The sequence below is a fragment of the Emys orbicularis genome, chromosome 11, assembly GCF_028017835.1.
Source record: "Emys orbicularis isolate rEmyOrb1 chromosome 11, rEmyOrb1.hap1, whole genome shotgun sequence".
NCBI classification, from domain to species: domain Eukaryota; kingdom Metazoa; phylum Chordata; order Testudines; family Emydidae; genus Emys; species Emys orbicularis.
The window spans coordinates 52,356,845-52,501,023 of NC_088693.1; the positions used below are offsets into that span (position 1 = coordinate 52,356,845).

The window sequence follows — 144,179 nt, forward strand, 5'->3', positions numbered from 1 at the left end:
GGTAGAAAGGAACTGGAGAGTATAACCCTGTTTCACTGTGCTGAGAACACATCGGTTCGAGATTATAGCCATCCAGGGAGGGAGGAAGAAGGAAAGGTGGTTGGAGAACACAGGGAAGGACGGATCCAGGGAATAGTCTGGTAGTTTGTCCTTGTGCGCATCCTCAAAATGACTGTTTGGCCCCCTGCTTATTATGGGTCAAGCCCAATTGGGCAGATCATGGAGGCGGCTGGCTCGGGCGGCGCTTGTAGCCGTTGGCTCATTTATGGGGCTGGTCCTGCCGAGGCTGACTCCCCTGGCCCTGTGGCTGCTGCAGTTTGAACCACTTACACGCCGGGGCTGGGATGTAGAGACCCAGGGTTTTTTTGGGTGGTGGGGGTGTGACGTTGTACCCCATAATGCTTTATAGGAATATGCTTATGAATGTATATATGACATAACTGGAATATGTTTTATGCTACATATGCCATGTAACATATCTCTGTAAAGGTTATGATCTACTGAATATATTCATCCTATTTGTATGCATGTATCATTTTTGTATTCAAAGTTATGCATATTGGCTATGTACTTGTTTAATTTTAAGTAGCCTCAGTGAAGTAGTTGGTCAGCTTCCTGAGAAAAGACTATTCTCAGCAAGTGCCCAATCAAGAAATACTTAAGCTAACAATGAACTTGGAGATGCCAATCCACATCGGAGCTTTCCCAGTAATGTGGCCTGGCTGGTAAGGAACTTAAGTCATCCATGGACATGTGACTTGCCCATGTGGCTCCAAAACTCCATCTTATAGAGGGGATTCTACACAGGGGGAGGGAGGGATTTAGATCCACAAGGAGAAACTATATAAAGCCTTGGGAGACCCCTCCATTTTTGGTCTTCAGCTGGCTCAAGAGAGAGCCTCTCCACCCCCAAAGGATACCTGAAAGAAACTGGAACAAAGGATAGTAACCACAGGGGTGTGAGTGATTATTGGACCCAGACTAGAAGGAGGCTAGTCTGTAAAAGAAGCTTACTGGAACATCTCTGAGGGTGAGATTTCATCTGTAATCATTTTCTTACTGTATTAGGTTTAGACTTGCGTGTTATATTTTGCTTGGTAATTCACTTTGTTCTGTCTGTTATTACTTGGAACCACTTAAATCCTACTTCTTGTATTTAATAAAATCACTTTTTACTTATTAATTAACCCAGAGTATGTATTAATATCTGGGGGGTGGGGAACAACTGTGCATATCTCTCTATCAGTATTATAGAGGGCGAACAATTTATGAGTTTACCCTATATAAGCTTTATACAGGGTAAAACGGATTTATTTGGGGTTTGGACCCCATTGGGAGCTGGGCATCTGAGTGTTGGAGACAGGAACACTTCTTAAACTGTTTTCAGTTAAGCCTGCAGCTTTTAGGGGACGGAGTTCAGACTGGGGTCTATGTTTGTAGCAGGCTAGCATGTCTGGCTCAAACTAGGCAAGGTTCTGAAGTCCCAAACTGCCAGGGAAAACAGGCTCAGAGGTAGTCTTGGCACATCAGTTGGCAGTTCCCCAGGGGTTTTCTGTGATCCAACCCATCACAGCGGGAGTCCTGGAGGCCATGCAACTTGCTGTCTGTTTGCTCCGCAAACAGGGCCCGGCCATCAAAGGGCAGGTCCTGCATTGACTGCTGAGTCTCGGTGGACAACCCAGAGAGGAGCCGCCGAGAGGCTCACCGCATGGAGATAGCGGAAGCCATGGTGCGGGCAGCAGCGTCTGCAGCCGCCTGGAGGGCTGCCCTGGCCATTGTCGTGCCCTCATCAAGGATAGCTCAGAAAACCTCAGGGAGAGACCCTTTGAACTTGGCCATGGCTTGCCACATATTGAAGTCATATCGGCCAAGGAGGGCTTAGTGGTTGGCCACTCTCAGCTGAAGGCTGGAAGAGGAATAAACCTTTCGCCCGAAAAGATCCAGCCTCCACGTGTCTTTATTTTTTGTGGTGGCCCCGGGTTTTCCCTGTCTCTCCTTGTGGTTAACCCCCTCAACCACAAGAGAATTGGGGGCCGGGTGGGAGTATAAGTACTCATGCCCTTTGGTTGGCATGAAGTACTTGCGTTAGGCTCTTTTAGAGATGGGGCCAGGGAAGAGGGGGTCTGCCACAGGGCATTAGTGATTTTAGAAACCCCTTCATGAAGGGGTAGAGCCACCCTGGCAGGAGCTGCGGAGCAGAGGACATCAAACAGAGAATCTGATGGCTCTTCCAATTCCTGTGCCTGAAGCCCCAGGTTAGAAACAACCCTCTTCAAATGTTCCTGGTGTGTCTTGGCGTCATCCTGAGTAACTGGGTAAGGGGGCCCTGTGAAAGCCTTGTCTGGCGACGATGAGGATGATACCGGTGCCCCGGGAACCTCCACATCCATTGGTGGTCCAGCAGCTTGCTCCCCTGGGTCCCCCTGGGTCTTACCCCCCTGAAGTCTCCAGCACCAGATAGGGACGGGATACCAAGGCCGCTGGCCTCTCCGAGGCTCACAAAACCAATCAGGCAGCCTGGGAAGACTGGTTGAACCCCCAAGGATTCCATGGGTACCATGGTACCGGCCACTTGCTTGGGGCCATTGGACAGGTTTTGGTGCTGATAACGTAGTCGGTACTGGGTCTTGTCCCGCAGTCAGGGAACCCCGCTCTGAGCTGGAGCTACCAGCAGAGCGGTCGGTCCCGGGTGACCAGGATCAGGTTGAGCAGTGGCTCTTGTCCAACTGGTGCCGGTCGCTGCATCCCGAAGCCAACCTAGTGAGACCGTCTTGATCAGGCTCTCTGGGACCGACGGTGTTGGGCGGATCTGCGTCGGATACCCAGCAATCCACTCCTCACGCTACTCGACCGGTACCGGGACTTCAAATGGGACTGGGAGCTACTATGAGCTGATTGCCGGGAGGATCGTCCTGAGGAGGGTGACCTTCCTTTTGGAGATGGGCAATGACGGGCCAGTGATTGGCGGTCTTTGGTCCCCGATTGGTCCTGGGATCGGTACTGGGCCCTTGAAGATGGTCCCGGAGTTCTTGCCAGGTGGCACATGCCTCAGAGGGTCTGTGCCAATCTACTGGCGAGGTACGCCTCGAGTCCCTCGATCAGTGCCCCCAGTGTGGGGACTGAAGGGGCTCCGCTGAGCCTACCTCTCCCGTCCTGAGGCGTGACAGCTGCGGGCGGGCAAATGCTGGTGGGATGTCCCTCTCGATGGGGAACGGTGCGCTGAAGTAAGGACACACGAATAGGTCCCAACGCAGATTTTCCCCAAGACCGGGGTACTGCAGGAGCTGGTGTGGGCGGCACCGGGAGTGTCAGGATCTCCTGAGCTGCTTGAAGGGCTTTGGGCGTCGATGGCACCTGAAGCTGGCTGGCGCCTGCACCACTATCCGGAGTCTCAGGCAAGGTATGGGATGGGATGGGTTGCACTGCTCGATTTGAGCTGGGGCCCAACCTCCCGAGGGGGATGTTGAGCTGCCTGACACGGGTCTTGGCTCGCCCCCTGCCCTCTCCTTTCCCTTGCAGGAGGTAGGAGATCTTCCCCTCAAAGTCTTTTTCGGCTTCTTGACCGGAGCCATGGAGGGAGACCGGTGCCAGCTTGCGCACGGAGGCCACAGTGCTCGGTGCGGAGTCAGACCACTGCTCCAGTGCCGGAGTGAGTGCCAACTCCATTAGGAGCGCTTTCAGATGGGTATCGCACTCCTTCTTCGTCCTAGGTTTAAAGGACTTGCAGATATGGCACTTGTCACTTATGTGCCCCTCGCCTATGCACCTTAGGCAGCTGGTATATGGATCACTGACGGGCATAGGCCATTTGCAGTGATCGCAGGGCTTAAAGCCTAGGGACTGGGGCTTAAAGGCTGGGTCGTGTTCAGGACTAACAAAGAGTTTGAGACTACTACTAAGGGTAACTAAGAAAACTACCAACTATGTATACCTACTTTACAGGATTTCAAAGTTCACAAGAACAGAGAAGGAATCAATGCTAGCCAAAGCAGCAGACGTTCTAGCACCGTCACTGATGGCAAGAAGGAACTGAGGGTGGGGGGAGCCGGCAGTGCCCCTTATACCACACCATGCGGGCGCCACTCCAAAGGGTGTCAGAGCTGGTTCCCTATGGATACTGCTGAGGGAAAAACTTCCGGCACCTGTGCATGTGGTGAGCGCACACACCTAATATGGAATGGATATGAGCAAGCACTTGAAGAAGAAGAAGAAGAATCTGTGTTTCGAAAGGGTCTTATTCTTTCAAATCTGATTTTTTTTTATGATTAGCCTTTTGTTTCCAATTGGCCAGAGCAGAGCTAAGATATGGGACATCACAGAGATTAACACACATTTCTAGGCGGTTTACATGGTCAAGAACGTTCTATATGCATCATTTTTTTGTTTTGAGACGCTGTGATGCATGGCTAGAATGGGTTAAACATCCTGCAAAATAAATAAGCCTCAAATGACGTGGGGGGATAATGTTTGTATTTTTGTGTATTTACATATGTATGAGTAGGGTCAACAATGTAATCAACAGTCCCCGTCTAGGCTGTATTCTGATAATTCAGAGGTCAAAAGAACATCCTATAATTTAAATGAATTGTAAACATGGGATATCTCAGTATTCATCTCTCTTTGAAATGTACTGTGAATGGTGGAGGAACAAGCAAATGGTTTTATGTTAATTCGTATAGCTAAGTACCGGTGATGGACCTCCTTCAAAGTCATCCTAATTACCCTGAGGAACTCCAACTCATCAAAAGACATGAAATTGTATAAAAGATCCTTGGGTCCTGATTCTGTCATCTCAGATCTGCTTAGGCTTCATCAGGGGAAGTTTGAGTCGCAAGACTGAGATCCCAGTTATGCTGTGTGATAGACCCAGGCCAGTAGGGTACAGCAGAGTAGTCGAAGGCAGATATACTGGCCACTGGATAACCAGTTTTCTGTTCCCGACCAGAGCAGGGGCTGCTCCAGGCTAATGAGAACACCTGATTCCAATTAACCTGCAAAGAGTCAGGTGAGGCCGTTAAGCTAATGTGAACACCTGACTCTAATTAGGCCCCTCTGATACTATAAAAGGGCTCACTCCAGTCAGGCCAAAGAGAGCCAGGGGAGAGGAAGTGCGGCTGAAGGGCTGGGTAATGAAGACACCCTGAAACCACTGGAAAGGGAGCCCTAAGGTAAGGGTGAAGAAGGCGTTGGGAGAGAGAAGCGGGGGAGCTGTGGGGAAGTGGCGCAGGGAAATGTAGCAGCTCTGGCGGTGAAAGGTCGGCTGCCAACAGCTGCTGCCATTAGGGTCCCTGGGCCGGAACCCGGAATAGAGGGTGGGCCCGGGTTCCCCGCAACTCGCCACTACAGAAACACCTCCTGGGAGGGGAAGACAGGCCCCTGGCAGGACAGGAGGCTAAGCTGTTCTGGAATAAACCTGTAGGGACAACAGAGACTGTGGGAGCTCTCTCACCAACCTCCTTGCTGGCTTATGATGAAATGGGCTCAGTAGACTGTAACCCTAGCCCTAGAGAGAGAAGGGCTACATGGAGGGTCGCAGTAAGCCTCTGAGGCTAGCATAAACTGCCTGGAAGCGCGAGACCCACGGGGACAAGGCCGGAGCTCTGCCACAGCTGGTACGCCCTGAATATGATATTTGGACATTGGACTATGACCTATGAACTGAATTCTAAAGGAACTCCTTGCAACTACAAAGCTCACCATCTCTGATATGAATCTAAACCGCAATGGACTGAACTCATGCCTGTATGTATACTGATCTTTTAACCACACTCTCTCTTGTTTTTTAATAAATTTTAGTATAGTTAATAAGCCTTGGCTTATTTGGGTGAGATCTGAAACATTCATTAACCTGGGAGGTTGTGTGTCTGGTCCTTTGGGATTGGTGGAACCTTTTCTTTTATATGATGAAATAAGATTTACAGAAATTTTCATCATATTTGATGTGGGTACATGGATGGAGGCCTGAGGCTGGATCACTTTAAGGGAACTGTGTTGTTTGGACTTCTGAGTAAAAAGTAAGGTAATAAAGAAGCTGTTTTATGCTGTCTTGGTGAATCTAAGTATTGGAATATCCACCAGATTTATGGGGATTGTCTGCCCCATTCTTTGCAGTTCACCCTAATTGAGTGACCACAGCTGGCTCCCCACTAGGTCACAGAAGCATTATAGATTAAACAAACTGTGTGGTGGCAGATGCTGGATGAATTTGATGTTTGCCTCTTTAAATGTCTCAGTTCACACTGGTGGTTCAGACTCAGGAACAACCAAGGCGACTGAGTGCTTCCACTTTTGTCTTATCTTTAAAAGTCCCACAAGACCAAGTATCCAACAGCAAAACAAAATCTAATTTTATTTCTATTAGTCATGTATAAATTACAGAGATTATGAAACTATATACACGGTTTAATATCAGCTCTATGCCATGTTTCTGGAGAATTACTTACGGTCATTGGGTTTTCAAAGTTTGAGTACATCCCCCTGACTAGGTACAAATCATTCAGACTAGACAGCGAAAAAAAATGTATTCATTTATTTTAAACATACTCCATTTGCACAGCAAGGAGATGCCAGGTGGATCAGATCATTGGGGCTCTCCCTTTGCTTTCCTGACAGTTTACAACTGAGGACAATACTAGTGGGGAAGAGCTGGACACCCTACTGCTTATTCCACTTCTAACCATATACTCTGATCTTACATCCCTGCCCCGGCGGATTTTTCCCTATGCTGCTACTTGGAGATGCTCATAGTAGCTCTGTGCACTGACCCTTACTTCTCGTGACCAGAGGAGCAGGAATCCTAAGATTGTTCTAGAACTTTTCAATTTAATGTTATAGTACTATCAGCCAAGCCACTAGGCTAAGAGCTAAAACAGGCCTACCAAAGGTAATACATTGGTATCGTTTTGCTTTCAGGTCCCAGGTACACTATCTATTTAAATGTGAGAGCCTCCAGGGATGGCCCACAAAAGGCCTTAGTAAGATACCTTTGGAGGTGCCCAGCAAACAGAACTGTATGGTAAATGTTGAGGGTCACTCTTTTTTCTTGGGGGTGGGGAGTAGGCATGAAATCCTGGCCCCACTGAAGTCAATAACAAACCTCTCATTGTCTTCAATGGGGCGAGGATTTCATCTCAGGTGCCAAAGGGCTTGCCTACACTTAAAATGCTCTAGTGGCACAGCTGCACAGTTGTAGCGCTTCACTGTAGACACTACCTACACTGAAGAAAGGGGTTCTCCTATGGGCATAGGTAATCCACCTTCTCGAGAGGCAGTAGTTAGGTTAACAGAAGAATTCTTCTATTAACATAGTGCTGTCTACATGAGGACTTAGGTTGGTTTAACAACGCCACTCGGGTTGTGGATTTTTCATACTCCTGACCGAAATAGTTAAACTGATCTAATTTCTAGCACAGACCAGGCCTATGTTGTATCTTACCACTTGCTTGTACAAATGCATATTTTGCTTGCACAATTAAGTATGCTCAAGACTGCATACTTCACAGGCAGAACTTGGATATCTATCTTTTGTAATTGTCAGTGTTTAAGTTATTCTAAAACAGTTAATTTGTCATGGGTAATTCTGAGAAACGACAGACTGTCATGACTAACAGTAACTTGGCTGCTTTAAAAAGGCAAATAACTTTTATGTTAAGAATTGGTTATTCTGCTTATTTACATCTGTATCTGAGGTAATTTAGCTCTTTGTAACTTTGGACTATGACTAGGCGCATGTTGGACAGTACTCAGCAAATGAAGCAGCTCTTTGGTATCCTTTTTAATCATTCTGTGTCCCTAAGGCCTCGATTATGGCACACCATCTAAACCCTGCATTGAATAAGGACTGTTTTCTTTCTTCATGGGCTTTTCTGAGGTACTCATCATAGTGCCTCACAACCATGAATAAATTTACCCTCACAACTGTCCTGCAAGACAGAGAGATTTTATTAACCCTGCTTTACAGATGCGGAATGGAGGTACAGAAATTTAGTGACCTTCGAAGTGTAGTGCCTCTAGAGCAGGGGTAATCAATAGGTGGCCCGTGGGACAAATCCGGACTGCCAGATACTTTTAAATGGACCCCAAAATCTTTTTATTTACTTATTATCGTTATTTTTATTATTTTCTCTGGAGTGTGGACCTTGACTCTACCTAGACTGAGAAATTTACACCTTAGCAAAAACTAATTTACTACCCACCCCTGCTCTAGAGTTTCTAGAGAACTCTTCTATTCTCATTATTCCCTTCTCCTCCTCCTTCCCTTCCATGGATTTTACTGCAGGAAGATAAAATCTATCCCTTTGTACTGAAAGCCGTTCATGGCAGCAAAGGATGACTCCTGGCACCTACGGTCAGTGACATGAAGGGACGGATGAGAACCTTTAATTTAAAATAAAAGCCAAAGAAATAGACATTATAAAAACAGAACATGAAATGTACAGCATAAATCCTGATTTTCTGAACACATCTTAAATCTCTTTAGTTATTCTAAAGTCTTGCTTTCAAAATGTTTCATGAACAGAACATCTCCATCCTACCGTAAGTCCTATTTTACAGCAATACTGCAGTCCTTATTTCCATAAGCAGTCCCACTGGGCTAAATTCATACCTAGTGTAACGCCACTGAAGTCAATGGAGTTGCACACCAGGGAAGGATTTCGCCCATTGAGTTAAGAGGTAATATTCCCTTGAGTGAGAACTTCAGTGGCAGGACGCAAATGATGCCAGATGTTTGTAACTCCAGTGACTTCCCTGGGGAGACTTCTGATTTACATGCATTTGAAAGTACATGTAGGCCCAAGAAGAACATCGCATTGGCTTCCAGGAAACCCTTATTTACAAAGCTGCATAAACAACTTCTTTTTTTTAAACTTTCATTTTATAAAGTATTTTGGCTGCTTTGTTGTTCTTCATGGTGTCTGCATTTCAGTCAGCTGAATATGGAGAACTCAGCTAGAAGAGAGGAATGAAAACATCAGCTTTAAGGCAATTATTGCTGCATTTTTAAAAACAAAACAAACAAGCCACAGTTTGCTCAAATTACTTCCAGTGACAAACACACACTCACAGTGCAAACTAAGCCCTGACTTATGTAATGGTTCCCCACCTTAGCCACTTAAAGAGACACTGGTAGTTTAGGTTCAGTCCCTAGAACTATACAGAGGGAGATGCCCCACGCACACACCCACTCACACTCTGGGGAAATTAAGGGCTTGTTTACATGGAGACTTAGTATGTGGCAAGCTGAGAAGTGGATATACAGCACACTAGCTTGCTGTGCACTAACTCGCCCCTTGGACTCTGCTACTGTACACTAAAAGTTCCCTCTTGCCACATACTGAGTGCTTGTCTTCACGTACAGCGCCACAGCTGCAGCTGTGCTGCTGTAGTGCTTTAGTGAAGATGCTACTATGCCGATGGTGACGGGAGAGCTTCAAATCACACCAGCCCAGGTTCGGTCCCCAAATATTTAAACCAGGCTAAGAAATGTAAGAACCTCTCCTGCTTTGGGTGCAACTTGTGAGGCTGAGCTGCCTCATGTTCTGCACAGAGCTCTGAATGCAGTTCTTTGCAGGCAAGTAAAATAGAAAATGATTTTAAAATAAATAAATACATTTGCAATGTAAGTTTTAAGTCTCTCCATGGACTTTTAATGAATGTTTTGTATTTGTTTAGTTAAGACATTTCAGTTCACCTTTAACATCCCAGAGACAGACCCAGCTACACCATGCAGCGGAAGTAGTCATTTTCATTAGTGCAAAGTGTCTGTAAAATGCTACCAAATCAGAAATGGCAACTACATAAAATGCATGGCAATGGGTGAATCAAGCCCTCTGTGTTATCTGTAAAATCGGTACAATACTTACTTACAGTTATGGGTGTTGAAGCTTAATTAATGTGTGTACAGAAATTGGAGATCCTTGCATGGAATTTTGAGATCCTTGCATTGCAAAGTTCTAAGATATAAAGTTCATAGTACAATGGTTACCATGAAAAAGACAACATTCCATACCATACTGAAGAATTCTACTGCATTTAGAATAGGAAAGAACTGGGTTATCTCCCATAGCACTGTATGGGAACTGAAGGCAAGTGCTGACTTTTTAATGGTTACAACTGTACTCTCACCCGTTTGCACTGCAAAAGAAGCCTTTCTCTCCATTGGTAACTCTTTCTCTCCACAAAGTAGACCCCATTTGCTTAGTAGTAAATTATGAATGAAAAAACTTGCAACATACAGCAGTTTCAATTACTGTGGGACTCAGGTGTTCTCTCAGCACAGCATAAACACTTGGAGACATGGGAAGAAGATCTGATGGAGAATGTGGATCTGTGGAATCATACAGGCTTAAAAGAAACACAAATAAAATAAATAACCTTAAAGATGATTAGGAAATAATGGGAAGAAACCCCTTTGCAACTTAATGCATCAATAAGGGATGCAGACATGGAAATAATCATATAGATCTGTGTTTGGGTAACACTGATTTAGCAGCAAGTAGCCTGTGAAAGAGCCAACTGCATGCTAATGTCCTATTAGCCAACAACATCAATGAGAATACCTTGAAAAGATATAGCTGCTGGCACACACACAAAAACATACTGTACACACTGTGCTACTCCAGTTAATTCTTGTTTAAACCTTGTTTAATTTGTTAATTCTGCCTGCATAGGGGGATCTTCCTGTGATCTAGAACTGCAGAGGAGCTCCTTCACCACTTTCTGGCCACTTGATGCAGGAGCTGTAGTCAGGGAAAGAAAGGTAAAACCCAGCTACTATACCCAAGATTCTGGGGGACCTTAAAAGCTGGAACACATTAGAGGAGCCTAAAGGCTGCTCTAATTTATTTTGCATGCCTTCCTGATGCATAGACAGCACCAGGACTGGGGGAGAAAAGGTGGTTTTTAAAGCCCTCTTTACTTATTCCCCCAGCCTTACACTGAGCACTCCTTTGCCAGACCAGAGAATTGGGGCCCATATCTCTGTGTTGCTACCACTAGGTATTTCCATGGGAAAAAATGGAATCAAAGAAACTGCGGGGTGAAGGGAGGTACACAGACTTAATGAAAAACATCCAAAGTGTAAAACAGCTCTTAGCTTACTCACATTTTGGAGATTGGGATAAATACAGCGGGGACATAACCTTTGACCCCTCCTTCTGTAGGTCTTGAGACTAAAAAAGAATCAACATTAAGAAAATTTTAAAAAATGCCCTAAAGTTTCTATGCTTATTAGTTACTGAGATTTAATACAAATATTTTAAAAGCTGTAGAGCATAATGTATTGAAAGGGAAACATAACTATTTTTTTAATCATAAATGGGCAACAAGAACATGGGCAACAAGACAGGATTTGAACCTACACAGACGTACACACATAAGTAACTGGACTCACTTAAGAAGTTCCTTTGAAGTCATGAGGAGTACTTAAATGCATTATAGGTATGTGTTCAAAGCTTTGCAGGTCTGAGCCTTTAGAAGCCAATCCTGCAAACATTTGCATTTAACTGAAACCTTTCATGAGAGGACAAAATAGGATTGTGTTCATTCATAAGTAATTCTGACTACACTGGCAATTTTAGTCAATATATATTACATGGGATCTGGAATTATAAGTTAGTATTGGCAAACAGCCCATGAGAGTAAGTCCCCTGAACCTCAAATGAGAGGTTCTTGGAACTGAAGAAACAGCAAGTGACACTGCTACATAATTCTGGAAGCAGACTAACAAGTGGTCTTGTAAATAGAAATAAATATCTGAAACATGGGCAAAGAAATGTAATTTGAAAGTAAATATATTTTTGTAAATAATGAATTGAATAACTTCCTCTAATATGACTGCTTTCACAGAGATGTTTCTTAGCTTGTGCATATCTAAGGGCTTGTCTACATTACCCGCTGGATCAATGGGCACCGATCGATCCAGCGGGGATCTATTTATCGCGTCTGATCTAGTCGCGAGAAATCGACCACCGGGTGCTCTCCCTTCAACTCCGGTACTCCACCAGGGCAAGAGGCGCAGGCGGAGTCGACGGGAGAGCGTCAGCCGTCGACGTACCACAGTGAAGACACCGCAGTGAGTAGATCTAAGTACGTCGACTTCAGCTACGCTATTCATGTAGCTGACGTTGCATAACTTAGATCGATCCTGCCTCCCACCCCAGTAGACCAGGCCTATGTGTCATTGTTATTTATTATTTGTATTGCTGTAGTACCTACAGTTCATAGAGTAGGGTCCAACTATGCTAGGTGCTGAACAAACACACAACAAAAACACAGTCCCTGCCCCAAAGAGCTTACAACAAGAGACAACAAGTGGAAACAACAGGCAGACAGGGGGTGCATGAGAAAACAAGTAGTTTTTATAAAGGCATTCCATAAAATGAGGCAATGTTTTCACAAGTAAACATTTGTTTTCCTTAGAAAAAAGTTCATTTGCATATCATCTGAATTTAATGTTACTTTCCAAAAAGGATAAGTATAGACTATAGAGCCCAACCTTCATTTGGCTGACTGCTGTAGTATTTGCCAAAGGCTTTATCTTTGGGAATATCTGGATACAGATATTTCAGTGGATTTTCAGGAACATTGTCTGCCAAAATAACTTTGTAATCTCGCAAAATGTCAGCAAATGGCAGCGCAGTTAAACGACCTTTATTATAGGGTTCCACTGAGTGGAACCTTACTTCTCCTGTAAAGACACAAAGGCAATATAATTGTGAATAGGCAAAGAGGTCAACAGTCATAATCAGCTACACATTTCACCTATCATTTATAGTTTAGGTTGTCTTGAATTTTACACTTTTAAGCTGCACTTACCGTTTTCTGACTGGTCCACCCAGGTAAATGTAATTCCCCCCAGGTTGCTTTCACTAAACCTTAATAAAAATGTTCCAGGCATTTTGTCCCTGAGCAAAACTCGTTCTTTCTCCTTGCTCACAAATCCCATTATATACCTGCAAGTATAAGAAAATTATGGCTTTACTTACAGAGTAATTACAGCATCCATTCTGTGGCATTCATTTCCCAACTTTTATCTTGCAATGCCAGATAAGTGCCAATCAAAGTAAAAGGCTTGTTTTATAGGGCCCACTGCTATAGACTTCACAAAGGCTCCACATGAAGTTAATGGGAGTTTTATCTGCACAGGAACACAGCATGGGCCCCCATCACAGTGTGGAGCATGACAAAATTTATCATATTACTTGCCTGTAAACTAACTGAGTCCATAAGGGAGAAATATAAAATCCACTTTGAATAGTTTCAGTAGAGTTTTCTTCAGGCTACAAATAATTGCAAACAATATGGCAGACTTGGAGATTTTTAGGCCTTTGGAAATTCTTTTCTGTAATGCTGAATGTAGACTTAATAAAGAGAAGGGACAAATGAGATAAGCTTGTTACGTTAATGGACAATTGCCAGTATATTGCTCACCCGTCAATCCAAAGAGGAAGAATGTGTTTTTTAATTAGGTCCAGTATTGCTTCGAGCCATACCCAAAAGGTAAATGACTTTCCAGGTAAATGTTCCTATTGGTAAAATAAACAAACAAATAAAAAGATAATTTCAACCACATCTTTAACACCATATCAATGCTGCATGTCCCTGTCATTTTCACAGGAATAGTTCTAGTTTCTATTTATGTGAGAATGATAGAGAAATGTATTAAAAGCAGCAATTCAAATCTTACTATCTTGTGTAAAAACAAAATATCTATATGATTTGCTTTTAAAGATTTTTAGAGGAAGTGCTTCACTTTAAAATCTTTATTTAGAATAATTAATGTCTATATCAGTGTTTCCCAAACTTGGGATGCTGCTTGTGTAAGGAAAGCCCCTGGCGGGCCGGGCCGGTTTGTTTACCTGCCTCGTCCGCAGGTCCGGCCGATCGCGGCTCCCACTGGCCGCGGTTCGCCGCTCCAGGCCAATGGGGGCTGCTGGAAGCGGTGGCCAGTACGTCCCTCGGCCGCGCTGCTTCCAGCAGCCCCCATTGGCCTGGAGCGGCGAACCGCGGCCAGTGGAGGCCGCGATCGGCCGGACCTGCAGACGCGGCAGGTAAACAAACCGGCCCGGCACGCCAGGGGCTTTCTCTACACAAGCGGTGTCCCAAGTTTGGGAAACACTGGTCTATATCATTTCTCCCTCACTATGAAACTACAGCTTGAGAGCACAGAACACAGCTATTTCCTTCCAAGAATCTTCAAATATTACAAATATATTTTAAATAATGCATCTTTAATATGAATGTATTGGATTTACTTTCCATACTCAGTATTTTTGTCTGATTCTGACCAAAGTATTTAGATGTATTGATTTACAGCCAATCAGTTCTTGAAGTATCTTTGTTTTAGTTCACAAATGAGCATTTGGAGTAATTTAACTTTTTAAAACAATTTTAGGGTCTGGCTCCCATCAGTGATTATGGTTTCTTAAGTCAGTTGTAAGCTAACTAGAATGGTCAAAGAAGATTCAGACAAAACTACTGACTAATGGTCAAGCCATTAATTTTCTAGAGATGGCCTGTATGTGCCAATTTAAACTGCATCGCCATTAAAATATAGTTCAGTTTCAACAACTTTAGGACAGGTCATTTTGTGGAGTAAAGGGTGACCCATGTTGGTTTAGGGCATGAACTCCTCCCAGCCAGATTTAACCATTAGGGTCCTTGTTGCTTCTTTCCATGAAGTAGCATTTTAGAATTTAATTTAAGTGTGCTAGGCCTGGAAATCCTGACACAGGGCAGCTCAGGATAGGGCCAATCCTGATTTCAGACATGTCAAGTTATAGGTCTGTCAGTGAGGTCAATGGGGCAGAATTAAGCCTGCAAGCAGGCACTCAAAGGAAAAAGAAGAATATTTTAATTTTTTTTTTTTTACAATCATACCTTGCAGAACTTTGCCCAGGACAGTTGATAATCATTGTAACTAATTTGTTGCCCTAAAATTTAAAAAGAAATATATCAGTCCCTTTGTCTGAAGTTCCTGAAATAGGTTCATTTGTGATACTTGAATATTAAAAGCATTACATTGTACATGACATTTAACTGAACAACATGACTACAAGCAAAGTTTCTCTATAGGTGGACCTGCAATTTAAACATTACAGCAATGCTTTGAAGCAATTTGGGACTTCTGTTCTATATCAACTTAAACACAGAGTTCCACTTTTTATCTGCGTTTGCTGCTCATGGGCTTCACTTTATCTGAGACTTTTCTGTTCAAAGTTCTAATAAGAAAATATTTTATGATACATATGTTCCTACCAATTTACTCTTCTGTAAATGCTAGCAGAGAATAAATATAGTACCTTTAGAGTAACATCACTTAACATGTAGTTATTAGTCGTATTGTTTCAAATCTTTAATGTCTAAATAAGAAGTCATGATTCTCCTGTGAAATAAAACCAACCTCATCCTAATTTTTCCCCCTTCTAATTACTGAGATACAAGAGGAGGGAGATCTTGTTTAGACAGGGAATGGCACCCGGAAATTGCACCAGGTCCTAGACATTTATCCAGTAACAGGCTAGATCACTTGAAGTGTTTGGGGAAGGAGTGGGAGCTGGGAGGGGAGATCTTTCAGCCTGACTATCTTGCAGGAGGAGGATTCAGGTACAGGCACAATGTCTGGGGGAATGCAAACATTTCCTTCCCTCAGTTTTTTTTCCTACTGTACTTATGATTCCCCTTGTTGTGGCTGCAGGTCTTTTGCATTCTCACTCCTGGTCTCGTCCCTCAAATTTTATTAATGTGGTTGCAGCTCTGGATCCCAGCCCTGGAAGAGGTTGACTATGTGCACATTGGACATGCACAACTGCACCTCTCTTCAACCTGCACCACCATCACTTCACTGCAGGAAGTGGCTCTAATCTGGATGTTCCCTCCTCCTGTACAACAAGCCACTAAAAAAAGTGGTTTCATTCCCCGAGGCAAATTGCCTTCCCCTCCCAATCCTCCTGCAGCTGCCTTCCCCAAACCATTAGCAGCTGCCTTAATCCCCTTTTGCTGCACCTCAGAAGTATCCTCCTGTCATAAATATAGAGGGAAAGGTGCATAAAATCCCTCCTTGGCAGCTATACTGAATCACCTTACCTGTAAGGGGTTAAGCAGTTCAAATAATCTAGTTGGCACCTGACCAGAAGGATCAATGAGGAAAGAGGATACTTTCAAATCTGGGGGGGGGGGGGAGGAGGTAGGATTTGTTTGTTTATTCCCTCTCTGGACGGAGGGAGAAGCCAAGCAGGTACAACATCTCCTAAAAATATACCTGGAATAATCCATCTAAAACCACAGAAATTGTAAATAGAGCAAGGAAATGCATTAGGTTATCTTTTGTTTTGTGAATTTTTCTATGCTACAGAGGTAGTTTTATTCCTGTTTTTGTAACTGTGAAGCTGAGCCCAGAGGGGAATCCGCTGTGTTTTAAATCTTTTTATTGCCTTGTAAAGTTACCTTCCATCCTGATTTTGCAGGTGTGATTCTTTAACTTTTTTCTTTATAAATAAAGTTCTTCTTTTAAGAACCTGATTGATTTTTAGTGCCCTGAAGACAAAGGGTCTGGTCTGTGCTCACATTGCTAAGGCAATTGGTTGGTATATTATTCTCAAGCCTCCCCAGGAAAGGAGGTGAAGGGCTTGGGGGGATATTTTGGGGGGATAGGGATTCCAAGTGACACTTTCTTGAATTTTTGTGTAAATCACTTGGTGGTGGCAGTAATACCGTCCAAGGACAAGGAAAGGAATTTGTGCCTTGGGGAAGTTTTAACCTAAGCTGGTAGAAAATAAACTTAGGGGGTCTTTCATGTTGGCCCCCACATATGTACCCCAGAGTTCAGAGTGTGTGTGGGGGGGAACCCTGACACCTCCCCACCTCAGCCTCCACCAAAACTAAAATCTAGCTAAGGAGCCCCCTGTGTTTTGTCAACATCTTTTCTTCCCTCCCTCCATCAAAAAGGGCAATCAGTCCAATCAATATCCACCTGACAATATCTACCTGACTGACATTAGAAGGAACAGCCTCTCCACCTTTTAACCATAGATAAATCTACCAGCCTCCTCCAAAGCCTGAATCCCCCTTCAGGAGGACAGGTAGCTGAAACCTTCAAGTGTCCATCCTGCTACTAGAAGGCTTACTACGACTTAACTATTACACTTCCTGTCCATAGAGAACCCCCCCTCTCCTTCATCAGCAGAGCAGGAGTGATCTCTCTTTGCCTTCGGAAGACAAGTAACCCAGAAGATAAAAGGTATATATATATATTTTTTTAAAACAGACCAAGACTGCCCTTTCATTTCATAATAGGTTGACAGTTCTTTAACAAAGCTTACCATAGTTTGTTGCAACTATGACACCCTTTTGCTTAGCCTTACCGTCTGAAAGTTCACAAGCTGAGGCACTTTTTGTCATGAATAAGGTGAAACAAACTTTTTTTACTTTGAAAGTATTAACAAACAATTGGCAATGCTGAGCTGAGTGGCGGAGGTGGTTGTGTTACTGAAAAGTGATGTCACCTGTGGCAATAGCACATGAGAGCACAAAGGGGAGGAAGGCAAACTGTGTTTACAAACTGGTTTAGAACTAGTGAACAATGTGGGGGGGAAAGGGGTGGTGGTGGAGGAGGGGATTTTGGGCATAAATTCTGACCTCTAACCTGCAACTGGGCAGAGCGTGGCCTGTCATGTGTAATATTTAGAAGTAAATGGAAATTGAACAGCTATCATAGTTTTATGGTTCTTACCCATAAGTTTCTCTGCCAGCATATTGAGCTGCTCAGAATTGAGTCCACGACCAACATAAGATGAAAACTGCCAGCTCAGTACTTCTAAGAGTTGACTCAGAGTGGCAGTAGGAGGATTGTTAAAGAAACCCAGGTTCTGCAATAGAATTCATGCTTTGTTTATACATTGGTAGCCACTCTGAAATATTAGACATTTCAAACTGCAAAGAGGAAGTCAGATGCACCTTAGTTTTGATAGCAGCACTTTCTTCTGAGACTAACAATGCTAACTATTGAAAAGCTGACCAATAAGAGCAGGTGTTCTCAGAAGACAATTTCCATCTGGAGCAAACACAACTTCAGTGTGCCAAGTCTACTAACTAACCCTTTAGACACCCGGTATAGCAATATGTTAAATTCTTTTTATAGCCTGGCTGATATTTTTTTTCCATTTGAATCCTTTAATCTAAACCAGACTAATGACTGTGCTCAAAAGACTTCGGGTAAGAGTTTTGTTTGGGTTAAAATTGATATCTAGGGGGATTGTCATTTGGCCTGCCAATTCTTGTCGGCATTCTGACACATCCTTTCTTGCATTCTCTCTCCTCACAACATCTACAGACAGCCACCAAACCCTGACTGAAAAACTAGAGGAGCTTCTCATTCAGAGCTACTATTAGAGCTATTCCACAACGTGGCAGAAGTAATGCTGGTAAAGGTAACTGATGTGACTAACTTAGCAGTTTGTGCTGAACCTCCCACAGACTGAGAACCTCCCTGAAGTTGGGGCTACTAGCAGGTGGTACCAGTCCACTTGCTAATGTTCTAATTTAATAAAAGCACTAACTCCTGTGAAATAAGTGAGGGGAACTGTATTTAATACAGTACAGAAACTCTTATGTATCCAATTTGACAGACTGATATTCAAGCTGTGAGTTACGTATTGCAATGAATTAATCTGAATAACGAAAGCTCTTTTATATATAACGTGAGTATATATTAATCACAGGCATGAATAATTTTTTTAAGTGAAGTTAGTGTTTGTGAATGGTGTAGGTTGACAGTATTTAGTACAAGGCAATCTTCTAAGGTGTTCTATATACTCACAAATTACGAACAGTGCAAGAAGCAGGAGTACAAGACTTCCAAGTACACCCCTTCAATTTGCCTCAGTCCTGTTGCAGAGAAACCACATCAAGAGAGTGAAAGGGTAATTAAATCTACAAGCTCATTCCATTACTGGTCTTTTTACCAGGACTACCAACATGCCAGTTGAGAATGTTCGCTCTGTGATGATGAGATTTGTCCACTAAGAACTATGTAGGATGCCTAGCAGAGTGGGGTCCTGGTACACGCCTGGGGCTCCTAGGCACACTAATAATACAAATCAATAATAAATAGATTGGAAACTTCCAATACGTCATTTCATACAGACCAAACACCGGAAGTCAAATGGTAACAAGTCAGTATTGACTGAAAACTATCTTACATTTGAACTGACGATCTGGAGGTAAAAAGGGCACCATATCTCGATCCAAAGACCCATTCAATCCTCTACATAATGTTAATCGTATTATTATAAATGTGATTACAGCTAATTTGTAGTATAGCGTGTGTGTGCAGGGAAAAAAGGCCAGATTTCCTAGAAGTATCAGATCTGGGGAAAAATCTTTTTCTGCTGATACATTTGTTTGACAAGTGGATAACTAGAAATATACAGAAAATTAATATTTGGGATTTGAAGACCTACCTGAGAATCCTTTGACAACAAGTTGTACCAAATAATAGAAGCCCAAGCATTAGGTAACTGACTGACATTGGAAATCATCACTGCAGGCAAAGAGCTTGTCTGGTGAAGAAGACAGAGTATGTGAATGTTACAGAGTGTTGCATACAAGGCATTCATTGGGGAATGTATTAGTCTGCTAGCATGTTTTTTGTTTTTTTTAATTAGCATAATAGTTTTGTAGTATTGGAAACTGTAATAGTCTCAATATCACCAATTCGTCTTTTGGCATATTCCTAGGGGCAGAGATCTGCTGGGGTGCTGTTGCTGGCTAATGGTTGGTCTGTGAACCCAAGGGATGGGCCCCCAAATGTCCAGTGAATGTTAGTCTCAGAGCTCAGCTATATGTGCTGGACTCCACAGCGACCCAGGTGGCTGGCTGTAGCTGTGGCTAGGGGCTGCCTTATCAGCTGTATGAAAGCTGCACAAAGTATAGCTGCCAACAGCCAGTCATCTGTCTGGGAGGAAGGGGACCTATGGTATCCCTAGAACTGTTGGAGACCTTTAGGGCTCATGTCAGCCACACTATGATGCCCACAAATGGTGAATCAGGAAGACCTGCAGGCATGTGTATCATGGGCCCCTAAAACTTTCTCTTGCCATATATCATATCATATCTTCTCAAAGCAGCATGCTGTGCTGCTCCATGGGGCATCCCAATCCTGTTTCTATTGAACTCAATGGGAATTTTGCCACTGATTTCACTGGGGGCAGGACTGTGCACTAAATTCTCTGCAGAACATCATATTTATGCTGTACCAAAGTGAAGTGTGCATAGCCAATTAGATGACTTAAAAGTTGCTGTATGTATCTATGTACTGTACATCTTCTATCTCAAACTCTTGTAAGTAATAGGTATTAATTTGGCTTGAGGACAAATAATTACTTATTCTTCCCCACATAAAAACAGTGAAAACACTCACCTCCAAATCTATAGTCAGACCATACAGGGAGACCTGTGTTTCAAAGCTGATGGAGTGTAGCTCTTCAGTTACCATCTGAGGGCCCTGAGGAAGCAAACACATTATAAAACTGTGAATAAAGTTGGCACTTAAAACTGGTTTTGGCAGCCTGACTACAACCAAACCATGCAGAGAACACAACACTGAAAGAAAACATGCCAGTTGAATATACTGTTTAAGCAGAGCCCGTGGAAAATCGTGGGTGTTTAAAAAAAAAAAAAAAAGGCAGTGCCCTGACCTTAAACTCTGTCTAAAACTTCAGCAGTTTTCTGAAGAAGCTAAGAAAACATTGTTAAAGGGATTGTTGCACTTTTAAAGACTGAAGTGAAAAATGAACAAAAGGAACTGTGCTTTTTGCAAGTTCTAGAGATGGCCTCAAACTTTTTTTTTTTTTAAAAAGCTTCTTTCGTGATCAACAATTTCAATGTAAAACAGATTCCGATTTCCCAGAGGACTCTGTCTATCTTTGGAGGACTAGGAATGCAACATTCCAGGAAGGATAAACTTGAGCAGCCGCTCAATTAGCTTTCCTGTTGCCCAATAGCTCCTCCATATATTGGGCTAGATTGTGCAGTTTGCACAAAGAGCTGCATGGAGGCCCTCCTGCACCAGTAGCAGTACAGGGAGTGACTGTGCCTCAGGCATAAACTCTCCCAGGGTTGCTCAGCACTCATGGGGGTGGGGGGTGCATGCACTGCTCTGTACCATCCAAAGGGATGGTGTATCTTGCTCTCTAGTGTGCTACAGCCCCGCTTCCTTTTCAATCCTTTTCAGTTGATTTGCTCCATGGAGGGGTTAAGGTGAAATCCCTGCTTACAGAGAGTATTTATAATTCTCTGTCTTTGCATAGGTCACATGAGGAAGGTCTCCTTCCATGACTCCCCTTCCCCTTGCACATGTCTGCAAGGGCAAATCACAGTTGGGCACTGCAGATCAGGTTTCCACCTCCTATCAGGTCAAAGTTCCCCTCCTGATACTACCAAATCCTGCCATTCCTAGTATAAAGTTCAATGGGGAAAAGCCACTTTTTTTACAACCAAAAGTGAGACAAAAACCCAAATGCATGATGTCAACTTCATGCATCAGCCAAAGCCATGAAAGGCACAGTTTCACTGGCTTTGCAGTTCACCTTTTAAGTTAAACTTTGAATAAAAAAGTTCCCCCCCACCCCAGTGTGGCATAAACCACAGCTGCAGAACCTTCTGATCAGTAGGCTTTCATGGACACTTACCTGGAATGGAAGAACTAACCAAGCACAGAATTAAAAACTGTCTCTGCCCTGGGCCAGATTTTTAAGGTATTTAGGCACCTAAAGATGCAGATAGCTGCCTAGTGGGATTTTCAAAAGCACCTGACCTCTCTCAGGAGAGAGTTTATTTGCCTATTCTAGCTACTACACTCCTTTGCCTTCTCATTTCTTTCAGAACCTGGGACCAGCAGCAGTGTGGCACAAATAACACAGCTATAACAACCAAGCAGGATACTTGTGCTACCTCATTTCTGAATTCATTTCTAGAGCCTCAGTATATTTTTTTCCCAGTTGCAGCATGGAACATTGACAATTGTCTCCATCTGTTAACTAAAATGATTAACTCTAATTCCCCGTACAGGACTAGAACACTGACCATATGTGTTTTGAAATGCAGATCTGAAAACTGTAACCACAGACATACTTGGAGAGCAAGTTCTGTGCTTATAAAAAGGCAGAAGTTGGTAGAAGTTTGGCATCTGTCACTACGTGCAGGGATCCACCAGCAGTTTTACTTAAACACTCCAAACTAGCTATATAGCTCCAATAATCCTTCTGAAAATCATAGTCTCCTCTTGCCTGCAGCAAATGGAAGTACCCAGCAGAAAAGATTTGAGGACAAGAAGTAGCCACCAATATGCTTGTACTATAACCTCAGAAAGTGGGGGCCAGCAGCAATAGAGCGAAATCTGGCAAATTTGTGGCATGGCCAGATAAGCCACACACAGGAGTGAGAACAAAAGTAACAGAGTGGCCAAATCACAAGGATATTCACATAGAATCACTCTGTCTCTGTGCTGTTCCTTGTCCTCCCCCAGCACAAAAAGCTCTTGCTGCCACTGGCTTCCCCACATGCTGGCAGCATGGCTGTGACTCCCTCTGATGGTGGAGAAGGATGATCAGAGGATATGTAGCTGCTCAGAGTCGCTGTAACTGCATTCTGGATATTATCCCATTTAACAAAAAGAATGGTACACAAAGTACAGCCTTTTCCCGGCCCCTCTCTTCCATCCAGCCCATATCCCTCACACTGGTGCCAACGCTCATAATTTTATTGTGAATCTTGTCTTATTTTTTTAACTTAAAGTCCCATTTCCTGGAGACTTGTGGTTATGTGAGAATCTCCCTTTACTTTTTGTGGGTTTTCTTTAAATGAATATTGTTAACCTTCCTGGATATAGAGAGAATTTGGAAAATGTAAAACCTAAAAGGCTAACGAACTAGAAGGCAAATAAAAAAACCCCAAACACTAATTGTTTAAAGTCTCATGATTTTTAAACAATCTCATAACATTCTTTGGGGGCCTGATGCATACATTTTGAACACTTGGGGTTCCTGATACTAGTTTTGAGTGGACACTGGGCACCAAGAAATTCTCGGGGAGGATGTGATCTGTTGGAGGAATATACTCTCTCACTACCTGTCCCATCTGCATAGGCCTCAACTTTTCTTCATGCCATCAGTGCTCTTTTGCTTCCCACTGTGCTGCATAAAGGGGAGCATTTAGCCTTGGATGATTTTGGATTTAATAGGAAAGACTCATCGACAACTAAGATAAGCACACAGCATCTGTTACTAAATCCAAACTTAACAAGAGGTGCACAAACTGAGGGCAGGGCAGTAGCATTTTACACCCACTTTGCATTCATTTACCCTAGTGCAAATTCACTTCACAAGGTGCAGAGCAACAGAGAATCAGACCCTAAGTTTCAGTTTTACTATTCAACTGGTGAATTGTTCCAGTCAAGAATACAGATGTGTGTGCAAAAATGTGTCCTGCTTGGTTTTGGGTTGTGGTTTCTTTTTGTTTGTTTAAACCATCCATGCTGATCTTTTCTTATTTTGCACATAAACTCTATTACGAAGGCCTGGTCTATACGCAGTTTTTGTACTCTTATAACTGTCTTTTAGGAATGTGTTGTGGGTTTTTTTTTTTTTTTTTTAAAGATATACTAGTATAACACCTAATGCGGATGCAGTTAAACTGGTAGAAAGGTACTGTAGACAGGGCCGGCGCAACCCATTAGGCGATCTAAGCGGTCGCCTAGGGCACTAACATTTGGGGGGCGGCGACCGCGGCTGCCTAGGATGGCAAAAAAGCTGGCGGCGCCAGTAGACCAGTATAGCTTTTCCTCTTTCCAGACAGGAATACTCCATACCATTTTTAAACTGGTATAGCTGCATCCACACTAGAGGGTTATACCACTTTAATTATACTGGTACTGGTACAGTTAAAGCCGTACGAACATTCATGTGTAGGTTTCTAATTTTTGTTTCAATCTGATCTTAAACAAAAACCTGAGGATAAATAGCAAACTTACTCGAAATACTAATTCATACTGATGTCCCTACACCAATATTAATGGTATCTATTTAAAAGTGTGTTTTTTAGAGAGCAAGACAATGCCTATTTTAAGGTTATGTAAATTTTTCTTTTGGGTATATAGGAGAAGCATACTTTTAGACTCTTCTAGGATGCAGTCACTCACAACATCTGTTCACTTTACAAAGCTGAAGTGTACACAAGTCTTCCAAATGTCAGAGGGCACAGTGTGTGTTAGTTATTCTGTAAATCTGAAGTTTCATATCATAATCTAACCACAAGGGGGCGCACTAAGACCAGCTTCTGATAAATATTACCAAAGCAGGACCAAATTCAAAGCTGATTGAAGAAGGCACAACTCCATTGACTTAAATACAATTACACCCTTATTCCAGTTGTGAATTTGGCTCTTAGTTTACTTATTTAATGAACTGTTCTTACTGGACTTAATAAAAAAAAAAGTCTGTGGAAACATTTCTCTTGTTCTGGATTTCATAAAACTTTGTTTTTACAAAATGTAAATGTTGGGGCCCAATTTAAAAGAATACTCCTTAAGAAGAAACACACACATTTGGATACATATATCCTGCTGTCTAATCCAACCGTTTTTGTTGTATAAAATTGAGGCTTTTTAATTCAAACTTCTAAGAAACTTATTTCTGAAAAGTTCTCATGTATTTTTATTATATTACGACTGTCTACTGTTCAGTTTATCATGACTGTGTTTATTTCAAAAGCTAACATGCCTACAAATGAGATCAGTGGAAATGCATTCTAAAATACTTTTTATTTGAAAGTCCTAAAAAAACATATTCCAAAACTAAAAAACTTTATACCTCATTTCCTTTGCTTCCAGCACTCGATTTCATTTCTTTGGGTTGCTGTAAAATGGAAATTAAGATCTATATTCAGGAAGTTTATAGATGGAAATATTTAGCAGCAGTATTCGCTACAGCGGTTTTACTACTATGGTTGTATAGTGATGGTCTATTTGTGCTGTGCATCCTTCAGAAACTAACATATGATTTCTTCAGGGATCTCAAAATAGTATGTCTACACTACCCGCCGGATCGGTGGGTAGTGATCGATCGATCGGGGATCAATTTATCGCGTCTAGTGTAGACGTGACAAATCGATCCCCGATCGCTCTGCCGTTGACTCCGGAACTCCACCACGAGGAGAGGCGGAAGTGGAGTCGACGGGGGAATGGCAGCCGTCGATCCCGCGCCGCGAGGACGCGAAGTAAGTGATTCTAAGTCGATCTAAGATATATCGACTTCAGCTACGCTATTCTCGTAGCTGAAGTTGCGTATCTTAGATCGATTCTCCCCCCCCCCCCCCCAGTGTAGACCAGGCCTTAATGGCTGGTGGAATCAAAATCTGCCTTGCCATAAATTAATGGCACTAGGTAATCTTGTGATAAGTACACCATTTACATTGAATACCTATAATTAAGGCTCTGATGGTGTTTCTTGATAAATCTATTCAGTGAGTGATTATTTATGTCAATAAAGCTAAGTTCATAATAAAAAAAAAAAAACTAAACAAGAATGCAAAAAGTGAAGCCTTGCGTTCTAATTGCAGACTCCTTTCCTGCAGAACTTCTACGATGCCCCACAGTGATTAAGCCACAGAAAGAGACCACAACATATCATTGGAGATGTAGTCCAGTCAGGCAGCAGGACCAATCAGGAGAATAGGGACATGAGCGACCCAGAATTAATGTTGATTTTTGACAAAACTCCATTTTTGATGGGAAAATTTTTCATTCAATATATTTCAAACACCCCTTTTCCTTTATTTAATGTTTGTCTACTTGGTCAGCTCATTTGTTCATTCGAGAAAATATCCAAAATAATTATCAGTAGCAAATATGGAAATGCGAAAGCTACAAATCATATGAAGTCAGATGAAAAATCTAGAGCCACTGGACACAGAGGGGATGGGAAGGAGATTGGTTTGTAGAGCAGAAAGTACATGGTACCTAATCTTGTGTAGAGTATTAACAGTGAGCATTGTATAGCACATATTTGATAAAGAGAGTAAAAGCAAGTACTATGAGGCTATGTGTGCTGTTTCTTTAAAACTGCAGCAAAAAGTGGGGCATGTTGGGGCTGTGAAAGGTTCTAGGCAGAAGCTCTATAGTGAAGCAGAGAGAGAGAGACAGCTGTAGGAATGATACAGTTTTCCTTGTTCAGGTTAAAAAAAAAAAATCTGTGATTGCTTTACCAATGTCACATGACAAGAACAGTACCTGGCAAACTTACCAAATGTCTAAATTCTACAGACAGACTTCCATTTGCAGATTCATCCATATTCATAGCTTTGACATGAGTGCCACATAGAACAAATCTGCGATTACTAGAAAACACATTATAACAATGTACACAATGGCAGATAAAATAATGTGGGATAAATTAAGAAGTCTCAAACTTTTATAGCCTTACCTTACAGTTGATACATTCCTTAAAAAAAAAGAAAAAAGAAAGAGAAAATATATCCTGTAACCCAGTGTGTGTGTGTGTGTATATATATATATATAAATATATATACAGTATGCATTCAAACTAAATAGCACCTTTTTAAAAAGAGCAGATTAAATTATGCCTTGGCCTCTAAAGGTTCATCCATATTACAAATCCAGCTGTGACTTGTTCTGTAATCAGTCAGACATGGCTAGTTATAAGTAATATGATTCACTTTGTGCCCCCACAGCCTTTTTTCTGCCATCGGAACCATATGTGCATATCCAAAGCTACCACTCTGCCTAACTGTTTGCATCAATGCATTCTGGGAAAATATAGGCATCTGTACAGCAGGGCACAGAATGACTGGAGAACATGCACACAGCATCAGCATGTAGAGCAATGCACTCTGAGATGTCCTGCTGCACAGACACCTGGGAAGAAGGAGGACTAACCAAATCAGTTTGGGTGTCCTGTTCACACTGTAAAAAAGAAAAATGGAAAAAAAGATGGGAGGAACCACTTACAGGAAGACAGCCATGTGCAAAGCTCAGTCTCTGGCGGGGGTGGAACACTCTGAGCTTCCATAGTTACTAACTATAGCACCAGTCCTCCAAGAACATGCGTAACTTTACTACCCTGAGTAGTCCAATTGAAATCAATGGAACTACTCACAGAAGTGAAGTTAAGCAGGTATGTAAATATTAGCAGGATCTGGGCCTGTGTGGTGTTTTGAGATAAATTAGCTTTTAGAGCTAGCTATGCTATTAACTAATTACAAGTTAGAATCATTCAATTAGAAGTTGAAATGTGGCTAGGGCCTAAGGTTCTGCTGAGAACAGCCAGTGAGAAACCTGAAACTCCCATTCTCTTCAAGGAGCCGGACCTTAGTAGTTATTTGTTTTGTGATTACAAATTAACGCAGCCTGATTTCATCAAGAGTATAGGGGCACTGAAAAGACAGATGCACTTTGGCTTTCATTACACAACCTACGTTCACTTGGGTATGAGAACCTTTTAGTGAACCTGGGCTAACTTATGGTTTCCACCCAAAACTCGGCAAAACTGGTTGACGTTTTGTAGTGGGGCGGTTGCCCCACTCCTGAGGAACAGGGGTTAAAAGCAGCCCTGGAGAGGGCTAGGGCTGAAGGAAAAGCCTAGGCTGATTGGGGAAGCAGCCATAGCTAGGGCCAGGCCCAATCAGGCCACAGTTGGCCCTATAAAAGGGCTGTGAGGCAGGAGCTCAAAGAACTCTCTCTCTAGCTCCTGAGAGAGAAGGACCTGGCTGCCTCATAGCTGAGCAGGATACCTAGGGTGGAGCAGTGCTGCGGAAGAGCAGAGGGAGCTGGGGAGCTCCAGCCTAGTAAAACCCCAGGCTGCAGGTCTTGTTAAGGGCCTACAAAAGGGTACTGGGGCTGCAGAGGGGCAGCCCAGAGATAGGCAAAGGCAGCAGGTCCTAACCCCCTTGCTGATGATGAGTGGTTTACAGACTGCAGTCGGCCCCAGGGAGCGGGGAGCTAGATGATGACTGGCAGTAGCCACTGAAGCAAGGTGGGTTTAGAGGGTTGGGGGTTCCCCTGGGAGGGGAGACCCAGCGCGAGGGGGTACTGTGGTGGGCAGAACCCCTGGGCAAAGGGCACCGGGGTCTGGGAGGGACACGGGGAGCCAGCAGCAGGTGAGACATCCTCCGGCAGAGGGCGCTCCGGAGCTGGAAACGAGCTAATTCCCTGGACAGCCAGTAGGAGGCGCCACGCCAGTGAGTCATCGCACCGTTACACGTTCCCTTTATTTTTTTTTTGATTGGTATAAATGTAGAACTCAAGGGGCACAATCCCACAGGACTCAAAGCTGAAAAATGGTTTTCATGAATATGCTGCTGCTGCCAGCCAAAACCACTGTGTTTCACACAGCTCCTGTTACAAATCTTCATTGGAATTGCTGTTTCAAATTTTAAAAAATCAAGTAAAAATTAAGCTTTTTTTTAAACATAAGAGAATCTTTCAGCAGTTATTGACTCTAATAAACCTCCTTAACATTCAAATAGGTCTTATATTTTAAAAACACAACAACTTTAAAATCACCTAAAGCAGCAACACAGACGGTGAGCCCTAGCTGTATAATGTGGTCACTTACTTGTCAATAGTTGCTTTCACTCTGATCTGGTAGTTCAGCTCTGGCAATTTAATTAGCAGCCTGGGAAATAAAAAAGTGTAAAACTGAACAATCAGAACTAGGACTTGTCCCTTTTATATAGTAAAGTTATATGTCATTATAGAATAAAGGCTGGTAGTTCCCTAGTCAAAGGTCTCTAAAATCCCATTTTAAAGAAAACCAGACCAAGTATCCAGAGCTGTATCATGATTTGCAGGGTCCCAAGCTTAAGTTGAGGGAGATAAGGTGGCAAGTGCCTCCCTCTTCATTATAAGTGCTGGCATGTGACAAAAGTTAGGATGGCACAGGCAAAGTGTTACTGCATAAGACCTGCAGCTGTGCTGTGAGAGACATCAAGTGGATAGTAAGTATGGGGGTTCTTGTACCCTCGTCCCTCCTGTTCCCTCTGTTCTTACTGCTCGTGGATGGGATTCAGTTGCGAGTTCCACCATCCAGTCCTATTTTCAGAGTAGGCAAGGAGCCAGTGGGGAGCAAATTCAGGCTCTGAGCTGTTGAAGACACGAGCCTCCAAAAATGCAGTAATTTACCTTGCTTGTGGGCAAGCGTAGCCTTGAAAGTACTGCAGAGATGGCTTGTGTGATGTGATATATTATTATTCACTTTGTTTTTGTGCCTTATTTTGTTAGTAATGTCATTAAAGCAAGAATCCAATAAAGGATTTTTTTTAAAATGTGACCTGGCAAACATCTGAAGTCTTTACTCACAGTGAGAAGCTGCTACTTTCACTCACGTTGAGCAGTATCTTACTCCATGTACAGTTGTAGGTGGCAGAATTTGGACCACAGTGTATGTATGTCCTTACTCAAGAAAATTCTCATTGAAGGCAATAGGATCTCTGCTTGAGTGTAGTCATCGGGATGTGGCCCAATGTGTTAAACGTTGGCTCTCCCAGGATATAATGTAATATGGAAATAAAGGAATTAACGCTAGTCTTCCTTTACTTACCTTAGTTTAACAGTGAACTGTATTAAGGTTTTAAGTACCATTGGCCTCTGGGGATGGGTGGGCATGCAGGGCTGCCTTTCAATCACAAATGAACTAGTTGGAAAAGAAATAGCTTGATTAAAAGCATGCATAAATGTACAGAACTAGTCAAAAGGCTTTCATATCATGGAGGGTGACTTTTCTATGCATATTGGAGTGGGAGGTGTACATCCCAGTCCAACACTCATTTTCTATGAATTTCTTGTGAGTTATTCCCATAAAAAATGAACTAGTTGAATATAATAGAATACATCATAGCACAGATATCATATTCCGCTAAAAGATGCAGGAAAGAGTCACCACCACAAATGAGGCAGGAAAACATGCTACAAAATTGGTTCCAATAAAATGTCTAAAACATGAAATACAACAATTATTTCACATTTCTGTCATATTTTAAAGACAAATGGCCAAATTTTGCTCTCAGACAGGGCCAATCCTAGGTATGTGCTAACAGTGCAGTCACATGTGGTACATCCACAGCATAGGCAAAACATCAGGGATGGAACAGTAACAAAATATGGTTTACTTAAAAGGAAGAAACTAAAAGGGATGCGTGAGTGTGGCACTCATGGCGGGGGAGGAGAGGCATGGAAGAATTTAGCATCCCCTAGTCCCACACCAGGCCTTGTTCACAGAGGCACATGGACGATTCCTGTTGAAATCAATGGGAGTTATGCATGTTTATCCAAAGGCAGAACTTGACCACAAAACTTTAAGGGCCTGATTTGTGAAATTCCTATCCCCAGGCTCCTATCAATGTCTGTTAGTGTTGTAGGTGCTCATCACCTTTAAATACCAAGCTCTAAAATCATTGCAGATATGTTCAGGTTTTTTTCTTTTCAATGATAAATTGTGTTTGTTTTAGATTTTAGATCTTAAATGACACACAAAATGTATAATAGCCGATGTACCTTCGGAAAAGATTGTAGAGCAAGAAGTTGACTCTTTCCAACAGGTGAGGCCTTTGCAGTAGAATAGGATCTCCGTCATAAGTCAGTTTAGTCAACAGCTCATCCAATTTTTCCAGTTGCCTTCTTACTTGAAAAAGGCTCTCTGCCAGCAGTGTAAAACTATTGCAGAACAAATGATTGTTACATTCTCTCATATAAATTGCTTATTAGAACATAAAAGTTACTGAAGTTCTTGTCAGAACAATCATAGAATTAGAATTGATTGTCATTTACTAACCTTATACAAGCTAACTTCAGCCAGTTAAATGAATACATGTGAACCATTGGCCAAATTGTTCCTATATCATTTCAGAAATTAGCCCTTTCCCAAAAGACCTCATTGACACTGACTTGAAGCTGCCTGTGACTTGCTAAAGAGAAATATATATGCAACCACTACTACAGGACAACAATGCCACAGCTCAGTAGTATTTTTGCAAAACATGTTCTTTAAGAGAAGAACATTTATATCCCAGAGAAGTGAGGAGATGACTGTGAAAATCCAACCCAAGCACACTTGGCTATCAGTTTAACTTAATGAGATTCATGTGGCTAAAATCCCATATGGGACTCTGAAAAAAGTCTCCCTTCTCATAACTGTGTGAGGAGTGGATTAAAAAACTGAGCAGGGATTTCAAGATTTGTCCTGTTATATCTTTGTCACAAATTCACATAGGTCCTTACAAAAAGATCAGGTAGAGCTGGTTAAAAAAATTTTATTGAAAAAATATTTTGGTAACAAAAAAAAAAAGCTTTTCAACCAAAATACAAATTTTAATTTTGCTATCAGTTTTCTGATGAAAAACTAAAACTTTTCCAACAGTGAAAAATGGTTTTGTTTTTGGTTGTTCCCCCTCTACCATTCTTTCCTTTTTTCCTTGCTGACCTTCACTATACCTCTTCCAGTGAGGGGAAAAAGCTTCATGGGACATAAAAAATTGTTGGGAAGGCTCTGAATGGAACAAGAATTTTCTCTGGCTCCATTATAATTGTCAAATTTAATTATGTTTATGTTCCAATTTGAACTTTGAATCTAGATATGACAACCTCCTTTTGAGCCTTGTGGTATTTTCAAATACAGGCTATGATCTCTCCTTAAACTCCTACTTGTTACAATGACCTATTGTTTCAAATCTGGTGAAGTGTTGCACTGAATGAGTCAAAGCATGAAGTCTTTACCTATTTCTTCCCCCGATAAAACTCCCACTGTCCTCAAGTGACGAGTTTAGTGAGCTCAGTGTGCCACTCTAATACGCACAGAGAAGTCATACTCCATGAGATGAGAGCGTTGTTTCTCTGTGGGTTTTTGACTAGATCTGTACATTTATGTGTGGTTTTAATCAAGCTATTTATTTCTTTTTAGCAAAACTCCTTTGAGGAAGTGTATGTGATATATGGGAGGCTTGTCGCTGTTGTTTTGTTTGACAATCTGCAAGTGATGAATCTCCGTGTATAGCTTGTTGTTTTGTATTCATTCTAACCGGAGATTATACCTATCAAAGCCCATTGCATTTCAGTTACTTATTTCCTTAACTGCTACCATATCAGCAGCAAACTCAATTAATTCATACATAAAGTTCCATCAGAGCTGCTGTTGTATCTTTTTACATGTGTTGGGCTACTGTGAAGCAGCAGACTTCCTGTGGTTTTCACTGGAAACTTAAAGTAAATGTAAGTTTACCAGTTCTGGAGCTGATCAAGCCCACTATGTAGAGGACCTCCAATGCAGGCAATTTGCTGGCGCCTCTTCCAGTCTAGAAGTTCTTCAAGCAGCATGTTGTTCATCAAGACATCACTTTCATTTATTACTTGTGTCATTTTACTAAGGACTTCCTGAAAGGAATAGGAAAAGTGTCACCAACTGATCACAGGGAACACCAATAAAGCTTACAAATGAAGCCAATTATAATGTTGGTCATAAATTTTAATTTCTGAGAGTTAGGAAAAATGTGCAATACATTAATGTGCAATAAAGTGTTTTGGATTCACCTTGTTTTTAAGCGTTTCTCTTTGAAACCCCATATTCAAATTACTTAAGGCTTTAAATATATAACGTTCTAATGCTTATGGATTAATTTTTATTTCTGAGAAAGTGACCATACTTATACCTCTACTGCTTGGGTTCAGGTGACTGAATTCTCCATCCATTATACTAAAAATAGTCCTGAATATTAATGAATTCTTTTTACAGATAATTTTTTTTTTTTTTAGTGAATTTATTATGGCATAACACCTCCAGGACCTTGCCATGTAGAAGCACCGTTAAGGTCACAAGCTCCTTTCTGTGATCTTCGATTGTATCCCCACATAGACTTTTCTTTAATGATGAAAAGTCTATGTGGAAATTATATGGAAGTTTTTAAGCTATTCCAAGGTGAACAGCAAAAAAAATAGACATAGAAGGAGTGCTTTCCCCACCATCAGTTGGCATTCAACTGCACTCAATGGTGTGATGTCTGGTTTTGTGGTTATGGGATTACATTGATCTGGAGTGGGTTTTTTCCCTGCCTTTAAATGCAGTAACTTGCAAACAAAGGGGATGAATCCAGAACAGTTCCTGTGAGGTGATGGTTAATCCTCACCTGCCAGCTAATAGGCTCATGCCCTTAGTTGTACTCTTTAGAATTGCCAGTTATTTAATTGCTAGTAAACTCCCCAACCCATCATCCCCCTGGTATTTGTAACACAAAATGATATTTACCTGCTCTTTTTGATGGGAGAGTTTGTGCAAATGCCTCCTTACATGTGATTATTCAGTGTGGGAGCAGGGGGAAAAAGCAAATGAACCACAAATGACAAAACATGTTACCAACCTTTCTTTTGTAGTCTAAGGTATTCAGCATTTCCTGCAACATCACCATTTCCTGTTTCATCAGGACGCTGTTTTTGTCACCCTGTTCTACAAGGGGAAGAGAGAAAAAAATCATCTGGTAACCTCAGTATAAGCGTATGTGTTTACAATCGGGATAGAGGGTGGGAAGCCCTAAACTGATTATATCCTGGTAGCTAGTAAAGAAATCTACTAATGTTTGTAATTAAAGTTTATTATATAATTTCAGTTGAAATTATGACTCTAATATGAATTTAAGAATTATTATAGGAGCTGGGTATTTTGATTTTTTTTTCTTGTGTGGAACAGGAGGAGTATAGGGAAGAAATGAGTAACATTATTAGATTCTTATGTCTGTGTATACTCTTATTTCATTATATAATTCTGGTTTGGCTGGGATTCAAATATTGAATTGTGATGAGCCATTATAAAATAAAATAATATTGTGCATGATGCTGTCAGTAATTCTAGTAAAGTTCTTTGGAATCTTAGCGTGAACCATGTGTCCGGTTGAGGAAATATTTGCAGGTGGGGGACAGGTGCAAGAAGGTTTGGCATTTTGGATGGGGAATTTTATGGTGCGCCTAACCATGAGAATTTTGGAAGTTGTGAGTACAGGTTACTAGGTGTTTTTGCCTTGACGTGATCTTTCCTGCTACTGGTTGTCTACTGGCTTCACGTCTTCCTAGCGTGACCCACTCCCTCTTCCTCTGCAGCTCTATACCCCTCACTTTCTCTACATCTCCAACTACTTTCAAAGAAGAACGTAATGCCATCTATGTTTATGCTGGGCCCTGGCATGTGCCTTCCATTGAAATTTGTGCTCTGAAATGTTAAATCTCAGTCTCATATGTTTGGCATGCTGAAGAACTTGGGGCACCTAGAGGCCCAGATTTCTCTACATGTTAAAAGGGAGGTGCCATTAAGGTCTCAGTGCAGTCATAGCTGTGTGCCAGTTTCAGTTCTGAAGGAGGGTCATGAAGAAGTTGTTGCAGTGTGACAGGCTGCAGATCCCAGAACCACTGCAGGCTGCTCAAGCTTGCATTTGGAATGCTTACCAGATGATTAACACAGCTCTGGTCAAAAAGACTGGAAGGCCAAGTTAGTGACTAATAAATTGGTTTTAGAAAACTCCACTATGGGGGAAAGCATGGGGTCCTATACATTCTACGCTGTAAGAGGAAGGGCCATGTTAAACATGAAAAAAATGTCCTCTAAACTATGAAGACCATAATTTCCAAGACTTGACCACACTGCTTCATAGCTCATTTACAGAAAATAACTGCATCTGGACACTGAGGATATTATTACTTTTTTAACCCCAGAAGTGTGCATTATGGCACAGATAACACTTGTGCATACACATCATGCATATATCTCAAAATATCAGCTTCTGTGCTTATGTATGCTTGGAAGATAATACACAAAACACATCTGAGACTGGAATCTAGCCCTATAATCAACATTTTCTCACAGAATCTTAAAATAATTATGAAAAAGCTTACCTAGGCTCTGTATTGTTTTATACCTGAAGTCAAACTCCTCTTGCAAATCTTCTAAGTATTTGACATCTTGTTCTGTCATCTTTTTATAAATTAAAAAAAAAAGATTCAGTATAGCACTTGAGGGTTCACCATATCTGACAGTTTCTAATTTACATTATTTTATTTTTATCTAGATTGTAGTTGACTTCTTTCAATATTTCCCTTCCCTGTCAAAGACTTGACAGGACTGTTTATCTCCTACTCACTAATCTCACCAAAAAAATGATAATTTTGTGTGCAGCTGCAGACCATAATATTATATAAGGAGAGAAGGGTTCCGTTCATTGCATCCCAGTAAAGTCACATATTATCCTCTTTCACACACTATTTTTATTGATACAATCAGCCCAATCATGAACTCTGCTGTGGCAAAACTACATTGATTCAGGTTTTGCCTGCAGAATGAGACACTGTATGTATCTGGCAACATCATTTATTTTTATCTAAACCAGTCTCCCCAAATAATAATTCAAATCCTTATTTGTTTGAAAGTAGAAATGACTAAAATTAGTTGAGACTGCTTATCAATAATATAAACCTAACTAAAATACATTTATGTAAACTATTAGAGTAATTGCCATTTGGCACTTAAACATACCACGGATGCCCCTCCCCCACCCACTTTTTAAAATATAGTAGTTTGGTACTGTAAATTGTCATTCTTTGAAGAATATTAAATTATGCTTGTGGATTTGAACACACAGCTACTCAAAGTATGGCATGGGGATTTTTAATGTGGATATCCAAGAAAAGAATTTATCTTTAAAAGTATAAGCCCAAGAACAAATTAAAAACAAAAAACTAAACAAAACACTTCTACCATCTTGATGTGCACACAAAAACACCTGCTTGCAGAGTATTGCCACAGCAGGATAATTTCCCTTTTTTAACTGAGAGCTCTAATTTTTCATTTGTTTTTATAATTCTTTGGCCTATTTGGAGATTTAAAGTTATTCTCCATTGTTCTCTGGTGAAACAAGCAGAGTCATACTTTGTGCAAAAGACCCTCTCCTGTGACACGTGAATATCTCAGAACAGGGCCATACTCCTCTAAAGGCCTGATCCCACACCATTTAAGTCAATTGAAGACTTTGCATTGAGTGCCCTGGGAGCTGGATCAGAGCCTACAAGAATACTTAGGAGCGGAGATTTCCAGAAAAAGTTCTGGACAGATAGAATGACATAGGTTCTGCAGGTCTGTAGCCACAAACTTCATTTTTAGATAAAGACACCTTCATGAACTTTGTGCAAAGCAGTGAAACTGAATTACAGGACTGTCACATCTTACACTGGGGTTAGGTTCTAAAGCCAGGGCATAAGGCGAAAATCGCGTATAGTCAAAACCCCAGACTAGCAGCAGGCTGAGCAGGGCCGGCGGACAGAACCCCAGACTGGCTCAGCCCACCGCCGGTTTGGGGTTCCGTCCGCCGGCTCCTGCCAGCCCGGGGTTCCGTTCACCCAGGCAGGCAGTGGGCTGAGTAAGGCCGGCGGCCAGGACCCCAGCTAGCAGCAGCGTGCCAGTAAAAATCGGCTCATTGCGTGCATAGTTGAATTCGCATAAGTTTAATGTGCGTATGATGCGACTCCACTGTACTGCTTTGGCCTTTTTCAGAGTTTCACTTTCATGCTTTTGGGTTTGGAATAGGGTGACCAGACGTCCCGATATTTCGGTGTCTGTCCCGCTATCCGCCGGCAGCACTGTGTGGTTTTTTTTTTTTTTTTGCTCCCCGCCCCCCAATGTGTCCCGATATTTTCTTCCTAGTTTGGAAAGACTTCTCCAAGTAATCCTATCATAAAAGATGATTCATGAACAGGCTCTGCCCCTAAGGTTCCCCCTGCAGCTGGACTCCCTCTGCTCCGGGGCTGGGATGGAAGCTGCAGCCAAATGCAGAGCCTGCTGCCTGCCTGCCCATGAGATGCAAGTAGGAGGCGGCCCCGGCTGAGCAGGCATCTTCCCCCACAACCCTCCCATTCCTGCCTGCCTACAGTAATCAGACTTTTGGTGTCTAGACTTTCTGGTTGAAAACTGGACACCTGGCAACCCCGGTAAATGTTTAGAGGACTATCAAAATCCAGTCTCCAAATCTAGATGTGTGCACAGACAGTCACATCTGTTATTGGTTTTTTTTTCTATTTTGGGGACTAAACTTTGGAAATGCAAATGCAAGGTGTGCAGTTGCATGCACAGTTGGCTGTTTTTCATGTACAACTCAAGCATACATTATTTAAAAAAAAATGTAGCTCCTAACCATTATTCTTATTTACCCTTTCCTTTTCAATGAAATTCACCCTCCCTACAAAAAGCCCCAGCAACAGATTCTATGCAGCAGTTTGCAGAAGAGGATCAATGCTCACCAACATTATGGGCAGGCTGCTGGGCCTCCGCCTCCAGCTGCTTCTCCTCTGTGACGCTATCTGGACCCTAAATATATAAGTGCTGATCCAGTGCCCCATTCCCTGGGTTTGATACCCAAACTCTCCCCTTTTCTGTTTTTTTCCTTTGTTGTTATATAAAGAACAACAAAACGAAACCTCAAGCCAAACTTCTTGAGGTAAGTTGTTTCTAGTATTATCCCTGCAGGACCTCTCTTTCTCTGTCCTTAGTTGCCTCTACTATAGAGAGAGACTTCTGGGATGAAGTACTAGGCTCCAGTTGAACAGGCTGTGTGACTGAATCTAATGTAATAAATCTGTATCTCTGTGCGGAGTCCTAGAACCTGACACAATGTCTCAGACTGTAACAGACACAACATACCTGGGCACTGTTCTTAATGGCTGACACTTTGTGCTCCACATTTCTTTGTCTTTCTGAAACTACGGAATTCTGCAGTTGTTTTTCCAGTGGTCCCTAGAACAAATTAAATATGTAGTGTGTAGACCATCTATGATATCTTAAACAGCAATGATATTTCGCCTTATATAGAACATTCCATACAAATAACTCCACTACAACATCTAGCACAGAAGATGGAAGTTAGGGCTAGATCTTCAGCTGGTATAAATCACTGTAGTTCCACAGACTGATAAACACCCCCCACTGGATCTTGAGATCCGAATGGATACAGGTAGTGTTGCAAACATTTTAAAATTTAATATATGTTTAACAAACAAGAAAATCCAAAATGAAAATATATTGTAGGAAGATTGTTATATTGCTGAAAAAATATTTTAACACCCCAGTAAGCACATACATTCTATGCACAAGTTAATTAACTTATTAACAGAACTTAAATTAATCTGTCAGAATTTTTCCATCAATATAACAGTTTTCACAATGTATATTGTACAGTTTGGGATTTTCTTGTGTGGTTTTAAAAAATATATTAACTTCTTTTAGTAAGTTTATGGAGGGGATGGTATAATGGAACTGCCTATGATGGCATGTGGCCCATCAGCAACTGCCAGTAGCAAAAATCCCAAACGGCTGGAGACAGGACATTAGATGGGGAAGGCTCCGAGTTACTACAGAGAATTCTTTCCCAGATGTTTGCCTGGTGGGACTTGCCCACACGCTCAGGGTCTAACTGATCGCCATATTTGGGGTTGGAAAGGAATTTCCCCTGGGTCAGATTGGCCGAGATCTGGGGGGTTTTCACCTTCCTCTGCAGCACTGGGCACGGGTCACTTGCAGGTTTAAACTAGTATAAATGGTAAATTCTCTGTAGCTTGAAGTCTTTAAACCATGATCTGAGGACTTCAATAACTCAGCCAGAGGTTAGGGGTCTATTTCAGGTGTGAGTAAAGTTCTGTGGCCTGCAATGTGCAGGAGGCCAGACTAGATGATCACAATGGTCCCTTCTGTCCTTAAAGTCTATAATCATTAGCATAACAAGTATTACATAATAAATACAAGCTAAAACTTAACAATGAAACTTGTCTTATACAACACGAGTTTAAAAACTGCTCCATGCTTCAGAAACATAGGCGCCGACTCCATGGGTGCTCTGGGGCTGGGGCACCCATGGGGGAAAAAATGGTGGGTGCTGAGCACCCACTGGCAGCCCCCCATTAGCTCCCCGCTACCCCCCCCCACCCAAGCGCCTCCCGCCCACTGGCAGGCCCCACGGATCAGCACCTCCTGCCCGCCGCGAACAGCTGTTTTGCGGTGTGCAGGAGGCTGGGATGGAGGGGGGAGGAGTGAGGATGCTGTGCATTCAGGGGTGGAGCGTGGGCGGGAAGAGGTGGGGTGGGAAAAGGTAGGGCAGTGGTGGGGCCTCGGGGAAAGGGGTGGAGAGGGGGCAGAGCCGGGGGGGGTCAAGCACCCCCCGGCACTTTGGAAAGTCGGCGCCTGTGTTCAGAAGTAACGCCGTCTCTCACAAGGCATTCCTATAGTTTCTTAAGATTAATAGTAACATACTGAAGTTACTTAAATTAATGTGTAAGGTCCTGATTCTGCAAACACAAATGTGCACATGCTGTTTACATGATTTGGAGACAGACGGCCAGATCTTGCCCTCACTGTTCCTGTTGGTTTCATCATAAGAGGACAGAATTTGGTCCTCAGTACAAGTGATCAACATGGCCAAAGCAGATTAATAAAATGTAATACGTTACCTGTACTGGCATGCTGGCTGCAGCCAATATCCTTCTCTCTTCTCTTAAGCAGTTTGAAATAATAACTGCTATGTGCATAGGATTACCATGATATTTTCCCTGCAAACATAAATCAATTGTAAATGTTAAAATTAAAAGAAATCTAGGGTCTTCCCTATGTAAATAATAAAAATCTTGATTTCATTGTCTACTGACTGGCCTTGTAAAGGTTTAGGAGATTTTGCTAATATTTCCCACCATTGCTAACACTGATTCAGCTATAAACCAGTGTTAACCACAACGGGAGCCCTTATGTAGATAGCCTGCCTGCTAGTGACACCATTTTCAGCACCGTGTCATTTAGACTTGTTCTGAGCTGGATTAGATGACACAATGCTGGTACACAGTGAGCCATGCGCGTTGGTGCTCCCAATGATGCTAATGCTGATTCAGCTGACAAGGTGTTAACGATGGTTGGAGTTTTTTTGAGAATATCTGTAGTGTCGACTAAGCCGACTTGATGCAACTGCATGACTTCTTTAAAGACAAGTACTGCATACATTCATATGGTATTTATTATTATTTATTCACATCCCAGCAGCACCTAAAGGCCCCTATCAGAGTCCCGCTGTGCTAAGTGCTATACAAACACACAGAGCATGACACAGTCCCTGCTCCCAAGAGCTTACAGTTTTACAACAGACCAGTCACACAAGTAAGTTTAATGAGGAGGTAGGAGCAAATGGGGTGGGAGGACAAAGATTACAGTATAAATCAAAAGGCATCTTAAGTAACTTATTTGTATGTCTAGATAATATGGAGGCTTCTACAGTAGTAGTGGATTTAAAAACAATGTGGATTTAAAGCCTCTTTAAAAACAAATCATGATTAAATTGATTACAATAATCTGATAAAATGTATTACTGCATGTAGATTTATGCAGCAATGCAGAATCAATTCGTGCCATTATTGTAAATATATTACTATAAAGATTATTAAATTATAGCCATGAGTTATATGTGGCAATGGAACAATTTGACCTTCAAATGAAAACGTAACTGGTTTGAGATGGTTTTCTTGTCAGCATATTTTTGATGCATTTTTTTAAATCAGGTTTTCCATTTTCAATCCAGCATGTAGCATGCATTTGAGCAAGAAAACTATATACCACATATCAGCATAGTAACTATGTACGCAGAAAAGTCTTCCCCAGTATATACCAATAGACTTAAATCTGTTCTCATTTTAGCCAACCTCTTTGAACAATTTTCATTCCAATAACACATGGAAGAAGCAGCTCTCATCCCAAGACAAGGAGCCCAATTTTCCTCTCATTTACACTAATGTAAACCAGGGGCAGAATCACTATCTTTAATGGAGTTATACTAGTTTAGAACTATTGTGAGATGAGAATCAGGCCAAAGGGGACCAAATATTAATAAAGTTTGTGCTGTCTTTGGCAAACTAGAAAGCCTGTACCCCTTCCCTGAAGCAGTGCCTTTCACGGTAATATTCTTTTGTGCTTTTGTCTCTTTTTCTGTAATATCTGTTTACCTTAGTGTTTTTTCATATTTTTATTATCATTCGTACAGTACAATTTCTCACACTATTCCAGAATCAAATACTTAGTCTCTCTTGCAGTGTTTCCCCTTCTCCATCTTTCTAATTTAGTTTTCACTCTCATCTGGCTTTGTTTCTATTAAGTATTTTTCTTATTCTTGCTTTTTCTTTGCCTGGCACAATCAGCTTCACAATTCTTAAAACATCTCTTTATTTCTTAAACCAGATGTTCCATTGTCTGTCAATGTGTAATGGAAAAGTGCATAGACTCATCATATGTTTTCACATCAGTGTGATTGCACAGTTGAATTCTTAGCAGTAGCACTAAATGCAAAAAACAAAAAATGTAGAAAAAATCCCTTGGTGTGTTTGGTTGAGGCATGGATAGCTGGAGGGTGTTTTTCATTGCATACGCTGGCTGCAGTTGCAAGGCAGCAGAGTCTGAGAGAAAGATGGACCTTCAAGAGAAATACAAATCATTTAAATCACTGGGACTGGCTGCTTGTTATTAAACATTGTGCTGCCCGTAGTGTTGTGCTGCCAGACAGAAATGGCACTGATGTAAAAGGCACAGGACTTTTGCAGTCAATTGAATGGGGAGTGAAGGATTACCTATCCTTCCCAGAGAAGCTTTGGCTTTCATCACACCGGGCAAGTCTACACTCAAGTGCTACATCAGCACAGCTGCACCGCTGTAGCACATCTGGTGAAGATGCGCTTTGCCGACTGGAGAGCGCTCTCCCATCAGCTTAATAACTCTACCTCTGTGAGAGGCAGAAGCTGTGTCGGCGGGAGAGCATCTCCCACTGACATAGCGCCAGTGTGGACAGGACTTAGGTCGATGTAACTTATGTCGCTCAGGGGGGTGTCTTTTTCACACCCGTGAGTGCCATAAGTTACATCGACTAAGCGGTAGGGTAGACCAGCCCTTAGTGTTGAAACAAGGCTTCAGAGTTAACCAGCTGAATGCTAAGTAATGTACCTGCTATATGGGGTAAAATAAACTTCCCACAGCTGCCACATGTGCTGTATCTCCTAATGTCCCTTTGAAGTGCGCTGAAAAGATTGTGACAAGTTCAAGGAGTTGTGCTTACATTCAGCAGTGAAGACTTTAACATCACCGTGGACTCAAATTCACTATGTACATAACCTAAAAAGAAAGGGTGTTCTACTATAGCAGTCACTTGCTTTGGGGAATAAAGGGCAAGGGCTAGATTGTGATTTTAGGCACAACCCTGAGCAAGGTGGTGGCGGATAACCAGCACTATTCTAGGAATCACTGCACCTCAGACACCCCTCTCAAGCACAATTCCCTCCCGGCCTCCTCCTTGCTGTGGGGTGAAGATAAGGGGAAGGTGGGTGGGGAAAGGTAGTTGTTGGTTATTTACTGATCTATACAAACTCTTTCTTGCACCTGGCCAGTGTGTTATAGGAGCAGAGCCAAACTTCTGCACATTCCTCAATTCTCTCTGCCCACTTCCCACCCATTGGCTCTATAGGAATGAAGGAGAGTGAACAGGTGCACAGTGCTTGCTTATCACTGGTCATGTGGGCACAAGGGTGTAGCCCATGCAGTGGTAAAAGGAGGCTTCTTACTCCCCTGTACGGGCATCTTGTCAATCCAGCCCTCAGCAAATTCCGAATGAAACTTTGCTCCCACCTTCAACATACATGAAAGGAGGTGAGGGGAACATGGGACATCACATGTGATCAGGACTGGGATTTGAGGATATTCCTGCAGAAGATTGAAGCCTCATCCTGTTTGACTAGAGCGGTGCTTCATGAGGAAAGGGACAAGATTAAGGGGTGGCCAAATCCTCAACTGATGTAAAATAGCATAACTTCCATTGAAATCAATGGCTAATTTATACCAGCTGAGGAATGAGCCCTGATGTTTAGCTAGTTCTTTCTAATTCTTATAGTTTTTGTTTGCTGATATTCTTTACGGTCCTATCTCCTACATTTGAGTGTTCTGTCCTGGAGATGGCTAGCTGGAAGGAGTCTTTGCTGTGTCATGGTGTCTCCACAGGCAATCTGCAGGTGGACAGCCTGAGGAGTGGGTAGTCTGGCTTAGGCACTGCCCAGCAACAGAATCCCACCAGCCTGTAACAAAATCTTAGGGTTTAAGAAGCGTGTTTAATACACCACAGCCCTGATCTTGCAGTCAGATTGTCATGGGCAGACCCATGTCCCTATAAAGAGCCCCAGGACATAAGGGTCTGCCCACATGGATTGCAGAAGGGGATCATAACATGCAGTGACAGACCCATCTCAGAGACCTCTCTTTCAGTTTAGGCTGAGCCTTTGAGCCCATTTTAAGCCTTAGACTGGGGGCATGGGGATAAGCTGAGGTCAGAGGGTCACAGATGTCTGAGGAGTGGCCATCCCAAAGCACCAAAAGAGGGCAAAAATTAAATCCCTCAGACTCTGTAGTTTTTTGTCATTGTCAAGTGAAAGAGACAGGATTCAAACAAAAGCTGTTAAACAAAGTCAACAAAAAAATGAAATTCTGTGTTGGAGTCAGGAAATGTATTTACATAGAAAAGGCGTTTCAAAAGAAACTCTTGTCAGTGGGATGATTTAAAATCCCCCGCCATACGATCACCAGGTAACAGGGACTTTCCCAGCATTTCTACAGATACCAGTTGTACACAAAACTTTTTTCTTGTCTCTTTTTTTTTTCACAATGAAAAAAATTAATGACTGAGCTGTTTAAGAGACCAAAGTGATTAAGGGGGAATTAACTCCCTTCCCTCTCAGCCCCACAAAGCTCAAGTAAATAAGTTTTGTGTGTAATAAACTACACACTGACTGGTGGTCTCTCACCCCTCGCTCACCACAGGAGTGCAGGTCACCTCTGCAGCCTGTGTGAGGCAGGGGCTGTGATTGCTTGGACCTGCTACATAGATGTTCCCGCTGCACTGGGAGCTGCTTTGGTATCAACACCAGTGGGTGAATTTCATCCTAACAGAACGCAGATAGTGTCTTAAAAATAACAAGATTGAAGCTCGTTTATAAGCAATATTACATCACCCACCTTGTCTCTGCTAGACAGAATAACATATTGAAAGACTTAACACTTAATGTCCCAACTCGTTTTATACAACTCTCAATTATTATTGTATTTGCTGTTGAAAAAAGTATGCAGATCATCACCCCGTTTTCTTCAATATCAGTTTAAATTCTCCGCAAAAAATCCCATCCTGGTTCAATTTTGCCCTTAGTTAACCAATGTAGTTGAAGACAAAATTTGGCTAAGCATGAATTTGGCCATTCAGTGAGAAGCAGAAAATGATCTCACAAAACTGGAGGGTCAAAAAAAGATGGTGGGGGCAGAAGAAGATGGAAAAAATTCAGAAAAGAGCCTGAAGTCAGGGAATCCAATCCAATCCTAGATTGTGATATAATGTACCATGCCATCCTGCCAGCCAGCAAAGGAGAGTACAGATTCCACGATTAGGCAGTATTGTATTTGTTTATGTATATAAAAAACCATCAAGTATCTTGATAAACACTTTACTCTTATAGCAGTTTTCTACTGTGAATAAGTTTTAAACCGAGACAGTGGGAAATCTTTGCTTCCTTTAGTTATTTCCCATAACTTGATTTCAAGCCTCTGGGTTTTTCTTGTAAGCGTTGATGGGCTTGTTAATACCTAAAATAGTCTAAAGGAAGGCCAACAGAGAAGAGAGCTGGGGTGAACTTTTCATCTGAAAGTCTTGTTTTTGTCTTTTCAATTTACTAAAATTTCCTCTATCAAAAATATTTTCCTGCTCCTTTCATTTCCTAAATATAAAAATATTTGCTTTCCTAATATAAAAACATGTACATAGTGATCTACAATATATAACTAATTAATATTTGGACAGGTTTTTTTTTTCTCAGTATCTACCAGGACACTGTTAAATGAAGCAAACAGTTAGTGGAAAATGCTTTCATTCTGAACAGGTGAAAATATTCTCTGAATGCTGATGACATTTACTAAGAAAAAAACCCCATACATTTCCCACAGAGCATATAGATTCTGCACTCCATATAAGACAACTGATGAGATACAAATATCTTAATAGATCATGAAGAAAAAGAGAAACCGATTACTGCTAAAACAGTTAATTCACAATAACCTTTTGGGATAGATATTTTTGGCCAAGTTTTCAAGCAGCTTGTAGAAGTATGTCCAATATTAATAAATACAAAATCTTGCATGTGCGGATGCAGAAAGGCATTTGTGCAGGCTAAATGGGGGGAATGCATATTTAATTAGTTTTAGGCTGCAATTATTATTTGGTGCCTAGAAACTCCTTTCTATGTGCAAATGTGTAGTTTTGCCCAGGTAAATCCAGAATTCTCCTGCACCCCCTTAGTCTCTTGTACCTCTTCAGTTCCTCTCTTGCTTCCTACAGTCTCTTACCTTCTTATAGTTTCCTGCCCAGACCCCTAATCATAGAGCTCACTCAGCCACTGTCCCAGGCAAGCTTCAGTTGGATTGAAAATGGTGAGAGTAGGCAGCCTCACTTCAGGATACAAAGACTGCAGGGAAACTTTGGCCATCTTAACTGAGAACAGCTTGCTTCATCTCCATTGAAAGTAATGAGATGGAGTCCATTTTGAATATGGGAAAATTCATGAGTTTGATGCCAGCAGTTGTAAGATCATGGAAAACTTTAAAAAACATCGAGACTTGCTATAACAATACTACAGTATCTAGCTCTTATGTAGTGCTTTTCATCAGCAAATCTCAAAGTGCTTCAAAACGGGAGTCAGTATCGTTTGTGATTTTTATGCTAAAGTTGGCAACTCTGTTTTATTGCTTAATGTGAAACAAGTCATCTAGACCAGAGAGTTCTCAACTTTTTTTTTTTTATAGTGTGGACCACAACTTAATTGACAGACCCTCTTGTGGACACCTCCTCTCTCATCTGTGATCATGTGGGCCACTTCTCTTTCACACAGTTCATCTACAAATCATGATCTCATAACAGTCCTATAGCAACTACAGTAATTGCTTATATGGTAAATTAATATAAGTATTTAATTCTTAGCTTTGCTTCAGGTGATATAGCAGCTGAAAACAAAGAGGAACAGCCAGCACTTCAAACTGTACTAAGATCTGATCAGATTTTTATAAGGTACCCCCAGCTTTACACAGACCACAAGTACATGCTCTGCAGATCACTAATAGTGGATATACTTCAATGGAAGTGACTCTGGTATGCACCAGCTGAGAATCTGAATGACTGTGTGGATAGTGACTAAAGTAGGGGACTGGAAGTTAGGACTGTTGGGTTCTACTTTGACATACACTGACCTGCTGTGTGATCTTGAGAAAGTCACTCACCTGCAAAGGACTCTTTTTATTTTTCAATTGGGCTTGTGTCCTTTTTGATTCTTTACAAAAATGTTTTTAGGTTTGGTGGATTTTTCCCTGCTATTTTTTAAAAAGTGGAAGTATCAGGGATGTCAACTCTGGTCTTCCCAGGTTTTGTTAGAGGGCCTACTGGATGGCTCAGAAGATGTTGGTTGGAGAGGCGTTGTTGCTGAATCTTTTATAAAAGTTTTCATTCCCCAAGCTGTTAAATATTTATTGAAGTTAAACAGGGGTTTAAAAGAAAGGGTGTTTAAACAGTTTGACAAAAATCCTTTCCTTTCCCAATTGCTCATTTTTCACTCTCCTGACTCTTGTAATGTCCTCGCTTCACTAGATCTCCAGTCACCGCCATACAGTCTTCCAGGCTATACAGATCTTCAATTTCCAAATGTTTGTTTGTTTTTTTTAAAGGCAGGAAAAAAACTCTGTTTGTTTGTTTTTAAATTTTATTTTTAGAAAAAAAAACTCCAGACCTTCTTTATGCCCCATAAAGAAGAACACAAAGCACAACTCACCCTTGTTTTCCTTTGCATTCTTTTTCATTCCACCTTTAAAAGGATAGCGAACTCTTCAAAGGGCGCAGGATTCTTTCCCAGTTCGGTCTGCCTCTGTTTACCCATCCATTAAGTAGGTATGATAATACTTACTGTACTGTGTTATGATTCTTTGTTTATAAAGTGCTTGGGAATTCTCTAAAGGCAACTTTTCAAGTTTGGTGTATTATTATTAAAAGGACATTCAGATGGCCATTGTGTTTCTGTTTTATCTAGGTCAAAGAGGAAGTACCTGTGTCAGTAACTATTTACTGTACTTATTTTAGACTTATATTTTTAGATTCCCCTCCCCCATCCTCAGGATGCATGAAAGAAGAGAACTCAAAGGCAACCTCCTTCTTTTAGGCAATTCTCATGATATGGGGAAGTCCTAGAATTTACATACACAATTCTGTATTTCCCCTCTTCATCAGTGCCTGTCTACTGTAAACTGTGTAATTTCCAGGATCTGGTTAAATTCCTTAGGACACACAGAACTAAACTTTAATAATTTGTGGGCAGATAAACAGCAGAGTTTAATTAGTGCAGGCCAGGTCACCGTCTCACATAGAGAAACACAGAGCTGTGGGAGGAGGGAAACCCAGAAAATTTAATGCAATGAAATGTACAGAATTTGCTACTAAGCATCCCCACACAGGGAAAGAGATATGGGGCCCACTGGAGTTTGCAGTAGATGAACTTTCCTTTCCACTCCATTTGTGATACCAAAGTGTTTCCCCTAATTTACCAGTAATATTTGTTGATCAATGCTATTTGGTGAGAGAGAACACATTCTGGTAAATTGCATGTCAGACTGACTTCAAGTTATTTTGTAATTTCACACAGTTACTGAAGTTAACCAGGATGTGTATTCTATTCTGATTATATAAATAATTTAACTTTGAAAGAATCTTCTGTGATTATTTAAAATCTGTGTGAGAGAGTGTGACCAATTTCTGCCTCATATCCCAATTGGAGTCTTTGGTTATTATGGGTCATTCAATGCGAGGATGCTGAAGAGCAAGACTATTTAAGGTATAAAATGAAGCATACACCTAGGCTTTCACAATGTATTATACAGCAAAGATTAGTAAAACCTGTAGTCTCCTTGCGATGGGGGTGAGATGGTGGCAAAGGAAGAGGATTGACTGATTTATTTTTCTTCTACAGCCACTCTATACTAGAGCATTAGTAACAACCTCCCAAGAAGATACTTGCTTCAGAACTTCACAGTCAGGCCCCAGTAGATCAGGACTGAGCACAGACTATAAGAGTTGCTCTCTCCCATCTATGAGCCAATTTACATTTGTAAGTCCTATAAACACCAGTGAAAATGTACACAAAATGTTAGCGTTGAGTTAAACAAGCAATAATTAGGAATTAGCCTGCCAACAGAATATGCATTTTCATGCTAGTAACACAATTTCCACTCTTACATCTTGTCTGAATTAGAACAATTCTCTTTAATTCCCCACCACCAGAAAGCTCCACAGTTTCACCCATCCAGCTGTAGCCTGTTAGTATTTCCTGGCCCCAAAGACCCTCCCTAATTTAGATTGCCTGCACTGGGACTGGAACAAAGATTTGTACTGTCTGAAGCACTGGGACAAGCCGGCCTAGCCCTGCCCATAACTGAAGATCCGCCCCCTTAATTAAGGGGGAAGAACTTCTAAGCCCAGGCTACAGCTGATTACTGGGGACAACAAATAAAAGAAACAGGAAGGGAAATGAGGTCAGATTGAAAAATCAGGGATCCAGAGGGGGGCACTGAGCAGAGATCCCCTGATAGCGCCCACTGCTCCTCAAAGGTATCTAGGGAGTCAGTGGATACTGCCCAGATGAACTCCGCCTGGAGGTGTGTTTGGATAACGGACTGGAAATAGGCCCCCAAGTCACAGAGCACTTGCCCTGTCCAGCTTCCTCCTTCTGGTGGAACAAAGATTTGTGTGTATCCTTGAACCCTAGCTAAGGGGGAAGCACCTTTCAAAACATTAAAAACTCTACTATTGATCTACGATTAAGGTTGACCCAACAGAAAATTGTTTCATTCACACTGGTCCCTGCATAGGTTACAGTGCATGGGCCTTGCCAAAACAGATTGCTTTTGATGATGTGGGTGTCCCAGAGCCTCACTGGCTCACGTAGGTTGGGACTGTCCCAGGATACAAGCCTTTTGGCTAGAAGCATGCAGGAGGATTAATATGATGATGGTTACCTTCTTTAAAATTAATTCTCAGAAGCGTTTTGAGATATATCCCATCATCTTGGAAATTCTCATGGAAAGCTTGGTTGTCTAGAGCAGTGCTTCTAGCTAAATGACTCAGATTGCTTAGATGGAAAAGCGGACTGCCTCGAGGGACAGAAGTTTAGCACAGCAACTGGGCTGACCTGGCAGCTAATGAGCAGGTAACATTTCAGAGAACAGGGACCTTAGATAAACTTGAAAAGCTTTTGTGTGACTTTTAAGAAACCTTTGATTAATTCCTAGGGAACAGAAACAAATGTCTATCTCCTTTCCCCCTCTCTGCCTCCCTTCTTTCTTTCCCCTCCTTTTTCCAATTTATTACCTTTTTGTTCTTCTGCCTTTTTTTCCTGTTGTTCCTTATTTTGGGGGGGTGGGTAGGGGGAATCAATTAAATAAATAAATAAAATCCCCCACCATAGCTAATGTACTGGTGGCAGGCTGGCTAGCTCAGTTGGCTAGGATAGTCTATAATGCAAAAGTCATGGGATTATGCCTTCTCCAGGCCAAGATTTTTAGTGGGGCGTGCTGGTGGTTAAAGTAGGTTACCTATTGGAACAGGATGTTAGTAATGAAAACCAACAGTTAATCGGCCTCATACAGCAGAACACATTAAATATATCTTTCCTATTATTTGTTGTTTACCCACTCGGATTTAATGCATCATTGTAGGCCAAGACACAGGGGATTGAAGGAGACAGAGAAAGGATGATGCTAGACCCAAGGGGGACTAGGTAATGAGATCTAGAGCTTGTCCTTCCTAGGTCACAGGTTCAAATCTAGCCCAGGTCACTAGTAACCAAAAGTTGCTAGAGCTAATGGCTTATTTGACCTCCATTCACTTTACAGAGATAAGAGCCCCCTTGGTATTAATTCACACTTCTGATGTCAATGTCAGGATTGAGTTACATTGGTGGGGCAGTAAGGGGAAGTTTTCACCTGAGTCTTGACCAGCATCTGGCTTGTGGATAAATAGTGGAATTCAGTCTGCTGGGTTGTTAATCTGGTATTGTTCATGAGCACTAAATCTACATGAAAAGATTTAAAAAAAAACAATTCTGCTCTTGTGCATCAAAGGTAACATTTTAACACTGAGCATTAAAATAAATATATTGTATAAAAGGAGTGATATTTCAAGTGAGGCAATGTGGCACTGAAGCAGGCATTAAAAGACAACACTCTATCCTGTTCTGAGTGTTTCTTTATATGTTCCATTCTCACCCTGTTATAATCTTTAACAGGAAACTGCAGCTCACACTTCAATGGCTATTGTTTCCATCCTCTGCAGCTGCTTCTCAGTACGGTGTTTGTTAGAAATATTTGTTAAATGCCAATTGGAATCTCCTATTTCACAGCATATGCTGTTTTTGTCACTTTCCTTTGTTGCAGTGAAACAAAACAATTTTAGGAAATATCTGTCACACATTTTTTCTTACTGGGGAAGTGACTTGTGTAACCATGTTGAAATAAGAAATGTAGTCTCTCTCTCTCTCTGTAACTGTTGGTGGGAGGGACTGGTATTGTCACATATCCGTGACAAATTGTCAAATGACTGTTGCTGTGCATGTAAAGCAGAGTTGTTATTATTTATTATTTGAAGTATAGTAGCACCTAGAAGGTTCAATCTGATCACCAGTATTATTGCATTCATCACCCTCCCAGATACTATCTGATCAAAAACAATTCACAAGCAAAAAAGCAAAGTCTAAAAAGAAATAGTTTAGCCATACAAAGATGGGACATCCTTAAAAATAAACATATTAGCAAATGGCTAGACATGTAACCAGCACTCTTGCCCCACTTGAGGCGAAAGGTGGGATGTTGGCTGCTCATTACCAGAGTCATCCTGCTAGGATTGGGCCCAAGATGGGCAGCTGCAAAGGAAAAATGTGAGACCTAGCATATACTGCAGATGAACAATCTGCACTAAGCAGTTTGGCAGGGAAGAAGGGTTTTGACCATGTTCCCTTGAGAGACCATGCTCCCTTGGGACTAAGATTACACAGTTGGTGCATTAGCCATTCTCCTTTCCTAGAGCATCGAATTAGATTCCTTCCCAGCTGCTGAAGGGGACTGGAGGGTGGAGAAGAGGCTTCCTAAGCCCTTTTCTCCTTCTAGTGCAACTGTGCAACGAAAGGCAGGATTTGGCCCAAACTTAGGTTTAATTTAGCCCACATCATAAACCCGTGAGAGCGCAGCGTTGTGGTTGAGGAGGAAAGTTACAGTGCAGCAACTCTATATCAAGTCTTTCCACCATAAGAATGATACTTGCAACACTGACACCTGTTTCTTTCCCTAACCCTTACCAACCAAAAATAAATATATAAAACAAAATTAAAAAATCTTGACCAACACACACAAAAGCCTACCCCTAGGAGAGATTTGAGCCCTCCAAAAGAGAAAAGTGCTAGAGACTTTATGAAGTCCACTAGTGTCTTCTCTATTCTTGATTTTGCATGGGAGGCACTCAGATACTAAAGTGATGGGTAGCAAAATAAAACCCTAAGATAGAGAGATGCATATAAGTAAAACTCAGTTCATTGTGTGCTTCATCCACAACAACAAAAGGAAAGAAAACAGAGTTGGTTGGAAATTTTCTGTCAAAAGTTTTTTCAATGGAAAATTACTATTTAATCAAAACAGAATTTTCCACAAAAAATGTCTGTTTTTGATAAAAAATTTCCTAGACACCAATTTTTTTTTTCAGTTTCAGCAGCAAAAACTTTTGTTTTATTTATTTATTTATTTATTTATTTATTGCTACTGAAAAGTAAGTTAAGTAAGACTGGCAGGCAAAATTTTCAAAATTTACTGAACATTTTTTATCTGACTGCCTACATTTTTCAGGTGAGGTGAAAACCTGAAAAAAATTCACAAAAAGTTCAGATGAAAACCAAAAAAATTATTTGTTTTTGTCAAAAATTTTCATAGGGTATAAGATGCTTTCCAACCAGTTCTAAAGAACAACAGACATTTCCGTGTAGTTTAGCTGTACTGTGTAAGTCTTTCTAAGTAGAGTACCCATTAAAATGATTTTGAATGTGATGGTGAGAACTAGGTCTGTGCCAAAACACAATAGATGCATCCTGTTCTCCTCACTCAGTTTTTATTCAGTCCTTTTCAGGACAAACTCCTAGCAAAGACTGAATAAAAACGGAGACCCAATCCTGCACTGAGATCTGTTAGCATGGACTACTGCACCCTACAAGCTTTTCAAAACCTATATGGAATCCCACTGACTTCAGCAGGGTTCCATCTGCGTGCAAGGGTTCCTTCTATCTAGTGCTTATCTTTGCAAGATCAGAAAAACAAGGAGTTTGGTATTTGGTCCCAAAAGAATAAAAATTCCCACACTTGTCAAGTGTTCTCAGGATAGTCCCTTGATGCCGTATCCAGTGTTTGGTCCTAAATGGATGGTAAGAGGAGAACACTTCCCTGACTTTGCTTAAGTCAGTCTCCTAACTCTGAATCTACAACATGACAAGCAGTGCCTCCGAAAGTCCATTTTGATATATGTGATTGCTGTATATTAATAGGATAAATCCTGAAATTACTCAATTTTACTCAGGCAGAGCTTCCAGTGAAGTAAATAGGCCAAATACTAACAGGGACAGATTTAGGCAATCACCTGGGGTGCCTTGTCGGGTGGGGTGGGGGGATGCACGCCAGGCTCGGGGCGCTGTTTTTGTTGTTAGCGACAAAAGGGAAAATAGAATGTTTGAAGTAAAATGTTTCAGGTATTCTGTATGTGAATTCATTTTTCATTAACCCCCTAGAACGTTCTGGACCTTTGTAGAATCTCGTGGAACGTTCTCAGAAAGTCTGGAAGTACATTTTCCTTGAAACTCCTAGAATCTGGTCAGCCATACCTTCACGGGTATATAAGGGGTGGGGAGTCACCAGTCAGTCAGATATAAGAACAAAGTGAGAGCCCAGTTGTGATATTGGGAATCTTGTTTTATTATGTAATAATAAAAGTGTACTTGTGTTTTAAGACTTGAAGAGTGTAAGTAGTGACTCATAAAGGACATATTTAATGAGACGCCAGAGATATCTATCAAACCCCTATCTACGCAACAATATAAAAGAAATACTGTTACTTCTTTTGCCATGCTTCACTTGTAATGTTTGATGACTTTCTAAGACTGTGGAACATAGACTTTTGCTCTCCCTAATACTGTCTGTTTTCCCCCATAGAAAATAAAAGAAGCCTTCAAGAGCTCAATGTAGGAAGCAGAAAGCTCAATTGCAATCTAGTTTGCAGCAAGGGGCAAATTTGATGGGAAAATATCTGAATCAGAACAACATAGATTGGGCTTTAGGCAGTAACAATCGTCCTAGTGCAGAAGAAATTGAGGAGCAAAGCGTAAATGATAGAAGTCCTATTACTAAGGAATTAGCAGATTTACCTGATGATAAGGAATGGAAATGTGAGGGAAAGTGATGGAGAATTGTCCAGTTTTCCTGGCAGCGTAATGGAGAGCGGTGATAAAAAAGAATGTGGCTCACATGAAAAGAAGAGTAATGACAAAGAAAAATCTGGTTTACATGAAATGGAGAGAAACGATAACGAAGAATCAGTCTTGCACGATGGCAGAAACAGCAGCGAGAAAAATTGACACCACAAATCGATACATCAGATCCTGCTTTATGGCTGGTAATCCTAAACTCTGCTGATATTGATTGTACAATTTTGAATGGGCCGAGCAAAATCAAGGATGTGACGTTTCCAGTAAGTGAGCAGAAGCAACACTTCTCAAAGTCACACTGTGAAAAAGGGCTTGAGAATGGTGAGAAACTGAATCGGCATTGGCTAGTTTTCTCAAAATCAACTGACAAAGTGCCCTGGTTTTGTTGCAAAATATTTGACAAGAATGACAAATCCTTGCTTGTGCTTTCCGGGTACAATTATTGGCATAACTTAGTTGATGCTCTGAAGTAACATGAAAAGTCACCCAGCCATTTTATGGCCTACTCCAAATGGATGGCGGTCGAGTGCCAGCTCAAGATGAATAAATGCAGACGCAGAAAACCAGCGCATTATTAATGTAGAAACCCAGCATTGGAGGAACGTGCTCGAGCATCTGATACCTCAATTACCTTCTTCCTTGCAAAGAATAATTTGGCTTTCCAGGGATTGTCAGATAAGTTGTTCATTTAACATAACGGTAATTTCCTCAATTTGGTAGAGCTTCTTGGGAAATACGACCATGTTATGCGTGAGTCAAGTAGTTCATAAAGAAGCTGTGGATCATTACTGCAGCAAATTAGTTAAAAACAAATTGATTTTATGGCAAGGAAGGTGCTTGATAACATATTGATTACTACACTGTAATAATGGACTGCAGTCCTAATATTAGTCACAGTGAAAAGTTGTCATTTACAGTAAGATACGCTGATGACAAAGATGGTTGTATCCAAGTAATGGAACACTTTATCTGTTTCTGGTCTGTGGATGACTCTACTGGAAAGGGCCTAACAGAACTGCTTATAGATGTTTTGAATGAGAATAAAATAAAGCTTCAGGACTGCCGTGGCCAAGGCTACAACAATGGTGCAAATATGAAGGGAAGAAACAGTGGCGTCCAGGCAAGGATCCTTGCGCTGAATCCAAGAGCTTTCTTTTTGCCTTATGGCAGCCATTCCCTCAAACTGGTTGTGTCAGATGCAGCAGCATCTTCTTTAGATTCAATATCTGTCTTCGGAGTACTACAAAGGCTATACACCCTGTTCTCAGCATCAACTATCAGGTGTAAGATCCTCATGGACAATGTTACAAATCTGACCATGAAGCCTCTAAGTGACACTCACTGGGAGAGCCGCATTGACAGCATAAGGCCAGTGAGGTACCAAGTGACTGAAGTTTATGATGCCCTGATGGAACTGGCGCAGTTGAGTAAAGCTGAGGCTGGAATCTGATACGAGGACAAAGCCTGGCAAACCAGATCACTGACTTCAAATTTCTGGTCTCATTTGTGGTTTGGCACGATATCCTGTTCAGAGTAAACATTGTAAGCAAGGCATTACAACAAACTCAGTCGATGGACATCGCGACTGCTACTACTTTGATGAAAAGCTGCCTTGATTTCGTTGTGGCCTACAGAGAGAACGGATCTGAATATGCCTCACTGCTGCTAAATAAATAGCAAAAAGCTCAGGAGTTGAGCCTGTCTTCAAGGAAACTCATATTCATTGCAAGAAGAAACAGAGGGCATTGGTTACGAGGGCAGAGATGAGGTGACGGGAAGCTTGGGAGAAAAATTCAAGAGGGAGTTTTTTTGCTCATTTGTTGACACTGCTCGAATGTCCATCAAAGAAAGGTTTGGACAAATGAAGCACCACAAAAAGACCTGGGGTTTTCTGCATGACCTTAGTAAGCTGCCAGCGGACAGGAAAACACTCTTGAATAACTGTACGGACCTTCACCGGATGCGGACACCTGGAGAATGTTTGGACATCAATGATAAAGACCTCTATGTTGAATTGGACAACATCCATCACATTTTGCAAGATGGGAAGCACATTTTCCACTCCAAGTTTTCCAATTCATTCATGATGCACAGCAGACGGACATTTTTCTTAATGTGCGGATAGCTTTTTTCAAAGCTCAGGATCATTAAAAAGATATCTTTGATCAACGATGGCACTTGAAAATGCCATTGACCAGACTTTTGATCTCTCTGATGCTGTGCTTCAGTTCACAAGGGCAAAGGCGAGAAAAACGACCTGTTGAACTAAAGGACTAGGGTTAACATTCTAAGGCTATCACCTACTGTAACACTATTTAATACTGGTCCACCCAATGTTGGTGCACAGTTCAATTTCTTGATGTTAGTACATTTCAATTGTTCTTAAAATTAAAAAGCTTCTATAAGCGTAGAGGAAAGGATATTTTTATTTGCTTATATATGGCATGAATAAATACAGCTTCACAGATCATAGCATGCAAATTTATTGTCTTATATGACAGGGATAAATCATGCATGCAAATTGTGGCTCAAAGTCATGAAATGGGCTACAAATGCAATAAAAAATAAAATATTTAAAAGTTTAACAAATGGGTGGGTGTTAAAGATGCACCTCACCTGGGTCGCCATTTGGGTTAGGGCCAGCCCTGCATACTTAGATCCTTATTCAGGAAAAACTCCCATTGCCTGTCCCCCCCCACCCTGCCCTAGCTGGCTGGTGCATATACATCCTCTAAATTCAATCAGAGTTTTGCGCTAGGAGGGAAATCCAGATTTTGTCCAATAGTATGAACTGCTACGCAATAACCCAAAGCTTGAATGCTAAATAGGTGGAGGAGCTCTCTTTCCCATTTGTCTTCAACTTCTTGAGATGTAACGTTATAACTGCACGTCCTTCATTTCCCCACTAAATATCTCCTTTTTGTGGGTTACACCGTGCCACTGACTTAAGCAGAGTTCTTACAGTGATTTCAATGGTAAGATTTGCTTAAAAATCAATGACATAATATGACCCTGTGTTTTTAAATACCAAGAGCAAACTGTTCTAATTAAGGACCAGGTATCTCGATATCAGAGGGTAAAATTTGGCTTAGGTTACAAGTAGGAATGACTCTGGGCCTTTCTGCCTATTCTTCATTTGTTTATATCGTAAACCCACCATATAATGTGTCAGTCACTGTTCATTCTCTTGTGTACCAAATTCACCCACACATTAGGGGGAAGGGAAATAATATATTTGAAAATATGTTGCCAGTTTAAAGTTGAAGGATAAAAGGAATATGACTCATTTTGCCTTTGATTCTCATTTATAAAAATCCTAGCTAAGCCATTTCAAAATATGTTTAAAAACAAAATATAACTGGTCACGGTCTAAGGTTACGTCTGCTGTGTTTCATCTTGGAACTAATTCTTAGAAATGATACCAGACTCTTCTCATACCTGCAGTCTTCTCATTTTATCTGGTTACTTACTTCTAGGTTCAACACCTCACCATCACACTGTTGTCATAGCAACAACAAAAACTGTATTCGTGACTAATCTGGTTTGCTTCCCTCCACCTGATTTCTTTAAGCATGAACAAGTACTGTAGCTGCATAGTTTTATTTTTTTCCCTTTCTTCCCTTCATCTGTTCACAGAACTCCTATTCATGTGAATGGGACGGATGTACAGAAAATAAGACCTTTCATAAGTAAACCTGCTGTAATAGCATCCACCCAAGATCATAGCAATGGCAGGCCAACATCATCTCTATAGCTTTCACTTTCTTGAATCTAATTTACTGAATACAGAAATAAAAAACAAAAACAAAATAAATAACGACGTCCAGTGTTTTAGCCTAAAACTTTGACGTACATAGTGCCAGTCATGCAGAGAAATCCTCAAGCAATTTATAGACTAATTTATATCAGATTAATACCTAGAAATGGTATTTCAGCTAAGTAGTGGATAGAGGAGTAAATGATAGACATATGTATTACAGAAGGAGCTGGTAGCAACTATGAAGTTGACCAGTACTTTCCATTATCACACCCCGTTTTCAGTGGCTTATAATTCAGACAGATTTTAATTATTCCGACATAAGTTTTCCATGCTTGCTCTCTGCTTCAAGCTGCTTTTTAAAAATTTTTTTAATACTTTCTGCTATATTGGCTATTTCTGAGAATTAAGTTAATAAAAATTGGTAGTTTTTGCTAATGTTACAAGATTAGGGTGTCTAGATCCTTGTATAGGAATTGTTTTTAGTATTATCTAACTTGAAATAAATAATAAATGAAATGCTTTTTCAGCTATTTCTTTGAAGTCTAATATCTTCGTGGTTTAGAGCAGGAACTTGAAATTTGATTGAAGGTGGGGGGGGGAGGAGGGGACGACGAACTGTCCTAAAGGTACACAGATGTTTTTTGCTGTTTCCATGAAAATCCATCAGATCTGAAAATAATCATTTACACTTTCTCAGCAGAGCTTGTTAAAGGTTTGCTGCTAAAATCTCTGAATGTTCCATCTGCACTGCGCCTGCTCAAGCCCCACTGGCCATCCAGCTAAATTGAGCATGTTCCCCCACTCCACTTTCCTGCCATCTGCACTGAGCATACTCAAAACCTGAGGCCCAGATGGGATCTAGCAGCAGCAGCAGCAGCATTGCTCTGGCCAGGGAAGGAGTGCTGGACTGGAAGGAGACCATGAGTTATAGTGTCAGCTCTTCTACTAACTGGTTTTAATAATTCAGTGCACTTCACAACTTTTATTACTGAGTAAGGTCTCATACCTCTAGCTTAGGAGGCAGGCATCTCCCACATATTACTGATTGGACAACTGAGAGGTTGCACAAAGACACTTCAGGAACAGCTGTGAATAGAAATCTGTTTCGAGTACGGGAGACGCATACTCATTGATAGCCACACTGCCTTTCAGACTGAATGTGCCAAATCTATGTGTTTGGCTGAGATATCTGTAACCATTAGACCCAACTTCCCTCCACAGCCAGGAACATAACTGTAGAGATATGTTTGTAGAAGATGATACAGTAACTCCTCACTTAACATTGTAGCTATGTCCTGAAAAATGCAACTTTAAGTGAAACAATGTTAAACGAATCCAATTGTCCCATAAGATTTAATTTAAATGCGGGGGGTTAGGTTCCAAGGAAATTTTTTGGGGGCAGACAAAAGGCATTATACTGTATACCAGTGGTCCCCAACCTTTTTTGTCTGGCGGGCGCCAGACGACGAGCCACGGAGGACCGTGGCGGCGGACGAGCATCCACCGAAATGCCGCCAACAAGTGGCAATGTCAATAGGCGTCGCTGCCGAAATGCCGCCGACAAGCAGTGTCATCCAGAGGCATCGGCGGCATTTCGGCGGCGACGCCTCTGGATGATGCTGCTTGTCGGCGGCATTTCGGCGGATGCTCATCCGCCGGCCAGTACGCGGGTGCACTTAGATGCCCCGGCGGGTGCCATGGCACCCGCAGGCACTGCGTTGGGGACCCCTGCTGTATACTGTACAGTACTGTACTGTACTGTGGTTGGGAAGTGCCCCGGCTTACCCCACACAGGCACAGCCTGCTGCAGGCAAGGATGCTAGGAAGCACCTTTGCAGCAGCAGCTTCCCCGGAGAACAGGCTCGGATTTTGCCGGGAATGTTCCAGGCCCGCCTCTTCCTGTCCTCGCTCCACTCCAGGCCCCACTCTTCCCACCCCCACTCCACCTCCTCTCCAGAGCACGCCACATCCCTCCCCCCCCCAAAGTCCTAGGCGGTGCTTAGGACTTTCTTAGGACTTTCTGGTGCTTCCACGCTCCTGCCCCTCCCTCCCAGAAAGTCCTAAGCGCCGCCAAACAGCTGTTTAGCGGCGCTTAGGATTTTCTGGGAGGGAGGGTGAGGAGTGGAGACGTGGGGCTGCCCTGCTCCTCCCCCTCCCTCCCAGCACTTTGCGCTTAGGACTTTCTGGGAGGGAGGGGCAGCAGCGGGGAAGCCCTGCGTCTCCACTACTCCCCCTCCCTCACAGAAAGTCCTAAGCCCCGCCAAACAGCGGGAGGGAAGTGCTGGGAGGGAGGGGGAGGAGGCGGAGAAGCGGAACTTGTGCGATGTTCCCTTGTAAAGTCGCTGCTCTTCCACAGAATCGTACAAGCAGGCAGCCAAAGGACATTATAAGGGAGCATTGTACAACTTTAAACGAGCATGTTCCCTAATTGAACAGGGACGTAACATTGAAACAACATTAAGTGGGACAACGTTAAATGAGGAGTTACTGTAATTTAGAGATGCTCCTTCATTAGGGACAGTATGTCATAGGAATTTAGAGATGTGCCCTGACAGTGGGGCCTGGGAACTCCCTATAGCTGCGTGCAGCCGTTCACCAGAGACGCTCTCCAGTTTGTTTTATGAAAGTTTTATTCCTGTCTCATTCACTGGTTTGTTATTTAATGAACCCCAAGATCATTACAATAACCAAACAACCCCGACTCCCAATATTCCATTGCCATCTAGAAAATAGTTGTGCAAGGCACTGGTAACGTGTGTGTTGTATCCCTTTGTAAAGGCTGGTCCACCCTAACGACTGTGGCAAGGCACCTTCTCGGTCTCACCAGCCTCAGCTGCTTTTAGCCTTGGCGAGACAGGCTTGGGTAAAATAGTCCCTCTTGGTGGCACAGGGGAAGTCCATTCCTTCTCTCCACCAGTCTTTTTAGCTTGTTTTTCTCCCCTATGGGAGGGAATGCAGCCTCCCCTCCTAGTGAGGCTCACTGCTCCTAACCTACTGGCAGCAGGACTCCTTCTCTCACTCCTTTTCCCCCTTCTCCCAACAGGGGAGGGTTTAAAAAGGTCTCAGGCAGCCCTTAGTTGGAATCAGTTGATCCTAATTGACCTCAGGTAACTTCCTCTCAGCTGATCCTAATTGAGTCTCTGGTAACCCCTTCTCAGATGAACCTGATTGACCTGTAGTTACCCCTCCTCAGTTGATAGGGAGGAGGGCCTTTTACCCTTCTGGGACTGCCCCCCCTCCCAGCTGTCTGTCCTGAGTTTATCACACGACATTATAACTTATGATTAATTAAAGATACCAAAATGTGTTTTAAGTGTCATTGGAAAATAGCTTCTCTAGTAAATAGGGCTCTTCAATACCAGATTGGTAAATTCAGTGGATTGCTCTGCTTTCTTCCCTCTGAGTCTCTGTGAACAGGTTCTCCTGTGTGCTCCTGGGAGTTGGGGATGCCTTTCACAGCTGTGTTTTGGCTCATGAGTATGTATGTTTCATTTATTGATAGAAGGAACTAGTGCACATTGAAATGTGTGTGTAAGACTCCTATTTGCTGAATGATCAGAGCAGCAGTTTTGTAAATTTCAATATCCTATTACCCATTGCAAAAAACAGAGCAGATGAGTGTGTTGGTATACAAGTGAGATGCATGCTGGAAACCCACTACATTAACCAGTGAGCAAAGTCTGCTGTAGAGGTCACTCAGGAGTAGATCTAGTAGGAGAATAGGGAAGAAAAAAATCCATAATGTTTTTTGTTTGTTTGTTTTTCATTGCAACTTCAGTGCCACTAGTTCTTTTTCCAATTAATTCTACTCAGGAACATAGCAGGGAATGCTATGGACAGACTGCTTCAGTCTTTGTACTTGAAGACAAATTATAGCTTCCAGATCTGTCAAGCTTGACAAAGTGTTCTTTAAGGTTATAACAGAACTGTGCTTAAAATAATAAATAAACTCCACTTTCAGATCACGTGTTGAGGTTGGGTAGCTTCTTGTTTGTGTGTATGTGTTTGTGTGTGTGTGGTGTAGAGGGGAAGGAAGAGGAGTGAACTGAGAAATTTCAAAGAAAAGTTGCACTAGAGAGAGCCAAGAGTAAGTCAGGTGGGCTATAACCTTCAGAGATAAATAAACCAACACTGTTCACACAGTCACCAAAAAGTAGAAGATGAATTACAAATATATTTTTCCTCTCTCATTAAGAGTCTAACCCCTCTTCCATTTAAGTCAATAGGAAGTCTCCCTACTTCTATAACCCATCCTCCCAATTGCCTGTTTTCCCCTGGCACTGGTGGTGTGCTGGGACAGGAGGTGGCACAGCCAGCATGTGCTGCAACACCAGAAGGGATTGCCGGAATAACAGCCATAGCTGTTGCAAGTTGGTACAAGTTAGAGGGGTGCTGTGTCTGTTCTTACTTGTGCCAGGGATCAGGGAAGTGCCCCTGCCACCCTTCTTCAGGTGTGCTAAACAGAACTCTGGCGCACCGAAGGATCTAGGCCCGGCCTAGAGCACAAATAGGTATGAGAAAAGATGCCAGGTTTGCTCTCCCACATGCGATTTGTATACTTTAGTATCTTTGGAATAGGGATTATCTTGTATTGTGTGTCCTGTACAGCTTTCAGTACATTTTCAATGCTTGACAAATAATAAATGAGAACAACAAGGGTGCTGGTTGGTGACAGCTGTGGTAGTGGTTTTTCTACCTGCCCAACAGAACTAAACTGAATGGGATTAGTTTTGATAACTGAAGATCCAGGGTTTGTATCAATAACTCTCGACCATTGGAATTCTGCCCTGTAGCACATATTTAGGTTAAAGATGTAAGCAGAAATTATATTATACAAATTTCACGGCCAGACAGGTAATACTTTAAATGAAATGTGTGTTTGATACAGTTTGCTTATTTTTTAAAAAGCGCCACAAGCTATTTGCTTTATCTATAGTACGGAACATTTCACGAAATCGGCTCTGCCCTGCCAGTAGCAGTTATTGTGGAAACCAGGCTAGACTGCGGGTTTTACTATTAAAGGTCATAAAAGAAAAATCAGGAAAAAGATCTAATAATGAAAGTGCTATTAAATGTCTGGTGGTTGACATTTCTATTCTGAAACCATAGCAGTAACTTGTTATCTAAAAAAAAAATCAGTTCTTTGCTGTCGTGATACAACTGAGAAAGGCCAGCATTGTTACTAATAGAGAGAACTATTGCTCTTTTTCTCAGATGGAAATATTTTACCACAAAGGTCAGGACTGAGATCATTTTTTAATAGGCAGAACAGTGTCTTGTCAAGCAAATCTGTAAACCTTTAGACCCCAAGCTCCTGAAGTCAATGGAGCTCCATGCAAGGACCTTTCTGCTTGGAGCAGATTGCAGGACTGGGATCTGAATACCCAATCCTGCATAGGGATACAGAGAATTATTCAGTGTACACTCCCACTTGTGCTGCATTTCTTTTGAGAAAGCCAGCCATTGAGTGGGCTGAGCAGTGGTTGCCAAGCCTCTATGCAGTCTCTATCTGCTCATGGCTGTGGGGCAGGAAAAGGCAGACTCTGGGCCCATTATGCCCCCTGCTCTGGCCCTTATATGCTGTTCCAGTAGCATACAGGGGCTGCAGTGAAGCCACCAGAGGCTGGGGGAGAATACAACCCAGAAGAGGAACATAAGGCTCCTGGGGTTGTTCTAATATATTCTGGTTACCACTTCAGATCCTGGCCAGATCAGAATCCAGGTGGCACAAAAGATGGCTCACAGCCACCTGTGCCTCCCCCTACTAGTATGCATCTATGGCATTGCAGCTCCCAAGAGGCACAGCACAGTATCTGTCCCAGCAGAGGTGACAGGACTTTGAAGTACATTGAAGACCTGAGTGCTCATCCCAATCTGTTCTATATTCTACAGATTATCTAGAGTGCACATTTGTTTAGAGCTGGTTACGTTTCTAGCATTTGGTAATACTCTTTTTTTTATCAAATACATAGCAAAGGGAAGAGGGGAACATTTAAAGAGCTATACCAAAACAAAGTCTGAATAAAAATACAGACAAATCCCTATAATCAAGCATTTGGTACCGGTGACTGTGTAAAATGCGTATCTGTTCAGCCTGCAAAATATTGTCAGGACTGTTCATCTCAATGCCATTGAAGGCATTCTTCCTGTATGTATGATCCTGCAGAGAGAGTGCCTCTGGTAGAGTGATGCAGCAATTCCACCACTCTATGGCTGTGTGTCCTAGGACCAAGACAATAACAATATGCTGCGCCTCTCTGCGTGTCCTGCAGAAGCAGTTAATAAATTTGTTGTTTTAACTGTTTTGAAATTATGGATGACATTGATATACAAACCAGGAGGGAAACAAAAAAAGTGACCTTAATTTCAAGTTGCATGAAAATCACATGAGAAAAATAGTGTTTGAATAATGCAAGAGGAAACGTTGGTAGGAATGGAAATATTGTCAAGTTTTTAAGAGGCCATCACCAATAATGAATAAAGGGAACAAAGTGATTGGCAGTGTCATGTTAAGATTTTCCATTGCAGTACATATAATAAAGATAACCCTTTGCAAGAACTATAACAGTCATTGCAGTCCCAGTAGGAAACATGCCACCATCAAAGAAGGGAAAGAAACCTTTCATAAAACGGAGATATGTATCTGCTTTGTGCAGAAGGCACAATTATAACAGGAAGTAAATCATTAACTAAATGCTATCATTTCCCCAGAATTCTTACCATAAACAAACATTTATTAGACTATGTTTTACTAACTCCAACCAATAAAAGAAAATATCACTGTGCAAAAGCTTGATGGAAAAACCTTTAAGCTTATCAAAAGACAATCTTAGATACGTATCAAACTGAAGGTCTATATGCTATAGAACTGTAGCTTTCAACCTGTGGTATGCAGACCACTGTGGGTCTGTAGATTATGTCTAAGATAACCAAAGGGGTCTGCATCTTCCTTTGAAATTTTTTAGGGGTCCGCAAATGAAAAAAGGTTTAAAACCACTGCTCTAGAGCCTCATATAAAGTGCTGGCTGCAGTTTTTTACCTGTAAATAACTGTGCCTGCATTTTTATGTCTGTAATGAATTGTATATTACTCCTGGGGAAATTCTGTGCCACTGCGCAATGCAGAATTTTGCAGAAATTAATGGTTTTTGCGCATAATTTCCTTTCCCCCACAGAAATGGGCTGCAGTGCTGTTGGCCGCCACTAGGGGCCGTTGGACCCGGCAGAGCCCAGCTCGCACACAGAAGACACTGGCGGGGAGAGGGGGGAGGAGAGTACAGTACAAGGTTCCCAGCAGCTGCAGTTCTCTGCACTAGGGTGACCAGATGTCCCGATTTTATAGGGACAGTCCTGATATTTGGGACTTTTTCTTATATGGGCACCTATCACCCCCTCCCCCCGTCCCGATTTTTCACATTTGCTATCTGGTCACCCTACCCTGCGCGCCCTGAGGGAAGGAGACGGTGGCATTCAGGAAACTCCACACAAGCCTGGCTGGGACCCAGCAACAGGCTGTTTCTCCTTCTGGAACCCTGGGCAGTAGAGGGACGGGGGTCTGGGCTGGGGGGGCCGGGCTGGGGGGGCCACAGCTGGGCTCTGGGAGGGAGGGGGAGGTTATCTGGGCTGGGGGCGAGGGGGCAGAGAAACAGAAACTGGGTTTCAGAGTAGCAGCCGTGTTAGTCTGTATCCACAAAAAGAATAGGAGTACTTTGGAGTATTTGAGCATAAGCTTTCATGGGCTACAGCCCACTTCATGGGATGCACAGAATGGAACATATAGTGAGGAGATAAATATACACATACAGAGAACATGAAAAGGTGGGAGTTGTCCTACCAACTCTAAGAGGCTAATTAATTAAGAGAAAAAAATGGGTTGTCATAGGGGTTTCTTTAATTCTCTACTCCTAGGGGAATTTTTGTGTGCGTCTGTATTGCTATAGACATACTTGCTGTCAGGTATTTTGAAATAAATTACCAAAATAATATGATTATGTAGTGTTATTTAGACAAATAAAATTTGCAAAATTTTAAAATATTTGAATTTTCAATTTTTTGGCGCAGAATTCCCCCAGGAGTATGTATACACAACTATTCATAGTTAAATATCTACTTTTGTGCCCACAAATCAGGTAATTAGACATTTTACTAATATTGCACCTATAATAGCCAAGGTTGCAAAATGTCACTTGCAAAAACTGAGATTTGTCTGCATATCAAGACCCTGGGTCCCAGTTTCTGCTGTTACACTTGTGCAATCTCCACTGAAATCATACATGTTACTCCATAAGTGTAACTAAGAACAGAATTTGACCTTAAGTGTCAACTTAATTTTGCCTGGAGATAGTAGGGTCTGATCTTACCAGAGTTGCTTAGATACTACATTGATGAGCACAATTTAAGAACATAAACAGAACTGAACTGACTTCAAGGGTAGTTGGATTTTGCCTTAGAAACCAGTAAGAAGGTACACATTTATCTAAAGGCAATCTGAGGTAATAATCTTACCTGAAGAAGTTTCCTGATTCTTTTCAGGTTGTGTATCAACAGGAGGTTCTTTTCTTGAGAAACCCGGTCTAACTGTTCATCCAATTGTATTAACAAATTCTGTAAGAGGATTGTTGCCATTGGTTCATTATTGGAAGCGGCCTCCCTATGCAACACAAAATTATTAACATGAAACATGCATGTGAATGAACAAAAATGTCATGAGATATGTCAAGTTATTTGCTAAGTAAGTTATAATCTGCATTCAGAAATGAAGGAAACAAGTAAAGACTTTTTTAAAAGGTAGTTTGCTTCTTGCGTGCAGTTTGGAGAAAAGAGTACATGAATCCGTTTCACACTACAAAATACAAACAAACAAAAAACCAACCTAAAACTAACTAACTGACCTTTTTTCATGCAAAAAACTGTCATTATGTTAATATTCAAAAACAAATATATTTTGTATAGAGAAGTCCAAACAAAAATCTATTCAAACACACCTGAAATTTGAGTCTGAAAGAGAGAAAATTGAGCTCTAAAAGATATAGAACAGCTCAAATGACTATGTATTATCTGATTATATTAAGCTTTAATTTTGTTTCTCTTCATTAAAGCTAGATGAAGTCATATTTCAATAAACGTGTTATAAAGAAAATTACATTCAGCTTTTTTATTTAAAAATAATTCTTTAAAGAAGTATGTGGTATTTGATTTATTCAAAATCAAAGCAAAGAAAGAGATCCCTAAACACTAATTAGTGTTTTTATTGTTTTTATTATAAATCTGCCCCTGACAAATCAAATATATGCCATGGAAATTTGTAATTAGTAAATTAATGTAGTGAAAACATTGGCACTTTCAATGTTTCACTCACTCTGAATCTCTCAGATAAATAAAGGGCAACATGCTATGTGAATAAGATGCCCTTTAATACATAACTAAAGGCACACTTTTCTTGCTAAGCATGTTCCTGCACAGTTCACAAGCAAACATACTAGAAATCTGCCTGTATAAACCATAAAGTTTCCACAAATCAAACCTTAGTAGACAGAAGAACATTTAATCCTACCAATCTTGGCTTTCTATCCACTGTGCTAGTAGATGTCGGACTTCCATGGGAAAGTTATCGTCATAGAACTGGTCTACCTGCTCCAAAAACTTTATTTCCAACTGCTGGACTTGACTCCACTGAGACATACTATAAAAGAAATGGTGAAATTGGTTTAATATTTAATCTTTGATACTACACAAGCACTCCATAGCATGTGTATCATTTGTTTTCAGCATATGTTCATCCCTTGTCCCATAATTTCATAGTCCGCCTACCCCTCATTTTTTCCACTTTCAAAGGGACACTGTCCTCCTGAAACAGTGAATTATTCAGTTAAAAAAAAAAAAAGAGTAAACAGTAGTCTCAGGCATTATACCAATCTGGGTACCCTGCGGATTTCTGTGGTTTCACACCACCTTTTCCTTTTTTATTGTAAATGATTTTCTCTCCCTGGTTGCTGTGTGAAAGACTCATAAAAGTAGATCATAAAAATATCAGACAGAATGGTGATTTTTCTTTTAACAGTATTTCCCTTTTCAGGAAAGTAGTTTACAAAGCCAGATATCATCACTTACAAGAAGTCCAGTAAGCTGGCAGGAAGGTGCCCTTGTTGGTTTGATTAATTCCCACCAGTCTGATTTTCTATTACACTTATCATTGTATTTCATCTACTTCAGCTGGTTCTAGAACTCCATCCTCTTCTTTATAGAGGGTGCTATATCCTGCCCTAGTACGTTGAGGTATTGCTCTAGTACATCTTAAACGGCTATAAACCTGTGTGCACGCTGGGTCCAAACCCAGGAATGGGAAGGCTACATAAGAAATAAAAGAGAAGAAACCGTAGGCATGATCAGGGCATCTACTGCCCCACTCTGAAATTCATACCTAGACTAAGCATCTCTATATCTATCTCACCTAGAAGGATTGTACCTTGGGGTTGCTTCAGATTGTAGTTGTATGTTTTTGGTAAACGTAGTACTGGAAAGAAAGCCAAATACAAAGAATAGGCCACCATCTGATGAACTTGCATGGGGGTGAGGGGCAGACATTAGACCTGCATTGTCACTCCATACTCAGGCAAAACCGACATTAACTGCAGTACTTGAGTGTGGGATTGCAACAGTCTTTCAAGGTTACAAATATTGGGCCAGATTCTCATGCTGCATCCAACTTCCACTGGGCAGACTAGTGTGGAAGGGGTGGCCATCAGGAAGCTGGTTATACCTCCCTGATTCTCTGCTTTAATCCTGAGCACACATTAGAGTAGCTTGAAGGCTGCTCTAAAGTGCACCAGTTGGAATCATGTTCCAGCCAATGGTACTGCCTACTCCTCTCCATTCCTCCCCCCCTGACATACTTCCTACGCTGGGGACTGCAAAGAGGGAGTGACAAAGAAACCGGCGATATCAGCTCAGTATCCCTAGCATGGTCCCAGTGGTACAAAAGAGATAGAGTGAGCCTGAGAATTTAGACCATTATATTTATTTTTTTAATTTACATGTTTATGTTGTAAAAAGTCATTACCAATCAATGCTGCAGATATTTTGCATATTTCAGAATAAAACAGAGAAGGGGAAAACACCCAAACAACAAAAATGTTGCTGCAATGACTTTTAGTGCCTTTATTATTATTACTATCTATTATTTGATGACATTACCTAAAAGCCCCAATCTCTGCTTCGGACCTCTAACAGGGTGGATTGCCCTTTTTAGGGCCAGGAGGCCTGGGGCAGCTAACCCTGTTCAGTCAGCCCACCTGTGCTGTAATTAGCCCCATCTTAGCTAGAGGGGGTAGGGCTAATTGAGGTCAGGTGACAGTATGAGACACCTGGGCCTCACAAAAGGGCTGAGAAAACTCAGTTTGGAAGATGAATCACAGGGAGCTAGTAGGGTTTCTGTAGAAGGTTCTTAAATAGGGGGAATGAGATTGAGAGGGGATTCTAGGAAAAGAGCCAGAGAGACTGCAAGGTAACCCACAAGGGGTAGGGAGCTGAATCTGGAGGATGGGCTGAAGATGAGCCCAAGCAGTGTGAAAGACCCTTTTGTTTGTGTGAGTTGCTGTTTTGGGCTTTCCATACCCTTGGAGGGCTATGCTGTGGACAGACACCGGGCTGAAGAGGTGATCAGCAGGAGGGGGGTTCCAGAGGTGAAAATCCCTCCACTGCCCCATTCCAGATGCTGGGGATGGTACTGTGGTGAGTAGAACTGCTTATAGGGCCCCATTGTGCTAGGTACTGCACAAAAATTACAGCTTGTTGAAGTGTTTTGAGTGAAAAAGGACTATGGAACTGTCAGTCTTTGAGACAAATGTAGATTAACAGTTTTTCAATGTGAAAATTCAAAATGAAGCATTTTATTTTGAATTTTCATAATGTCAGACATGGTCTTAATAAAGACACTTAATGTATGGCTTATTACAATAATCTGTAACCCTCTAACCCCCTTTTTGTCCTATGACTACAGCAGGGGTCGGCAACCTTTCAGAAGTGGTGTGCCGAGTCTTCATTTATTCACTCGAATTTAAGGTTTCATGTGCCAGTAATATATTTTAACATTTTTAGAAGGTCTCTTTCTATAAGTCTATAATATATTAACTGTTGTTGTATGTAAAGTAAATAAGGTTTTTAAAATGTTTAAGAAGCATCATTTAAAATTAAATTAAAATGCAGAGCCCCCAGGACCAGTGGACAGGACCCGGGCAGTGTGAGTGCCACTGAAAATCAGCTCGTGCGCTGCCTTTGGCATGCGTGCCATAGGTTGCCTACCCCTGGACTACAGGGTTTTAATGGGCTACTTCACCTAGAATGGCCCCTTAGAATGTGCTAACTACTTATGCTAAACTATCTTTTTGACCTTGTATTTAGCTGTTACACTCTAGATATGTCTACACTGCAATTAAACACCTGTGGTGCACCCATGCCAGGTGACTTCTGCTCACAGGCTTGGGTTAAGGGGCTGTTTAATTGCAGTTTAGACATGTTGGCTTGAGCTAGAGGGTCCCAGAGCCTAGACTTCAGCCTGAGCCCAAACATTCAAACTAAACAGCCCCTTAGCTCAAGCACTGTGAGCCCAAGTCCACTGGCATGGCCCAGCCATGGGTGTCTAAACTGCAGCGTAGACATACCCTGAGCACCTTTCCCAGACCTGAGGAAGAGCTCTGTGTAGCTCAAAAGCTTCTCTCTCTCTCACCAACAGAACTTAATCCACTAAAAGATATCACCTCACCCACCTCATCTCTCTAACTTTAAAACAAAGCATTTTAATTGAAAATATAACAATTTTGTAGAAATTTATTTTTGGGTGACTTGTTGCTATTTCAATTTTTTTGTCCCACTTTGTTGTGTTGAGTTATAGATAAAGCTGGTCACAAAACAGAATTTCCATTCTGTGGAAAATCCTGATTTTTAAAAACAAAAACACAACCCTAGTTCTGAATCTGAACAAATCAATTTCCCATAGAATCCAAATTCCAAAATTAATTCTCAAGACTGAACAACTTGTTTTGATATCAAATCATTTTGTTTAGCTGAAGTAAAAACATCATATAGGGTATTTAATATAATTGTGATACTAAAATATTAATGTTAATGTCTAAATTCATCAAAACTACAAAGTTAAGTGTTCTTGTCTCATTGAAATGACAGTTCCATGTCATACAAACAAATTAAAAATAGCTTTTTAGAGGCTTTAAAATTTTAATTAATAAAGGGAAAATAAAAATACCTTTATAGTTTGAGATTCTTTATTCAAAAATGTTTTAGTGTTTAAACTTCCATGTTTAGTTTTCATTGAACCAAAGGAAAACACTGAAGAGGCTGAAGTACTTTATGGGCATAATTGAGTCCTGTGGCCTTAATCAGGCAAAATTAAGGGAGGCCAATGGGAGTCTTTCCTTAGTAAAAACAACAAGGAGTCCTTGTGGCACTTTAGAGACTAACAAATTTGAGCATAAGCTTTCATGGGCTAAAACCCACTTCATCCTACTGTATTTTCTACTGCATGCATCTGATGAAGTGGGTTTTAGCCCACGAAAGCTTATGCTCAAATTTGTTAAGTCTCTAAAGTGCCACAAGGACTCCTTGTTGTTTTTGCTGATACAGACTAACACGGTTACCCCTCTGAAACCTGTTTCCTTAGTAAGTACTGCATAACGTGGCCTTGTGATATGTTGTTGAGTGCTGTACATTAAGTCAATGAGTGCCTAAGTTTAAAAACTGATTAACAGCCAAATCCTGAGGTCTTTATATAATTACTGATTTATCCCCTCCAGATATAGTTATGAATATATGGCAATTCTCTCCAAAAACCTTGTGAATATTTATGCATTGATAATGATATGCAGCTCTTATGCAGCATTCATTTCTTCAGGATTACATTATCATTGCAATTTATAAAAACTCCCTGCAACATCACTTGTAAACAACATCTTTCAATCTGCCTCCTTTTTACATTTTCTTTTCCACTAAATAGAAGAAATGTTGCCAACTATTTACTTTTTTTTTTTTTTCTGGAAATTGGGTATGAAAGCATTTCATTCCCTTTCTGCAGTTGTATTGATAACTTTACACCATTTGCATCACTGATTAGCGATGCATACAAAGAGCCAAATCCATGTGTTCCTTCTATACTGATGATGCTGTCTTTTGCATATGTAAAGACTTGTGATTTTCTTTCTCTTCTCTCCTGCCCCTGCCCCCCATCCAGGAGAACTTCTGTGGCCTGAGCTTTAGAGGACATCAGACTAGATGATCACAATGCTCCCTTCTGGCCTTAGACACTGTCTATTTTTAGTAGGAGTTTTGAGTGCAAAACTTTAATAGAATTAAATGGCTTTTGGGAATCCCGGAGTTTTAGATGTGCCAAGAACACCTAATAAGGCCCTAAGTAAGGATTTTGTCTGCAGTGTAAACTTTTAGGTTTCTTTTACATTCACAGTCACTTGCCTGCATGACCCTTTGTACTATTGGGGCCTGTTTTGTAAATGGGAGATTTTTTTTTATTTTATTTATTTAGCTTATCCAGATCAAACAAACAATGCACATTGTGGCATGCTTTCCATTTCACTTTTAGTCACAGGGTATAAATTTGCCATTTCATTTTTCTCTTGTTGTCTTAGTTTGTTTCACCACTGGAAGTAAAGACTTTATTCAAATTCATACCAAAAAGTACTTTCCTTTTTTCCAGGAAAAATTAAAGTTAATTTAGATTCTTACTCCAACGTATCTAGTGCAGTATAAATAGTTGATATTGCAATGTAATGCAATAGACTATTTCTTAATGTTGCAATGTAACTTTAATATTTCAGTTATGGTGTCAAAATAGTATGTGTGGTTTAACTATATATAAATACATTCTAGAACAGTTGCATTCAACTGTACTTTAGGAAAGCACAAGGGCTTCAACATGTGTATCTTCTGAAACTATCAAAAATTCACACACAGAAGGTAAATGCAGAGGTGCTGGAACAATTTGTATAGTGGAGGTGCCAGAGGCATTGAACCAAACTGTAAGCACTATATATGATGGAAATAACTTCAAGCCTAGTTTTGGGACCTATGTCTAAATGTATCTGTTTAATTCTCAAAGCTCTATGCTGTTAAGAGGGACACTATTGTGCACAAGTGGGAATCTTATAAAACAGTGCCATAGCATCTACTTCTCTTCAGTTTCTTTCAGGAGTTAGATTAATTTGTTTTCAAAACATAAATGGCCTGTACTGTTCTGTAAAACAAGATGATCTCTTAAGGCTATCTTTGCACTCTGCTCTAGGCAGTGTTTCTGTGCAAATTTTGGGTTTCTGAATATGCTTCCGGAAAACGACTTTTCTGAACTTCCAACCACAGAGCTTACCTAGGGAAGGCTACCCCTCCCCACAAAAGAGGGCCAGGGCCCATATTCAAGGGGGGACAAGTGTAAGGAACCGCCTTCAAAGCTGCTCTGCAGAGCCCTGAGGAACCAGGGTTATGCGTACAGGTGGAACAAAGGTGAAGACGGCCAATGTAATCCCCAAATGAGCTAGTCTCTCTCCCCTATTTCCTCGTCTGGCCTCGCTCCTCTGTTCCATCAGCTCGTCTCTGCAGGTGCCCACGTAAGAAACTTGCCCCCCTCCCGCGGTTGGGGCGCTCACTGCCCCCTCCACCGCCTCTTCGGCCCTGGAGCGGCCGGGGCCGTGCAGCAGCGCAAGGGACACATGGTTCAAGCCGTGCCCAAGCTGGGTGGCCTCACTCACCCCCACTCCAGAGAGCGCTGCGAGCGGGCCGTGGGGCCCCTGCCCGAAGCAGCCGCTGGCCTTGCCTGGGGGCTCCCTGAAGGCCCAGCTCCCCCTGGGGCCAGGCTTCCCCCGCTTTTTCTGGGAGACCCAACTCGGCGCCAGCTGCTGCGATCCCCCGCACCATGCAGCGGCAGCTCGACGGGTGCGAAGAGCCGCTGCTCCGGCGCCCGCCTCGCTCTGCCGGCGGAGCCCCCCTGGGCCAGGTCGGCAGCGAAGCGGGGGGGTGCGCGCGGGGCCAGGGCTGAGCCCCAGCAGAGCCTGAAGCCTGGGGTGCGGAGCTCGCCCCCCGGCTGCCCTCGCAGCCCCCCGGTGCCCGCGAGCAAGCGGCAGCCCGAGCCTGTCGCTCCCCCCCCCGCCCGCGGGCAGCAGCCCGAGCCTGTCGCTCCCCCCGCCCGCAGCAGCAGCCCGCTCATCCGACTTGCCTGTCCGAGGGGCGCCCCAGGCAGGCTCCGCGGGTGGCGAGGCGCGCAGGCTGAGCTCCGCCGGGCGGCTGGCTGCCTGCCCCCGCCTGCCGCGCGCTTTATTCTGCACGCTGCCTCCCGGCTTTCCTGTGCGTCAGGGGGGAGTCCCCGTCTTGCTCCGGAGACCGCTGCTCAGCCCGGGCCCGGGACTCCTCACCCCGCCACTAGGGCCTCATCCCTCCCCGGGCGTGTCCCCCGCGGAGAAGAAACCCTGCGCATTGGTAAACTGAGCATTGGCCGCTAGGGGCTTGAATTGCACTGGGCGAACCACCCCCAAGGGGCAGGTGGGGGGCTGGCCTGGCTCATGGCCAGTGCCTGACCTGAGGGTTTCAGTGCTGCTGTTCCCACTGCACCGCAAGAGGTGGATTTTGGGGTCCTGCTTTCCTACCTATCTACCTACTGCAGCTTGTTGAGCCAGCAGGGGTGACTTGACCAAGCAGCGCCCTGCCCCCAATGTTCCCATTGATGAAGCCTTGAGCATGATGTTGTCAATGGAACATTATTATCCGAGCTATATTTTTTTTATTATAGGATTATTTTCTTTTTACATTTTTTTTCAACCTTATGTTTTGCACAGTTCAAAATGAACTGGTTTTCCCTTTTTTGCCAAAGTCTCAGTGACATTTTTAAATATCTTTAACAAAATCATGTTAGATTGTTATTAACAACTTTGTTTGCCAAAAATGCTTGCTAACAATCCTGAATCCAATTTAAAAAAATTTTTTAAGTCAATACCTCTTCTAAAAATGGAAAATTAAGTTGTTGACAATTATTTGAGACAAGTTTGGTTTGGAGCGAGTGGGACAGTTTTCATCAGAGATACAAAAAATGCTGACAGGCTTTCTTATAGCCCTGTTACTGCTAAGTAGAGCCCTCCGACACCTGTAATATGCTTATCTCCTTACTAGTGTATAGAGTGACCATATGTCCCACTAAGATTCTCTTGCTTTTCAGCGAGTCAGTATAGTTGGTGGCCCAACCTCTGGGCTGGCAAAAATGTCTTCCAACTTTCATAAAGTAAATACATGGTTAATAGGAGTTTAAAAGGCCAGGGACACTTCCTTGTGAAGAATCTGTGCAGCAAATCATGCTAGAGCTGTGAAAATGTCCGTTTTTTGATGTGTGGAACTTTAGAGGGAGTGATTGTCATTGTGTTTCTGGTAGTGCCCAAGATGTTCTGCTAACGTCTTTCCAAACAAAAATAAGGCACAATTTAAGGAGTGAACAATTTTAAGGTCAGACGTATGAACAGGCAGAGCTTAGGGGGGTGGGTACAACACAAAAGTATCTCAAAGACTTTTTTTTTTCTGGATAAGTTCTGGATGGAAAATAGTGGCTCTTCAATCATAGCAGTTGTGCTGCTAGCACAGTTCTCTGATATCTAAAAGCTGTATATTGAGAAGAATTTTGGTCTGATTCTCCAACATCGCATGTGGCAAGGTTTGTTTACGCTTGTCCGACATGGATATAAAATGCTACCAAATCAGAATGATAACATTTTACATCCATTTTGTAAATGACTAGAGTTAGACAAAGATCAAGGCAGTGAGGAATCAGGATCTTAGGTCTGAGGCAGTGCAAAGCAGCTGGAATGCTGCCCTAATGTGGATTCCAATTATTCTTGTGACTTAGTATTTATTCCTTTATTTTATTATCTCTGTATTATAGTAATACTTAGGACATCTCTATACTGCAGCTAGAAGTGTGCCTCCGAGTGGACAGACACGTGATAGCTCCATTCGAGCTAGTGTGCAAAAAATAGCAGTGTGGTGGACTTGTGTCACGGGCAGCGGCTCAGGCTAACCACCTGAGTACAGCTCCAGAGGGTCAGGCAGACTTGTAAGCAAGTGGCTAGCCCATGCTGCCATCCATGCCATGGGAAGTCAACACTATTTTAGGTTTCAGAGTAGCAGCCGTGTTAGTCTGTATCCGCAAAAATAACAGGAGTACTTGTGGCACCTTAGAGACTAACAAATTTATTAGAGCATAAGCTTTCGTGGGCTTCAACCCACTTCTTCGGATGCATATAGAGTGAAACCTATATTGAGGAGATGTATATACACACATACAGAGAGCATGAACAGGTGGGAGTTGTCTTACCAAGTCTGAGAGGCCAATTAAGTAAGAGGAAAAAAAACTTTTGAAGTGATAATCAAGATAGCCCAGTACAGACAGTTTGATAAGAAGCAAGTGTGAGAATACTTACAAGGGGAGATAGATTCAATGTTTGTAATGGCTCAGCCATTCCCAATCCCTATTTAGCCCTGAGTTGATTGTGTCTAGTTTGCATATCAATTCCAGCTCAGCAGTCTCTCTTTGGAGTCTGTTTTAGTGTGCTAGGTCTGCTCATGCTATTGTCTGTCTACCTGCACTCCCAGCTGCAGCATAGACATACCCCTGAAGGCCCCAACCAAGATGGGGACACCGTTGTCCTAGGCACTTACTCCAAGCATGGAGTATGAGATAGTCCTAAGTGATAGCTACCCTATTGGCTGACGCACCAGAGATTGAAATGGGACCATCCAGAGCTAAAAACCTGAGCTGCTACAGAGCTAAGGACTCTGCAGCCGGAGGCTATAACAATTCATGTCCTCTGGATCAGCACTGGGAAACATTTATAACACTCACTCACCTGTGACTTACAATTGCACTGAATAGCAATCTTTGCACTGAAACTGACAGAGGAATCCTTGGGCTTCACAAACCTACTATAGCTGGCTTAGTGTGTTCCATTCTTCCCACGAAGGGACATTCTGGTGGCAATCCATGCACAAATGAAAGCAGCCAGACATTGGAGCTGTAGTCATAGCAAAGGTGGATATGGCTGCTGAAATGCAATGATATTTTCCAGAGAGTGGAGGGAGAATGTCCTTGTTAGGAGAGGAGCAAGGAGAGCTGAGAAACTCTGAAGCATGAAGATTGCATACGATAACATTTAGGAAGCTGTAATACTACAGCAGGTGTCAAGTGTGGGTGCAGCTGAACATCAGGTGTTAACTAGGACGAACTATGGTCAGCACCATTTTGGTAACCATGGTTAAACCTGTTCGATATCAGCACTGCAAATTGTTACTGTTGTGGGAAAAGGTTTAATTTTCTCTTAAATGTGTTTGTGAGCCCAGATCATTAACACAAATGCTGCAAAATTCCAATGTATAGAATTGTGCACTCCAGTGTGGATTTTTGTGATTACTAGGCAATATTTGTTTTTTCCAAGTGCTGTCAAACTTATGTACTTGCAGGATTTTCTCCATATTCTATTACTTCTCCGAAGCCTGAGTGCAGTCCACTGCAAAGCCACGTTTGCTTAGCATACCACAAACGAATGTTATGCATAAAAAGGGCCAAGAGCCTGCATCTGTGTTTACTGAAGTCCAGCATAGTGTCCCAAATCCCACTTGACTTATTCATGCAAATAGTCTTTATCATCTTTTGGTGTTGGTAATGGCCTCAACCAGACATTCAGCTAATGCCATCTCCAACACCTTGACAACACCAAAAAAAGATAAAGACAAGGGTTAACATCATCCAGAAGCTCCCTGGTATGTCCTGGGGATATGATGCATGCATGCTTTGAACAAGCCCTGGTCTTGACAACAGCTGAGTATCATGCCCCAGTTTGGTGCAACAGCTCCTTCCCACACCAGTCTCATTGACACACAATTCCTGAATGCAGCATTAATTTTAAGCAGCTCTCTCAAAGCAATGGCTTTCAGTTTTGGCAGGTGTTGCGCCAGACAATATGAGGTGAGATGCTGCTGTGGTTCAGGAGTACAAGATCCTGGCAGCATCAAACCTGCCGATACAGCAAGACCTCAGTTCACTGCCACTCTCCCGACTCAAACCCAGGAAGCCTTTCTGGAGACACTTGTCAGCACTACAGGCCAATGGAAAGGACATCCGTGCTCGCTGTCTTGAATCATGGTCCGCTTGTGACAGCTCAGACAAAGACCTGATAGACTCCTAGGACTTCTTTTGTTGGATATTCAACCTTTCCCATAGGCAGTGGACTGCTCTCAACCATGTTCAGACAACACATGGAAGGTATGGATATCTCCTCCACAAATGGGAAATCAAAGAATCACCAAACTGTGACACTAGTGAGGTACAAACCATGTAACGCCTCACAGACAACTACCCCATTCATGCTTACTGTGGTGGCATAAGGGGTGTACGCCTAGCTACCACAGAAGCATTAGAATGGCTTTCAAATTTCTAGATTCAATTATAATCTCAGCCCATTGCTTTTCAAATGCCATGTGAAAGAAGAATGCAGATAGTCAAATTGTAACTCGCCGGGGCTGACTCTTTGCTCCAGCTGAGCTATTATTGGCTCAGAAAAGGGGACGTGAGGGGAAAAAGACAAATAATAATGTCTCCATTTCCCCTATTCTTGGAATGATCATGAGCCAGTTTGGCATGGCAACCAACACTTAGAACAGCCTTGGGCTTGCTCAGGGCCGGCTCCACTCTCCCGCCGGGGGGAGGGCGGCCGGAGCCCCGGGGCGAGGGTGGCGAGCCCCGGCGGGGGCTCCGCTCTCCCCCCAGGGGCAGGGCGCCGGGGGGGGGCGGCCGGAGCCCTGGGAGGAGGGCGGCGAGCCCCGGCGGGGGCTCGGCTCTCCCCCCGGCGGCCAGAGCGCCGGGGGCAGGTCGGCGAGAGGGCGGGGACGGGGGCTCGCCCCCCCCCCCCCCGGCGGCCAGAGCGCCGGGGGCAGGGCGGTGAGCCCCGGCGGGGGCTCGGCTCTCCCCCCGGCGGCCAGAGTGCCGGGGCCAGAGCCCCCCCTGCAGGGGCTCGCCGCTCTCCCCCCGGCAGCCGGGGGGAGGGCGCGGGGGGGAGGGCGGCCAGAGCGCCATGGGGAGGGCGGCGAGCCCGGCTGTGGCCCCGCTCTCCCCGGCGGCCCGAGCGCCGCGCCGCCCCCCTCCAGGTGCCGCGCCAAGCACCAGCTTGGTTGCCTGGTGCCTGGAGCCGGCCCTGGGCTTGCTCCCATTCCTAGGGTGACCATCCGTCTCGTTTTTAATGGGACAGTCCTGCATTTAAGCCCTATTGCAGGTGTCCTGCCTCTTTATTTTTAAAAAGGGGCAAATTGTCCCGTATTTTCTGCTCCCCCTGCTGGTCAGTCAGTGGTCATTCAGCGCAGCCCCAGCCGTGTCTTGTTTGTGGCTGGCGAGTGAGTGCGGGCGGGCGGTGGCTCGGCAGTGAGAGCACGTGGTGGCCTCAGGCCAGGTGGAGAGGCAGGAACACATCAGGTAGGACGAGAGGCAGCCCCCTGTGTGAGGGGGTAGGGGTGTGTGTCACCCCTCGCCATGTGAAATCTTAAGCAGGGGTTCTCAGTTGGGGTCTGCAAGTGCTTTCAGGGGGATCACTGGGAGCTGATGCTGAAACCCACAGTCTGAGCCCCAGTGCCCCCCGTGGGGCTCCAACCCCGATCCCCAGCACCCTTCACGGGGCTGAAGCCCCGATCTCCGGCGCCTGCCATGGGGCTGAAGCCCTGATTCTCGACACCCGCTCCAGAGCTGAAGCTGGAGCCACGGGGGGCCTGAAGCCCTGATTCCCAGTGCCCGCTACAGGGCTCAAGCCAGAACTGCAGGGGGGACTGAAGCCCTGATTCCTAGCGCCCGCCGCAGGTCTGAAGGCAGGAGCCGCGGGGCTGAATCTTGGATTCCCGGTGCTCTCCATGGGGCAGAAGCCCCCTGAGCCCATGGGCAGAGTTGGGGGGGCACCGGGAATGTTGCCACCCCAAACTGCAGTGCACGTGAAGGGGTATCCCGGGGGCAGCTCCACACCCCCACACCTCCTTCTCTCTCTCTGCCCTCTGGCCAGTTCGGAGGCGGGAAGCTGGAGCCGGGCAGTGCGGGGCAACTGTACCTCTGGCTGGTGCCATGGAGCAGGCAACCATGGTGTTCCCTCCTCTCCTGCTGACTGCTCCTCAGCTCCCAGCCCCCTTTTCTCACACAGTCAGTAAGAGCCATAGGGGTGGGGCTGGCAGAGCCCTCAGGGAACAGGGCTCTGCACCCTGAGCTACCCCCCTGCCTTCACACAGCCCCTAGTTACCCCCCTCCTTGCATCCTGAACTGCCCCCACACAGCCCCCACCTATCCCCTTCCCTGCACCCTGAGCTGTTTTCAAACTTTTTGAGCTGAACCCCCCTGCCCTCCACCACCTTTGAGTTATCATTTTTGGTTGTGCCTCCCTCCCGTCACAACCAAGACAGGCTGGGTGGCCTCCTGAGGTGAGTCGGGGGTGAAGGTGGCACTCCCTCCCTGGACCCGCCATGTGGAGCGGGCTTGAGCCCTGCTGGTCCCTGCCCCCCAAAATAGAAGTCATACTATGCCTATGCCCGAGGGCCCCCCCAGATCCCTGAGGCCCCCCTTTTCCTGTTGGGCTCTGGAGTTTTTATAGCATGTTGGGGTGACTACTGCATAGTTCTGATTGATTGATTGCTGTTGAATACGAGCAATTTTACAAGGTGTTCCATATTCAGCATAGGGAAATATGGTCACCCTGCCCATTCCCAAGAGGGCTTTCAGCAGTTGGGAATAGCCAGAGTGGTGCAGCTCTCCAGCCAGACTCCTACATACCTGCACCCCTTTGTGCCTGGGCTGGGGGAATTCCCTGGGGGCCATATCTGGAGACTTTGTGGTCCCTTTGCAGTGCCAGAGCATTATAGCCATAATACAATGGAGAATCTGCCCCATTGACTTCAATGGGCATAGGATCAAGCCTTTTTCTCTGTGCAAAGTGAATATAAATTGGTATGTCTAAGTGGTAAATTCTGATCTGGGCATATTTTTACAGCCGTTTTGGATAGGTGTTAGTGACTACACAAGGTGCAAAGCAGTGGAGAATCAGGTCCACAGATTTTGTGTAGTGTTTTCTTTTTGAAAACACTCCCAGCTTCAGGTTGTTATGGGGACAAGCTGCCAGCAGAGGGCACTTAATACCATGCTTCTGACAACATGCATGAGATTAAAAAATGTTAATGCCAACAGATTTCTTGCTATTGCATCAATGCATAACATTTAGTGAGATCTGTCAATAAGTATTAGCCATATATGCCCGTATACAGTTTTTCTTAAATGAATTATATAGAGATTTGGAAATATTGGGGAAATTTGAAGCTAGATCTGAAGTTTCTGGTTTGGACCCATCACTTAGGTTATGTAAACAGTATTCCAGTGGAAAACATGTTAAGTACCTTTTAAAAGAAGTCTGAACAAATAATCTGGTAACCAAATACAAATCTAGTTTATTCCAGTCTTAAAATGCACACCTTTTATTAGATCTGCTATCTATGTATGTACACCTCTACCCCGATATAACGCTGTCCTCGGGAGCCAAAACATCTTACCGCGTTATAGGTGAAACCATGTTATATTGAACTTGCTTTGATCCGCCGGAGTGCGCAGTCCCCCCACCCCCCGGGAGCACCGCTTTACCACGTTATATCTGAATTCGTGTTATATCGGGTCGCGTTATATCAGGGTAGAGGTGTATTTACAAACTGCAGGCAAAAATGTTTAGTCTCAGATGTGTGTGACACCCATTGGCATCAATAGGAATTCTACACAAACACATAAAATAGAATATCCAAGGTGGCCTACCACTAAGATATGAGAGCAGGCTTTTACCCTGTGAGATTCAGCAGGAAGCATTGCACATAATTCCCTTAGCCTATAAATATCAGGCAAGGAAGAATAATTCTCCTGTTATTCATCAGATTCTCAATAACCACCCTAAGGACTGCAGGAGCAAAGTTCAGTTTCTAAATGTGCTAGATTATTGGCTCTTGCATCAGGGTTCAGACTTGTGTATGACATTATGTCTGACTGATAATAGTAATAAGCAGTGTTTCTTCCTTGTAATAAAGGCTAAAGGGAGAGCAGTTTAATTTGTCATGCTGTTTGCTCGAGGGCACTATGTAGATACCAACCAGACACACACACGCAGTTCGTTGGTTGGTTAGTTTTTTAAGTCTTGTCCATTTTAATCACAGATGGGAATACTTGCTTGTCCTGGACAAGAGGTTCTACCACAGAGATTCTTTATAGTAAGTGGGATTCATAGGACTATTATATAAGCAAATCTTCTACCTAATTATTATATAATGGACAATGAGTTCTATATTGCAATTATTCCCTCCCATACGGCATCCAGTGATTACAGCACATGACTTGAAGTCAGGATTATTATTACCATTTATTATTTGTGTTGTGGCAGTGCCTAAATGCCCCAGGCCCGCTGTGCTAGGCACTGTACAAACATAACAAACAGAGAGTCCCTTCCTCAAATTGCTTACAATCTAAGATGAGATGGATACAACAAACAGAGGAGGAAAACAAAATGTAACAATGAGATGATAAGCAACGGTCATAGCACACAAGCTGCCTGCCCATTTAGGATTTCTGGATTCTCTTCAGGGCCCTGACACTGTCTAACTACAACTTTGGGCAACTCTTTTAGCATCTCTGTGCCTCAGTTTTCCATCTGTAAAATGAGACTATTCATACTTATCTTGTAAGGTTGTTGTGCTTCTTTATTACTGCTTGTAAAGGTCTTGCCGTTATACCCTTACCTAGCATCTTTTATCCAATAAGTATTATGGCTAACCCAGGCATGTAAATTAGCACTATACCACTATCCACTCTACTATTTTTTCCAAGTAAATGATCTGATCACAGCCATAACAAAATACATAGATCAACACACCAAATAACAGATAAGGAACTTTAGTAAAAGAGCACATGGGGGGTTAGATAGTCTCTGTTTAGGATGACATCTCCCTAGTGGTAACAGTGGGCAGCAAATTACACAAGTTTCCAGTGCTACATCGCACCAAAAACCAGCCTATGTTTCTTTTGGAGTTTGTGTGAAGAGGCATCATATTACAGATTAGAGAGCCACTGGTCAGACCACACCTGCTACAGTTGAATAGTGTGTACAGTTCTGGGCACCTTAATACCAGAAATACTATTAATTGTTTAGGTAGCTCTACTTCTCCATTGAAAAGGAGAGTGTCCCAACTTTATCTATCTAGCCACCTTTGGTGGCTTCCAAAACATCAAACCTTAAAATCCAAGCACCCTCAAAATCCAAATCCCAGTTTTATAGCTTGGGCCCATCTTTATGTATTACAAACCACTCTGATTGATTATATCTACCTTAAGTATTTCTGATGTGCCTTTCATTTTCTAAGCACCAGAGGCAAAACTGAGTTGCATCAAAATAGATTCTGCTGTTCTCCATAATTTGCTTCATCTGCTGTTCCTTATTTTTCTTTTTCTCCTACTTCATCCTTTCCTTCTGACCTGCACACAGAGTATGAAAATAGTAATTTCTCATTGTGAAGTAGTGCTCTGTAGGGAACAAGACTGCCCTAGTAGCATGGATATGGAGAAGATGAGGTAATGACCTTTCCCATATCTAGTTTTGAGATTAAAATAATCTCTAATCGCTATAATTTTAGGACACATCTGTTTTCAGAATGCCATACTGCCCACAGTTCATCTGGGTTTCTAAGCCATGCTTAGTTTTAAGGATGTGAGTAGTCCAGTTAAAGACAATGGGATGACTAGTGTGCTTCAACTGAGGCACATGTTTATACACGTTGCTGAATTGGGCCCATCATAATAGCAAGAGGACACTTCACAGCATTTTACAATACTAATTTGTATTTGTGATGGGTGCTCTGGAAGAATTTAGTCTTCACTTATTGTTCTCAACACACCCTACGTGCTCTAATAAGTAGGAATCACTGGCTCTTATTGCTTAATTAGATACATTTCACATATTCAGGTAGTGATGACACATGATGTAGAATTGTATAATTAAATTATTTCACTTTGTCAAACAACCTCCATGACCTGTAAAAATAATGTTGAAACATATTTGCTTTCAGTTTAGTAATTCATGGTGTTAGACATAGATGCCAGATTGGTGTATGATTTGGCATCAAACACTTTTATGACAAAAAGGGTGTGGTGTAAATCTATTAGTTTGCATTGAACAAGAGTCACTTATAGAAGAGTCCTTTGCTTTATTTGATTGGGTGTGATGTAGGGTTTTTGCAATTGCATCACCCTTTTCTTTAAAAAAATATTGTAATACTGAAAATATAGTAGGTGTGGCTTTAGTGGCACGGTAATGTAGTCAGAAATAATGACTGCAACATCATCATGTTGGTTATACAGTAGTAGTAACATTCCACTCACAAACACATGCTTAAACTTGCCATAGTATCGCTTGATTATAATTACTGCCAAATTTATGTTACATTAAAAGATAACTTGAAAGAGCTCAGTGCTGATTTTTAGGAGGACTGGAGAAGGCTAGGCTTCCTCTCCTTCATCATAAGAAGTCCCTAAGCTCCCACAATTGGTATCAAACTTTCTTGTGGGTGTTCCTCTATTGGGCTTTTTTGACAGGGAGCTGAATAGTCAGGGTTAAGCCCAAATGTTTAACCTTGTTACTTCAAGACATGTTGAATTCTATCACCCCATTTTATCTTCTTTGTCAGCACAAATTGCTCCTGCCCAATATGATGATTTAAAACAAAAAAAAGGAAAGCACAATCCCTGCACTCTTGTTATCTTGCTGTACTGCACAGGAATGGGCACGTGTCTTCTTTCAGGAAGGTAATTTTGCACACACACAAAATCCCCTCATCAGCTGTATAGTTTTGAAAAACAAGATTATGCCTCCTGTTTCTCAAAATCCAGTCAAGTGTGTTAATTTTACTGCGGTGGCTCTAATGGGATCAGAATAACAGCAACAAGAAAGAACAACAAAACAATCAAGTTTGCATAGTGAGGACTCTCCTTGTTTACAAGGGAAAGAAGTAAATAACCCACCGATCCTGTTAGTTCTACAGTCAACTCCAGCTGGAGGCTGTTAGGAATTCTGCCACCTGAACTTTAACAGACCAAAGGCACAGTAACCCCACATTGTCAGCAGAGGTCTTAAAGTTCCATATATTGTACTCCTCACCTGACATTTTAAAATTATACATTTAGGCCCTATGCTGTGGCTGCTTTTTGTTGCATCACCTGTCTGAAGTGGCCCTGAGCCAGGGATGATTATCCTAATATATGGAGATCATCTGGTAGTGCAGAGCCAACACAACTCCTCCTATCCCACTTCATATCTCTGCTGCAGGTGTAGGGGCCATGGCTGGGGGTTAAGGAGAGAAGGCCCAGGGGGAATTTCTCACTCTTTACGCTTTGTCCTGGGATCTTTAAATTATCTTGTCCTAGAGGAGTGCAGCTGTCTTGTTGAGTTGTAGATTGAAATGTGGCTGCTGATGTAGCTGGGGCTTTGAAAATTAGGACCATGGCTTTGAACAGCAATGGATACAGACTGGGGTCTAACGATAGGAATGGACCTCTGAAGGAGAGAGTATTTACCTCTTTATTACTGTAAAACGGGCATGTCTTATATGCACTATTGAGCTTATAAATTGAGACTTTTTAAAAGCAGGGAAGCTCAAGCATGAGGATCACTTTTACATTCAAAATTTTTTGATCCAGAAATATATATGGCTGAAGGAGAGTAGTGAACCTGCTAAACCCCTGGGTTTTATTATTTAGGGAAAATCTGCTGCTGCTTTTTGAAATGGCTCTTAAAAAAAACCAATGAATGCTATAGTACTAATATACTATACTATACTATGTATACAACTGCTTCAGGCAAAAATCCTTGTCACTTTTAGTTTTGTCTATGCTAATAATTTTGAAAGTCAGTTTATAAAGTGTAGACATACATTTGAAAGAACTACAGCAGTTTCTGTTCAATTTTAACTTAGGAATTCCTATGCAGAGTGAATCACTACAAACAAGTACTTTGTGAAATTCTTGGAAACATGCTGTGGAATGGTACAGCACATCTCAACAGGAAAAGGTGGTGTTAGTGCATCATCAACTTGGTATTTTGTGCTCTGGGCAAAGGCCACAGAGACTAGAAAAAATCACCTGTAAGTAATATTTCTGCTTAGTCGCTGAGTTTGACAACATCAGGATAGGCACATACCTCTGCTTCCATTTATGGATTTTTACAAATGCCTGGTCAAGGCAATGAATACAGCTTGTTTGGGTCAAAAATATTTGAGAGAGAGCTGAAATTTCAAAGACCCAAACACCTTAAAGTTGATGTTGGATGATAATGAAAGTCAGAGGCTCATCAAGACTGGCTGCTGAAGAATGATGCTGTTCTGTTGAGGAGATTTACAGATTTTTCAGAGCTGAGCAGACTGAAATGTCTTTGCTGAATCTGATGTTCATTCATTCTGCAATGTCTTTCCTGCTCCCACTCTGCTCCTGTTTTGCCCTTATTTTTTTTCTATATGCAAGTTAATATATTCCATCCAGACTGAAAAATAATAGTGTGATTTGGGCTGTAAGGTTCTATAGCAATTTAAATAAAATAAATTATGAATTCCTAAAAAAGATGAATGTCTCACCCTATTGAATGATGCTGACAAATCTTGCAGACTAGTGTTTAGTGCTCCCATTAGCGAGTATCCTTCATGAATCTGCACTAAACCAATCTCCAGCATGCTGCTGGGGTGGACTGGGATGCTTGAGGCACTATTTTATTTTATGTTTTGGCTATGATTTAAAACTGAGGTTCTATTTAATCTAGACAGCTCTAACCTCATCTATGACATTTATAATGTGACAGTCACCTTGTTCCTAAGCCCTGATACTTGGTATCTAAAGTTGTGACCACTTGTGGTGATAAGACAGCATGGTACTTTGTGTTAGTCCTAATGGCCTGGTAAGACTTCAAAACAGGTGACTACATTCTTCCTACCCCATGTTAGTTCAGGCAGGCTGCCAAACCTCCAGCTGTAGGCAGCCCCAGGTCAAGGGGGCCCACCCACCAGCAGCAAGATGTTTATAGTACATACTCTAGAGCCAGGTAGTGTGCAACAAAAGGTGTTGTTGCATGCTAAATGAGAGCTCTGCTCAACACACTTAAACACACTGAAGAATCAGAATTTATCCCGTCTGGAGTAGATCACAATGTTCCCTCTTCTTCCTCTTTGACAGGAAGCCTTCACCCTAAATCCCAATGGTGGGGTCTGTTCACCCCACACTAGCCCCGAAAGGGTTAATTTGGCTCAGAAGGAGCTAAGTAACCTGATAGGCCCCACCTGAGGGAGAGTTAGGCTTGATACACAATCCCTGATGGAGGATGGAGCCCAGCTGAGCAGATGGGGCTGGTGTAATGCCAAGCAAGGACAGAAGGAGCTGTAGTGTGAAAGCTTACAGCTGCTCTCTAGGTCAGGGGAGGAGGAGAGCCAGGGGGAGAGTAGAAGTCCTGGGATCCTGGCCCTGGAGGAAGGGTTTACCAAGAAGGATGCTGGACCAGAAGCCCAATAGGGGTGGAATAGGAAAAGGCTTGGGGAAATGGCAGGAAGGTTTGGGATATTGCAGACCTTGGTTCCTGATTCAAGGGTACTTGAGGTGGGAACTTGGAGTAGTGGGTGGGCCCTGATTCCCCTACCAGCTAGCTGGGAAGTGGCTTAGCCTTGGATTGAAAGGCTGCCAGGAACAATATTGGGTCAACCAGTCCAGTGAGACTTTGATACCCTGGAAGGGGGAAACTGTAATGTCTGGCAAGAGAGCCAAACCATGAAGAGGGAGCGCTGTAATTCCTGGAGCACAAGAGAGTCTCAGTGCAACAAGAGACAGAAAGGGGGTATATCGGACTGGGTGAAGCTAATCCCCAGCTGTAGTCACAAGGAGGTGCACCAGTGGTGAGTAAAGAACCTTGTGACAAACTCCTGCAGACACCATTCTTGGGTCCATTTTTTTTTTTTTTTCCCCCTCCCTTGCTCTATCCACTGTCAGCAGGACAAAATGCCTCTATTAGCAGAATAGGGCATTTTAGTGCTAGTTGAAAGGAAAAGGTATGTCACATGCCTGGGCCTTGTAGCTGGGCCCCCAGTCAAATGGCTTAACAGGGATACTCAGATTTACTTGAACAGTTCTTGTTCCTGTGTAAATTCCGCCTGCAGCATTAGTTTGACGTGACATGCTCCTTCACTGTGCCAAACCCCTGTGACTCTTTTGTGTACTGTTAAGCATCTGCTCTGTTCCATCCCAGCGTTGGCTGAATTTGAATGGTGTGGTTAAAAGCCAGTCTGTGAGATCCTGCAAAGCTCATGATTACGGCACCAACACATCCCATAGGAGAATGAGGAAATCTAAAGGAGAATCTGTTTTAAAAACAAAGCCTCCCACATTCCTAGTCCTTTTCCTTTCGAAGATGGTCTTGAAAATGTGATTGATTGCAGACTGAAAACTTGTCACTGATTTTTTTTTTTTTTTTTTTTTTCCCCCTCCCCACCCCCAAAAGACTATGAGGAATTCATTCACAGTTTGCTCAGAGTCATGCAGGGCTGGAAAAACCTCCAGCTGTAGGTCCCTTTACTTTTAGAAAGACACCAGATCACATCTGTAGCAAAATCCCCTGATCCTACCCAGCCCTGCTGACACTCTGATCACTCCTACTGCCAATTGCCATTAGGGTGGACCTCTCCCTCTTCCCCTCACCTGTTCAGTGCTTTGCTCTGGGGCAGGAAAGTTGGCACTATTAGAGGCAGGGGAAATGGATTCACCACCTCGTGAAGCGAAGCAGTGCGGTCTCCAGAGCTGAGCACTATGCAGTTTGGGTACCAAGAAGAGAAGCATCTTCAGCAAGCATCAGCCATTCTATCCACAAACAGCCCTTCCAGTACCTCCAGTCCCCACCCCAGTACCAACCCCTCACCTGGCAGCCAGAATCCCCACCTATCCCAACTCTGATGCCCAGTGAGTTTGTCTCCCAGCAATGAGCCCACTAGCCTCCCCCTACTCAAGAAAACACTCTGGTTTCTTACCATGACACCCACCTCACAATCCTTTGCAGCCATGCAGGATTGGTGGTAGGGTGAGGACATCATTATCATGGTCAAATCATCAGCGCTTTCAGGCTGAGCTCCAAGTCTATTCTTTATCCCATGAGGGTTCTGGACCCGTGTTGATGGTTTACCTGTGAACACTATTGAACTGTCTAGCCACAGGACTTGGCATTCATTGATGATCTGTTATAACGATCTCTTGTCCATGATCATCAATGTACTGTCTCCCACAGATGCTGTCTTCCCCTATCCCCTACCCCTGCCTCAATCTTTGCAGGTCACTGGCTTATAGATGACCAACATGTCAGTGTGCAGACTATTACAGAGTTTGCATGTTCTTGTTGTCCTATCATCCCATTTCCTCAGCACTTATTTTTACAGTTGCCATTCTTATTGCATTGTAATGGAAAGATAATCACATTCCACATGTTTCTACCAAAACAAGGAGATGGAATAAAGGGAACTCCGGTTGCTAATAACAGTTATGCCATTTGTAGCTTTGCCATGGAAACGCACATGTGAAGAATTAAACAAATGGCTTTCCAGGTAAGAAAATCCATGTGGCCTGGACATTCTGCCAATAGCTTTAGCAATAATCAAGTTCCTTCTTTGGTGGTAGAATAAAGTGACTCTCTGTGTTTCTTCACCATAGCTACTATACGTGACATATCAGAAGTTGACTCATTCTGAATAAACAAGAGAAAACATGCTAATGTTCAGCTCTCTGTAAGGCTCTGAATTTGATAAAGCCAACGAATGGGCTGAGTGGAAGGAGCACTTCACCAAATCAAGCTACAATTAACTTAATATAGAGAATGGTGTAGTGCAAGTCGGCTCATTAATGTATGCAACAAGGAGTCAAGCTGAACTATTTATAAATTACTTGCCTTTACTGAGTATGGAGCTTGATAATTATGAGATGTTGCACTTAAAAAATGTGGTGAGCATTTCCTATCAAATCAGAATGTAATATGCAAACAGGTGTGCTGTTTGCAGAGGATGCAGAAACCCATAGAGAGTGGAGGAATGTATGTGACTTCAGTATCCATAAGGAAGATGCATATGAGATGGTCTGTCTAGCAGTTGGTATTTTACAAAAGGAACTTTATTAGCATAAAACCAGTAGTACCCATAAAGCCGAGCCTTTCCTTGTCTGCTCCACCAAAGCTGCTTCCTGCTATGGATTTAAAGAAACAGTGCTCATATGCTCTGTTACCACCAATTGATTGGTTTGATGGACTAAGAGAATTTTTGATGATCTAGAACACATAAGCTTTTGATTAGGGTGTGACATGTACCAATCAGTTCAGTAGGCATGAGGCTTTTGAACTGACAACTAGAATAAAAATTGTATAAGCATTCCTACATTAAATTATTGATAATGTGACCAGCCCTTCTGCTGTCACAGTATTTTCTGAGGCTGTAATGTTACTGAGTCTCCAGTTTGGCTGGTCTATTACATTTCATATCAAATTTTAGACACATTTTCTTTGCTGCATTGAATGAAAGCCTAGGATGTTTTGGGGATTTGCCTGTTTTATAGATGGATTTATGTGCTACAGCCATAATAATACAGTGTGTGTGTGTGTGTGTGTGTGTGTATGTATATGTGTGTGTGTGTGTGTATATATATATATATATATATAATATTGCTAATGAGCACATCTTGATGTTCTCACACAGACAAAGCTCCCATTGTTTGCAATTTGTCCATGTACAAATTTTGGTATTTGGCCCACCCGTAGGGCCTTCCGTTTTGCAGGAGGTATATGCTCTATCTTGATTTTTGAGGGGATATGTTTGCTTAAGGCATTAAGTAGAAGCACAAAAACCTGCTAAGCAAATCGAGTTCAACTGGCACAAACCATTTTCAGGTCTGATTTGACTCTGATAAAATTTTGCAAGTGTTTGGTGAAGCAGAACTCAGCAGTAATTGTAATAAAAGTTTAAGTGATGCAGCAGGGACACAAAGATTATATGAATTTAGTCCAGTAAATGAAGCACCTAAATGGAATCCACTTTAGAGGAACACACAACACCAGAGAATACTGGGGGTATGATCTGCATCTTCTTAAAACACAGCCCCAGTAATGCTCCTCTAATGATACACAGACACACTATCTTATATAACACTTTCAGGTGACCTTAATTGTCCTCCCACTCTTACCTACAGTATTTTAAAGCAAACAGTCTTGGATCATTTTGTAATATTGGAGCCAGCTGGTTAATCAGGTGTAACATGAAGCTTTGACATGATTTACTGCATGCTGGTAGCTTATACTGTAACTGTATTGTCCTGCTCTATGTACTGTATAATAGCTTTGAGCTGCCCTTAGACAAGGCCCCATTGTAAACAAGCTGTCTAGCTTTACAGGGATATCCTGTAAAAATATTTTAATAAAAGCAGAAGCTGACATCATTGTGAAGAATAGTGTGCCTACTATTTGTGTCTCAACCCCTAAACTACCCCCGTAAAGTACATTAGATACTTCCCTGGATACAACTCTGACTCTGCTGACTTCATAGGCTTAACTGGTAATTTTGCACCACCTCTCTCAACATTGGTAAATCATCAGATCATTTCAATTAATTGGATCTGTGTGGCCATGCTGAACTCTTTGGGCCACATTCTGCCTTCTGTTATACCATGCAAAATATACCGTCAGAATAAGAAAATAATTTGGCCTGTCGAAAATAAATTCTTAGCACCTTCTATGCCTGAACCCCTTAAAAACAGGCCCAGTTAAGTCATCTCATATCACTGACTAATAGGATACTTTTTTGAACTTAATTTAAATAGTGTTTTAAACACAGAAAAGGTCTGAGTGTTTACCTTTAAAGTATTATACCAACTCTTCACATCCTTGAGTTGATAGCCATAGCCTTTGCTTCTCTTGTCTTTTGAGATTGCTTCAGTATGTAAGGTCCTTTTCATCTGTCATTAAACATCAATCCTATAAAGTCCTTTTATTTGTTACTAATAATATTATTTTTGATGTGTTGCAGGGGTCACAGTCATAAGAGTGTGGAATTCAGTGTGTCACCTTCTAGTTGGAATTGATATCCTCAATAGCATTTAAAAGATGCACTTTTTCACACGTCCCTACCTACGCTGCACCCCCAGCTGGTGAGCTAGAGGACTGGGATGAATTGTAAATTCAGCCTGCAAATCTCAGCACTTTTGATCTAGAATGCAAATCTATAGACAGACAGCAGAAAATTGTGTGCTTTAAAAATCAACAGTGGTGCTTAACGGACAACCAAAGTCTGAGAATATCATTGTTTTAATAGTAGAAGAGCTTTGAGAAGAAGGATGAATATTCCAACTTCTTTTCTACAGCATACTGGTTAATTTGAAGTTGGCCTGCAAAGGGAAAAAATAGGGTTTGTGCTGGTATTTTTTTTTTTTCTTTTATACTGCATAAAGTGGACCTGAAGTTACTTCACGTGCTTCATTTTTTAAATGATAAATTAATGTCTTATCTACCCTAAAAGACTGTCACTGGACACTACTAAGATTACTGTGGTGTATATAGAGCTGCAAAAACTGTTGTGACTGTGTGTGTTTACTGCACCTTTAAAGTCTGGAATATTTTGTGTGGCTGGCAGATTTGAAAAGTGCTTTGTCTGTTGGAAGAGCTAAAGTTGGTTGGAGATTGAAATGAGGCTCAAGGTAGTTTACAAACAAGTAACCTTTTTGTTTGCAAACTTGATTGTTCTGTTACACTTTGTTGTTGTTGTTGTCTTTGATGATAGTCCAATCCATTTAAAATTGCTGTAGTCAAATTTTAAAAGTTTAACAAGGTGACCAGATTTTGGATACTGGTAACAATGATGATATAACAAGAGTCAAGAGTGAAAGTTGAGCAGCTGAATGTTTTTGCTGCCAAAAAAGGGATATTTTTGCAGCAAGACATAACTTGAGTTAGCTATCTTATTGTAAAATCCTAGTGGAGACAAGGCCCAGGTAGTTTTTACCTCAGTGTTGCTAGTGGAAGTAACCTCCAGTGAGGGGATATAGTCTTTGATCTCAACTAGCTACATTCAGGTAAAAACTACCTATGCCTTGTCTCCAGCCCATTAGGATTTTTACAGCAGGATAGCTAACTCGAGTTATATCTTGCTGTAGAAACCCATCTTATTGGCAGTCAAGACATAGCCTGAGATGGGAAGAGACCTTCAGTCAGAGTGTTTAAAATTCTTTGGATGAAATCCTGGCCCCATTGAAGTCAATGGCAAAACTCCCATTGACTTCAACAGGGCAGATTAACATTTTGTCTTTCTGTTAACAGTTGCTTGACTCCAGTGACTAATGAACATTTTGGAGAAACCATTTCAGTGTTAAAGTTTCAACATCCAGTGTGTTAAACTCCCATGTAATTGCTCGGAATAGGCCTATTCAATAAGGTGCTAAAGTGCCAGAGTTGGCAAACCACCTGCACTGACTGGCAACATTGCTTGTGTCAATGGACCTTAACTAGTGTTAGTAGTGGTGGTAAACTTTGTTAGAAAATATGCCTGCTGTATAAAGGGTTTGCCTTGTCAAGAAACGTTGCGCCTTTGCTGTAACCTGTATTAGTTCAACATAACAATGTTCCTGGTTCCTAGCCAACCCATCACTATGACAGAAAGCACAATGCTGTGGGGTCTGGGGGATGGGGAGACTTCACTTTGCCATAGTGTGAGAATGTACTGTAGCAGTCTATGGATAAAGCCAGGCCATTGTTTTTAGGGTTATTTATTCACCTAATTAGATTTATTCCAGAGCGTGATTTCTCAGCTCTTTGCTTTAATGTACTGCTCTCGGCTTTGCTCTTAACGTCCTTTTTAGAGAGAGAGAGTCTCTTTCTTTCTCTCTCTCTCTCTCTCTCTCTCTCTCTCTCTCTCTCTCAATTCCTCAAGTTGCCAATTTATACATGTTAACATTTCTTACTTTTTCCACTTTGAGAATCATTTATGTGGCAAACTCCAATAATAAGAGATGGTCTCAAGGTTTGTGCGGCCCTTTTCCAAACCTGCCAGCACTCCCCACTACAGTGACAAGCACCCTGCTTCAGCACACTCCCAGCTGTTAAAGTAAACACTCCTGATTCCTTCTACCCAGGCTGGCCTTATGGGTGGGTGATGTGGAGGGGGGCACTGTTGTCAACCCCCCACAGCCAGCTCAAGGGCCCTTTAACGCCCTGGGCACAGAGCCAGGGAGGGGCATGGCTGGGGGCTCTAGCTGCTAGTCCCGATTGGACTGGGAAGGAATGGGACTTCCTCTTCCCCTGCATGGGCCATTCCTGGGGCTGGGTCAGACCCACCTTCGAGAACCTCCCCTGGCTGCAGGAAGCTCCCTACTGCACTTCCTGCCCCCACTGCTCCTCAGCCATGGGGAGTGAGGGGGGAGAAGGGGTCACTGTATGGTTAACTGCCTCTCCTCCTCTCCCCCCCCCCCCCCGTCCACCCAACCCCCATGTATCCAGACTCAAAGGGTACCAAAATACAAGTTCTCCCAGGGCACCATTTTCACTAAGGCCGGCCCTGCTCCCCACTCTGCTGGAAAGCAGCTCTGACTCCCCTCTCACTGCTGCAAGCTCTCTGCATCCTCCCAATCTGTAATTGACCAACCTGCTCCAAGTGCCAAACTCTCCCACTTCTTGGTCTGGCCCTTCCTCGAATCTTGTAACTCGTTTCTTTTCAGCTCTCTCCAGCTCTGCACCGATGGTCACAGAAAAGCACTGATTATTATTACTATATAATGGTTACATTACTGTAGCAGCTAGAGCCCTGTACAAATGCATACAAAGACAGGGTCCCTGCCTTGAATAGGTACAAATACTGTTGAAAGGATCACCATTAATTAGGGAGAGCCACAAGCATTTCAGGAACACACCCAGTCTGGGAATGGCTCCTGTCTGCAGTACCTAAAGCCAACTCTGCGAAACATACCTATTTGTAGTTTTCTAATTAATTCAACCGAATTTCATTGTGTACCACAAAGGCAAGTGACACAAATGGAGTTTTGAAGGCACAAGGATTATGTGCACCTTGCCCTTTTTAAAAAAAAAAAAAAAAAAAAAAAAGTGACTATAAAAATCCAATGTTCTCTCTTTTTGCTATTACGTTTATGGCAAAATCCAGTTCCACTTACTAGTGTTATAGAAGCACCTATGGGGCAGCTGGGGACATGTTGGAGCTGGCTGCTTTTCATTGAGGTGGGGAGTGCAGGAGCTGATACCTTAACTTTAAGGTCCCTTAGCTCATACTCTACTGTTGTTCTGCATGTGCAACTCATTAACATTGGTGGGAGCTTGGTGCAAATATAAGGACTAGAATCTGTCCCTTAACTAAATTTACCATAATACTAGTGACAAAGACAAACACGGGCCCAATGGGTGGGGATGGCTCCTGTTGGCAATGGATTGCCTGCCCTTGCATTCCAACAGTTACTACTGGATCAAGGACATGTCCACCCTACCTCTCTGCTGGCCAGCCTTTCACCTTTATAACAGCCAGGCTGCATGAGTTTGCATGTTGGTTTTTTGCCTTCTACAAAGGGAAAACCTTGTTCTAATGAAGTGTTTAATTATACTTCCCAAAGCCAGTTTGCCAACACTGAGGTTCCCCAAACTGTACCTCCTCCCCACTTTGGTCATGTCAAACTGAATTACTGTCTGATCCATGTCTATGTGGTCACACATACTAAACTGGAGATGGGATTGGCTCACAAAAAGAGGCCTATTCAGATCTGAACAAGAGCATTATAGTTGTTGAAGTGAAAACATAGGTCTGCTAGAAGCCACATCCAGCTTACTTGATGTGTCCTAGGTATGTAGGTAAAGTTATTTGAGCAAACATAACTACACTTCCTGAATACTTTTTTTTTTTTTTTTAAGAAAGAAAATAATAGCAGGTGGCAAATGAATGCTAATGCTACGGCTGAAAAGGACTGAGATGTAATGGCATTACAATCAACCCTCTTGGGTTTTTGTAGTAGTTCTTTTACCACACGTAGGAACACATTAGAGACTTGTACATTTTATTTTAATTATAACTTTAAAATAACACTCCTAACAATACCTATTTGTGATATATAAATCCCAACAGCCTTTTTCAAATAGTGGCCCCAATTCATTTACATTGGTTTTACGCGGACTTCATGGAGTTCTCCTTATTCACACCATTATAAGTGAGACATGAATCGGACCATATGCATGAAGATAAGGTTTGACTACATCACAGGAATCAACCAATAATACTAGAACTGGTTGAAATATTTATTAATTTTACCTCATTTTTGGTTAACAAATTGTTTGCAGTCCAATCTTGACTTTGATTAATAGATCTATTCACTACAGTATATGTATTCACTAGTTTCAACAAATAATTTTTAGCTTTTTGGTTTGTGCAAACTGGTCATGTCAAGTATTTGGTTTTCATGGCGGGTGATATATGGTTTTGTTTCTGTTCCTTAAATGGATAACAATTTTTTTTAAAAAAGAACAATGAATTATGCATAATACAACTTTCTAATGAATTTTTCTGGGCCAATTGTGAATTCCAAAATTATGAATTACTAACATATCATCCAAATATTTGTGACTAATAATTGACCTCTGTATCATAAGTAACTAGTCTTAGCACCCTTTTTTGTTTTAATTTTTACTATTCAACCAGCTCTTGTTTCTACGAAATATTGGTTTTAAACTAAAAAACATTGTGCTTTCAATAATGCACTAAAGATAATAGTTATATAAATTATGGCTGAATATCTGTGAATGACAAGAAAACATTCCAATCATGAACGTATCATTGGTTTTTAGCACATGAAATTGTGTGATTTCCCTATTTTCTCTTCTTATTTTACTGTTTCTTAGAATTGCCTGTTAACCAGTGGGGATGCTGGTCCATAGATGAGTTGCACAACATGGTTTTTATAAGGTAAAGATACATGGTTCATCACCCACAGAAAGAGGCGGTTACCTGAGCCCTTCAATGTGCTTTTTGTTGATTCAGACTCAGGGGTAATGTCTTACAAAACATCTTGCCCAAACTAGTTTCTCAATCTTCTATTGACATAGTTCAACCATATCCTCTGCTTTCTTCCTTGAGCCAATGAGACTCAAGAGGGAGTCATGGCAGAAGCTGGAAAGCTTATCATGTAATTCAGCATTAAGCTGCATGCATTTTGTATCCAATAAAAGCAACAAGGATTAATGAAAGCGTTTTGATTGATTTCTGTATTCATGAATCATAGCTAAATCATGAATCACTAGAGATCCTCATTAACTGCCAGGCTGTTGGAGTCGCTAGTGGGAGTATATGCTCCCTAGTGTTTCTTTTTTACACATGGAAAAATTACATTTGATCAATGGTCAGTGAAAAAGAAAATGAAACAATAACAATTGCAAATAAAGGGTTAGTCTCTTTCACCGCCATGTTTTTATATCACAGAAAATACTCGATTACAGTCTTTCAGACTCCATCTGACACATACAGAATCCCTCCTATGCCAAAGCTTTAATTTGGGTCGAAAGACCAAGTATTCCTTATGTCTCTGAAACATTGGCTTCTGTTGGAGAGATTCATTTTACATCAGATATAGCAGTCGTACAAATCCTCTTCAGATTCATTTTTCATCATTATTTAACATAAAAAGAAATTAAGGGATATTTACAAATACATGCAATTATAAGAAGAAATAAATTATTACAATAAAACAATTGCGGGAATATTCAAAATTCAGGGTGTAGGAAGATAAAGTAGATATATTCAGGTCATGGAAGAAATCTATTGGTCTAGGGAATAATCTTCCAAGGGAAGTTTTGGAAGCTCCATCACATAGCAAATTTAAAACTGGATTGGAAAAAATACTAGTAAATGTACAATAGAGGACTATCCTCTCTGGCAGGGAGCTGGACTAGATGACTTTTCAGGTCTTTTCCAACTCTAAGCTATATGAATATTGTTACCCTTTTTGACTCAAGTGGCTAACCAAAAATATGGGGTCTAGTGGGATGTTCCAGTTAGGACAAGAAATTGGTGATAGGTATTGCTTTTGATGCAGTTTTGTTAATTTACGAAGTTGTAAGAACATATGAACGGACATACTGGGTTAGACCAGTGGTCCATCTAGCCCAGTAGCCTTTCTTCAGACAGTGACCAACGCTAGATGCTTCAGAGGGAATGAACAGAACAGGGCAATTTCAAGTGATTGATCTCCTGTCATCCAATCCAGCTTCTGGCAGTTGGAGGTTTAGGGACACCAGAACATGGGGTTGCATCCCTGACTATCTTCACTAATAGCCACTGCACTGATGGTCTGTGTCTCTGAGCACACAAGGAATCAAATAGCAGCAAACAGCTTCTTTTGCTAACAGCATCAAGAACTCTCTTTTTCAGCTTGCACCCCTGACCCAAAAACCTCTCCCTAGGTTTTTTCAAGGGTCAGACAGCATGCTTTCAGCTGCTCCTTCAGGCTGTTTCTCTTTCCTGGCTATTATTGTATTTTTCTGCCTCTTCCCCTTCCCCATACACCCATTTAAAACAGTATTTAGCAAAGCTCCTGGGGGTGGGGTGGAGGGGTTCACATACTCCTTTTGTATTGGGAGGGGGCTTATCTTTGTTAACTGAAGGACGAGTTCACACCCGTCATTCTCAATGAAGTTTTAACTCAACCCATCACAGTTTCACCCAGCTTATAGCAATATTATAACAGCAGAATGCTAAATTCAATATGCAGGCAGAACTTTGGAAGTTTTTCAATAAAGCAGTTTAGCACTTCATCTGTTCATCAAACTTGTAATACCATCAACAAGAGAGCAAGTTTGCTAGGATCTAGTTTCCATAAACCCATGTTGATTGGCATTAATTGTAATACCCTGTTTTAATTCTTCTATTCATCCAGTCCCATATCAACCTCTCCATTATTTTGCCCAGATGTCAGAATGACAGCCCTATAATTTCCCAGATCATTCTGTTTATCCTTTTTAAATATTGGCACAGCATTAGCTTTCTTCCAGTTCCATGAGCTCTTCAGCCAGTGCCTCTAAAACTCTTAGATGCTTATCTCTTATCCAGATCTGCTGATTTTAAAACATTTAACTTCAGTAGCTGCTGTTTAATGTCCTTCTGAGATACTAGCAGAATAGTGTTAACATATGATGCCACTACATCTGTTTTTGTCCCCCGCCACATACAGAACAGAAATACTTATAAACACTTCTGCCTTTTCTGTATTATTATTGCTAATTCCACCATTTCTGTCTGGTAATGGACCAATACTATTCAGATTTTTTTGTTCTTTTTGTATAGTTATGTATGTGCTCAAGTGTGTACAGGGTCAGGACCATAGTTTACAATTCTGTAAAGTGCCATGAGTTTTATGAAGATTTTGTGAATTTTTGTAAATCCCTAAATGATAAACAAGTCCCCTGTGCAGCTCTTCTATCCTAACCAGCAATATATCCCCTACATAGGAGGCTGTGCATGTTATTGCTTCACACCATTGTCCCTGGTTGACTGATCAGATAGAAGTGGACCTTACTCATAGGCTCTTGTTTACAGAGCAAGGCTAGCTGTAGGCAAAGAGGCAAGGAATCCTGAAGAGGGTTTTGGGGGGGAGAGGGAAGGGGGCAGGGACCTGTGAGACATGCTTTCTTAATTTTTACTGCTGAATTTCATTTAAACCCCCCCAAACTTTTGAGAAAAAGCAGCTGCCTTTCCCCGTATCAGTGACCTATTCTGAGTATAGAGCAGCAAGCAGATGTTTGGATACTTAGCAAGAAGCTGAGATTCACAAGGGGCCTTCCCTCCTCCCCAGATACTTGGGGGTCACAGCTCCCACTGGCTTTTCTCAGAATTGCGAATACTCAAAATTGTGAAAATGAGGCCCAAGGTAAATAGCAAATGAAACCATCTGCAGCCATCTTTGATTGTGCCCAATGTACACTGCCATCTTCTTGGGTTTAGTGCCAGGGCAGCAAAATGCTATGAATAAAGTCACTGTGGAGCAGCAGCCAACCCCTCTTGCTGACAACTGCATAGCTGACACATGGCTTCCAAAGACTTAGGGCTGTAGGAATGAAAGTTTTACCACCAAACACTTCAGTTTGAAACAACTGCCTCCATGAAGAGCCAACATTTAATCATAGCAATATATGCATAATTCTTTTTAATTTTCCTTATTTCATTTCAAAATACAGAAATTTTGAATTCCATTTCCCCCCCTCTTTCTTGGTCTTTGAAGACATTTTTGATTGCTAAAACATGTTTCTTATAATTTCTTAAATTAGCCTGGCAATGCCTCCTTTGAATGTCTGGCTTAATTATCCTGAAACAAACTATGATTTAGCTGGCTTCAAATTTCCATGCATGGATGCCAGCAGCAGTGTGTTTGGTCGCTCTTTGTGATTCTAGGTCCTGCCAAAGTGAGTATCTCAGGCTGCTAGCTTCTGATTTTGTTGGATGTCAAACATTCAATCAAGAGCCACATGATATAGTGTTAATGCTGAGTGACTGCTGGCTCTCATCTCCAGCTATCAAAGTATGGAGTGGGGGGAGAGGAGAGAAATTTTGGTATACAAAATCTCCCGCAAAAGAAATCTGCTTGCTTTAGTAATGGTAGCAGAAAACGTCTAGATATACCCAGTGCAAAAGTGTCACTTTGGTGTCTCTTAAGCTGTTCAGTTAATGTTTCCAGCTGTGTAGTGGATGATTTCTTTAATGTTATATTTTCTTCTTTTATATACAAGTTACACAAGGTGATTTATTTTATGTGCTCAGGAGATATGTAAGCTGTCCCCCTCCTGTGGAGCTGGAATATGTAATGTTCTCCTTTTTTATACAAAGAGAACATAACATTACATATTCTAGCTCTGTGTGTGAAGTGAGCATATCCCTTGTGAGCATAAAATAAGTTACCATAGATAACAGCTATGTTTGAAATGGGATAGCGTGAACTGTTTTGCGGTGCCACCAGTGTAATGTTCAGTTGAAGAACCCTTAGTACAGCAAGTGGAATGACAAACTGGGTGGCAGAATCTCCCTCTTTTTAAAATCCTTTTTATTTTAATTGTTTGGGAGATGATGGGGCTGGGTGAATGTTTTTTGTTTTCATTTGGAAAGCTGAATGGGATGACTAGATAAACACTTTCTACCCAATTAAAAACATTCCAGTATTAAAAAAGAGGCACATATGCTCAAAGGACTAGCTCTAGATTCAACAGATCTAACCCTTATGCACCTATCGATGTAGTAGCTAGATGCTATGATTTTAAAATGATCAGTAGGCCTCAGTACTTCCCCTCTCCTCCACCCTTGGGTATGTCTACACTACCCGCCGGATTGGCAGGCAGTGATCGGTTCAGCGGGGATCGATTTATCACGTCTAGTCTAGACACAATAAATCGGTCCCCGAGCCCTCTCCCGTCGACTCCTGTACTCCACCGCTGCAAGAGGCACAAGCAGAATTGACGGGGGAACTGCAGCAGTCGACTCACCGCGATGAAGACACCACGGTAAGTCGACTTCAGCTATGTTATTTACATAGTTGAAGTTGCGTAACTTAGATCGATTTTCCCCCCCCACCCCTCGTCCCCCAGCAGGGCCGTAGCAACAAAGAACGTGGCCCCGCCCGGACATATGTCCGGAGGGGGCCCCTTACAATGCAGAAACTGGAATGTGGTATTTATTTTATACAATATACAGGGTTCATATTATGTATACATAGGCCTACAGTGTACATGTATTCCGTATTTAGACAACTAAATTAATAACATTTATCCGCCGACCGCCATTATGAACGCAAATACACATTCTTTGAATGGGTCTAACTAAAATTCGAAACTGACCGACAGACAACTGATGTAGCCAATAGCATTATGATGTATCATAATGACTTCACGGTTTTGTCAGTAAAACCGACATGGATTGTGCAATAGCGTCAATAGATGTCACTTACCTAGTTATACCTTACTTTTTTTTTACCACTTTTAGGGGCCCCCTTCCTTGCAGGGCCTCCTCCGGTCGGAGGGTACGGAGGGCGCTCGCTACGCCTCTGCCCCCCAGTGTAGACAAGGGCTAATTAGGCTGTATCTTTATTGGCACTTTTTGTGGGGAAGATAATTTGAGGAAGGCAAATCTCACCAGCTTTGTCAAAGCCTCCTTTTAGTGGGGTCTGCCAAAGGATAGGTCTTGCAAGGGTGAAATTCAGGGTGTAAGAGGGAATAGAGAGGTGTATTGACCTTGTGCTGGTGGCCATCAGCACAGGGGTGAATGTCTGCCTGTATGCGGCATGGTCTGAACCCACGTAAGTCTCTCAGTAAGTAGTAGGCATGGTGTATGAATTTTACCCAAAGAGTATGCTTTGTCTTAAAGGGACTTTAAAGCATTCTTCCTAACTCTGTGTGTGTGTGTGTGTGCGTGTATATTTATTTATTTATTTTTGGGTCAGTTTGTTACATGTACAGAGTTTCTAATAGCTGCTCCTTATTTTATTATCTAGATTGTGGGTAATATGGTACCTTCGGTCAGCCTTCCAATAGGCATGGAAACGGTTGGTAGGAACAACCATGTCGGAGCCAGCAAGGTGTAAACAACACCTAAAGGACGCCCATGTTGACAACTATATGGCCAACACTTTATTTAAAATTAGGTGACACGCTAGTGTTTGGCGAGATGGCTAATAAGAGCCCCGAGGGGCATTAGAAGAAAACTAACTCCTTTTTTTAATTAAGGAAAATTAATTCAACTGCAGGATCAAACTATGAGGTGCCAATCCTGCCTTGTCCTAAATTTTCAGAGGAGGTGCATCTGTGCAGAACTGAGACATCTCTCACAAAAGCTCCAACCCTAAGACTATACTGGGTCACCAAACACAAGAGGAGTATGACCTAACCAAAACACTCATTTGTTGAATGCTGACTGGGCTAAATTCCCCTCAGAGTCCTGGAGGTTGTCTCTGGTGGTAGAAAGTGAACAAGCATAAGAAGCTACAACAATAGAGGCAGCCACAAACTTCTTTCTGCTGGGGTCAGGGAGGGCACAGGAAGTTAAGTGGGTAGCATGGACCAGGATGGCATTGATTCAATGCATCCTTTCAGCAGCCTCAGCTGGCAGTGCTCCTACAGAACCCTGGTGGAAATCCCCCTCCAGTCTAGTTGAATCTAACCTCCAGAGACCAGGACACCATTGCTGTGAGTGGGTTTAATCCATTCGTGAGTATCCCATACACCACAGCATACATTGCTTTTTGATTTAGCTTTTCTGAGGAAAAACAAAGCTAAAAAACGTACAGCTGCAGAATTATTGAAAGCTGCAGGTACACAGGCATGTAGTGTGGGGGCCACATAAGCTTGCCCTGTGATAAATACCTTAATGATACATTTTAAACAATTTGTGGGGTAATATATCCACATTTTATTTAATTATCTGCAATTAACAATGAGGAATTAATTCTATTTGTGTAACAATACTTTGAGTAGATCGATGAAAATGCAGTTTCAGAATCCTATTTTATTATATTCTTAATTACACAGGGCTATTTTAATATCATACGTCCTGGAATGTCTCTGTATATTCAGGACTAGTTCATGTGTCACATGTTAATACATCTAAGGCATGACAGGATTCCACTAGGAGTACATTGTTCACTCTTATTGAACATTCTAAAGATAAGTACTTCACATTCTGTGTGGGGTTCAAGCTGAATCACATTATTGGATAGCTATAAATCTCAGTCATCAGGAATATGGGGTACCAAATGCAGTTTATTAAAAGGATACTGTATTGTCAGGTTGTTTAGGCCAAACGTTTAGGTTCCATATAAGCCCTCTCCCCACCAAAAAAGCTTGTATAAAACCTAATACCAATAGAAACTTTTTTTTTTATTAGAATGAACAATTTTTTTTGTTTGAATGTAAACATTCCCTTGTCTTTGAAAGCAAACATTGCAGCTTTGTACTAATGGATGAGGATCAAAAAGTTAAATTAATTAATTGTAATTGTCCAAGTTGATTGAAGTGTAGAAAGTACACCTCATAAATGATGTTACAGGGTGGCTGGCCCTTTAAGGGGGGGATGGGTTTCAGCTCCTATCTGTGTCATAGTTAACTCACCTCCCCCTTCAGCTAGCTGGGTTGGGGCGGGGGGGAAATGCGTAACATGGTCCAATCAGGCCTCTGGGGTAAATAATAATGGAGAGCCCTGAATGGTGGGGGAGAGAAGGAAGCAAGCCCCCCCATTCCCCCGACCAATGCTTAGCAAATAAAAACCACAGGCTTTTCTTGTGGTGTGGTGTGTGTTTTTGTTGAAACCACCCCCATCAAATCCAAACCAATAAACCTGGAAGCAGGGTAATTACCCAAATCCCACTCTGGCTGCTCAAATAAATCGAGGTTGTTCATTAACACTAATATCCTTTAAAAATATATATATATATTTATTTTTTAGGCCAGACCTTGATCAATGCCTCATGTCTCTAACCGGGGGCTGTTAGGAAGTTAACAATTGCAGTGTAACAATGACTAATGTCTTGCCTCTGTTCTGAGAAGAACGCCTCCCCCTCCACATCTTTTCTATCAGACAAACATGGCAACAGTTCATTACTGAATCCTATTTGGTATTTTGGTGCGGTGGCTTTTCAAAATAGAAAAATTGTGTTAAAATTAGCAAACAAATTTACACCCGTGTTAGCGCTAGGTCAGCTGCACTTAGGTTAGGTAAGGCTCACCATTGTGCCAGCTATATCTTGTCCACGCTACTGCTCACAGTGAAGGTAATACCAGTGCAGCTGTCCAAGCGGCAGCACTGCTGGGAGTTTTCTGCTAAGGTTCCCTCATGTAGCCAAAGCTGTAGAATAGGGGAAAGGGTGGTTGTGATGCAGGCAGAAAATGTAACCTCTTCTCTTACCATAGGCCACTTCATTAATTCATTTAAAAAAAAAAGAAAAAGGAAAAAAAAGGATTTGGCCTAAAAAATTAAAGAACAGAAAATAGAGAATTTTGAACAGCTCTGAACTGCACACTATCTTTGAAGCGGTACAGGATTTTTGACAATGACCAATCACTCTTCTTCTGTGTGTGTGACAGCTGGAATTTTTCAGTGGAAAAAATTATCTGTTGCTTAACCCACAAAATGTAAATGAACTTATTTTACAGGCTATCATTATCCAACAAGTTTCCTGCTAACATAGTTTTACACATAGGCACAGACAATTTCTGGACTTAAGCCATTCATTCTTCTCCCCACCCAGTCAATGATATTCATGTAGCCTATCATGTTGTCATGCTTTGAGTCACTAGTTTTGCCTACAGAGAGGAGTCCAATATCTTGGCAGTCAACCCTATACCTGCTATGGTCACCAGGCTGATGATAAAATTAATGTACCTGCTTATGGCATCCTGACCTCTCTGTGAATGCATTTTGGGCCTAATTCAAGCCACTGGGAATCTTTCCATTGACTTGAATGAGCTGTGGATCAGGCCCACAATACCTACGTTGCCCTTTAGGCCTCACGTTGCTCAATTGTTTAACACTTTGTTTAACATGTGCTGTGTCCTGGGCAGCACTCCTGTTTCCTGTTTCCAAATGGTGCAGTAACTCAGTGCATGCATCCCTTACATAACCTGTTACTGTCGTTGCCTCTGTTTACGTAACTGATCCATAGAAAAAGCCACATACCAAGGAAATAGACCTGGCCCTAAGACCAATTCTGACTCCTTTCATTCTCCTTGCAGTGGCCAAAAGTAACAGAACAAATGAGGTCGAAGAGAGTTTCTACATAGAGGGCTATATTGTGGCATGTAGTCACAACTTTATCAGGTGGATGAGCGGAAGCACCCTGTTCTGGAGGAACTTGGTAAAGGACTATACCTTGGGAGGCCATTCCTTCCCCTAATTCTCTGCCTTGCAGGGGAAGCACATTAGTCACATCTACATTTGGATGGTGTGGAGGGAAAGACAGAACCCTTTTCTTATACATCTCTGCCATCCCCTGCCCCTTTTGGGAGGCCTGAATAGAGCAGACCCTGTACTCTTGTAAGTACAAGGACTACAACTTTCACTGACCGTCTCCCACCCCTTTGGGAGACAAAATGGTTCTTTGTGCCCTCTCTCCTGAACCATCCTCCAAGCCACAGGGAGCAATCTGGCCATTCAGTAGGCGAGCCTGCAGAGCTCACAGACAAACTAGGCGCCTACCACTGATAAGATGAGCTGTTTTATGGCTATTTTTTCTCTCTCTCTCCTTTTCTGATAGTACTTCCCTAAGGGAATCCTCACAGAAACCAGAGCATCACCTGCTGGCATCCTCCACCTTCACATTATATTAATAGGGTAAGACAGTTCACTTCATATAGGCACCTGTTCTGTTTTTAAAGGCACTCCATCAGCCAATTTAGGCCCAAGGTAACCCCCACATCTTTAGTTACTTCAGATAAGACCAAGCAGCTTCTACAGACAAGCATGTTTAATACCTATTTAGGGCTGGCTAAAATAGTCAGCATTTTTAATAAGTATTATTTACTTAGCTAAATGTACATTTTTGGATGAATCGGTCATGTGAATTTGTGTATGTTTAAACTGACTTTGAGAACTGTTATGGTCTGTTGGGTAATGGTATGTTCTGAAATGCTCAAACTAATCTGAGTCCTCCTGATCCTATAAATACTTGCCATGTGGAATAGAGCTTGCCAACTTAAGTAGTTCCCTTTTTTGCTACTGTGAGGCAACAAGCACCACACCCAGTACTAAGTGTTTTGTAAATGCATATTTACCTGGTGGATTCCAATGGCTACTTCTGTTGAGTAACCACTTACACATTTTTCAAAGGAGCATTTTAATGACCGATGCCCTAATTTAGCAAGGTACAAACACATTCCTAACTTTAAGGATATGAATGATACTTAAAGTTGAAAATGGACTTAAGTGGTTTGCTGAATCAGAACCTGAAGCAGTGTTGCTTTGGAAGTTAGTAGTCTGTTAAATCTACTATACCTTCAGTACTCTTCAAGGAAGCTGCTGCTGTTGTGGGGTAAGAGGCACTACAACATAACCAGTCACATGTTTTGGAGGGACCATGGAGTCTACCATCTACTAACAAGCTCTGGGAAAGCATATGATCGATTCCAGTACATTTCTATAAACACTGAAATGTATTTGCTCTGCTTCTTGCTCTGTGCACAACTTTATTTTTAATCGTTGGACTTCCTTATTACCAGAACTGTAGGATCATTACAACAATGTAGTCAAATCTCAATACAAGACACCTCAGTGTGATCATAAATGTAAATGATTTTTGTGTAAAATATATATTAATGGACATCTTGTAGATCAGTCTGTGACAGGTGCTTGAACAATTTGTATAGTGGGTGTGCTGAGAGCCATTGAACCAACTGTAAACCCTGTCAGGGCTGGCCTTACCATGAGGCGAACTCAGGTGCCAGACTGGGGGGGCAGGGGGGGGTGCTACTAGGACCCAGAGTGTAGAAAATTGTCTGCTGCTGGTGCATATGTAATATCTCTGTGCATCTAGAGCAGAGAGGATGGAGTGCTGTGCTGGAGGAAGGAAGGCACAAGAGACATGGCAGGCAGGAGAAAATGTGAGGGAATAACAGAAAGCTGCAGGGAGAAAGAGGAGAAGGAGCCTCTTATGTATCTCTCTAGCATCCCCAGGAGCCTGGACTGATTAACACCAACTTCTCAGGGAGCTTCCTGCTGCTTCTCTGAATCCACTTGAGGAGAACAGGCAGTCAACTGAAGTAGTAGAAGCCAGTTAGGCCCTTAAGACGCTGATATCTTCCCTCACTCAGGCCCTGCTACCAGCCTGCTTATTTGTCCTCTTCAATTGAGTGTTGAGAGCCACTGTAGCTGGCACAGAACAGCAGTCATGAGTGAAAGAAGAAAACGCCCCTCCGGGGCAGCATTCAGAAAAAGAAAAAAAGCAAAGGAAGCTTTTCTATCTAAGCAGGAAGGAGCTCTCCTGAGATACATAGACACAAATGTTCACGGTGAGCCTTCCGGCCCCAGTGAGGATGTGAGTGGTGAGGAGATGCCTGATCTTCCAGTTAGTCAGAGTGCAAGTGACCTGGCAGCTACTGCAGCATCCATATCTCCATCTCAAATGGATGTAACCATGCACAGTCCTGAAGAAAAGTGTAGCTCAGAGAAGAGTGTGGTGGAGGCGCAAGAAACAGCTGCTGCTGAGTTTAGTTCCTTAAGTCTAGATGATCCAGGACTGTGGACCCATTTGAGCAGTAGCCTGAGGGACTTCCTTGTACTGCATGGGCCACAGCAAGTGAAAAACTTCATGTTCCCCAAAGACAATGAAAATAGAAGTTTCCATCCAACACATTACTGGCATGAAATCCCCAATGGTGACAAAGTGGAGAGGCCATGGCTTATGTACTCAAAAACCCAGAACGCTGCATACCATTTTTTGCAAACTCTTCCAGTCTAATGCTCCAGCCACATTGGGTTCTACAGGAACAAAGGACTGGAAGAATCTGGCTAGAAATCTGGCATGCCATGAGAAGGCAGCAAATCACCAAAGAGCATTCCATAGGTGGAAAGAGCTTGAGATGAGACTAAGGTTAAAGGCCACCATAGATGATCAGCATCAAGAGAAGATTGCATCAGAGTCTCTTTACTGGCAAAATGTTCTGAAAAGGCTCATTGCCATTGTGAGAATGCTTGCTACCCAAAACCTAGCACTGTGTGGCACTTCAGATCAGCTGTATGTGCCAAACCATGGAAACGTCCTTAAAATTGTGGAGCTGATGGCTGAGTTAGATGCTCCTGGAGTACAGCATCAAAGAAGAGTCACCACCCAAGAAATGTACACACACCACTGCCTTGGAAAAACCATTCAAAATGAGATCATACAGTGACTGGCAACAAAAGTCAAACAGAAGATTGTGGCAGATCTGAAGTCAGCAAGATATTACTCTGTTATTCTGGACTGCACATCTGACATCAGGCATACGGAACAAATGACTTTAATGGTGCGTTTTGTAACAACAACAGAACCTAATGAAAATGTCCCTGCAATGGTGACTGTCGGAGAGCATTTTCTAGAATTTATTGACATTGATGATACTACAGGAGCTGGTCTGACAAATGTGCATCTTAAAAAGCTGGAAGTTGCGATAGCTGACATGAGAGGTCAGGGTTACGATAATGGTGCCAACATGAGAGGAAAGAACAGAGAGTGCAGGCACGGATCCGAGAGTTAAACCCTCGAGCTTTTTTTGTCCCATGCAGTTCTCATTCATTGAACTTGGTGGTCAGTGATGCAGCATCAGCTTCTAGTGAGGCTGCTGAAATTTTTAATGTAATTCAAAGCATTTATGTATTTTCTCTGCATCAACTCATCGATGGCAAATTTTGAAGCAACATCTGGGAACATCCTCTCTGACACTGAAGCCACTGAGTGCCACACGATGGGAAAGTCGAGTGGAGGTGATAAAGCCTATCAAACACCAAATTGGGAAGATAGATGATGCCATAGTTGCCATTATGGAGGATAATGCTATGACAGGAACTGTTCGTGGGAGAACAGTGGCAGAGGGAAATGGAATCACCAGAAACATACATAACTTCAAAATTCTGTGTGGCTTAGTGTTGTGGCATGACATACTATTTGAAATAAGTGTTGTAAGCAAGAGACTCCAAGGTGTTGACCTTGATCTATCTGGAGCAATGGAACAACTGGACAAAGCAAAGTCATACCTACAGTCTTATCGGTCAGATGAGGGATTTCAAAACGTTCTGAAGAGTGCACAGAAGTTGGCAGAGGAACTTCACACTGAAGCTATTTTCCCACCCATTCAAGAATACAAGAGTCACCAAAGAAGAAGACATTTTGATTACTAGGCATGGGATAATCCCATAAGAGACCTCAAACAACAATTCAAAGTTGAATTCTTTAACCGGGTGCTAGATTGTGCAATACAGTCAGTTGAAGAACATTTCATGCAGCTCAAGGAACACAGCAGTATATTTGGGATGTTGTATGATATTCCCAAACTCCTCACTATACCTGAAGAAGACCTATGCCAGCAATGCAGGGCACTAGAAACAGTGTTGACACATGATGACGTGCGCGATATTGATGCGAGTGATTTAGGTGATGAACTGAAAGTCCTTTCAAGATACATTTCAGCAGGATCCACTCCAAAGACTGTTCTGGAATACATGTGCACAAATAAGATGACCACCCTCTTTCCAAATGCTTTTGTTGCTCTGCACATACTTCTAACGCTTCCTGTAACAGTTGCCAGTGGAGAACGCAGCTTCTCCAAGCTGAAGTTAATAAAAACACATCTACGCTCCACAATGACACAGAAGAAACTGGTCGGCCTTGCAACCACCTCAATAGAGCATGAGCTGGCCCAGACTGTGGACCTTCAGGAAGCAGTTCAAATCTTTGCAACCAAGAAGGCATGGAAAGCACCACTTTGAATAATCAAACAGATAAAAATGCCAGTGTTTACTATGCAGACAAGAAAAGTTACATTTGCTGTTCAGGCGTTTGAAAGTTAAGTGTTACTTAAAATTTTTGAACAAGGCATTTTAAGTTGTTAGTTCACCTTTATTGGGGTAGGTAGCAGAGTAGTACCAGGAGAGGAGTAGAACAGGAAGAAGGCAGAATTGAGACCTTTCAAAGTTTTGGCCCAAGCAAGGGGACATCGAGGTGTCATTTGAGCTCCCCGCCTTAGGTGCCAAAATATTGTGGGCCGGCCCTGAACCTTGTATATGTTTTGTGTGACATTTCACTCCCTATTCTTTATGAAAATATGCTTATGATAGGGATCTGACATAACTGAGATATACTTTATGCAAGATGGCTCATGTAATATATCATTGGAAAGGTTATGATTTACTGAATGTGATTATCCAATTTGTATGCTTGTATTATTTCTGTATCTGAAGTTAGGAATATTAACTATATATCTGTATTTCAAATGTGTTCCTTTGGGTGTCACCCCAACCAGTCCTTCAGGTATAACAATGGAAAAGCCAGACAGGGCGAATGGCCAATTAGCAAAGACAATGGACTGTGAAAGAGCTTAGTCTTCCTGTGGATGCTCCAGACAGCCTACGAGTAATGGCTGCCACAGCCTTGCAGAGACATGGGTCTGAGTCACCTGGGACTGGACCCACCCCTTGGAATGCCAGTGTTCTTCCACTGGGAGACAAAGGGTTCCCACCATACACAAGAGCTATATGAGGCAGGGGAATGACATCATTGGGGTTCTCCTGTCTCCCCTCCCAAAGGGCTAATCTACGCCATGTAGCTTTTAGCGACAAGGCTGTGTCGACACAGCCTTGTCGCTAAAAGTCAGCGTGTGTAAAAGCTCTTTGTCGGTACTTTGTCAGCATTTTTGCTAACAAAATACGTCCAGCCCCATGAGCAGCATTAGCTTTGTCGGCAGGAGAGCGCTCCTGCTGGCAAAGCCGCGTTCACACTGCCACTTACGTTGGCAAAACTTTTGTCGTTCGCGGGGGGCTTTAAGTACCCGTGAAAGACAAAACTTCTGCCTTTCTGTAATCCGCCTGCAACAAAATCTAGGGTGAGAAATTACTATTTACAATTTTTTTAGTGAAACAAGCTTAGTTTGCATGTTTGGTTTTATTTGCTTAGTAATCTGCTTTGTTCTGTTTGCTATCTCTTTAACCACTTAAAATCCACCTTTTGTAGTTAATATTATTTCTTGTTTATAATATGAATTGCATAAACTGAGTTATAAAAGGCTGTGCGTACCTTCCTCCACGTTGAGGGAGGAGGCGGATTTCATAACATAACTTTGGGTCTGCACTCCAAGGGAGGTGGACACCTGAGTGCTGGGGAAAATCCTGTAAGCTGAGCCTTCCCAGAACTGATCTCAGTGTCTGTTTTGTTCTGCAGTTGGGTGTGGCCCTGCCTGTGTGTTTGCTGGAGAAGGCTTAATAGTCTGGCTCAGCAAGACAGGTAAAAAGTGTGCCCAGGCTGGCACAACAGGCAGGTGGTATCACAGCACATCAGGTGGCATCCTAAGGAGGGTAACCCGGCACATGATGGAAACCACTTCAAGCCAGGGGGTGCTGTAGTGCTTCCAGCACCTATGGTCTGTTGATGTTAAGTGAAAAGAGTTGGTGGATGCAGACAAGTGGACTTCCATGGCAGCTGGAGTTGAAGTACATTTGTGGAGCAGTGTGGAGACAGTTGCACTGATGCTGTTCCTGTTTTGTGGATAAATAGAGTTGGGGCATGATTTAGATCTCATATTGGTGTAGCCCCATTGAATTCAAAAGAGCTACTTCTGATTTATTCTGATGCAGGTGAGATTGAATTTGGGTTCCTTGTGTCTGAAAGGTGCTTGTGACACCAAAATTCATTTATAAATGGAAACAAGGAGGCATTGATGTTAATTTGCTGCTGCTTTGGAAAAAGTTCACTGTCATAATGAAGTTGGAGAATAAAAATGATGACTACTCTGCATATAAAACATGCATTATTTCAAAGGGGTTGTTAACATATTGGGATAAAGCTTAGGAGACATGGGGAGAACCCGAAAGCTGCACATCTGCCTGGCACTTGTAGTCACATCCATCGTAAGTGGGTTACCATCTGCAGTATTTTCCTGCATGGAAGTAGGAAGTACGTGTGGAGAAAGTTGTTCTCATACTGCGTATGCCTTTTGTCCCTTTTAGTTATCAGGATGCGTGTAAGAACTCTCAGGTTTGCAGAATATTTAGGACAAAGCTTCTGAAAACGTGTTATTCCTGAGTTTTTCAGCTACTTCCTCCCCCCCCCCCCATTCTGCAATTCTTTTAATTATTTATGCTGCTGTCATTGTTGCCATCATGCATAGAATGCCCAATGGCCAACAAAGAGCATGATGAGTTTTCCATCTGTCTCTGCTCTTGCTTCAAGATCAAAAAGGTTTTGAGACTGAGTCTTACCTAATCAGATCATGTTTATCCTCTTCAAAGAATGATGATGAGAGAATATTACATAATTCAAAAAGAAATTTGTGCACTCTGAGGAGAAGAGGAAGGAAGAGACCTAGATAGAACCCAATCCTGCACATTCAAGTCAATAGGAGTTTCAAACTGAGCAGGAATGGGTCCTTCATGAGAGAGTATGCAGTCCTACTAAGGATGTGATGCATGGGTATCAGATGCAACAGGGCAGAACACTGTAAGAGGCATATACAATTTTTCTAACTCCTCATCTATATGGGTTGATTTCTTGAAGGGAGGCTTTTTATTTATCTTTTTATTATTATTTTTAGTGAAAATAGTACAAATGCTTAAATATTTCTCATAGTACTATGTAAAAATGGATAAAGCAACAAAACCCGTAAATATATAACAAACCTAACCAGTTTTAGCCTCAGATCTCTGTCATATTTCCTTGATTGTGGCCCACTACTCCATGTTTAGAAGGTTATGCACTTCACTGGTTAATAAGAAATTTCCGTATTCTAATTTGGTTTTCATCATATAAACTTTTTTAAAGTTTTTCTTCCCTCCACTTGTTGTTTAGCTATTGAGGGTGGTTGATATTATTGAGCAATCTAACCCCTGAGCTTTACAGTGCTGTGCTGTATCTGTTTTATCGATAAGGTATTTATAAACTAGGATGAGAGAAATGAAATTAATTTTGTCTCCTTTAATTTCCATGACAAGGCATCAGGAAGGATAGAAAATATTTTAAAAAAATCAATGGGAATGAATAAGATTAGGGAATCTAACCTCTTCTGATTAGTCTCCACACATCTCCTCTGAACAGCCTCTGCAGTGCAGAAAACATTTCTTTAGAAAAAGTTTGATCCATGAGAGAATTTACCTTTCATAGTCAACAAACTTAACTGTTTCAGAAATGATTCACTCTCCATAATAATTATTGGGTCTATCTTTTTATATGCATGTACAGTAGAACCTCAGAGTTACAAACACCAGAGTTACAAAGTCATTGGTCAACCGCACACCTCATTTGGAACTGGAAGTATGTAATCAGGCAGCACCAGTAGAGACCCCAACCCCCCAAAAGCCCATACTGTACAGCACAGTACTGTGTTAAATGTAAACTACTAAAAAATAAAGGGAAATTTCTAAAAAAATTGACCGGTAAGAAAACTGTTTCTGTGCTTGTTTTGTTTAAATTAAGATGGTTAAAAGCAGCATTTTTCTTCTGCATAGTAAAATTTCAAAGCTGTATTAAGTCAATGTTCAGTTATAAACTTTTGAAAGAAACAAATAATCTGATGGGATCGTATGATAGCAGGGATGGACAGAAGGAATGGCTTGAAGAAGAGGATTCAGAACGCCTATAGTCTGCTTTTGACACACCTCAGCGTGATAACTAGGGTTGCCTGGTGTCCAGTTTTTGACCGGAACACCTTAAAAAGGGACTCTGGTGGCATGCTGACCAGGCTGTTAAAAGTTTTTGGTTGGCATGGGGCTGGCAAGCTCCCTACCTGGCTCTGCGTGGCTCCTGGGAAGCAGCTGGTATGTCCCTCCAGCTCCTAGGCCTAGGGGCAACCACGGAGGCTCTGCGTACTGCCCCTGTCCTGAGCACTGGGTCCGCAGCTCCCATTGGCCAGAAACACGGCCAATGGGAGCTGTGGGAGCAGCGCCTGCAGACAGGGGAAGCCAGGGAGCTCTGCACACTTCCCCTGAGCCTAGGAGCTGGAGGGACATGTCACCACTTCCAGGAGACGCCTGAGGTAAGCGCCACCCAGAGCCCGCACCCCCGAGCCCCTCGGCCCCAGCCTGGAGCCCCCTCCCTCACCCTGAACCCCTACTTTCTGGCCCCACCCCACAGCTTTCACCCCCAGCCCAGAGCCCATACCCCCTCCTAACCCCCTGCCTCAGCCTGGAGCCCCCTCCCACACTCCAAACCCCTTGGCCCCAGCCCAGAGCCCCCTCCTGCACCCCCAGCTGGAGCCATCACCCCCTCTCGCACCCCCCACCCCAGCCCAGATCCCCCTCTTGCACCCTGAACCCCTCATTTCTGGCCCCAGCCCAGTGAAAATGAGTGAGTGAGGATGGGGGGAGAGTGAGCAACAGATGGAGAGGGGATGGAGTGAGCAGGGGGCAGGGTCTCAGAGAAGGGGCAGGACAGGGGGAAGGGCAAGGGTGCTCGGTTTTGTGCAATTAGAAAGTTGGCAACCCTAGTGATAACCCAGAAGGTACAGTATCAAATGCCCTTTTTCATACTAGCAGATAGGAATGACTGTTTTGGTTCTGCATTAGTTTTTAAAAGCTTCAAACTGCTGGCTGCAGAATTTAATAATATCATAATAAATAATGTATTAATTTCCCCCCCTGTAAACAAGTTGAATTACACTTAAAGCTTGATCCTGCAAACAGCTATGTATATGCTAACAGTCCCCCAGGGATGTCCATGACTACTGGTTTAGTAAAACAGCTGGAGGTGAGGGCAAGACCTGGCCATATGAAACATGACAGAGGCTGCCTCTTGACTCATATTCTGCACCCAAATTTCCTTTGAAGCCTGTCTTATCTGACTGTGTATTTCTAATACATTGCCATCACCATTGTAATTGATGGAGGCTCCATAATGGTAGCCTTAAAGATGGAGGTCCTCTGTTTAGCCAGTCTTTTAAAATATCAGTCTTGGAGTATTCATTGTGTGCATTCATTCAGCCACTCAATCTGTTCAGGGTTTTTTTATTCTTATATAGAATGAAGGACTAATCGAAATTCAGACAGCTTCACAAAATTGCTGCTAACCACTGTTCTCTCTCTGGTTAGGGGTGTATGTGCTCATAATATTCAGGGAAACACATCAAACTGGTGAAGATGGTGGATCTCCTAACATGCTGCTTTGAGTAGACGCTAAACATGAGGCACACAGCAAGCCTGCCTTTAACTTTATTAATAAACAGAATGTTGCCCAACAACACCCTCTGATTATAACTAGAAACATTTGTAGGTGCAGCTCTGTCATTATTGCCTTGCATTATTATATGCAAAGCAGATACAAGACAAGGCAATGTTTTTGTTTTTAAAAACTGCAGAAAATGAAGACTACCTAACTGAAAAACTTTTTCAGGCTGTACATCATTGTATGCAAAGAGTTTGCAATGCAAATATTTTACAAAGGATGTATTGTTTGTCTTGCTGTTTTTAGTCCAGAGCAACAGAGACTGCTTTGCAGTCTTTGCTTTGTCCTTTTTCTTATTTTCATTTTCCCCAACTACATCTCATGATATAAACTGTGGATTTTCCCCCCTACCACATAATCTAGAGAACTGACCTGATGTGAGCTTTGAATGTCATGAGACAAGATGCCTTCTCCCCACCTAAGTTATGCCCTTTAAGATTTGGTCAAGGGTATCTTTGGAGAAACATATCCAAGTATGTCGCCAAAGAGTTTTCCTTTTAGATGAAGGAAAGATTAGTTTCATTTTAGTAGAGAAATTGGCCCCTCTTCCATCCCATAGCACCACCTACATAGCCCTTCCAGAGAGAGAGAGAGATTAATTATGGAGTTTGGAATTACAAGTGTTGCCTCTGACAAAACTTATCTTACTATACGATTAAGTCTCTTGCAAAATGTGGAACTGTGGGGAGGCTAATTCAAAATATTTGCATAACTTGTTTGGGGGGGTTTATTTTTCTAATACCTAGTGGATGCACTACTCTTGAAGTTTCAGAGTAGCAGCCGTGTTAGTCTGTATCCGCAAAAATAACAGGAGTACTTGTGGCACCTTAGAGACTAACAAATTTATTAGAGCATAAGCTTTCGTGGGCTACAACCCACTTCTTCGGATCCAAAGAAGTGGGTTGTAGCCCACGAAAGCTTATGCTCTAATAAATTTGTTAGTCTCTAAGGTGCCACAAGTACTCCTGTTATTTTTACTCTTGAAGTGAAGCGTAAGAGAAATCCGGTTAGTTTGACACTTCCATCTTGGAAAGTCTCATAAAGACAGTTTGTTAGTAGAAAGTCTATGAAGTTTCATAAAAATTATAGGGGAAAAAAATCTATTTAGGGATTTCTAGTTTCTTGGCTCACTGTTTTGGTTTATGCAGTGCTGTGTGTTCTAATACCCAATCCTCTGAAGAACCCAGGTTTTTCATTTCTCTCTTAAAAACTGTACAACATCCCACATGCTTGTGAAGAGCACTTGGAAAATAATCAAATTAATATACAACACGTGGGCAATCAGCCTTCCAAGATGCACTTTAAAAACAGGTCATCCATGCATTGGGGGAGGGACAGCTGTTTAAAAAACAAACAAACAAAACCCTTACTGGAAGATGGCTGGCAGTCTTTCCCATGCAGCCTGCAGGTAGAGAAGACAGAAGAACTCACAGGAAACACCACAAGTGAAGCCTAATAGAGCTTCCTGGCCCCTACACAGATACACAGAGATGTGATCTGGTCCTAATTTTTTTTTTAAGGCCTTACCAAACAGACTTCCACATGAAAGAGAGTGTGGAACTCCGTGACAAAAAACGTGTATTTCCAAAATGCCTCCTTTTGAAGAATGGTGTTTAAATTTACTGTGTGCACCTGGTGTTTAGCTGAGACACACTGAGTACTTTTCCCAGACCTAAAGAAGAGTTCTGTGTAGCTTGAAAGCTTGTTTCCTTGTCCAGCAGAAGTTGGTCCAATAAAAGATATTATCTCATCCACCTTGCTTCTTTAATATCCTGGGACCAACCCGGCTACAGCAACACTGCAAACAATGGAAGAAATTGAATTTTGCCATCTGAAATGGAAACTCCATAAAATGAAGACAAAGGAAGAAAACTTACGTGACATCTACTTCCTGAGCAAAGGCCAGAAACAAAATGACATCCACAGAGAACTCACCATTTACAACCCTCTGACCACTACCTACAACTCAAGCTGTTCAGAATACTTTGCAGAAGGACTTGGTAGAAACTGAGGAACCATCTTTTCCACATCATACACTCCAGAAGGGATCACCTCAAACAAGAAATCAACACATACTCATAAACACTGGAAAGAAGGAAAAAAAAAAAAAAATCAGGAAACCTACCTCGAGATCATACTACATGACACCCCAACATCATCAATTAATTCAGCTCAGGTAGGGGGTACTCTATGGGACCGAACTGTTGCCCTACCATAGACTCTGATACCATACTAACAGGTGGAGAACCAGAAGAATTCTTTCACAGCTATGATGGCACCACGCACAACTCTCTTTTGTCTGTCTGTCAGTGAAGATGTGAATCATCTGACTGGACACCCAAAGTGTACAAAACCAAATACTTGATCATTACATTGATTACTTCAGGGGAAAAAAAAGACTGTGAAATCATTAACAAAAACACAACTTCCTCCAAAATTTCTCCACCGTTGAGGATAGCTTATACAGTCCCTAATGGCCAAACCAGCAGATAAAGTGGGTGCTGTCATAACTCTCAACCTTGATGATTAATGTCAATGAGGCCAACTGACAACCATCTATTATAAAGAACTCAAGGAAGACCCCACATCATAATTCAGCCAGGAATTTAAGGCTATCCTCAAATCCTTCCCCAAACTACTCCAAGAGAAACTCTACAATCTCATCCTCCACAAACTCATCCCATGACCCTCTACATGCTTCCTAAGATACACAAACAAAGGAACCCAGGCAGACCCATTATATCTGGCCTGGCACTCTGACTGAAGGAATATCAGGATGCGGAAACCATCCTCAAATCACACAAAGGGCCAGCTTCCTCCAGGACACAACCTATTTCCTTCAGAAATTCTGCAACATTAACAACCTCGCTCAGAACACCATCCTTGCCACCATGGATGTCGCTTCCTTCTATACCTACATCTCTCACAGTGATGGAATTGCTGCCTGATTCAAATATCTACAAGGCAATGGACAACACTCAGATATACACCCCCAAACTCATCCATTTCATCATCACCTCATAGAAATTTTACTTTCAACAACAAACACTTTGTCTAAACCATGGGAACAGCCATGGATACTAGGATGGCTCCCCAGTATGCCAGCCTCTTTATGGATCACTTTGAGGATGAGTTTCTGGATAAATGCACCACAGAACTAATGATATACCTGAGACTGATAATATTTTCATCTTCTGGAGAGAGAACTTAACCTCCCCTAAGAATTGCACCACAACTTCAACAACCATCTCCCATTCATCAAACTCTCTCTAGAAAACTCCTGCACCAGCATCAACTTCCTGGACACCACAATCAGCTTCAACAATGGAACCCTACATACATTTGTATACAAGAAATCCACACTTCACCACAGCTACCTTCATAAATCCAGTAACCACCCCAAAACTGGTATCTACAGCCAGGCACTCAAATACCACCGAATATGCTCTGAGGAGAAAGTACAGGATACACACCTCAACACACTTAAAACTCTCTTCACCAAACAAGGACACTCCACTAGAGAAGTAGATCACATTATAGAACGGGCCATCCAAATAACTGAAGAGAACCTGCTTCAATATAGAAAGGAAACCCCCTTCTGGCCACATGCACCCTAGTTGTCACCTACCACCCCACACTGGAACCCATATGAGATATCTTTAAACAGTTACAACCAAAACTCGATGGGGACCACAACCTGAAAGAAATCTTTCCTGAGCCCCCCTCTTCAGGCCTTCAAATAACCCCCTAACCTCACCAAGCTCTTCATCAGAAGTAAGCTCCCCACAGACTAGGACCCACAAACTCAAAGCAGTACCAGACCCTGCCATAACATCAGATGCAAAACCTCCAGTCCTATCTGCACTGCTATGATGATCAATACCTCCCACAACACATACAATACCTGCCTCATGAGATTTAGCGCCTCAAGTGCACTAAATGCCCCAATAACACTATGTGGCTGAAATCAGACAATCACTACACTCTTGAATAAACTCACTCAGCAAAATGATAAGAGCACCATATTGCCTGTGTGTGAATACGTTTCACAAAATGATCACTCCATATGTGACCTGTCAGTCCTCATCCTCAAAAGAAACCTGTAAATTCCTTCAAAAGATGAGCCTGGGAGCTTAAATTCATAACTTTGCTAGACACTAAAATTCATGGTCTTAAAGACACTAGATCAGGGGTAGGCAATCTATGGCACGCGTGCCAAAGGAGGCACGCAAGCTGATTTTCAGTGACACTCACTGCCCGGGTCCTGGCCACTGGTCCGGGGGGCTCTGCATTTTAATTTAATTTTAAATGAAGCTTCTTAAACATTTTAAAAACCTTATTTACTTTACATACAACAATAGTTTAGTTATATATTATAGACTTATAGAAAGAGACCTTCTAAAAACGTTAAAATGTATTACTGGCACGTGAAACCTTAAATTAGAGTGAATAAATGAAGACTCGGCACACCACTTCTGAAAGGTTGCCGACCCCTGCACTAGATTTATGGCTTATTACAACAATCTGTAACCCACTAAACCTCCCCCCCTTTTTTGGGGGGGGATCCTTTCACTGCAGAGGTATTAACAGGCCACTTCACCTTGACTATTCTCTTAACACATATTCTAACTATTTATGCTAAACAAACTATTCTACCTTGAATTTAGCTGTGACACTGAGTATCTTTTCCAGATCTGAAGAAGAGCTCTGTGTAGCTTGAAAGTTTGTCTCTCTCACCAACAGCACCTTTTCTGTCTATGGCCTTGGCTACACTGGCGCTGTACAGCGCCGCAACTTGCTGCGCTCAGGGGTGTGAAAACGCGCCCCCCCCGAGTACAGCGCTGTAAAGCGCCAGTGTAATCAGAGCCTGCAGCGCTGCACGCTCGCTCGCAGTGCTGCAAGCTACTCCCCTCGGAGAAGTGGAGTACATACAGCGCTGCAAGAGAGCTCTCGCAGTGCTGGCGGTGCAACTACACTCGCGCTTCACAGCGCTGCCACGGCAGCGCTGGGAAGTCCCGAGTGTAGCCAAGGCCTATATGTGGAAAAGCAATTTTATCCCCCATTGTGGTTCTGAAATAGTTTCAATATGCCTTGTTTGGAAGATCTAAGGGGTTAATTGTTCGGTGGTCTGTTTATGCCAGCATAAGGATCCTCACCAAGAATAGCACAGACACATGGGGCCTTTTCAACTGCAGCTTCAAAGAGGCCTAAGGGCTGGGTGCATGTTTGGGGCATTCCACAGGACCAGGTAAGTGTGGTGATAGGGGGTGTGGTTAGGCATCCCTACACCCTGGTGATTCCTTGCTACCACAGGTCCCATACGGGGTCTGACTTGGGGTGGAATGTACAAAAGTTAAGCTTCTGGTAGCCCCTGAACAGAGGAGGAAAACGATGACTCCTCTCAATTACTATACCACCCTTAACACCAGTGCAGGGATGAATTTCTCCTTAAGTGACTTTTCTTTCTTTCTCTCTGAGCCTAGACGCCTAGACTACCTTATCCAGGCCTTGAAACCTTGCAGAGGAGAAAAATAACAGGTTAATTAAAGACACATTGCTGCTCTCAGACAAAGACCCTATTTGGCCAAAAAGGGAGATATTTTTGCAAAATGGAAACTTTGCAGTGTTTTGACAGGTGGGAACACAAACCTTCTGTAAAATCCCCTATTGGAGGAAGCAGATTATCAGCTAATTCAGCACTGAGCTAGGATTAAGTACAAAACTCTTTAAGAAAAATCCCAGGTTTTGGCTGCATGAAACCACTGTTTTGTTCCTTCTGATCTGAATAAGGCTTAATGCTCTACAGGTGAGCATAAGATGAAGACCTGTATTAACATGAGCTCCCTGCTCCCATCCGCTTTCCATGACTCAGCGGCTGGACCACCATCAGGTTTGTGGAGAATTGCACAGCTGTGTGCAGATGCAGCCCAGATGTGAACACCTTACAAATTTTCCATTAAGAAAAAGTTAGAGATTTTTATCACTTAAATGCTAGTATTTAATCTTGGATCAAGATTTCCTGAAGACTTCTTATACATACTGTTTTGTTTGTTTGTTTTGTTTTTAAATTAATACTGTATTTCCACAATCCTCTGGTACACACTCAGCCCTTCTAAGTTAGAATATATATTTGTTTGCAACATTTCATGTGCGTGCAGAATTTCCTGTACAAATGCTGGAAAATAGAGTAAATTTGGTCTTCTAGCTAACATGTGGGATTGGAAGTAAGGACACTTAAGTTCTATTTCCAGCTCCACCAAAGCCTCACTATGTTACTTTGGACACATCACTGAACTGGTGCTGCCTCAGTTTCCCTATCTATAAAACAGGAATATTACTTGATAGGTTAATGTGAGGCTAAATTCAGTAACACTTGGAATGTACATCTCTATAAAAGGGAAAACATTTTAATTATAAATAAGGCAATCAATAACTCTCTCATATATCCTTGAGATAAAGGCTTGAGTCGCCAGAGGTTTGACTTATTCTCAGACTCTTCCTTAACTAGAACAGTTGCTATTAGGTAGTAACTTCAGTTACAAATAACAAAAATATCTGGAGTTTAGAAATATTGATTTGATTGTTTTGTTAAGTTGTTTAATTTGGAAGTATTTCTAAAACACTTCCAAAATATAAAGTGCTACGCTATATAAGCTCTCAGTGTTGTCTATTCATTTTTAGTTAGTTGAGCTTATTCCAGAACTTTGGACAGGCTTCAAACTGGGCTAATATGCTTCTCCGTTATACAGACAGACCTGCAATATGATATTATAATTCACAGTAGTTCTGTTTCTGTTGTATAAAGTGTTTGATTCAGCCATTCCTTTTCTCCCGTTTCAGTAAGGCTGGCTAAGTTATATTTCTTAGTATATTAATTAGTATACTTCCAGTTGGCCTAATTCTGTCAGAGGCAAGTCTGAGGAATGTTAATGTCTAACATTTGTTGGGTGTAACAATAAAATCATAAGGCAGGGCTGCAGTTCTCCACAGTATTGTACTTACAGTATCCGCAACAGCTATATTTATAGTTGTTTGTATTTGACTGGTCTGGCTTGTGGACCTATAAACTCTAAGGCACCAGTTCAGGACAACACTTAAGCTCATGCTTAACTTTAACTTCCTTATGTACAGGGAATTTGGGAATTTCTTATCCTGACTCATTACTTTATAATATTGCTTTTCAAGAATGATTGTAACCAATAGGGTATGTTTGTTTACATATCAAACTATATTTTAATATTTAGTATATTACACATTATGGGTCAGATTCTGGCCCTTCACTCCAGCTACTTTTCACTGCTCTGGGAGCCAGCTTATCCTGCTACCTGGGAATTCCCCTGGTGAAAGGTGATATAGAGCTGGCTAGTGGCTCTACGTGATCTCTCTCCCAGTTCTTGGCATAGTGTGTGTGGCTGGGGGAAACTGGGCATGGCTGGAGCATCTCTGCATTCTGGCTATTTCCAGCTCCCACAACAGCCTCTTTGGACTGCTCTAATTTATGATGAGGTCTGCTCCAGACCCTGGTCAGCCCCATAATTTTGGAGCCACAAAACAGGCACACAGCCAGCTTAGCCCCTCCTCTCCCAAACAGTCCAGAGCATGGCTCAAAATCTAGATATTTTGTTTCTAGCCACTTTTACAGTGACAAGCATTTCTTAAAGAAATAAGCTATTTAACATTCAATGCATCCATGGATTCCCCTTAAGAAATATTCTTTAGGATATACTTGGCATTCTCAAGAGACTGGGACATGTAATGAGCAAGAATTATCTTCTGGTTTGTGTATGCCTATGAGAAGGGCCTACCATTTTGCTTTAAAACCTTTGAGTCTGTTTTGTGACTTTTTTCTTGCTTCCCAATGAACATAATTTCCAATTTCCTGCTGGTATATCTGAGGCTTCTCTTAGGGATTATTTAAAACTTTTTATTTACTGCAGGATGTGGAAGCAGATATTGTGGTATTTCAGTTGACAGAATAAAAAATAAACTTGGAGTTGTGATATCTTTAAACTATGCTAACTTGCTTTGGGGTGGGATGACCGGGGGGAATGGCAATAAATTAAGCCATGTCAAAGAAGAGTAGATAAAATGAATGAGTGCTGATTCATATTTATAAATGGAGAGAAAGTGACAGAGGAATAATGCAGAAATACTAGGCTATGAGGATTGGTAATAGAAAGCTTTTTCTCACACTGGTTTGAATGTAGTGGAGGCTGAAAGTTGTTAGTGGCTATGAGAAGACAGTCTCCACTTACTTTCTATAGGACAGAACTGGCATCTAGATATTATGGTGACCAGCACCCTAAAAGGACCTTAAATAGACATCTGCATAACAAAAGCTACTACTACAATTACTACTAACTGCCATCCTTATTAGTGCATTTGAATCTGACAGAGCAGGACTTGAACTTGGGTCTCCCACATCGTGGGTGAGTGTGCTAACCACAAGTACTATTTTAATAAAGAAGCCAGTCATCAAGTGGGCATGGAGTCTGAACTATCCCTAAACCCCACAAGTGGTCCCTCATTAACCTGATTGAGGCACATTGATGGGGTTGCACGGGGAAGTCTGTGCTGCTGCTTATGGTGTACCTTTTCTGTGGATAAACAGAGGACTTCAGTCTCCAGTGCAGACAATTTGTTGTCCATAAGCAATAGTGACTCTTGATAGAAAGATCCAAGCCAAGGTCTGGTGGCACCAGTCCTAGAAGAAGTTGCAGAAGCACTGAGTGGCATGAAAAATAAAAGCTCTCAGCATACAAGCAGAAGTATGGGATTGCCTGGGGTAAGTAGTTTTGAACGTACTGCATCATGAGGACTGAGAAGATGCCTGAGGAAAAGCACATGAGTACCAATATTTAAGATAAAAGGAGACACACAAGACTATGGGCTTGCCTACATTTAAAACGCTATAACTGCACCACTGCAATGCTTCAGTGTAGACACCTGCCAATGGCGTAAGTAATCCACGTCCCAGAGAGCCGATAGTCAGGTTGATGGAAGAATTCTTCCATCGACCTAGCACTGTCCACCCAGGGACTTAGGTTGGCCTAACGCAGCTCAAGACTCTGGATTTTTCACACCCCTGACTGATGTAGTTAAACCAACCTAATTTTCTAGTGTAGACCAGGGCTGTGGTAACTACCCTGGCATTTAACTCATGAGCAACACAAGGAAAATCTGGGAGAAAGTTATTGATAAGAGACTACAAAGACAAAGGTCAGTGACTATCAGTTTTGATTTGTGTCAGGCAAGTCAAAAATTGACACAATCTTTGCCTTAAAATTACTTGTGGGAGAAAAATAGAGAAGAGGGGAAACCCTACACATATTATTCATCTATCTTGAGACAGCTTATGACCGTGTTCAGAGAGAAGTCATCTGATGGTGTATGAGAATGAAAGAAATACCCAAAGACTATATCAGACTGGAACAAGGGGGCTGTCACCACAAATAGGAGGCTATGTGGAGAAACTGAACAATTTCTATTTAGAGTCAGGGTACATAAAGCTCCTTTTTTAAGCACCAACGTGAATACATGCACTTACAGAAAACATCCAGAGAGTGGCACTGTGGTGCACCGCTTTTTGCAGATGATGTAGTAGCGCCGGTGAGGGAGAGCAAAGAGGAAGTGGAAGAAAATTTTGAGATGTATTTGAAAGAAATGGCATGAAAATAAGCAGACAGAAAACACTGTATAGTTGGTAGATTCCATGGTAGTTTGCAGGAAGACCGTGGGACATTAAGTCTGGTTCAAGCACGTATGTCTGACAGGTCAGGATAATGATTAATGACAAACTTATAAGCAAAACAGGAAAGTCATGGACTAAATGGAAAGAAACGAGCAGAGTGATCTGCTCTAGGAGAATGCCTATCAAATTGAAAATTAAGATCTACAGGACAGTAAATAGGCCTGTACTTTTATATGGCTCTGAATGCTGGGCACCGAGGAAGACAGGAGTAGTTATTGAATAAAGTAGAAATGAAAATGTTAGGAGGATGGAACAGGCTCAGAATGAATGAATCCGAGGAAGTGTGAAGTTGGTACCAATAATAGAAAAGGCGAGGGAAGCCAGGCTTAAATGGTTTGGGCATATGAAAAGAAGACTGGAAGAATATATAAGAAACAGGATGTTGATCTGAAGAGGGAGGGCTAAGAGAAGGGTTGGAAGACCTGAAACTAGAGAGATGGATGTCAGGCAAAAGGATTTGATTAGCTGTGGCGTGTCAAAGGGACTTCTTCAAGTCAGACTGGAATGGAGGACTAGAAGAGCTGAACCCAAAAAAATGGGACTAAGGCTAGAAGAAGTAGTAGTAGTAGTGAGATTCAAATGTGCTTGGTGTTTATCTCCAATAGTTTGCTTAGGTTGCAATAGCTGTGTCTTCAGCAATCAAAACAAAAGGTGAGAACAAAGCACAAGAAATACACAGTAGAAACACAGCTACTTAAAACATATGCTGCAGATGACTCATAGCGTTAAGAACCCCAAACCCACCATCCCAATCTCATTCCTCCCTCCCCCTCCTATATGTACAATGTTCTCCAAGCAGTTACCATCCAATAGGCTTTAAATCCTGCATATAGGAAGCAATACTCCCATTGACTCCCGTGACCCAGGATCAAAGCTGGGGTTGAGTGCCCATGAGACCACATTTCAAGGCCAGCTCTTCTAATTATCCAAGGGCATTGATTAATTCCACAATCTGCAACTCTCAAATGCTCATAAGACTTATTTGAGGATTTTATGAATTTCTCAATCAGCTTTTTGTCATAAAGATGTGACTTGAAGAGCCAAAGGGAGGGAATTATTTTCACAGTATTTATAGCAGAAATGTATGATGCTGTACTTGGATTAAGAAAACTTCACCAGTCATGAATTTTTTTCTTCCCTACCTCCCAAGAGACTCCATTTAAGATTTCTCTAGTGCACATGGGTTTATTCTCTGATGGTGTAAATTGGTGCCACTCCAAAGGAGCTGTGTCAAGTCAATGCAGAGATGCTAAGTTACACCAACAGCAGATTTGGTGCTAATCTCTTCAGAGAAGCAGTCTCAGCTTGTATTTTTGGAACTGTGAATTCAATGTGAGTTGTTGTTTATGACAAGGCTGAATTGTTCCATCATATTTTTGTAAAAACAACATGGAGTCCTTGTGGCACCTTAGAGACTAACACATTTATTTGGGCACAAGCTTTTGTGGGCTAAAACCCATATTTTTGTGGTTTTTAAAAAGGATTCCCTAGTGTTTGAACAGCTTAAAGAAACTGATATGCAAACACTACGTGGGGGTCATGTCATTCCCTCATGAAATGTACCTACCTCTGTGGTGTCACTCAGTCGCTGTTTATTTGGGCAGAATGTAAACACCACAGTTGGAATTGGGCCAGGACACTGAGGCTTTGTCTTCACTACCCGCCGATCCGGCGGGTAGCAATCGGTTTTTCGGGGATCGACTTACCGCGTCTAGTCAAGACGCGGTAAAATCGATCCCTGATCGCTCTGCCGTCGACTCCGGAAATCCACCTCGGCAGGAGGCGGCAGCGGAGTCGGCGGCAGCGCGGCAGCGGTCGACTTTCCCGCGTCCTCACCGCTAGGTAAGCCGACCTAAAATACGCAACTTCAGCTACGGTATTCACGTAGCTGAAGTTGCGTATCTTAGGTCGGAACCCCGCTGCAGTGTAGACCTAGCCTCAGAAAATGCCATGAGATCCTTAATGAGTGCAAGTGGGCAGAGCCTTTAATTCAATTTTCATCAGAAAAAAAGGCATTCTCAGCAGCACTGCTGCTTAGCACTGTGCTGGGGGACTGGCTCAGTACTGACCTAGAGGTAAGTTCGCTGCTTTCTGGATCACCAGCTCCTCTTCCTGAAGTTCAAGTACCTACGCATTCCGTGCAGGACTATCATCCACATACTCACCCAGATCAAACCAACAGTATAAGATGCTTAGGCTGTAGGAGCTATATCTTGCTAGAGTAGACTTTTATCTCTAAGGGCATGTCCAGACTACAGCCCTAAGTCAACCTATTGGTCGACTTACAGCCACTGCAGTAATTACAGCCATGGCACTAATTGATGTCTACATCACCCTCCTTCTGTTGGTGGTGTGTGTCCTCACCAGGAGTACTTCCACTGATTGAAGAGGGGCCATGTGGGTGGCTGAGAGCCAGGAACCCAGCGGCTCTCCATTCTGGCTGGGAGTGGCGGGGGAGGGCAGCCGCCCGGGCTTCTGGGAGCAGGGAGCCTCCAGGCAGCAACCCGGCTGGGAGTGCGAGCAGGGGGCAGCTGGGCTCTAGCTGCCCGGCTTTCTTGTCAATTTCCATGCTGGAGCTGTGATATTGACAAGACAGCCAACAATCCATGTAAGGGTCTACACAGACACTGCATTGCCCTAACTACACCGCCATAAGCCTTACGCCTCTCATAGAGGTGGAATGATGTTGGTAGAATAGGGCACTTACATTGACGGGACAAAGCAGTAGTGTGTACACTGACATAGGTTGACATAAGCTGCCTTATGTCGACCTAACTGTGTAGTGTAAACCAGGCCTAAATCTATAGATTGGTACCACCTTGAAGATTTTGAAAATAGAACATTATTTAGGGCAGCAGTACTGATTTAAGATAAGAGGTAGCAAGCTCTAAAAGAACTCTGTCTAGTTCTTCAATATCTAGATTCAGTTATTTTAATATCTAAATGGGAAAGCTTTTTTCTTTCTGAAATTTTTGTAAGGGTTTGCTTAGCTGATTTAATCTTATGATGCTTGCATATAGGGTTATGTACATTCATAATGACTAGGGTTGATTGGGAAACAATTCTGTTCCCTGAAAAATTTCAGGGTTTCATAATTTTTCATTTTGATGCAGAACAAAAATGACCTTTCACAAATTTTCATGGAAAATCATGGTAGTCATGGTGGGAGAGAGCCCTGCTTCCGCGTAGCCAGTAGCTAGGTCATTTGTTTAGGCAGTAGGGGAGACAGGATAAAGTCCCTGCTCCAAATTAGACAGAACAGGGACTTAAACTTGGGTTTCCCGCATCGCTATTGACTATTCTGTAGGGGGTGTCTCTGAGAATTTTTGATGATACTTACATGTTTCCAGGAAACACTTAAGTTTTAACAAAATGGTGTTTTTCGCTGGGGAAAAGTTTAATTGAAATATTGTTGATTAACTCTAATAATAAACCGTAGTGCTTTTACAGACATGAGCCTAGGGGCAAAGTAGATCTCAGGAATCAAACATCTTAGCTGAAAATCTGCAGACACTAAAACGGAGAGTAAAAGTATGAACCTGTCAGACTGATACTGGAAGAATTAAGAGTTTTTTTTTTTTTTGTGGACTAATACCTGGAGGCGAGCTGGAAGTGATGGGTGCTCTAGCATTTGCATACTTCTACATTTGAAAGACTTGTTCTCATATTTTTTAACCTACAGTCTATCTATACGCAAGGCAAATGGAAGGATTACAGCTTATAACATTCAATGTATTTCATTTTAAGTTTAAAAAGTGTGTGAAGGGTTGTGTAGGCAGGGCTGGATTAAGGCAGGGGCTTTAGGAGCTGCAGCCCAGGGCCCTGGCTCAAAGGGGGCCCCGCAAAAATAAATCACAGGCAGCGATCTCCAACTCCTAGCTACTAAAAGTCCTGCAGTGCAGTGGGGTGCTCAGGCAGGCTCCATTGTAGGCTGTGGCCGCAGGCGGCCCCTGGCGGGTGTGTGTGTGGGGTGAGGTGGCGCCATGCACTGCCCCTCCCCCCCAAGCACTGTCCCTACAGCTCCCGGCCAATGGGAGCTACGGGGGTGGTGCTTGCGGGTGCGGGCAGCGCACTGACACATGCTGTCCCCGTCCCCCCAGGGCCCACAGAGACATGCCAGCAGTCAGACGCTTCCGGGAGCCCGCTGGCTGGGAGCTGCCTGTGGTAAGCGCCCCCTGGTCGGAGCCTGAACCTCGCACCCTCTCCTCCACTCCAATCCCCTGTCCCTTCCTGCACCAAACTCCATCCCAGGAAAAAGACTTGTATACTAGTGACCCTTTTCACATAGCAAGCCTCTGAGTGTGACCCCCCTCCATCAATTAAAAATGCTTTTAAAATATATTTAACACCATTATAAATGCTGGAGGCAAAGTGGGGTTTGGGGTAGAGGCTGACCGCTCCTGACCCCCCCCCCCCCATGTAAGAACCTTGTGACCCCCTGAGGGGTCCTGACCCCCCCCCATTTGAGAACCCCTGTTCTAACATGAATAGATTTTTAAATACATTAGTGCCTATTTTTACTATGTGATTCTGATGGTGTTGAAACCACAGCTAATGTGACATCTTTCCAATGAGGTGTGAGACAGGATTCCTATAGCATGCTCACCAGAAGCTTATGGTTTACTTCAATGTGTTTGTAATCTACTCTATCTTTGCCATATCTAACTGAGACTAGGTCATCATAAAACTGAATCTGGCCTATTTAAAAACTGCCCGAGCCAGGAGAGAGTTGAGTAGTTCAACTCTTTTCAGTCACCTTAGATGGAGGTGGCATGTTCTAGATTTAACTAGAAAATACAGTCTGATTTGCTTTTCACTCTATTTTTACACCACTATTATTCCACTGAAGTAAGTGATTTACTTCAGGCTTACACTAGTGGAAATTAGTAGAGAATGAGTCCCACAACCCATTCACTTCCTTTTGTGCGGCTTTCGACATTACAATTCTTTTATACACCTGTTCATCATTTTCCCTTTATTTTGCATATTATTTGGGTAGACTTAAAAAGCCTAACTGTATTCATACAGTAAGAATCCAGCGCTAATCTATTAACCATTCTTTATGAAAGAGCAGCCGATGTGAAACTTTGTTTTGGGGTATTCTGTCAGGCAGTCTTAGTGCAATACTTAGGCCTAAATACTTTTCCAATTGCATGGCCTGTTTTCTCTTTCTGCTGGGAAGTGGCTTTGTTTTCCTGGTAACGTATTTATCTGAGTCAGAATTGAGCTGTTATGGTGTCAGATTAAACTGGATTTGAGCACAGGTGAGTTCAGTGAATGTTTTCCCTGGGTAAAAGACTGAAGGAATCAGGCCTTTTTTTGGAATAAATGATTTCTTCCACCAAGCAGGGGATCTGTTCCTGCTCCGTGTGAAGTTAATGGAAATTTTGCTACTGTCTTCAATAGGTGCAAGCTTCGGTCCTTATTTTTTAGAAACCTGTCATCTCTGCTAGATTAGTATAAAACAGGGGTTCTCATGCTTCATTGCACTGTGACCCCCTTCTGACAACAAAAATTACTACATGACCCCAGGAGGGGGGACCAAAACCTTAGCCCCCCCCAAGCCGCCCTGTTGTGGGTGGCGGGCAAAGTTGAAGCCCGAGCCCTGCTGCCCTGGGTGTGTGTGTGTGTGTGTGGGGGGGGTAAGCCGAAGCCTAAGGACTTCAGCCCTGGATGGGTGGCTTGTAACCTGAGCCCTGCCACCCAGGGCTGAAGCCAAAGCCTGAGCCCTACCAGCCCAACCCCAGGCTTTGACCCTGGGCCCCAGCTAGTCTAACACCAGCTCTGGTGCCCCATTAAAATGGGGTTGTGACCCACTTTGGGGTCCTGACCCACAGTTTGAGAACCGCTGATATAAAAGAATCTGATGCTGTGCCTGAGACTTCCACCTCAAGGAGCAGGTAAAATCTGGTATTTCATTGTTTGTATGACAAATGGTCACTGGAGGTAAACCAAAGCTTGCTGTGATGCCCTGCCCCGGCACTGCTGGCTGTATTGCACCTAGCAGCAGTGAGAGACCCCAGGGCCCTGAGTCTCCGCCACACAGTGGCAGGCAGCCCTTGTCTAGAGCAGGTCTTATCTCTAAGAGTCAGGCCGCCTGGGGGCGCTGCGAGCCGCGGGCGGGCTGGGCCGGGCGGCGGCTGGAGGTGCTGGGAACGTCCCAGCCCCTTCCCAACCTCGGCCGCCCGCTGCCTCCGCCCTGTGCCGGGGGGGAGAGGGGGCGTGGCGTGGCCGGCGCCCAGTTCAGTTGCACGGGTCGGGCAGAGCCGGAGAGCAGCTGCCGGGCTGCGGGAGGGACCCGCTCGCCGAGGGGAGAGGTACGGTGCGTCCCGGGGCGGGCAGCGCTGCTTTGAGGGGCTGCTGCGGGGGAGAACGCGGCCGGGGCCGGGGCTGGGGCAGGGGAGAACTGGGGACGGGGGCCCAGAAGGGAACAAGGGGGAACGATGGTTTTAGGGTTTGGGCAACGGGGTCAGAGGTTACGGACCGGGATTGGTTGGGGGAGGCGCGCTGTTGCCTGCTGCCCCGACCTGGCTTTCCATGCACATGCGGATGGGGGGCCCGCCCCTGCACAGCCGCTTCTGCGGAGCTTGGGAGGACAAAGCTCCCGGAGAGGCGCTGGGCAGGCGGGACTCTTCCAGGTGAAGCGGTGTTTGTGTGGGAGCTGGAGGCTCCCTCTGCGTGGAGCTGCCCCTCACCCCCCTTTCCGCCTGCCCTCTTTGTTTAGTCTTGGTGAAAGGGATTGTGTGTGTCCCGGCTCTTGTTTCCCCGCGGAGATGGGATTCATTCAACTGGGATTGAAACCAGATTGAGAACCAGAGGAGACTTGCATCAGAGTTCTCCAGACCTTGGGGTGCATGATGTGCATGTGTGCGCGGGGGAGGTGGGGTTGTGAGTTGTAATGAGTCGTCTGTTCAAAGGGCTGTGTGTTTTCAGCGCCCATGGGTGTTTGCTCCTTTGTGAAGAATGTGGCTGAATATTTACTGTTGCAACAAGTTACCTAATCGTTGCCATGTTGTTACTATGCCACACAGTCCGGCTGTGGCTTCTGAGATCAAACCCCACCTGGTACTCACATAGCAGACTGCTTTGCAGGCTCTGTATTCTTAAAAGGAGAGGAAGAGGCAAATATATTTGTGGTGACTTAGGCTGGATGGATAGAGGCAGCTGTTACAAAAGTGTATCCACAGGGTTAACTTCAACCGTGACACTAGAGCGAAAAACCCACTCTAAGGAATGTCTGGGAAAAACCACTAAAAGAACCCTAGATTGCTAAATGCATGAATCACAATATGTAATATTGCATTGGAAATCCCTTCCAGAGATGACTCCTACAAATAAAAGTATTTAGTTTGAAATGATATAGATTTGTTATGGCTTTTGTTAGCAAGTAGTGGATGGTTCTAGACCTCTAGGAAGCCTAATTTAACCATGAGCTTTGGTGTCCATAAACATAAAGATGTTCCAGATTAAAAAAAATCTAAAATCAGTGTGTGTGCGCTTTTCTGGAGAGATCATTATATCTGCTTTTTGTTTTTTAAAGCAGCTAACTCGTGTGGAAAGCTTCATTTAATTCAAATGGATGGCTTAGACTAATTTTTATACAGATACATGTATGAGGGACGATTGTGGGAGGAGATTGTCATTATCTTAGAATGGAATTTTAATTCCAAGAACAAATAAGCTTTAGGAGAGGTCACTATTATTTGGGAAGGGCTTTCCAGACCTGGACAGTTGTGGAAATGTCCCAAATGTTGGACTGTAATTTAGGTATGACATGAATCTTGAAGGGCAGACCAGTCATGATAAAAATTGCCTGTGCATATTAAGTTGTGATATATCAGGATGCACTGTTGTACATCTGTTATGCTTGTGGCTTTTAAGGAGGGCATAATGCTCCTTCCTAAGTGACTAGGACTCCCCCTCAGAAACAATGGCTACCATTAGCAGGGCCTTCTTATGATCGGGCAAACACTGCTGTAAAGGCACAGATACAGCATTTAGGGGTTCCTTGTCTTACACTTAAAATAATCATTGGTATTTTAGTTGTGTACGTATATGCACTTACTCTTTGTCTGACAGCATGCTTGGTACACCACTATGTTGATAAGGCATGGTCATTGTCCCCAAGAGCTTATGGAATATTAAATAAAATATACTTCAAGAGCTGTTAGCCTGTGTATTGGAAAGAAATGGTTGTTTGAAATAAGGCAGGTTAGAAATTACCACTGGCAAACATCATAGGTCCAATAAAGTGGCTGACTTTTCAGTTTTAGTGTTGAGTCATGATTTTACCATATCCTGCTATCCTATTGTTAATTGTGAATTAAGGGTGGCAACAGGCTGCCCATCCTTCCTTGGGTGAATCATCACTTTGTCAAGTCCTGTATCAAAGGCAAGGCTTTCTCCAAGTTTTGCTAGGATGTAAACATAATCTGACACATTTGTTAAATTGGACTTCAAAAGTGGGCCAATTTTAAGTGTATTAAAACATAATAAAATTCCTCTGTTTATTTTCATAGAATATCAGGGTTGGAAGGGACCTCATCTAGTCCAACCTCCTGCTCAAAGCAGGACCAATCCCCACACAGATTTTTGCCCCAGATCCCTAAATGGCCCCTCAAGGATTGAACTCACAACCGTGGGTTTAGCAGGCCAATGCTCAAACCACTGAGCTATCCTCCCCCATCTCCAGTCTTCCTTCTGATTATAAAAATGTGACTTTATAATAGTGTTCTTCTATGAAGCATAGTGTTTTTGGCTTGATTCTGTAGTAAAACGTACTGTTTTGTACCATCACAGTTATTCCCATAGCAATATACAGTGGTCAAAATTCAAGTCAGAATTTTCCAACAGTTACCGCACCATGGTATCTTAGAGAACCACACTTCCCCCCCATACTTAGAATAGAAGATGTTGCTGGAAACTACATGTTAATTGTTGGCGTGTATTGGATATTTTAATGGCTTCTTCTCTATATGGATACTACGAAGAGGATTATGATTTTTTCACAGGATTAAGCAGAAGATGAAGGAACTCTTATTAAAATATCTTCAAGAAGCAGCACAGGGACTCACTGGTTTAAAGCCTTTTAACTTTTTCTGAAGTAAGAGCCCCACTTCAAATCACATCTATGAGGAGGAAATAGGGACCAGAGAAGAGAGGACAGAACATGGATTTAAGGTGGTTGAGTTTAGCTAGAGACTTACATTAGCCCTGTTAAATTTAATGTAAAGCAAAATCATTTTAGGAGAGCAAGTGTACATCTCTGGGCCATGTGCTTCTGTAGGAGGATGGGAGAAGAGAGGCAGGCAAATGAGAAGAGGAAGTGGGGAGAGACACTGGAAACCTCAGCAGAGCCATTAACTTTTTGCGCTGCATACTCATAAAGGGCTGCTGGCAATGTACAGAAGATGTCAAGGGTCTTCTTTCACACAATCCTCTGAGATCATCAAATTTCTGAGCTCTGTGGGAACAGAAGTTCTCCATGCTGGTTTCTGATCTCATCTTTCCCCAACAGCAGTAATATCAGAAGTGGAGTAGCTTGGGAATCAGCGAGGAAAGTGAAAGAAAGGTAAAGTAGAACATAGTCTGCAGGACAGCTTTGTGTAACTGTAGAACAATCTGGTTGGTATAGCACATCTACCTCTTGATTTCACACTACATGTGGTCAGAAACGGGACAAATGCTTACACACTGGGGGACGTTAAACAGTCTGGCAGTAGAGCACTGATCTTATTTATGGCAGCTCATATGCCAAATCGTCCTATAAATCTTACCTTGTATTTCATTCATCCTTTTTTTTTTTAAGTTAACAAAGAACCAATTGAAATGAAAAACAACATTTTAGTGAATTACGTTTCAAGAGTTGGGGAATTTTCTGACTTCTAAAAGATGACAGGACAAGCAAAAGCGTTGCTGCTTCTTTATGAATATGGAGACACACTATTTCATTCCCTCCACCTTTTTATCTTTTAAAATATCAGCTACATGTCTTCTCCACTCTTTGCTGGGGGACGACAGCACTATCTTAGGAGGACCACAGTAGTGATGTCCCAGCCCAGATCTGCAGCTCCCCCTCCCCAAACTGGGGCGGGGGAGAGAAAGGGAGTAACAGCTCTGCTTACATCCTTAGACATGAAGACCTGATATTTTTAATGTAAAGCTCAGACAGAAAACATTTTCTTAAAAACTTCAAGACACTTTATCATAAAGCAGCAGTAAAGGGCAATGATGGTTAATTTGTAGGGCTGTCACGCGATTAAAAAAATAGAATACCATTTATTTAAATATATTTGGATGTGTTCTACATTTTCAAATATATTGATTTCAATTACAACACAGAGTACAGTCCTCACTTTATATTTATTTTTGATTACAAATATTTATGATGTAAAAAACAAAAGAAATAGTATTTTTCAATTCACCTCATACAAGGACTGTAATACAATCTCTTTATCGTGAAAGTTGAACTTACAAATGTAGAATTATGTACAAAAAATAACTGCATTCATTCAAAAATAAAACAATGTAAAACTTTAGCGCCTACAAGTCCACTCAGTCCTACTTTTTTGCAGGAGATAATGCTGCCTGCTTCTTGTTTGCAATGTCACCTGAAAGTGAGAACAGGCTTTCACATGGCACTGTTGTAGCTGGCATCGCAAGTTATTTACCTACGAGATGTGCTAAAGATTCATATGTCCCTTCATACTTCAACCACCATTCCAGAGGACATGCATCCATGCTGCTGAGGGGTTCTGCTCGATAACGATCCAAAGCAGTGCAGACAGCCGCTATTTCACTTTCATCATCTGAGTCAGATGCCACCAGCAGACAGTTGATTTTCTTTCTTGGTGGTTCGGGTTCTGTAGTTTCTGCATTAGACCGTTGATCTTTTACGACTGCCGAAAGCATGCTCCACACCTTGTCCCTCTCAGATTTTGGACAGCACTTCAGATTTTTAAACCTTGGGCTGAGTGCTGTAGCTTTCTTTAGAAATCTCACATTGGTACCTTCTTTGTGTTTTGTCAAATCTGCTGTGAAACTGTTCTTAAAACGAACATGTGCTGGATCATCATCCGAGACTGCTATAACATGAAATATATGGCAGAATGTGAGTATAACAGAGCAGAAGACCTACTATTCTCCCCCAGGGAGTTCAGTCAAAAATTAACGCATAATTTTTATAACGAGTGTCATCAGCATGGAAGCATGTCCTCTGGAATGATGGCTGAAGCATGAAGGGGCATACAAATGTTTAGCATATCTGGCATGTAAATATCTTGCAATGCTGGCTACAAAAGTCCCATGCAAACACCTGTTCTCACTTTCAGGTGACATTGTAAATAAGAAGGTGGCTGCATTATTTCCCATAAATGTAAACAAACTTGTTTGTCTTAGCGATTGGCTGAACAAGAAGTAGGACTGAGTGGACTTGTAGGCTCTAAAGTTTTGCATTGTTTTGTTTTTGAGTGCAGTTATGTAACAAAAAAAAATTCTACATTTGTAAGTTGCACTTTCATGATAAAGGGATTGCATTACGGTACTTGTATGAGGTGAATTGAAAAATACTATTTCTTTTGTTTATCATTTTTACAGTGCAAATATTTGTAATAAAATAATATAAAGTGATCACTGTACACAGTGCTCACTTTGTATTCTGTTTTGTTATTTAAATCAGTGTATTGGAAAATATAGAAAAACATCCAAAAATGTTTAATAAATTTCAATTGGTATTCTATTGTTTAACAGTGCGATTAAAACTGCTATTAATCGCGATTAATTTTTTAGAGTTAATTGCGTGAGTTCACTGCGATTAATCAACAGCCCTATTAATTTGTGCTTCACTGTTCCCAGAATCAGATGGTCAGAAGTGCAGATTTTATTTTTGTACTGATGCTAATGGGAACAGGCTATATAGGTCCTTGCCACAATCCAAATCCACAGGTGTTATGGAGAGCATTGGGATTCCTGCCAGGGGGCTGTCTCTGAATTCTGCTTGGAGCTCCCATCTTCTGCTTCAGGTTTTGGTATTTGATAAATGTGAAGCACCCTTGATCTGCTTCTGGATGCTGGATTGGAACTTTTGTTTTCTTTCCCCACCACAGGGTGTATGTAGGTTCCATATTAAACCCACCTCCCAACCGCCTTATAGTTTGTAGGCAGATGTGTGTTTTGGTTTTTTTATTTGGGGGGTGGGGAAGCTCTGCTCTTTTATTCCTGTGGATCCTCAGGTTTTCTTGCGGTGGGTGTAACCGGGTCTCCTCTCAGCTGCCATAGGCTCCTGCCCCTGTCTCCATTCCCCCATTCTTAGGATTCTCACAATTGTGTGCGATACTTGTGCAAGTCCAACACCATTTCTGCAATCTTATTTATTAAAAGAATGCAGTTCATCTAAACAGCAGTCTAGTAATCCTTCCATTGTGCCCTGTGTCTGCAGGACAATAGAAGGGGAACTTAACATCCCCCTCCCCCTGGAATTCCCAGCTTGAACCTTAAACAAGTGTGTCAACTCCCATCAGTACCTGTCTGCACTGCCTGATCCGGGCTACTACTACAGGCCTCCTAATTCCCATTTAAGAGTCTTTCTCCCCCACCCCACCCCCCGGTCCCCAAAGGCTTTTGCTCCTGCCCTCGCTGCAGGGAGCTTTGGTTAGTGTGGAGCCCCTTTTCCAGTCCTCTCTGACTTTGGATCCCCTGTAGGTCTGCCTGTCCTCTAACCAACTGAACAGGCTCCTTCTTAAGGTATGTATGCCTTCATTGTGATTTAAAAACCAGTGGCTGGCCCATGTCTGCTAACTTGGCCTCAGGCTAAGGGGCTGTTTAATTGCAGTGTAGACTTCTGGGCTCTAGGACCCTATGAGATGGGAGGGTCCCAGAGCTTAGGCTGGGCACAGAGCCTGGAATTCTACACTGCAATTAAACACTCTCTTAGCTGGAGCCCCTGAGCTGGAGTCAGCTGGCATGGGCCAGCTGCAGGTGTCTAATTGCAGTGTAGACATACCCTTAGAGCAGTGGTTCCCAAACTTTAACAGCCCGCGAACCCCCTTCACCAAAATGTCAAGTCTCGTGAACCCCCTCCTAAAAATGAATATTTCCAGGGATTTTCTCCCTTACCTCAGCATAAATTATAAAAGCAGTGATCTTGAAAATATAAAATTTGTTTTTATGACATGCTTATTGCACACTATTTATGAATTATTATTTATCATTACAGTATTTTTATTACATTATGAAAACAGCAACACACTTCCAAGATCTCACTTTTGTAGTTTGTCTCACTTTTGATTAAGCCTGTTATAAGACAAGGCTCCTCTCAGAGGCACCAGTAGAAAAAAGGGGCGTGTGTGTGGGGGTGGGGGCTGCCAGAAAAAAAGGGTGCCTCTGGCTCCTATGTTTCATCAAGGAGTATCAGATGTGAAACAGCATGAAGGTATTTAAGAAGCCAACTCAAAGAGTTCTTCCTACACAAGCATTCAGGTCTTGAGCAGTCCAGGCAAACAATGCACGTTACAACAAAGCTTAAATTTGTTCTTCATAGTAATTTAAAAATAACACTAGCAGCCTATTTAATTTTAAAAACAGCAAAAAATATCCACCTCCCTTTCCATTTCTTATAAGGAGTCTTGAAGTTTAAATCTCTTCAGTGTGATAGAGATGCTTGCTTTGATCTGCTTAGCTCTTGGAAGTCCCCAAGGCTCTGGGCTGCTGGCCCTGTGCTGCCCGGGGTCCCTATGGACAGCTTTGTCCGCCATTAGGGAATTTTTTTCCGAGAACCCCCTGTAACATTTCATAAACCCCCAAGGGTTCACGAACCCCAGTTTGGGAACCACTGCCTTAGAGGAAACACCATATGCAGGTTATTAGCACATGATGCTTGTTCTCCTGAGCCTTTGACAGCGGAGCTCTTCCTTGGATAGGTCCAGATTTTGCTTCTACTTAGGAAAAGCAGCAAAGAGTCCTGTGGCACCTTATAGACTAACAGACGTATTGGAGCATGAGCTTTCGTGGATGAATACCCATTTCGTTGGCTACCCCTCTGATGCTTCTACTTAGTTTCCTAAGAAGCGGAGTAAAATTTACGTGATTCTTTCCACTTTCACGGTTGTCCCCAAGCTTTGAAGAGCAGCTGTAAAGCTGACTAGTTCAGCTCAGTTATTGCTTGGAATTGTCTGCAGACTCAAGAAGACAATATTATACCAGTTAACCATCCAGATGTGCCTCAGATCTAATCTTTACTGCCACGAGGACAAGAAACATAATTTTCTTTTTGATGAAGGCATAAATCCTGCAGAAACTGGTAACCTGTGTCTCCCCTTCTCACCAGGGAAAGTTTACGATCTGTGTTGGTGACTAAACTTGTGGTTATTTCATGGCATGTTCTGATCATGCTAGTAACCTTGTAATGGTGATGAAAAGCATTGTTTCATTCTAACAGTCTGTCAAAGGATGGATGCACTTGGCAACTTCTGATGAGGGTACTTCTAAAGCAAAAAAACTAAAATACAAGCCTGGTCTAGACAGAATAGCAGGAAAGATTGACTTGGGAATAGTGTGGACAAGAGGAAAGGATGGGATCCTCTCTGTCCTAATGGAAAAACTTGCAAGGAAATTAACAATTCCACAGTTTGGAATGAAAACAATCTACATATGGGGTTTAAAGGTAGGCAAGCAGACAGAAAATTCAGTAAACAATCTGAAGGCTGAAGAGACAGAGCCCAAATATCTAGAATTTGCCAACAGTGAAAGCAAGAAATATTTAGAGTGTCAAAGGCTTTTTGGGATTTGGGGGTGGGGGCAGAGTGCTCCTTTACACTATTTTCCTAACCCACATTTATACTATGCTGCCTCTAACTGCTTTGGTGTAGGCGTGCTGCTCATTTCAGTCCTAAATATCTTCATAATCTCTGCCTTTCCCTCTCCCTGGAAGAGGGAACCTTGCTGGAGTGGACATAAGCAGCATTCCTATGCCATTGGGCAAGAGGACCAGATGTAGGGAAAGAGTGGGTGTGGTGGGCGGGAGAAGGGGAAGGTGACAATTAGAGAAGCTCAGCAGAAAGGTGAGGTAGTGGGTACAATAGTATTGAAACAATTCAATGCATATTTCTCAGTATTCAGACAATGGATAACAAAGAGGTGCTTATTTTTCAGTACCATCAGCAGAAAGCTGTTATTTTTAATTGCTTGTGAGAGGTGCCAGATTAACAGCACTAGAGTGCATTAATCCATCTACAGCATGGTCTGGAACAGTGCAAGCTTCCCTACCCCAGCCCACAGATATGCGTTGGAAACTCTGTCGTCCTTTCCCTCTCCTTATTTCTACCCCTTTATTCTTCTACAGTGGCACTGAGAATTATTAATAGGAAAGACTAAACGGAAGTAATGGCTATAAGAAGGAAAAACTTGTAACAAATAAATAGTAAGAGATTAAGGTTCATAGACCCAAAACTTGGCCAATTTTTTCTTTCTTGTTTGGAGTCTTTATAATGTTTTCCTCTCCCCCAGCATGTGAACATAAGTACAGGTTACTATTGTTTATATTTTTAAAAAGCAGCAGCCCTAAGGTAACCAGCGAATGCAGGAAATGGAGAGCGTATATTACGCTGTATTTAGATGATCCTGCAAATTATTAATCTGAAACTTAAAAACCAAATGTGGACACCTGTGTGTGATACTTTCTGCACAAAAGGCTATTGAAAAACTTATGAGCAAAGTAGAAGGAATTGATTCAGTACTTTAATTCACCTGTGTTGAAACCACTTCCTAGAGTTAGAGCCTAATATGGCCTCTAGTAGATCACTGAATAAGGGTTTGCTGGATGCCACAAGTAGAGAAAGTTAGTTCTGCTGCTGTTAGGTAAATCTTGTCCTGCTGTGAAATTGACAATAATCTGGTCAATTTCCCTCTTCTGTAGTTTTGCAAAGCAATAAACACTGAGGCTAGGGGATGAAGAGGCTGCTTGAGGCACCCTCTTCTCCCATTACCAAAGCTAGGAGGCTCAGGAATGTAGTGAAGATCTCCCAATCAAGGAAGCTGCCAGAAGTCTCTTGGTTTAGGGTGGGGAGCAAAAAGAGGAGAGGAATGCTCCTTCTAGCTGCTTGAGAGGTTGGGCCATGGATTCATGTTTACCAGATGCCAGCTGATGCACCTGAGCCCAGCATCCTGCTAGGAATCCCAGCAACTCTCTTTTCCAACAGGTGAGGTTGCTTCTAGACAATGGAGGAAGGGAAGAAGGGGGTAGGGATAGAAAGAGGGGTCCCTTTAGATTGTGGCCTGGCAAGTAGGTTTAGCCAGATAGTCCACAAAATTTACCAGACACTCAGCAACTGATGTGTGAGGGGATGAGTGGATACATGTGGGTGGACAGGGGTGATTGAAAAGTTATAACAGAGAAGCATGGTATTTGGAGGTGAGTTGTTTTGGAGGAGAATTAGCTCAACAAAGGGTAAGAGGATGGCGCGAGAGAGAATGAAAAGAGGAAATAGACATGGTAAACAATGCAAGAAAGAATAGATCATGATCTAGAAAGAGAAAAGTAGATCAAAGGCAGGGAAGGAAAGAAGATACAAGAGGTAACTGATGTTTTTAAAAAGACCAGTTGAATAGAAAGTTCTTTGTTAGCATTACTATCCATACTATGTTTAACTGTCTTCAGATACTGCTGGTGCTCCCTACCCTATTGCTCTGTCTTACTTTGAGTTCTGCTTCTTTTCCGGGTGCTGGGTGAGGCTGGAGGGGACAGCTAGGAGTCTCTCACTCCTGTCTGGTGTGTGTGCTGTGTTGTGGGGGAGTTGGAGGAATGTCTTTATTTTCCAGTCCCAGTGCTCAGTGTGGGAGAATGGCAGCCTGGCATGGTGGTGATGGGAGCCAGAGTAGGAACTGCAGAGCCAGCTGTGAGGCAGAGCATTTCAGGAACACTCCCAGATCTTCAAGGGCGGGGTGGGGGCGGGGGGAGAGAGAGAGAGAGAGCTCTGCCTGCTCCATGTGCTGAGTGAGGAAGAAGCCCCCTCAGCATGTGAAACACCTCTGATTTCCTACCTTACCACAAGAGGCAGTGGAGTGGAAAGGCAGCCAATCAGAGGTGTTTCCTCACTGGGAAGCCCTCTATCTAGTAGGGGCAAAATGTGACTAGCTGCTGTGGCATTGACCCTGTGGTCTGTGGACACAGAACAGATTGAGAGCTACCCTTGTCTCTGTCTGGTTACAAACTGTTACATGTAGTGATGACAAGGACTCTGAAGGTTAACTTGGCAACCAAAAAGGTGCAAAACACCTTTATTTTGTTTTTTGTTTAAATCTAGGATATGAGATCTCTGAGAGACAAGAATTTAGTGCACATGGATTTCTAGAGTTCCTGGTAACTTGTAACACAATTCTAAGATAAGGGGATGCCTGCAGATGTATTCATTATGAAAACCATCAACTGACTTTTGTTTCTGCTGAAACAAAATTTGGAAAAGCTCAATGTCTCTGTATAGTTGTGAGTTTTCGTGCTGTGGGATTGACTCTCTCTGCTCCCCCCCTTCCAGAGGGCAGTGTCTTCTGTGGCTATTTTAGGAAGGTATTTCACACTAAAATTGTGAAATGTACATTTTAAAACTAAATTTAAAATCCTTTATCTTCCTGGGCTTTAATAGTAATGTGACACTTAGCAACATGTGCCTTTTGACTCCAGTGATCTTTGTGGGTTTGAATTGCCAGTTTTAGAGCTCTCTCCATTGTGTGGGGCCATCTGTTGATAAAGCAGTTAGGTTGATGGGAAAACTTGATTTATCGTATAATGATTTCTGATGTACTGGTGAAAATGGACAATTGAGAAGGAAAACCCAAAGTCTAAATTGTAAATATTATTGAAACACAACTTTCTGTATTGTGTTAAAAACAAACAAAAATACAATTTACTTAATCTTTCTCTTTTTCTTAAAGGGACACTTCACTTTATTCAAAATTCAGAGTTATTCTGTTTGCAAAATCTCTTCCCCATCTCACAGCACCCTTAAAAAAACAAACAAAAATAAAACCTTCTTCCCGCTCTGCTTTTCTGTTACCAAGGCTATGGCTACACTAGAGAGCTTACAGCGGGGCAGCTCTCCCGCCAACAGCACTGTTCACACCGCTGCTTAGGTTGGTGTAACTTCTATTGCTCAGGGGGTGGCTTATTTAGACTCCTGCACGACATAAGTTATACTGACATAAGTGGTAGTGTAGTCACAAGACTGCCAACCTCCCTGGAACAGAAATCAGTGTGCAGCACAAACAGTTATGGAAAACGATGGCAGGATAACAGATCTATTATAGCTTTTAAAGGTAATGTCTGAACTGCAATGTTTCTGAAGTCACCTATCTACTAGGGTGATGTGCTCATAACCAATGCCTGTTCAACCATTGGCTTTTTCACTAAGGGAACAATTTTGTCCAGGTGTCAAAATATATTAATAGATTAATAGAATTTTTTTGTCATAGACATTTGAGGTCTTCCTTTGACAGTAATATCCTGGTTTTATGCACAGCACCTGACTTGCTCTGGCCATGTAGAGGGAACCACTTCCTTCCCCACCCCTGTGACCCTTCTTGTCTCTTATAGCAGATGTTGCCCATGGGAAAGAGCTGAAAAGAGTTCTGGGTTCTTGAGGGTTGGGAAGAGGGAGGAAAGGGCCAATCAGTGTGCTTCTTTTAGTGGCAGATTCCCCATTTGGCTCTCCTTGCAGCTAGTGAAGCCATTTGAACTCTCTTGTGAAGCTGTGGATTAGCCTCTTGCATTCTACTCCACAGTTCATCTGTCACACCTGCCTTCTTGAAGATGGATGGAACTGCAGGTACCCACTGGAGCTGACGGGCTGGGTTGCCAGGGAGTGGGTGTGTTTTGGGATTGGCAGATTGGATTGCATGAATATGAGGTCTGTTAATTATTTTTGGTGGGGGGCTGTGTCAGGATATTGATG

The 144,179-nt window shown here is 42.4% G+C and overlaps 1 protein-coding gene across 1 annotated transcript; it reads right to left on the reverse strand.

The window, feature by feature from the left end:
- Positions 1 to 8,922: 8,922 nt before the first annotated feature.
- Positions 8,923 to 67,123, reverse strand: STAT4 (signal transducer and activator of transcription 4). Its single transcript, XM_065413852.1, has 23 exons — positions 66,996 to 67,123; positions 65,948 to 66,092; positions 39,533 to 39,631; positions 37,734 to 37,826; positions 34,940 to 35,018; positions 33,418 to 33,503; positions 32,286 to 32,437; positions 30,566 to 30,724; positions 29,613 to 29,705; positions 28,629 to 28,688; positions 26,478 to 26,495; positions 26,298 to 26,391; positions 24,867 to 24,911; positions 20,420 to 20,503; positions 19,461 to 19,559; positions 17,732 to 17,867; positions 14,881 to 14,933; positions 13,432 to 13,526; positions 12,817 to 12,953; positions 12,497 to 12,688; positions 11,105 to 11,171; positions 10,236 to 10,344; positions 8,923 to 8,949 (listed from the first exon to the last, which is right to left on the reverse strand). The coding sequence occupies exons 1-23, from the start codon at positions 67,121 to 67,123 to the stop codon at positions 8,923 to 8,925; spliced, it is 2,250 nt and encodes a 749-aa protein (XP_065269924.1).
- Positions 67,124 to 144,179: the final 77,056 nt, after the last annotated feature.

What these genes read in the sequence shown, in the direction of transcription:
- STAT4 (XM_065413852.1), bottom strand. Translation starts at nt 67,123, where the DNA reads ATGTCTCAGTGGAGTCAAGTCCAGCAGTTGGAAATAAAGTTTTTGGAG. An exon ending in TGTTGTCAAAGGATTCTCAG is followed by an intron (nt 17,868 to 19,460) that starts GTAGGTCTTCAA and finishes ATTCTATTGCAG; the next exon opens with AACCTGGGTTTCTTTAACAA. An exon ending in CCACAGTAATTGAAACTGCT is followed by an intron (nt 8,950 to 10,235) that starts GTATGTTGCAAG and finishes CCTCTCTTCTAG; the next exon opens with CTGAGTTCTCCATATTCAGC.